The 126,598-nt window shown below is 34.4% G+C and overlaps 4 protein-coding genes and 3 pseudogenes across 4 annotated transcripts; all 7 read right to left on the minus strand.

The window, feature by feature from the left end:
- Positions 1-7,044: 7,044 nt before the first annotated feature.
- On the minus strand, positions 7,045-9,375 carry LOC141552757 (olfactory receptor 11H6-like). The gene is made up of 2 exons (XM_074284761.1): positions 9,294-9,375; positions 7,045-7,997 (listed from the first exon to the last, which is right to left on the minus strand). Exons 1-2 carry the CDS (start codon positions 9,373-9,375, stop codon positions 7,045-7,047), a joined length of 1,035 nt encoding a protein of 344 aa, XP_074140862.1.
- Positions 9,376-9,471: 96 nt separating this feature from the next.
- On the minus strand, positions 9,472-22,018 carry LOC141552758 (olfactory receptor 11H4-like; annotated as a pseudogene).
- Positions 22,019-34,566: 12,548 nt separating this feature from the next.
- On the minus strand, positions 34,567-40,419 carry LOC141552759 (olfactory receptor 11H6-like; annotated as a pseudogene).
- A 7,782-nt stretch (positions 40,420-48,201) lies between these two features.
- LOC141552761 (olfactory receptor 11H4-like) lies at positions 48,202-49,170 on the minus strand. Its single transcript, XM_074284762.1, is given in 1 exon segment — positions 48,202-49,170. A coding segment is annotated over 1 exon segment (969 nt).
- A 12,516-nt stretch (positions 49,171-61,686) lies between these two features.
- On the minus strand, positions 61,687-89,882 carry LOC141552762 (olfactory receptor 11H4-like; annotated as a pseudogene).
- A 6,435-nt stretch (positions 89,883-96,317) lies between these two features.
- Positions 96,318-97,250, minus strand: LOC141553400 (olfactory receptor 11H4-like). Its single transcript, XM_074285071.1, has one exon. The coding sequence runs from the start codon at positions 97,248-97,250 to the stop codon at positions 96,318-96,320; it is 933 nt and encodes a 310-aa protein (XP_074141172.1).
- A 20,569-nt stretch (positions 97,251-117,819) lies between these two features.
- LOC141553401 (olfactory receptor 11H4-like) lies at positions 117,820-118,751 on the minus strand. Its single transcript, XM_074285072.1, is given in 2 exon segments — positions 117,820-118,589; positions 118,592-118,751. Coding segments are annotated over 2 exon segments (930 nt in total).
- Positions 118,752-126,598: the final 7,847 nt, after the last annotated feature.

The following is a 126,598-nucleotide window of genomic DNA, read 5'->3' on the forward strand; positions in this document are numbered from 1 at the left end:
TGTGTTTCCTGTAAACAACATATAGTAGGATTCTGACTTTTAATCCAGTCTGCTAACTGCTTCCTCTTTATGAGGCAGTTTGCCCCATTCACATTTATGGTTAGAAGGACTAATTCTATATTGCTTGCCATCCTATTAACCCCTGCTTATGCTTTTCCCCTTTCCTTCCCTTTTACCCTCCTATCCAGTATTAAACTGGTGAACACCACTTGCTTTTCACAGCCCTCCCTTTTTAGGATCCCTCCCCCACCTTAAAGATCCTCCCCTTATTTTACCCCTTTTCCTCGAAATTACTGTATTCCCTTCCCCTTAGCTTACTCCTTCCCTTTCACTTTTAAATGAAGTGAAAGAAGTTTCATCATAAATCGAATATGTCTATTGATACACGCTATGTTCATCTCCCTCCTTTCTTTCTCTCAGATATAATAGGTTATCTTTGCCTCTTCATGAGATGTAGTACCACCACTTTACACTTTTTTATGATATAATCTCCTTTCCACCTCTAGTTTCTAAGACAAATTGTACATATGTTCTTTACATATTTTTTTTGACAGAAGTATAGTTCTCAAGATTTCTTTTTACCTTTTTAGAAATCTCTTGAGTTCTGTATTTGAAGATCAAACCTTTTATGTAGGTCTGGTTTTTTCATCAAAAATAGATGGAATTCATTTATTTCGTTAAATGTCCATCTTCTTCCCTGGAAAACGATGCTCATTCTTGCTGGGTAAGTTATTCTTGGCTGCATACCAAGTTCCTTAGCCTTTCGGAATATCATGTTCCAGGCCCTGCATTCTTTTAATGTGGTCGCTGCTAGATCCTGGGTTATCCTTATTGTGGATCCTCCATATCTGAATTGTTTTTTTCTAGCAGCTTCCAATATCTTTTCTTTTGTCTGATGGTTCTTGAACTTGGCCACTATATTTCTTGGCGTTTTGATTTTAGGGTCCCTTTCAGTAGGTGATCGATGAATTTTTTCAATGTCTATTTTACCCTCTGTTTCCAGAATGTCTGGGCAATTCTCTTTGATAATTTCCTCGAAAATGGTGTCCAAGCTCTTTTTTTCCTCCCATTTTTCAGGGAGTCCGATTATTCTCAAATTGTCTCTCCTGGATCTGTTTTCCAGGTCTGTTGTCTTTCTGGTAAGGTACTTGACATTCTTTTCAATTGTTTCATTTCTCTGGTTTTGCTTGACTACCTCTTGGTTTCTCCTTGAGTCATTCATTTCTACTTGTTCCAGTCTAGTTTTCAATGATGTATTTTCTTCACTCACTTTTTTTATATCTCTTTGTAATTGTCCAATTGAGTTTTTATCTTCTATGGATTTTTTTTCCATTTTATCCATTTTATTTTTTAGAGAGCTGATTTCTTTTTCCAGCTCACTAATCCTGTTTTCCTTGGAGTTGTTTACCTTTTCCAGCTCACTAATCCTGTTTTCCTTGGAGTTGTTTACCTTTTCCAGCTCACTAATCTTGTTTCTCAATGATTTGATTTCTTTATCCACTCTGTCTTTGAATGCATGGGATGACTTCTCCAGGCTCTCTTGCCAAGCTTCCCTTTCCTTTTCCCATTTCTCTTCCAGCTCTCTTGTGAGAGCCTTTTTGATTTCCTCTATGAGGTTCTTTTGTATTGAGGAGCAGCTTATATCCCTCCCAGGGGATACATCTGGGGACAGTCTGTTCCCAGTCTCCTCAGCATTTGAAGTCTGCTCCCTCTCCACACAGAAGCTGTCAATGGTTAGAGCCCTTTTGAATTTTTTGTTCATTTTGTCAGAGTAGGAATCAAAGAAAACAAACTGACAAGAGAAACAATTGGTCTGTTTTGCGGGGGATGGGGCTGGATGGTATTAATGGGCTTCCTCTACAGACTGGGGGTAGGGCAGCAGAGAGCCACTAACAGAACAGCAATGACTGTACTGAGTCTGCGCTCTGAGGCTCCGAGAACGCACCGAGTCAGTCCAGGTGGGGGTTAGGGGTGGCCGGGCTCTGAGAGACGCTGGCTTTCTGGGGTTTTAATCTTCACCTCCGGTGTTTACACCCTCTCCACCGCTCCTGGCTTGCTGCCAAGACGGAGCATCCACACTGGGGCAAAAGCCCTTTCACAGAAACGGCAGAGATCACACCCCTCCCCCTCCGGTCTGAGCTGTGTGAGCTGCCTATCTTGCTCTGGCTGTCTGCCCACAGTCTGCGCCCAGTCTGATTGACCCTCCCCCGAGCAAACACAGACCTTTTCTGGCGACTTTCAAGGATGTCTTCTCTTGGTGATTATTTGTGGATTTCTTTCTGGGTCAAGCATTAAGTCAGAGGCTTATCATGAAGTAAGTTCTGAGAGAAAACGAGGAGCTCAAGCAGCTGTCTGCCTCCACGCCGCCATCTTGGCCGGAAGTCAGAAAGGACAAATTCATTCAAGATGAAATTAGAAAAACCTGGAAAAACGTGCAATGCAAAGTGAAGTGTGCAAACTAGGAGAATTAACACAATAACATCAACAGTTTAGAGTGATCAAGTGTGAATAACTTCACTATTTTCAGCTATACAATGATCCAAGACAATCCCATTGGACTAATATCCTTTAGAGAGAGAACTTATATTGTCTGAATATAAACTGAAGCATGCTGTTTTCCTGTCTCCGTTTCTCTTTTCTTCTCTCTCTCTCTCTCTCTCTCTCTCTCTCTCTCCCTTCCCTTTCTCTCTCCCTCCTTACCTTTCTTTTCCTCCCTTCCTCCCTTCCTCCCTTCCTTTCTTCCTTCCCTACCTTCTTCCTTTCCTCCATTCCTCCCCTTCCCTCCTCCTTCCCTTCCTCCCTTCCTCTCTTCCTCTTCTCCTTTTTCCCTCCCTTCTTCCCTTCCTCTTTTCCTCCCTTCCTTTTCTCCCCCTCTCCTTTCCCTCTCTCCCTCTCTCCTGTTATGGGCCAGAACTCTGAACTTGAAACAAGGATTCTTACAAGGTGCTAATTCAGTGTAATTGATGAGACAATGGTTATCTAGTTTGGCATGGTGATGAATAGTACTCTAGTTCAGTATGATTGATTTAATCTTACAACAAATAATGATTTCTTAGTGATATAATGATTGGTTTATAGTGTAGAGCATATAAGCTGGGAACCTCAGCCAGATTCAGAGCTAGAGAAGACAAAAGGACTCCAGGCAGGATCTCAAGCTCTCAGAGCCAAGGAGAGAGATTCATTTCCATCTTCATTAGCACTGTGGTGGCAGGCCTGTCCTCCTTAGAGTCTCCATTGAAACCAAGACTCCAGAAGGCCTTTAAGAAAGCTAGCTGAAGCCCCAGGTTAGGAGACAAGATTTTGAAGGAGATAATAAAGGATTTGGACTTTAACACCTGGCTATTCTTATGGTAATTAATCTGCTGAAAAGAAGGCTGCCCCAAAGATCACCAGAAAATCCAACAAGAACATTAGACTCTTCCTTCCTTCCTTCCTTCCTTCCTTCCTTCCTTCCTTTTTCTTCTTTTCTTCCTTTCTTTTTTTCTTTCTTTTTCTTTCGTTCATTTTTAAAAATTTGAGTGTTCTCGTACAAGATGACTAATATGGAAATGTTTTACATGATTCCACATGTATAAACTATATCTCAGGGAGCAGAGGAAGTGAGGGATGGAATGAAGAATAGACTTTGGAACTAAAAACTTAAAAAAAATCCAATGATACAAATTTGTTTTAACATGTTATTGAAAAAATACAAATAAAATGATGGAACAATCATAAATAAATAAAATAAATAGATAAAGTAATAAATAAAAAATTCAAAGTGGATCAAAACCTTATCTATCAAGAGAATCTAGTTGTTGAGTTGGGTATAAAAAAGAAACAAATGGGTTGAAGACTTTTTTCAGTTAAGGCAAAGGAAAAACTTGAAGAATTATTTTAAATATCTCCCATTTGGACTATAAATCCCTTGAGAGCAAGAATCATGCCTTATATAGATTTTGTATTTCCTCCAGTGCCTAGCACAATGCTCTGTACTCAAGTAGGAGGATAATTATTAGATCTATGATTTCACTAGCTTAGGGAGCTTGAGGATAAGGAAAACCTTTTTAACTAATGCAGTTCCCATAGAGAAGATTTTCTTTGCAATTTATGCTCTGAGTTATTGAGAACATTGAAATATTAATTCTTTTGCTCAATGTCACACAGCCAGATTATTTTAGAAGCAATACTTGAACTCAGGTCATATTAGCTTCAAGGTTGGCTTTCTGTCCCCTGTTACATTGACTCTGCACAGAAGTAAATGTTTTAGTAAATGGGGGTGGTAATACAATGGGGGAAGAGAACAAGCATGTTTTAATCACCTACTATGTAACAAGCCCTGTGCTAAGCACTTTATAAATATTATTTCATTAGATTTCAATAAATCCATGAAGTAGGTGCTTCTGTTGTTGTTCAGGAATTCAGTCATATCCAACTTTTCGTGAACCTGTGAACCATCATGTTCATAGGTTTTTTTTGGCAAAGACACTGTAGTAGTTTTCTCTTTTCTTCTTTTGTGGATTAAAGGAAAAAGATTAAGTGACTTGTCCAGGATCACACAGCTAGTTAAATGAGTCCAAATTTGAACTCAGGTTTTCTTGACTCTAGGTCTAGCGCTCTATCTTCTGTGCTAACAGCTGCCCTTGTTGAATAAAAGAAAAGTAGAACAAAAGGAAGAAAACAAAAGCAAAAGCAAGCAAATTAGAAAGAAAAGTGCATTAGTGTGATACTAAGAAATGAAGATCTATCTGGTTGTCAGTGTTATGAAGAATCATGAAAAGGAAAATAGTTTCTAATTATCTCAGACGCAAATGTTATTGTTCATCTTTCTAAGCAAGAATTCTTGTTTGTACTTTGTAATCTAGAAAAGAGTCAGGGGTGCTTAGTTCAATCTGAGGGCTGCCAATTAAGAAGCAGAAATAAGAACTAAAGTCCAGATTCACAGACCTTGATTTGGAATCAGAATCCAGAAGCCTGGCATCATTTCTCTCTCTGTTTTCTTTTGGATAAAACATCTAGTTGATGTGATTAAGTTTTTAGGAAATAATTATCCTTTGGATTAAGAGCAAAGGATAATATGAAATCTGTTACTTCTCTTTGTAAACCTTAAAAAGCTATTTAAATGTAAACTATTGTATATGGTGATTGCTTGGAGGGAGGAAGAGAGATGACTCTTGGAAATTCACTTGCTGGATATCAGTTTTGAAGGATAAAGGACATGCTTCACAACATTCGGTAGGAAACCATGGTATCTTTATGGCACTTCTCATTCATTATTTAGCAGGGGATGAATCTACATTGTTGTGCTGAATGCACCTGAGTATTCTCAAAGAGCTAAGTCCTGAGTCCTCACAGTGTGTTATCAGTTTCCAAATAGATAAGAACCCCAATAATGCTTTAGTTATCTCTAAAGGGGTAAAGAATAAATAGCTTTACAGAAGAACAGGCACCTTTGAAGGTCTGGCTAACAGCAGTGGCAGAGAAACTATTATTATACTGGCTTGCATGCATTGCCTGTTCTTTCCTGTATCTCCTTTCCCCACTTCCTCATATTTCTCTTTCCATTCATATTATGATGATATTCCTTGATTAGTCTGGAGACAAGATCATGTGGCAAATGTAAGCTACAAGATTCTCTCCTCTCATAATTCTTGATAGGAATGTGCTATTTTACATGGGATCCAATTTATGTGTCATATTAGTGAATACTATTAATTCTTAGCTTCTCTTCAGTAAGCTTAATGGCTATGTTGCATTTCCCTTGGGATTGTATCCTTTCTTTCTTTTTTCAAATTTATTATTCATTTTAAATAGTCTTTTCTTCTTAAACTTTTGAGTTTCACATTCTCTCTCTCCTTCCCATTTCGTCCCCCACTTAGTGAAAAGGCAAGACATATATCAATTATATATGTAAAATCAGGCAAAACACATTTCCATATTACAAAAGTAAGAGAAATACAATGAGAAATTATACTTCAATTTTCACTCAGAATCATCATTTCTATCTCTTGAGATGTATAACATTTTCCCTCTATCCCTTTGGAACAGTCTTGGATCAGTGTATTGATCAGAGTAGCAAACTCTTTTTCAGTTGATAATCATTATGACACTGCTCTTATGACACAATAATCTACTAGTTCTTTTCACATCATTTTGCTTCCGTTCATATTGTTCTTACCATGGTTTTCTGAAACTACCCTCCTCATCTTTTCATTTTTTTTCTTTCAGTTAACAGTGAGATGATCATGAGATGCAATATGACATGCTGGGTAGCAAGACACTTTTTTACATTTTATTTTTATTTTTCTCAATTACATGTAAACAAAAAATTTTTGTAACACTTTCTCTCCCCCCTCCTTAAGAAAACAAGCAATTTGATATATATATATCTATATGCAATAATGCAAAACTTTTCCATATCAGCTGTTGCAAAATAAAATGCAAACCCTAAGCCCCACCCAAATAATAAGTAACTAAAAAGAATATGCTTTAATGTGTTTTCAGATTCCATCAGTTCTTTCTCTGGAGATGAATAGCATGTTTTATCTTAAGTCCTTTGGAATTGACTTGGATCATTGTATTGCAGAGAAGAGCTAAGTCATGTACAGTTGGTCTTTGTATAATATTTCTATTACTGTGTACAATGTTCTGGTTCTGCTCATTTCACTTTATATTAGTTCATGTAATCCTTTTCTGTTTTTTTTTTTTTTTCTGAAAGAATCCTGCTCATCATTTCCTTTAGCACAATAGTATTTCATCCTAATCATATACCACTTGTTTAGCCATTTCCCAACTAATGAGTATCCCCTTAATTTCCAATTCTTTGCCTCCACAAAAAAGCTATTATAAATATTTTTACACATATAGGGACTTTTCCTTTTTTTTTTTTTTTAAATCTCTATTGAGACTGTGGAAGCATGAGATAAAAAAAAATCACATAAGATGAAAAGACATGAGTGGGTTGTGATCTGTAATAGTAGATGAATTATGAGATTTTAGTTCCTTCAAAGTATTGAAGCAGAGTCAAAGAGTAATATAATAGTCATCTTACCTTTCAAATGACTCTCATGAAATCTGGTTAAATTTTAATCTTTCTAGGACTTTCCTCAGGGCATTTTTCATGTCCTTGTTGCGTAGACTGTAGATTAGAGGGTTTAAGAGTGGAGTTATTACTGAGTACACCAGTGTGACAATCTTCTGCATTCCAGCTGGATTCCCAGATGTTGGGCTTACATACATTACCATGAGGGTGCCATAGAACAAAGACACGACCACCAGATGGGATCCACATGTGGAGAAGGCTTTACGTCGTCCAGCACCAGAGGGAACATGTAGCACAGCTCGGAGGACCAGGGTGTAGGATCCAAGGATGAAGAGGAAGGGTCCAAAAATAATCATGGAGTTAAAAGTGTAGCAGATGAGCTTAATACCAGGAGCAGGGACACAGATGAGTGCAAATAATGGGCCTGGGTCACAGACAAAGTGATCGATGATGTTAGGGCCACAGAAGGGCAGCTGAGATATAAGAATAATGGGAACTGGATAACAAAGAAATCCACTCACCCAACAGGCAGCTATCAGGGTGACACAGAACTTCCCTGTCATGATGGTGGGGTAATGTAGTGGTCTGCAAATGGCTAGGTACCGATCATATGCCATGACTGATAGGAAGAAACACTCAGTAGTACCCAGGGAGAAAAAGAAGTAGAACTGGAAGAAGCATCCAGAGAAAGAGATGGTCTTGGTCTCAGATAGAATGTTGGCCAACATGTTGGGAACAGTAGAAGAAACATACCATATTTCAAGGAAAGCAAAGTTCCCCAAGAGGATGTACATGGGTGTGTGGAGTTGCTTGTCCCATTTGACTGCAGAGACAATGGCTCCATTTCCCAACAAAGTCAGGATGTAAACCACTGAGATCAGGGAGAAGAGGAGATTCTGCATTTCCCTGTGACCAGAAAAACCCAGGAGGACAAACTCAGTCACAGTGTGTGTAATTGACCTGTTAGGTTCCAAAACTGTAGAAAAGACAGATAAAAATGACACACACTATCTTGTTTCCAAGTAAGAAAACTAAGAAGAAAGTTTAAATTTCATGGGAAAGCACAATGGTCCATTCTGAAACTAGATGTCCTGTGCTTAGCACTTATGGGACATGCCCTAGTGGAGGGAATAGCATCAGAATTAAATAGGTTTCTGCTTAATCTGAAGGCAAACAGATATCAATCCAGATTTATTCCCAAATAGTGCCACTTGTACCTGAATTTTGGGGGGACACATACAATACTCACCTCTTGGCTGTCTTTACACAAGGGTAGGTGCACTAGCAGAACACATTTTGTGCGCATATAGAAGAACATATACACAGGAATCTAAGACTTTTGAAGTTATCTTGTGCAATGATCTTATTTTTCAACTAAGGAAACTGGGGAATGAAGTAGGGGTTTAAGTGACTTGTCCAAGGATAGATGAGTAATAGGTTGCTTAGCAGGTATTCAAATCCAGGTCTTTTGATCCCCAAATCCAGCACTCTTTTATGGTCATGCTGCCTCAAGAGTCTTAATTGTTTATTTTGCATGGAAATAATCTATACTCACATCTTGATAAGAGCTATTCTCAATAACACTAGTCCTTTTATTACTGTTTCTGCTGTTTAAATATTCTGACTGAATGAAGCTTCAGTGCAGAAGAAAATACTTGTGCCTTCATCTAATGAAACAGTTCTATCTGCTCACTTTCTATCTCAGAGAACTTGCTTCAGTGCTTAGTATACTGTGGGGGCATTATTTTGAAACAAAAACTGTTTCATTCTTTATGACTCCTATTTCTTTAAATCTTAATAGATTTGTTCTTTAGTGTCAATATTCCTTATAAATGTGTCAAATTTAATTCCTTAATAATGTGTCAAATTTCTTTTAGTTTGAAACAAGACAGATCTTGAAGTTGAAATCACAATGCTGTTTGTTTTTCCTGATATTTGTAGGCAGTATTACCAACAGAGAGCACTACATTTGAATATGAAGGAAAAACATCAATGTTACCACCTTCAGATGAATCTATATATGATATTTTGTTAAAACTAGAGATAACTATATTGCAACTCTTGTTTCAGCTATTAAAACTAATCACATATCTTTTCATTTTTCTTAAGACATTCATTCCTATTTTGTTGTTAGTCCTTCATTTTTGAAGAAGATCAATGTGTGAATTGGATTTAAGTGAGGCAGAGTTGTGCCAAATTATATGTCTCACTTTCTCTTCCAGAATTATTAAAGTCCAATGTCAGGACAAAAGTCAGAATTCTAGGTCATGGCCTAGAACACGGTGAACGATCTTGGTGCGTTTGATGTTGGACCAAACTAAGCATTCCACAGTATCTGCTTTAGCTGCCTTCATGGCTGTTGGAATAGATTGTTTTCATCCCAATGCTTGGGGAAAACATCCATTTAACTACTGACAGGTTTAAGGCCTGTCAGCTACCTTCAGCATAGTTTAGGCCATCTGTTGAGATAATTTACTGGGTTTAGCCTCTGTGCCAGCTAGTTTCTTGGAGCTACAGGTGAGAATTGAGTGAAGATGGGCATTCTTAAAAGGGCTTGGCAAGCCCTCACACCAGAGGTGCTAATCTTTCTGAACACCCCATATACCGTCAGTCTTATTTTACTTAAATAATGAAAGAGGAGAAATAAGATTTTTTTTAGAATAAGCTAAAAAAAGTAGGTCACATTTGCCTATGTCAGAAACATGGACATTCCAAAATCTATATGAATATACTTACCATTCATTAATCAAACATTTATTAAGAATCTACAGTGTGCAAAGCACTATAGCATTGAGGAATATATATATATATATATATGTGTTTTATATATATATATATGTATTATATATATATATTTATTTATACACACACACACACACACACACACACACACACACACATACATACACGAACACACCTTAGCTAAGACTTGCTCCCAGCCTCCATGAAGGTTACAAAAATAGAAATGACCAAATCTGGAAGAGTGAGAAGTACAGTATAAAATATCCAAGAAAAATTTTCATTAAATAATGGAAAGACAGAAATCAGAACTCATGGGACAAAATACATATCAATTACAAACATATAAAATATGGGTGTACAATACTGAATGTTATCACAGAATCACAAATTTGAGAGTTGGAAGAGACTTCAGTATGCAACTAGTAAAATCCATGCAAAAAAGGAATCTCCACTATAACCTACCTAGCAACTAATCAGTCAGACTCTACTTGAAGACCTCCAAAAAAGGGAAAAGAAAATTGTTTGGATATCAGAGACAATGGCGGTTAAGTTATTTCAGACATTTTATATGTTCAAACTTAATTTATTCCAATATAATCATAAAAGCAAATTTAGTTGTTTGTGGTATTTAATATTGTTTACAACAAAGCAATAAAACATATTGTTTTATCTTACATTAATCCTGAGGTAAGGGGCAGCTAGGTGGCGCAGTGGATAGGGCACCAGCCTTGAACTTGTGAGGACCAGAGTTCAAATCTGGTCTCAGACACTTAACACTTCCTAGCTGTGTGACCCTGGGCAAGTCACTTAACCCCAGCCTCAGAAAAGGAAAAAAAAATCCTGAGGTAAAATAACAGAATGTTTTGTATAACATGCTCACTTACCAAAATTCATCCTTTTGTCCTCCATAAAATTTGTAGAGATGAAGAGTTGGGCTATTTTGTAATTGTTTCAATCTGGAGCAAATACAGAAGAATAGTATTTTCAAGATGAGTATACTTTTGAAATTGTTAAATATTAGTCTTTTTTTCAATGAGAAGAGTACATGACTCAGTTGATATGATTTTCATAGTAGTGGAAAAAATTCAAATAGATTTAATTCAAGTCTGCATAACATGCAGAGAAGATACTGTGTTTAAATAGGTAGTATTATGTTAGTGGAATGGGCTTTGAACCTAAAGTTGAATGATGTGGGTTTAAGTCAGTTTTCTCTTTTGCAAAATGAAAATAAAAATAGCTATGCTTCATTACTTCATAGGACTGTGAGAAAAATGAATTATAAAGCATATGTAAATATGAAGTTTTATTTAAATAATGGGGCTTTACTAATGAATTCTAATTTCCAAAAAATGTCATTCAATTATCTTAGAAATTAGACATATGCATTTAACCTAGTACCGTATTAAAATGTAGAAAAAGAACTTTTCAAGATAAGAATCAGGTAAAGAAAGAACACTATGCTTCCCTAAGTCTCAGTTAGAAAAATAAATAGTTTTTGTGATTCTGAGTTATTTTTATCTCTGAGTTATTTTCCTTAACTATCTAATGGGGATAAAATACCTGTTTTGCTACTCTTGCAAGGTCCTTCAGAGACCAAGATATAAAAGCATATAGTAAAGAAATTTCACTTTTCCATCTCTCACCTTTCCCACTTTCTTTATTCAGGGAACTGAGACAGTTCTTTAAGTCCACGATTAGATCCCAAGAGCTGTTATCTTCCCCAATTATGCCAGTTTAAATGTGAACAAGTTCTTTTTCCAATTAGATAAATTAACCCAGGGTAGGAAGTTTTCAAAATGAACTTTATTGGGAAACCAGTAAAACATAAGCTACTCTAGTAGGATGTAAGGTTTCTTAGAATAGGAACGATGTAAATTTTATCATTTCTGGTGGAGTTCAAAGTCAATAAGCATTTATTAAATACCCATTATATGGGCATTTTGCTAAGGGATAGAGGGACACAAAGAAATGGAGAAAAAATACAACAGTCCCTTTTCTCAAGGAATTCATAATCTCACAGGGAATACAAAATACAAATAACTCTGTGCAAATTATATATATATGTATACATGTATACATATATATATATATACATATACATATACATATGGAAAATTAGAGGTAATCTCAGAGGGAAAGTATTAAGATTAAGGAAGACTGGGAAAGGCTTTTTGAATAAAGTAGTTTAAGCTGAGACTTGAAGTCAGAGAAGCCAAGAAATAGAGATGAATTGGCTCCTTCTTAAGAGTACCAGAGCTCTGCTGGGGCAGTCATTGAAGATCAATTCAGTCTCTGTTATACATTTATATGCAAGGCCATGCATATAGTTGGCACATCATAACATTCATTATTGAATATAATTATTTAAGCATGGAAACATATGAGTTTACAGAACAAAGATGTCAGCTTCCTGGCTCATTTTATGAGACCCCCAGGTTGTTTCCTTGTCTGGAGACATTGCACCAACATCTTTTTTTTTTGTTTTTTGCTTTTCTTAGCTAGCTTTATTTTTTAATGGTATTTTATTTTTTCCAGATACATGTAATGATAGTTTTCAATATTCATTTTGTAAAACTTTGTGCTCTAAAATTTTCTCCCTTCCTCCCTCATCTTCCCCCTCCCCAAGACAGTAAGCAATTTGATATAGATTTAAATATTTACAATTCTTTTAAACAAATTGTCATATTGTGCAAAAAAAAATCAGGCCAAGAGGAAAAAAATATCCATGAGAAACAAACAAACAAAAAAACCCCAAAAAGGTGAAAATATTACAAACATCCCTTTTTAATTCTTTGGTGGTTAACCTCTCTGACTCCCTCCTTTGGCTCCTCTATATTCTAAAGAAGGACTGGGAATAAGAGGCCCAGTAAAAAGACAGAGAATTTTTTTAAACAAAATTTTATTAATGCATTTTTCTATAACATTTTCATTTCTTCATCTACATCTTTATACCTCCCAGAGACAAATAAAAAAAGGAAAAATAACTCAGTTGGCAACACTACCAACATATTAAACAAAAATGACATTCTATATGATTTTGGTACCCTTAGTCCTCCATCTTTGCAAAGGTGTGTGTATGCTTGTGCTCTCTCTCTCTCTCTCTCTCTCTCTCCCTATCTCTCTCTCTGTCTCTGTCTCTCTCTCTCTCTGCGTTTGTGTGAGACATATGCACACACACACATACACACAGAGACAGAGACAGAGACAGAGAGAGAGAGAAAGAGAGAATTAGTATGCTAATAGAACATTTCCAGGTGAAGAAAGAAACCTTTTCTAGGACTGTTTTAGCATAACATTATATTAAAAATGTATTGGGGTACCTGCCTCTTCAATTAGTGAAGGGTCATCATAGGACTGTCAACCCCAGGATCCAGGAAGAGAAATAGCCTTCTTGCCCCTAAATGGAGCTTGTAAGTCTGATTATCTTGTCCTCTGACATCATTATGATAGAATCACAGAAAATTAGAGCTGGAAGGGAAACTTAGATAACTGAACTAAACGAATATTGATAGTTTCAATCCTAAATTTTAATTGTATATGAATTTCATTCACAAGCAAATTTAATTATATTTGGCCCACTTATGGTGAAGATAAAAATAAGAAGAGAGGAGTAGAAACAATGAGCTGAGGAAATTCATCTTCTGAATTCTAGTAGTTGGTTCCAAACTATTTGATGGGAACAATCAAAAGACTCCAACTTTTCCCATCTCCTTGATTGGAATAGTTAAACACTTAGAACCACTTGTTGAATCCATGGAGGTGCATCTTTGAGATCCAATGCATAACATCCAGTCATTAACACCCAGCCACTAGGAATGTTTCTTCTTCAGCACTTAGGCACAATAAAAGCAGATTCAAATCCTCCTAAGGTATTTTCATTCTTAGATAGAAGAGAACCCCTGGCTTCCTTTGGTTCTCTCTAGAAGAATAAAGAGTGAGCAATTGAAACAAGAAGAAACATCCTCATTGTACAATAGCAGAACATACATAAAAGCAGTGATTTGTACTGGTTATAATACAAACCTTCTTTTAATAGCTATAATGCCAATAATAATAGTTAGAATTTACATGATGCTTTAAGGTTTTCAAAGCACTTTTCAAAATTATCTCTTTATCCTCTTAACAAACATAGAAGGTAGATGCTATTATTTATTCTCCCCAGTTATAGATGGGGGTGAATGAGAAGAGAAAGAGAAGTTAAATGACTTGCCTTCAGATCACAATGCTGAGGCTAAATTAGAACACAGGGACTTTCTTATTCCCAATTCAAAATTCTATCTTTTGCACTACTAACTTGCTGGCCTACCCAAGTGATCATAGTATCATAAATTTAGAATAGAGAGAGATTTCAGGGGCCATGTAGTTCAATTCTAGGATCTTATAAATAAAGAACTGAGGCCCAGAGAAGTTACGTGAGTTGCTTTGAGGTTATAGAGATGGTAAATGCCAGAGCCAAGAACTGGGCAAGGAGGAATAAGTTACAAGGAGCTCTTTCTCAAGCATTCTAATCTGGAAATGGTTTGGTGAATATAGAGGAAAAGAGGGGCATAGGACCTCCCCCAAATTATTTGTATTTCATTTGACTTTTCCCTTACCTGTCAATTCTGGGAACCTATTCTCTTGTAGTGATTTGAGCTGTGTATATCTGATCCAATTTATGTTTCCTATCAGCAATTATCATTACTAGCCAGGTTCCTATGATACATAGCTCTCCTATTTCTATTATTCAGTCTCCTTCTCCTGCATTTCACAAGATTTTAGATAGGTTTCTTTCTCTCTGGGGTCTGATTAATGAGACCAAGATCAAAGTAGCTACCTCATTTCCTTTGTGTGAGGATAATTTTTCACTGAGGAAATTTCTCTTCTCTGCTGGGAAATGAGTATATGATCTTCATTTGTTGTATATACACTTCTTCTTCCTTCCTAAGAAGGCTAATTTTACATAACTGCAATCATTCAATTGACATTTTTGATTTGATTTTTTCAAAGTATAATGAATACCAGCTATTTAGTTTGTGTCATTCAATTTTAATTTTGATGAATACTTATTTTTCCCAATTAGTAGTACATAGTAGTTAAAGTACTTGACCTGGAGTCTAGAAGAGCTATTTTTTGAATCCTCCCACTGACATTTGGGAAAGTCCCTAAAATCAATCAATAAGCACTTATTAAGCATCTTCCATGTACTGAGCATAATGGAAATTAGGCAATGGGAGTCCATTTTCAGAGGATGCTTGGGTACTGTGCTCTGCCTAATGACAAACTTACCTCTGGAATGACAAGATTATGTATAATGAAAAGTCTCTTTTTCCCAATTCAAAGAAGATTCTCAGGGCCATTTTCTGTGTGCCTTTTAATTGGCTACTAAAACAACACAAATAATGCATACCAAAGACCCTTCAGGAGTCATTTATCTCTTTTTCTGTTAACTGGTCAGGAGGAAAAAACTGTTATTGAGCTCATATTGGGGGATCTGGAGTCAAAATGAAACCCTCAGGTTGATGAAAGAGGTATGACCAGTGATACCAGCCTCTCTTTCTCATTCAGAAACTACACAAAGTCCTGGGTATACAAAAAGGCAAAAAACATAGCCAAGATTCCATTCAATGAGTTGACATTATCTATCTATCTATCTGTCTGTCTGTCTGTCTGTCTATCTATCTATCTATCTATGTATTGATTATGTGCTAAGCATTACAATAAAACTAACATTGTCCAGGGAAAATTGGGGTTATTCCCCCTTCCCTTTACTACATAAGGGGCTCTCTTTCTGCTCTGCCTTGGAACTCTGGCCCTTAATTAGTGACTCAGTGAAAAAGAAAATTAAGCTTCTCTGAGAAGAAAACCTGGACCTTAAAGAAATACTAGAGCATATAGATTTCAGACTTTTAGTTTTCTGATTGAATCAGCATGGAGTTGGGGAAGTTTGGGTGAGTATTCTGGCTAGATTGCCTGATAATTTGGGTTTATCCACTCTAGTAACCTTCCCCAAAATTGTATGTGCCTGGGCAGAATCAGTGTCAACATCTTCTAATAAAAGAAGTATGGGGAAGGCAGGGGCATAATTCTGAGACTGAAGGAGAGGGTTGCAAAGCACATGCCTCTAGGTCTATTTGTATGTTATCAGAGTGTGTATATTGGTGGGAGATAGGTGCTGAGTGATTATATTGAGACTAGCATTCTCAAATGTCAATTCATAAAGTTGTAATCTTATTGGGCTTCTTACTTTTTGGTCCTATGCAATCAGCTGTAATTGCTCTACTTCTGGTTCATAATTCTTCTCAAGCTTTTTTTTTTTTTTTTTTTTTTTTTTTTGGAGAGTTGATAAGGACTGGAGAAAATGTATAGTCTTCCATCTTATTGGCCATGTGATTCTGGATACTGATTTCATTATTGTTTTCCAGAGCTGAAAATGGAAATGGATGGGGTGTGGCCAGCAGCATGATAGGAGGATGGTTGGAGAGCAGCAGGCAGTCTAATGTGTCTGAGTTGGGGTAGTTATGGAGAGATCTCACAAAGTCCTGGGACAGGAACTGGATGACTGGCAAGATAATAGGGCATGAAGGTAGCTGGAGAATAGCAACTGTGGTTCCCAGTCTGCAAGTTCTTATCTTTTCTCTAGATCCAAGGTCAATAATGAAATAAATGTTCATTTTATTTTAATGTTTTTTTAATTTCCATTATTGTAACCACTATTTTGTATGTTACTAAAACCTTACAAAGTGAACTTATTAAATATTGAAGACCAGAGAGGAAGGCCTTCAATATGTGCCATGGATTCATTACGGAAGATTCATGGTTTGATATGGATAAGAACTGGAAAGAATGAGAAGACATAGATACACGTTACTGGGAGTTAGTGGAAGTTAGTAAAGAATGAAACCAGCAGAATGGAATATTTGCACAAGTTAAGTGCTTCGCCTCTGGAATTCCTTTTCACATCTGCCCCTTGGAAGTCATAACATAATTGTTTAAGGCACGATTCAGATGCCGTCTTTTATACAAAAGTTTTTCTTATTTCCCAGGGTGCTAATGTTCTCTCCTTCATAAGATTATGCCATGTTATTTTATTCATAACTTATATTTATCTCTTTATATTTGTTCTTTTAGATGAATATAAGCAACAATGAAATGAAAGACAATTAAAATTTTTCTTTGTATGCACATAGTGGGTATTTAATAAACATTTTTTGAGTTAATTGAATGGAAATTTATTCAGATCATTAATAAAAATGTAGAACAGCATAGGGAAAAAGTCATATTCCAGGTATACTCCAACAGAGTTTTCTTTGAGACTTTATGACTAGTTTCTGGTTATTCAAATATTTCTAAATATACCTAATTAGACATATATTTCATAGTTTTGTCCAGAAAGGAATGATGAAAGACAATGCCAGATGCTTTATTGGGATCCAGGCATTCTAAGTCTAAACTATTTCTCTATATTAGAATAGAAATCTCAACCAATACCAGTTCCTGCCCCACCAAACATCCCTTTCCCATCCCCTCACATTTTAGCAAATCAAGGACAAAACAAAGGAATTATTATGCACTATTTGTTTGATCCTAATATTAGAACCAGTGGAATAGAGTCATGAAGAGTAGGACATGAACGGACAACAAACATTATTTGTGAATGGAATATTTTTGTTGCATTCTTTTAAATATATTTTTTATTATAACTTCTAATCTCTTCATTTCTATCACCATCATTGTAGTTCAGGCTTCATTACTTCTTATTTGGACTAGTATAATTGCTTTTAAATTTGTGTTTTTATTGTTAGCCTTTCCCAGCAATAACCAGTCCTACAGAAGCGGTGTGACTCTATCACTCAAACGTCTTTAATGCCTAAAGATCAGCTAATTTTATTGAATAAAGTCCAAAGGACTTGATCTGCAAGGTCTTTTTCACTTCTTATATGCTATGCTTCAGAATACAGGGGACTATTTTTCATGTGATTCAATTCAATTTTCTGAGGAAAAATTATGTGATGTATAGGTATGAAGAAAAACTAGTTGACCCACCATGGTCTCTTCATCAAATATTCATTCAGAATGCTGAGAAGAGAAACCTTGAATTTGGACTTCCCCATTCAAATTAGATATTTTTTCATATGAAATCTGGGCTGAGGAGTCTATTCTTTTTACCCAACATAATACAAAGCTCTATACTGTCAATAGCATTAACTATAGCTCTGGCAGAGTACAGAAGGGATTGTACAGGATCAGGGTATTTTGGATTACTTGTAGTAGTTAGTGCACAGAGGAAAGCAGAACATGATGATGACCATTCCTTTACTTGGAGGTTGGTATATATAGGCTGAATTGAAGAAGTCTCAGAAAAACCTGAATCATCTTCCTAGTATCACTTTCCTTACTAGTTGAATAGATAAAATTATTAGATGCATGGTATATGACATTTCTAGTCATCATTCAATAATTGGAAACTATTGAAGTTTGATCCCTGATGAAGGGACTTTGAAAAGGATAGAGATGGCAAAGGGATTTAGATTGCCATGTTTCAGAATTTGTTTTTCACATAAATGATTTCTCCAGTGAGCAGGTGTGTTTGCAATAATCTTTAGTTGCTGCTTTAAGTGTTCCATCTAAATTAACACCTCATTCACAGTAAATTGGTTCCTGGGCATAGCTAGTTACCTTGAAGTAAAAAAAGTTTGGGAATATGTCTAGACACATCTCAGGAGAATACCCATTAGTTTAAAAGGGTAGAGAGTAGTTTATTGAGAAATGATATTCTCTGGGAATGAGGAATTTTATTCATGGGTCTTTCTACCCCCTGTTGAAATATTTGCCTCCCATAATCTTCCTTCTGATGCGCTATATCTGTGAAAGAATCCTTTTATTTAGCTTAATTTCTGCAAATTTATATCATTAAATTAAAAAAAAGTTTGATTGGAAAAAGAAGGTTCCCCATTTGGTGAAAATAATACATAAGAGAAAGTTGTATTTGGAGATGATGTTTGAAATTTTGTTTTAATATTCTTAAAGAATTTCAGAATTATTTGGAAACATTATGTAATAACTTCACTATGAATTTCTGTATCTTTTATTTTTCCATCACAGTAATTTCCCAAAATCCTGTTCCCTTACCTATCTAATGAGAATTCATTTATCACAAAGAAGAGATGTGTAACCTATTAATACAATAAAATTTAACATTTTCCATTTCTTATAGTTCCTAATCTTTCTAAGAAAAGGAAGAAGGTACATTTCTTTATCTATTCCACTGGTCTGGTTTCATCTTTGTTGGAGTGTAATTTTAGTTTTTGTTACTGTAGTTATAATACAGAGATTCAACATTATATTACTTACTAAATACTTTTCTTACTGAAACTTTTCAAAATAAATCCATTCAGAATTCAAAGACTGAGAGGAAGGCCACCAGCATGTTCTGTAGCTTGTTTATGACAGATGCATAAGCTGATATTGATAAGAACTACATAAAATGAGAGGACTTGGAATGTTCTCTCCATGTTGATGAGATTGCTGATACATAAAAATAAAAAGTTATTTCTTGGTTTCCCAAACAATTGAAGGATATCTTTTATTTCCTCAGCTTACTGTTGCTTGCATTAGAAGAATTCAAAAATAAGAACAGAGAATAGTTGCTTTGTTAGCAACAGTGTGCTGGTAAATGTTATCTAAAAGGTCTCTGAAGAAAAAAATTATTTATGATACACTCTTAAATTTAATTAATTAAATTTAATTTGTATGATTTACATTTTTACCATCTCCTTTTAAAAACTAGAAATCAATAGAACAATAAACACATCCCTGTATTTATTTGTCAGTTTTCTAAGGTATAAATGCAGAATGCTAAACAACTTCAAGCACACCCAGTGAAAAAGGGAGACAGCATCCTTCATGAAAATCTCTCATACCAGATGCACAGAGAGGGGCCATCAACACTCACTGAACAAGTGTTCTATCACATCTGGGAAATACTACATCCTCAATTCTGTCTCTTGAATGTCATAACTTCAAGACAGAATTCTAGTGCCTTTTCTGATTGCCTCAGTTATGAAGGCTTTTTCTCTCTTGAAATTATTTTGTATAGTTTGATGGATTCTCTTGTATTTCATTATCTGATTACATGTTCGTTGCCTCAGTAAAATATAGAGTGCTTGATGGCACAGATTATTTTGTTTTAAATTTGATTTCATAGGTGTCACAGAGGAGTGAAGTCTAAATCTGAAGTCGCGAAGTCTTTAGGACTTACTAGGTGTATGACCTTGGGCAAGTCACTTAACTAGGTTTGCCTCAGTTTGCTGATCTGTAAAATGAGATGGAGAAGGAAATGACACTTCAGAATCTTTTCCAAGAAACTCCCAAATGGAGTCATGAAAGAGTGAAACATGACTGAAATGACTCAACAACAACTTTTTTGGATTCAAATGAGTAGTGTATGTGTAAAAATTTCCTTTTGTCTCTAAGCTGAATCATGGTCATTGATAGTCACTTAAGAAAAAATAAACCATTAAATTTTTCTCTAAAGAAATTCATGGTTTCTTTAAAAAAAGTCTTTTTATTCTTTGCACACGGAAATGTTCTCTTGTTGATGATGAAGTTGATATTCACTAAGAAGTTTATAAGAACAGTTCTAAACAAATCAGTCAAAGGAGTAAATTTGGAGTTCTATTAGATCAAAGCCTTGGTTTATATTTTTTCTAGTTAATTTTTTATTTTATCTTCATATTGCCTCTGTGAATGGCTTCAGTCACAAATAGAGTGGATTCTACCAAAACGAATCTATTTCCAGCAGTCAATAGCAAAACAGAATGGGATGATCCCACATAGTACAAAAATAGCAATACCAGTTTGAAATTTACATAATCACCAGTGTTTTCAGGTAATTGCTTTTTTCTTATTACTTACTGCTACTGAGGTTCAGCTATTCTAAGATAATGAAGGCAAGGCATGAAAAGATAAGGCATCTTTCTGAGATATATGAGATATATATATTGAGTATATGAGTATATATAAGAATATACTTAATGTTCCTTCATTCATCTTTATGTTCCTTCCATTGTTTTGCTGAAGGCAAGCACTTAATCATTGTTTGTTGAATTGAATTGCTTGTTATTAGAGCACAGAACCACATATAAAATTCACGTACACAGCAATTCCCATGAATTTTCTCAGGGTAGCCTTCATCTCCTTGTTTTGAAGACTATAGATCAGAGTGTTTAAACATGGTGTCGCCACTAAACACAATAAGCTTATGATCTTTTGTCCTTCCCCTGAATTTTCAGATTTTGGGGTCACATACATGATCATAAGGCTTTCAAAAAAGAGGCAGACTATGGCTAGATGGGATCCACATGTGGAGAAAGCCTTACTCCTGTCAGCAGCTGAAGGTTCTTGTAGTACAGTTCTTAGCAAGAGGATGTAAGAGCCAAGGATATAGACCGGCAGTGGTCCTCAAACTTTTTAAATAGGGGCCAGTTCACTGTCCCTCAGACTGTGGGAGGGCCGGACTACAGTAAAAACAAAACCTCACACTCTGTCTCCACCCCTCAGCCCATTTGCTATAACCTGGTGGGCCACATAAACATCCTCAGCTGGCCGCATCTGACCCGCAGGCCGTAGTTTGAGAACCCCTGATAGAGTATGGGGAAAAAGATCATGAAGGTACTTAGAATATAGAACATAATTTCAGTGGCAGGAGCAGGGACACATGATAGACTCATTAGAGCATCCCTGTCACAAATAATATGGTCAATGATATTGGAACCACAGAATGATAGCTGAGAGAGCTGGATAGTAGAGAGAAAAAAGCCTGTGAAGCCCAGTACCTAACATACAGACGTTAAAGAGCAACAGTGCTGTAGGGTCATGATGGTTGGGTAGTATAGTGGGCGGCAAGATAACGATTGTAAGCCATGATACACAAGAAATAGATTTCAGTTGTACCTAGGAAGGAGAAAATAGAACTGGAGGAAGCAGCCAGCAAAAGAGATGGTTTTTGGTTTCTGAGAGAAGGTTTCTTAAAATTCTGGGCACAGTGGAATTTACATACCAGAATTCCAGAAAGGCGAAATTCCCTAAGAGAATATACATGGGTGTGTGGAGACTCTGTTCCCATCTTACTACACACATGATGCCCCCATTCCCCATCATGGTCAGGATATAAATTATGAGAAAAAGAGAAAAGAGTAAGATTCATATATCCCAGCTACCAGAGAAACCCAAGATGACAAATTCAGTCACAGTGTGTGCTCCTGACTTGTTCATTGAGCTCTGAGCTGTGGAAAAGACAGAAAAGGTCAACACATCAATGGTCTTGCATTTTAACCATTGCTAGGACAAGAATTTTAATGAGGATTTCATAGGATTTGTAAAATAAATATCTAGTCATATGCAAATCAGGTTATAATAATCCTTTCCTATTCTTAGCCCACAATCTCTCCATTTTTCCTTCAAATTCAGGTCTCAACCTTTTTGGTGTCTCCTTCAAGATGGAGGAGAAAGGAATAAGTATTAAATGACTACTTTGGGACAGATCTGTACTAAGCAAATGCCATTTGATCCTCCATTTCAGACTTTGTGTCCATCACCTGTTTTTTAGTTTGGCACCCAAGACTCAGGTATCTGCAGAGAAAAAATTTCCTTTTCACTCATTCAATAAAGTCATAGCAACTTCTCAAGTATTTAAAAGATTTATCATTTGAGGAAGACTTTTTAGTGAATGTAGAGTTCAAGAACAGAAAGGTTAAGAGCCCATTTTTTCAGAGTTTCTTACTTGTAATTCTTTGTATATTATTAAACATTTTCTTTCTTTCATTAGCTCTGTTGCAGCAACATTAAGGCCTCTTTTCTGAAACATCAGTAAGTAATATTTTGACAGTATTTTGGTCTGCATTAGTTGGTCTAATCTGAATAAAAAGACAAAACTAATTCCTGACCTTGAGTTTTTTTTAATCAGGATCTTCATTTAGCTTTGTAACAATAGTTGAATTATATATAACATTTTAAGTATATCTCATTTGATATGTGCAATAGTGCTTATAGTTAGGTGTCATAAGTAATATTATCCTGAATTTGCAGATGAGTAAACTGAGACTCTGAGCTGTAAATTTACTTGTCCATGTTATAGAGCTAGTAATATATTGATGGCAGAATTTGAATTTGTCTCTTTACTCAAATTCACCTTTCTTTCTAACAAGTCATGCTGGCTTATGTAGTTAATGCACATTAAAGCAAATCAATACATTTTCATTATAGTGAAACACATTTTTATCACATCTAGGCTTTGTTTTTTTTTTTTTTTTGTTCAGAAGTTTAACAGAGTCTTGTAATATAAATAAATCAAAAGATAATAAAGCATAGTACACAGTGTATATACACTTTTAAAATCATGAAACAGATATGAAGGACAATGCCCTTAGCTTAGAGTTTAGTTTTGATGATTATATCCTATACTCTGCTTGATGGTTGGTAAAGGATATGATGCTTAAAAGTTATCTGTGAAATAAATGTTACCAAATTACACACTCATAGGGTTGGAAGAAACCACAGGAATCCTCTAATATGTCATTGCTAGCCCAGAGGTGTCAAACATGCAGCACATGGGTGGTACAAGGCCCCTAACTTTCCCGAATTTGACAGGAATCAGATTAAAATGTAATTGGGAAATATTTAGTAAATAAGGAAAAATACAATATTATTTTGTTTTATTTCAGTCAATGTGCAATCATAGGGATCCTTCTGTATGATTCAGTAGCCCCAAATTTGTTTGAAGTGGATACCACTGGTCTAACTTACATGTGAACACGAATCCCCTCTGCCATGTGACTGCCTTGTGGTCATCCACACCTGCTTTGAAGACCTGCAACAAGAGAGATCCTATTTTTTCCTGTGGTCATGCAATCCACTTTATGGATAATACCAATAGTAAATTCCTAATGAATATTAAACTTAAATTTGTTTCTTAGGGATTTTGTTTATGCTTCTCATTCTACCCTCTGCATCTAAGTAGAATAAATCTAATTCTTTTACCTGTGATAGTCCTTCAAAGACTTACTTCTTTTGCTTTAGAAGGAATTCTTCTAATGCCTTAATAAGGTTCTATTAAACCAATCCTTGGCAAGATGTCTAACATAGAATATCATCTTGAGGTCCTTCACCATCATTGTCATTATCCTTTCTCTGGGTACTCTGCAGGTTATCCAATATTCTTTCTAATATGTGGCTCCAAGAACCAACCACACTATTTCAGAAATGATGTGAGCAGTGGAAGCTCTCAGTTTTAAATCATAATTTCTGTATACTCTAGCTTTCTTGATACAGTTCTATATAGAATAACTTTTAATTATCACACTTTTAATTCATTGAGATTTCAGTTCACTAAAACACCCAGGTGAATTGTGGATAGAATATTTATTTAACAAATACTTTTTTCCCCCTCCTTCTAGCTAGAAGGAAGCCCTCTTCTTCCTATTCCCACCACCATCTTAGTAGTATAGGTCTATATCACCTCTTGTTTGGATTATAGTTGCTTCTTAACTTCTCTTCTTGCCTGTTGTCTCTCTCAGTCCCAATCAGTCTTACACATATTGTATGATGCTACTGTCCCAAAAATTTTTTTTAAAATTAATTTTCTGTTTCCTTTGAATAAAGTCCAAGTGACTTGATCACCAAAGTCCTTTGCAGTTCTTACATGCTATGTTTCTGAATTCTTTATTCTTGTTGGGATTCAAAGCCCAGTCTACACATGACTGGCACATTTTAAAAGAAAGAAATGATCTAAGAATGTATATATCAGGTTACTGCATAGCCCAAAGCCACAGCTATTAATAGAGAACTATCTATAGTATTAACTGTGTCCAAATCAGCAGAGTTTAACAAAAAGGTCATAATGTATATGCATTATCCCCAATATGTAAACATTTCTCAGCACTGCTCTTGAGACATGTACTTTCTTACACATAATCGGTTCTTGAGTCAAACTAATCATCACTTCTCTTTGAACATACCTTGAAGCATGCTGTTTTCTTTCCTTGATACAATCATTCCTTCCCAAGCCTACTGGTGAAGTTCTATGTTTTCTTATTTTACAGAGAAATGTAAAATGTATATTACCAATTTTCCAAATGTATAAAATGTATCTTTCCAACTTTCTCAGAGTTAAGTGTATTTTCTCTACAAATGTGATTTCTTTTAGGAACCTTGAATGGGCTACCTAGCTTGTCTTCTTGGAATTTATATAATTTAGGAACAATTTAATTTCAGGTGAGGGCAGTAGGAAATTCAGACAATCAGGAGAGGCAACAAACTGCTATGGAAAAGTAAAAGGTCAAAGGGGAAGATCATCTGTACTTGAAACTATAAAATAGGACAGGAAGTCATAATGGAGGGAATGTTACTGCAACATAAGTTGAATGCATCATAGAATCCTGCAAAGCCAATTATTGGCTACTGTAAATCAATCTCTCAGTCTCTCAATGTTAATTTCTGTATTGATAAGTTTCTACACATTTTCTTTATACATCATGAAGTATGCCTTATGACCATGCAGAAAGAATAGGGGATTCAAATGTCAAGGATCACTCATGTACTTTTGAATGAATACTTCATATTAGCAACATCTTGTTGAAGCTCAATTTTGGGAGTATTGAGAATGTCAATTACTAAATGGAGTAAAAACCTAGCCTAGTAGCCCATAAATGTATTCTGTATAGTATTGCTTGATACATAAAAACTGTAGTTCTCAAGCATGCCAGCTTTTCAGAGATTCATTTAGATATAACTCAAATTTTCCTCGGAAGAAGTGTGTAATGTATAGTTATGGAACAAGAAGATTTGTAGTCTCCTTATCAGTCATAACTAAAGCTGGGCTTTTTCTTCAAATGATTCATTCACTCAACTGGAACTGAGCACTCTGGATTTCACACTTTGTAAGTCTTCTTTTTGACCTTTGACCCACACTTAATTGTCAGTCAGCATGTTGGAAAGCTTAGTACTAACTGAGGCAGTAATTTTGGAACTTTTCTTAGCTCTGATGGATTGCAAAATACATTGTAAAGGCCCAGTATATTCTGGGGACTTTCCAGTAATTAGTGCCTAAAAAAAACCCAAAAAAATAATGACTAGAGGATCACCAGCTTAGGTGGTCTCTTTATTTAATATGGTCTCTTTACTTGGTAAACTTCTTAGTAGTTGTGAATTCTTGTCTGAAGTAAAGAAGAAGAAGAATCTTCCAGAAATACTGAATCACTCTCATTGGCTAAATAGAAAATGTTGAGTGAGTGGTATATGGTGTTTACTTTTATTCAATTAATAGCTGTAAACTCTTGGAATCTGACACTTGATTGAGGGGATTAAAAAAGGGTGTATAGAGATGGTAGAAGTCTCCCACAAGACATAATTTATGCTTCATGTAAGCTATTTCTTTGAAGTCCCAGGTTTCTACTACACAGCATCATTAGTTTCTCCCTTAAGTGTCCCTTCTTATCCCCTTCTCCCTCATCAATTTGGTGAACAAATCATCCTTGAGTATAACTAGATCTAATGAAGTAGATAAAAGCTTGGAGAGCTATATTGGTGCTCTCAGGAGAACTTCCATTATTTTAAAAAAGAGAGTCAGTCTCCTGAGGAAACATCATTTCTTGTGAATGAGGAAAAGTTAATGACCACAGGTATCCTCACTGCTTGATGAAATGTTTGTCTCACCCACTTCTGCCTCAATTGCCTAAATTTGTGTCAGAATTCTTTTGTGGTTGCTTATGAAGTACAAATTTATATCATTAACTGTATCCTGTAAAATTGAAGTTATAAACTCTATGTTTATATCTTCTTTACTTTTTAATGTATTTCTATGATGATATCATGATGAGCATATAATTTATTTATTTATTTTCTTTTTTATTAATTTTTATAATTATAACATTTTCTTTGACAGTACATATGCATAGGTAAAATTTTTTTTTACCTATGCATATCATTTAAAAACAATTTTCACAAAATTGAATTAGTCTTTTAAAAATGATAATTGAATTAATCTTAACTTACATCATGGTCATTCTCCTAATTATAAAGGATTAGTTATGTGGTGAGAGTGGAAAAAAATGCTGGGTCTGGAGTCAGGGAGACCCAACTTCAAATCTGGCTTCAGATGTTTACTAGCTGTGTGAGCCTGGTCAAGTCACTTAAATCTGCTTGGCTTAGTTTCTTCATCTGCAAAATGAAATAGAAAAGGAAATGGCCAACTACTTGAGTATCTTTGCCATGAAAACCACAAATGGGGTAATGAAGAATTGGACATGAGTGGACAACAAGATAAAAAAATAACCAGATCATTTGTGGATGGAATATTTGTTTAGCATTCTCCTTTTTTTCCTTATGACTTCTATTCTCTTTTTCTTTTCTACCATCTTTCAGGCCTTCATTACCTCTTGCTTGGACTCCTATAATTCCTTCCTAACTTGTCTTTTTGCCTCTAATTTTTTGCAGAAAAAATCAGGTCTATAGAGGCTGTGTGACCTACTGCCCAAGAATCTTTAATGCCCAAAGATCTCTTAACTTTATTGAATAAAGTCTCAATGATCTGCCAGGTCCTTTTAAGTTCTTACATATTATTTTTCTAAATTCCTTATCCTTGTGAGTATTCAAAACCCAATTTATTTGTCTGGATGACGCATTGTCTGGCACAGCTAAATGGAAAGTCCTCAGAATGAAATCTTGAGGCTTCATCTGAACCTGAAGGCAGAACTGTTGAAAAATAAGCATCTAAAATATTAACTATGTCCAGATCAGTACATTTTGATCAAAAGGTCATAGATTCAGAAAATACTTAGGGAAATACACTGTATAAGCTCTCCTGAACACTTTCCCTGAAAGGAAGGAAGTCATGCTGGCATGATATGCCAGAAGAAAGGCCCCAGAAATGTGGGCTTACACATTTCACCTAACTCAAGTGTAAGTAAGCTCCTTCTCTTAATCTCCTTTTACTTGCTTGTTATGCATCTTTAATACTGTGAGTATGAGTTTAGATAATCAGAAATTGGTCAGTTATGGCCACTATTTAATATTTCTGCTAATCACAGCCCAAATCCTAGTAGAGATGCCTGGACATTCTCCTGATCCTGAGGCTATCCTACAAAGGATTCTTCCTTTTACAAAATTTTTAATTCATTTTCTTCTAAACTTATGAAATGGAAGAAGCAGTTCTATAACAGAATAAAATAGAAAAAACAATTATACATGAACCTGCAAATCTATTATGTAGAACTTCCTTTTCATTTTAAACATATAATAAAGTTGTCACGTAACTTTATTTTTTCTTCTTCCTTTTCCCCAAGAAGATACCATTAGACATAAATATATATATTTGTATGTGTATAGATATATGTGTATATGTGTAAGTGTATATGTTTGTGCATGTAAAATCATTCTATACACACTTCTATTTATCAGTTCTTTATCTGATTGTAGATAGTATCATCTACACAGCTCTTTTGTGGTTAATGTGGATATTTACAATAGTGAAAATGACTTAATCCTTCAAATTTATTCTTAAGACAACAATGTTATTGCTGAATAGCGATTCTCTTGATTCTTCTCATCTTACTCTTTATTATTTTGTGCAATTCTATTTATTAAAATCATTAAGCTCATCATTTTTTATAGAACAGTAGGTTAGAGTTTTATTTACATGCAGCATAGGTCATTTACCTTTTCATTTTTCTAGCACTTTTGTTGTTTTAAAATTTTTTTTTGTAGTTCTTTTTTATTGAAGTTTCTTATTTTCTAAAGATATGCAAGGACAATTTTTTTCAACATTGACTCTTGGAAAACCTTGTGTTCCAATTTTCTCCCCTTCTCCTTACCCCCTTCCCTTGATGGCATAAAATCCTTTATATGTTTAACATGTTTAACAGAAAACATAGTAAAATATATATTAAATTTAATATAGGCATACATATTTATATAATTATCTTGTTGCACAAGAAAAATCAGATCAAAAAGTAAAAAAAATAGAAAGAAAACAAAATTCAAGCAAACTACAACAAAAAGAGTGAAAATGCTATGTTATCTACTCTCAGTTCCCACAGTTCTCTCTCTAGGTGTAAATGGCTCTCATCATCTCAAGATCATTGGAACAGGCCTGAATCATCTCATTGTTGAAAAGAGTCATGCCCAACACAATTGAACATTGTATAATCTTGTTGCTGTGGCACCAGTTTTATTTTCTACTATTCTCTTGTATATATAACTTATTCTATAGTTGTATTGATTACCACCTTTCCTTAAATATGATATATAGTTATCAATTTTAGGGCCTTGAAGCCTGCTACTTTTTTCTCTTCATATAATCTTTCCCTCCCATTCTTGCTGATGAAGTTCTCTTCTTTCTCATTATTTTATAAATAGCAATATAAAATGTAGTTTTTCAATTGGGGATTCAGAGTTAGGCATATTTTTTCCACATACACACATAACATATGATTTCTCATAGGATAATGAAATGGGATGCCTAGATTCTGTTTCTGGAAAGTGATAAGATTTAGGATTAGTTCAATTTGGGCTGAAGGCAGGAGACAAAGAATCCTACCACAGGTAACAAATTGATGTGCAGAAATAATGATGGAGAAGAAGACCATATGAAATATGAATCATATGGAGAAGAATCAAAAAAATAAAGACATAATCGAATCCCACATAGTTTATTATAGAATATTGCATTAGACATAATTATATAGTGATAAACTCAGTACAGTAAATTTCGGCATGCCAAGTTGCACTATCATGAGGCACACCTTATAACCTCATGCAGGAAAGGTCATTTATGGACTTTGGGAATGAATAGAAATATTAGCAGTTTTTGTTGAAGCTCAGTATTATGAGGAGTTGTATTCAGAATGCCAATTTTTAATCAGAAGAAAACACTACTTTAATAGGGGAAAAGAGAAAAAGGAAAGCATTTATATAGTACCTACTCTTTGCAAAGCTCTGTGCTAAGAATTTTATATGTTATTTTCTTTGATCACACAACTTATTATGTATATTAATATGTATTGTGACTTATTGTTCCCTAAAACAAAAAATAAATGTATTCCTCAAAGCATGCCAGAAAAAAGGGATCTATTTTAAGTGTGACTCAATTCAACTTTCTGAGTAAGAATTGTGTGGTGTATAGGTATGTAAAGAGAAGTTATCTCACCCACCATGGTTTCCTCATCAAATAGTCATGGGAAAACTGAGAAACTGAATTTGGATTTTCTCATTCAAACTACACATACTTTCATCTGGAATGTGGGCTAGGAAGGATGCTCTGATCTCTGATCAACATTCATTGTTACCATACATCTTACCAAACTCTGGCATAGAACAGAATGGATTGTACAGGAACAGTGTTCTAGATTACTTGTAGTAGTCAGTGTAGAACAATGATGATCACCATCTGTGGGTTGGTATAGCTAACCTGAGTTAAAGAAGGAGCCTCAGAAAAACCTGAGTCACCTTCCTGGATTACTCTCCTGAGTAGTTGAATAGATAATGTAATTAGTATATGAGATTTCTATTCTTCAATCAATAGCTGGAAATCATAGAGTCTGATCCCTGATGAAAAGACTTTGAAATAGATTCGGAGATTACAAAGTGAGTTAGATTTCTGGGCAATAAATTTTTTTTCTTCCCATAAATGAATTTCCTGATGTCCTGGGTGTCTTTGCGACAATCCTTGATGGCTTCCTTAAGTATTCCATCTATAGTAGCAACTTCTCCCTCATTCATAGTAGATTGGCTCCTAGTACACCTAGGTACAATGAAGTAAATAAATTCTTAGGGATATATCTAAATGGATCTCAGGAGAACACCTATTAGCTCAAAATGGGATGGGGTAGTCACCTGAGAAATCATCTTCTATTGGAAACAAGGAAGTTTCATGATTCATAGGTCTTTTTACCCCCAATGAAATATTTGCCTTACATACATCTTTCTTTCTTTCTTTTTTTAAATATTCTTTAGTTTTTGACATTTTCTTTTATATGATTTTGATTTTCATTTCTCTCTTACTCCCCTTACTCCTCTGCAAGATGTCAACCAATCTGATACATACCTTTTATGTATAATTTTAATTAATTTATTTCATATTAGTCATGTTTTGAAAGCAGAAACAGAACAAAAGGGAAAAACCTCAAGTAAGAAAAAAGAAAAAAAAACTCATGAAAAAAATATGCTTCAATTTGCATTCAGACTTTACAGTTGTTTCTTTTGATATTTCTCTGGATGTGGATGGCATTTTCCATCATGCATCTTTTAGAATTGTCTTAGATCATTGTATTGTTGAGAAGAGCAAAATCTGTCAAAATTGATCATGCTCATAATGTTAATGTGTACAGAGCTCTTTTGGTTCTGTTCACTTCACTCAGCATCAGTCAGCACATTTTCCTTTTAATGATCTTATCTGTGACTGAATCCAGTTATTTGGCTTATTTCCTATAAATTTATATCACTAAATTCACGCTTTCATATATATTGACATAACTCTAGTCTATGCCATGATCATTCTTCTAGTGATATAGCTAATATTTCCTAAAATGCACTCATCAGTTCTATTCTCACTCCAACCATTCCCCCCTCTCTTTCTCTCTCTTTCTCTTCATTTCTTTTTTTTCCCACCTCTCTCTTTCTTTCTTTTTTTTTTTTTTTTTTAGTATTTAACTTATATTTTAACATATTTAACATGTATTGGTCAACCTGCCATCTGGGGGAGGAAGTGGGGGGAAGGAAGGGAAAAATTGGAACAAAAGGTTTTGCAATTGTCAATGCTGAAAAATTACCCATGCATATATCTTGTAAAAAAAAAGCTATAATAAAAAAAGTTCCACAAGTTTCAGAGTTTGCAAAACTTCTGTATGACTTATCTCTGAGATTCAGGAGAGAAAAAAGATAATGTGATCTTGAGCAGCATTAGGAGAGACAGAACTTCCAGTAATGAAGAAGTAATAGTCATGCTAAAAGATGCCCTGATTCATTTGTATTGTGAATGTTTTTGACTCCATGTTAGATGATAATGAAGATATTGGAGATGTTTTACTTGGAAAATATTAGACTTACTGGCTGTCTTCAAATGCTTTAAAGAGCTCACATGCAAGCCCCTGGAATTTCAAGAAAAGTTTTATTTATTCTGAGTTGCTGGTAAATCATATATCTTACTGGGAAGTAAGATAATTCACATGATTCACAACACCATCAAAAAACTGGTTCATATTTGCTCCTCAAATCATGATTCTATGTCCTGTTGTTCCTTGATTTTAAGTTCTCCAGTTCTGAAGATTCCTTTTTGTTATTCTGTTGTTGATTTTGCTTATCCATCTCACGGGGGCCCATTTTCTCCAGGAGTCAGGCAATATTAGCATTAGCCTTCCTTCACATTTATGTGAAGCTGGGTATTTCTCTCTAGTTTTGAAAATTCCCATGTATTTCTCCTTTTCTGGACTGCAAAATTCTTCTCAGGTTAAAGCAATTGTGTAGGTCCATTAGGAATACCCCATTTATGAAAGGGGAGGAGTTTACTTAATTCTCTTTTGGTCCATGTCTCCTACATTACCAAAAATGTTGGCAGAGCTAGCTGTTAACTCATAAAATGTATTTTCTTATTTATATAAATTATGACAATATATTAAATGTATCTTGAATTCATATTTGATGAAAATGTCAAAAAAGAAACATTTGAAAATATTTTTTTAGTCACAAAAATCACATTTTCTGTCATAAACCAGATGTAATTGTGGAGAAAAAAACAGTGAAGGTACCAAGTTGTTTTTGGCACTATCATTGAGTATTCCTTTGCAGAACTGAAATGGATATTAGATCTTCTGTGGATTATGAAGTCTTCCAGAAGTTTTTTTTTGTAAATAATATTGTGCTCCTTATATCAGAGGTCTATAATATTGGAGATTCATGGCCTCTTACAAAGAATAGAGGTAGTAGTTCACAATGTCTAGAACAGGTGAATTTAGAATATATATTTCTCAGATTATTCTGTGAGTTCAAAAAGTAGTTAGAACATCACTGTCACTCTGTTTCTAGCTTCTTTATCTCTGTTTCCTATTCTCCTCAACTCTTGTCCTCCTCTCACTTCCTCTCTCTTTGTTTCTCTAAGTACTGATGATGGGCAATGAGAGCAACATGTCCCAGAGCTTGTTTATGGAAGATTTATAGAATGACATTGGTAAGAAGAATATAGAATGAGAAGACTTGGAATGTTCCTCTTTATGTGTTGGTGGAATTGCTGACACATAAAAATAATACTGCTCCCAAAGCAGTAAAGGTATATCTTTTATTTTCTTAGCTTACTGTTGCTTATATTGTGTGAATCCAAGAATTAAAAAAAAGATAACAATAGCTTTGTTAGAAGGGGTGTGCTGGTATTATTTGGTATTATTTATGATACTCTTTTAAGTTTAATTTGTATGATTCACACTTTCTTCATCTCTTTCTAAAGTCTAGAAATCAATAAGATGATGAATCAATCCTTGAATTTATTTGTCAATTTTCTAGGGTATAAATGCTCATACTGAAAATTTAACAACCTCAATCATACCCCTGATGGGAGACTTAGCATTCTCCAACAAAATCTCTTGTGCCAGATATATAGAGAGGGGTCACCAGGACTCAGTGAACAAGAGTTCTTTTACATCTGGGAAATATTACATCCTCATTTTCAATTTCTGAAAGTCCTAGCTTCAAGACAGATCTCCCCACCCCTAGTTAAGGCTTTTTTTCTCTTGAAATTACTCTGTATAGTTTTATGGATCTTTGTATTTAATTATAAAATGTAAGGTCCTTGATGTCAGGGACCAATTTGTTTTTCAGTTTGTTTTCACAACTAGGTGACACAGTGGCTACAAGTCTGACTCTAAATTCAGGAAGACTTCCGTGAGTTCAAATGTGGCCTCAGACACTTAGCAGCTATGTGATTCTGGGTAAGTCACTCAACTCTATTAGCATCACTTTGTTGATTTGTAAAACAAACTGGAGAAAGAAATGGCAAACTACTTCAGTGCCAAGAAAATCCCAAATGGGGTCATGAAAGAATGGGACACAACTGAAATGACCCAACTCAAACGGTATTTTGGATTCAAATGAATGGTATTTATGTGAAAATTTCTTTTTGTCACTAAGCTGAGTCATTGAGAATTTCTTAAAAATCATGCTAAATTGTTTCCTAAAGATATTCATGATTTCTTAAGGAAAAACTTTGTTTCTTGCACACTGAAATGTTTTCTTCTTAATAAATGTTCTCTTGTATTCACTAAGACAGTTTATAATGACAGTTCTAATTAAATCAGAGAAAAGAGTCAATTCTGTTAGATCAAAGCTTTGATGTATATTTTTTCCAGTTAATTTTTTATTTTATCTTCATATCATCTTTGTGAATGGATTCAGTCAAAAATGGAATGTATTATATAAAAATGAATTTATTTTCAGTGTATGATAGCAAAACAGAATGGGATGCTCCAAATAGCAAAGAATTAACAAAACTATTTTAAAACCTAAATGATCAACTGGTAATAGTTTTATTGGATTCTTATTCCTAGCTGAGGTTCAGCTGAACCAGGACAGCCAAGATAAGGCATAAAAAAATGAGAGATCTTTCTGAGAAGATGTCTCTTTTCAGCTCTCAGCAGTAATAGTGTTCCTTTATTTATCTTTATGGTTTTTCCATTGCTTTGCTGAAGGCAAGTACTTAATCATTATTTGTTGAATTGAACTGTATCTCATTAAAACTTAGAACTACATGTAAAATCATGTATGCAGGGTTTTTAAAAACATTTTTATTCTGAAGCCATCCCAATGACTTTTCTCAGGGCAGCTTTCATTTCTTTGTTTCAGAGACTATAGATCAGAGGGTTTAAACATGGTGTCACCACTAAATACAATAAGTTTATGATCTTTTGTACTTCAGAGTTCTCAGATGTTGGACTCACGTACATGATCATAAGGCTCCCAAAGAAGAGGCAAACTATGGCCAGATGAGATCCACATGTGGAAAAGGCTTTATGCTAGCCAGCAGCTGAAGGAACTTATAGCACAGTTCTTAGTAGGAGGATGTAAGAGCCAAGGATGTAGAGTATAAGGAGAAAGCTAAGGAGGCAGCTTAGGATAGAGAACAGAATTTCGGAGGCAGGAGCAGGGACACATGATAGATTCATCAGAGCATCCCTATCACAGATAATGTGGTCAATGATGTTGGAACCACAGAATGATAGCTGAGAGAGCTGGATAGTAGGTAGAAAAAAGCCTAAGAAGCCTAGCACCAGTACAGATACCAAGGTGCAACAGTGCTTTAGGGTCATGATGGTTGGGTAGCGTAGTGGGCAGCAGATAGCAAGATAATGATCATAAGCATTATGCACAGCAAATTGATTTCAGTTGTAGCCAAGGAGGAAAAGAAATAAAACTGAAGGAAGCAGCCAGCAAAAGAGATGGTTTTGGTTTCTGAGAGAAAGTGTCCTAAAATTTGGGGCACAGTGGAATTTATATACCAGAATTCCAGGAAGGCAAAGTTCCCTAAGAAGATCTACACGGGTGTGTGGAGCCTCTGGTCCCATCTCACTGCACACATGATGACCCCATTCCCCATCATGGTTAGAATATAGATTATGAAGAAAAAAGAGTAAGATTTGTGTCTCCCAGGTACCAGTGAAAAACATGACAAATTCAGTCACAGTGTGTGCTCCTGACTTGTTCATTGAGCTCTGAGCTGTGGAAAAGACAGAAAAAATCATCACAGCAACAGTCTTGCATTTTAATCATTACCAGGATAAGGATTTTATTAAAGACTTTATAAGATTTGTAAAATAAATATCTAGTCTGTGCAAATCAATTTATAATAATCCTTTCTTGCTCTTAGCCCAGAATCTTTTTTTTTTTCCAGCAAACTGAGGTCCCAGAGTTTTTGATTTCTTGTTCAAGAAAGAGGAAAAGAGAATAACTATTTATTAATTGGCTACTTTGGGGCAGCTTTGGACCACGTATATGGTATTTGATCTTCTATTTCAGACTTCAAGTGGCCATCATTTCTTGTTTAGCATGGTAACCAACTCTCAGGTACTGCCGAGAAAAGACTGCAGGATTTTTTTCATTCATCCAATTTAGTCACAGCAACTTCTCAGATATTTAAGCAAGATTTATTATTCAAGGAAGACTTTTAGTGAATGTAGATTTCAGTACCAGAGATGTCAATAACTCAGTTTATAGAATTTCTTACTTGTGATTCTTTGCATACTATGAAACATTTTCTTTCTTTCATTATCTCTGGTAGAAACATTGAGGCCTATTTTGAGAAACATCAGTAAGTAATAGTTAGATAGCATTTCAGTTGAAACTGGTTGGTCTAATCTGAATGAAAAGAGAAAAATGAACTAATTCCTGATCTTAAAGGCTTTAGAGTTTATTAGGATCTTTGTTTAGTTTCATAACAACAGCAGAATTATACATAACATTTTAAGTCTATTTCATTTGATATGTGCAATAGTTCTTATAGTTAGGTGTCATAGATAATATTGTCCTGAATTTTCAGATGAGTAAATGGAATCTCTAAGTTGTAAATTTATTTTTCTATCTTAATAGAACAAGTAATAATAGTGGCAGAATTTGAAATCTAGTCTTTATTCTGATTTCAGTATTCTTTCCAACAAGTCATGCTGGCTCGTATAGCTAATGCACATTAAAGATACAGCAAATCAATACATTTTCAGTATAGTGAAACACATTTTAATCACATCTAAGCTTGGGTATTTTTGTAAAGAAGCCTACCAGAGGTTTTTGATACTAAAGACAATGAATCATAGTACAATTATATATGCTTTCCAAATTACTAAATAGATATGAAACATAATGCTTGGTCAGAGTTTTCTCCTGATGATTAAATCTATCCATTACTGTGTTTTGATGATTGATAAAATGTGCAATGCTTTGCAGAACAATTTTTTTCTTAAAACTTATGTATGAGGCAGAGGTCACCAAATCACAGGCTTCCAGAGAAAAAAATCATAGGGCCCATCTAATAGGATCTAGTCCAGAGTTGTGAAAGAAATAGTTCATGGGCTGAATGAGGCTTATAACCCTCCTGAATTTGGTGGGAACCAGGTTAAAATGTAATTGAAAAATATATAACACAGAAAAAAATGCAATAGAACAGATAATGCTAATTTGTGTCTTTTTTTTCAGTCAGTATGCAACCATAGGGATGCTTCTATATGATTCAGTGTCCACATTTTTATTTGAAGTTGAAACCAGTGGTTTAACTCATATGTGAACATGAATACCCTCTACAATGTACCTCTGATATGGTCATTCACAATCTTGCTTGAACACTGCAACAAATGGGATTCTGTTCTCTCCTGAAGTTGTCCAATGTATTTTGTGGACGATTCTAATATTAAATTACTAATGAATGTTAAGCTTAAGTGTGTTTCTTAGGGATTTTGTCCCTGTTTCTTATTTTATCCTTTGCATCCAAATAGAATAAGTCCAATCTCTTTTTACCTTGATAGCCCTTCAAATGCTTTCTTCCTCTGACTTAGTAGTCTTGGCTCAAACCTTCACAAAATGTTTAACTCTAGGACAATATATTGAGGTCCTTCACCATTGTGGTCATTATCCTTTCTCTGGTTGCTCTGAGGTTGCTCTAATATGCAACACCAAGAACTAATAACACTTATTTCAGAAATGATCTGACTAGAAGAGGATCTCACTTTTAATATTTCTTTTAATGGACACTATCAGTTCATTGAGGTTGCAGTTCACTAAAACTCCAAGATGATTTTTGGATGGAATATGTATGTATCATACTCCTTTTCCCCTCTTTATAACTTCTGTTCACCTTTTCTCTTTTTCCCACTACCCTAGTAATATAAATCTTCGTTACCTCTTGTGTAGACCATAATTGCTTCTTAACTTCTGTTTGTTTCTCTCAGCCCCAATCAATTCTATAGAGATTGCCCAAAGATCTTTAATAATTTCCTATTACCTATGTCCAAGTGACTTGGTTACCAAAGTCTTTTCCAGTTCTTACACGCTATGCTTCTGAATTCCTTATCCTTAATGGTATTCAGAGTCTAATCTATCTTTTTAGATGATACATGTCTGGCATACCAGAAAGAAAGAAAAAAAACCAAGAATGTATTTATCAGAGCTGAAGTCCTGGCTATTGAAAGAGAACTAAAGTGTTAACTGTAACCAGATCAACAGAGTTTGATAAAAAGGCAATAATTCAGGAAACTATCTTGGGATCATACAGTATATGCTCATCTGCATGCTTTACCTTTAGAAACTATTAATGAGGCATTGAATAGAGTGCTAGGCCTAGAGTGAGGAAGACTTGAGTTCAAATTTAACCTGAGACACTTGTGTCTCAGTTATGTGATGTGGGCAAGTTACTCAGCTGCTTTTTGTCTCAGTTTCTTCAACTGTAAAATGTTGATAAGAATAGTATGCAATTTGTAGGGTTATTGTGAGGATCAAATGAGATGATATATGTAAGAAGAACTTAACCAATTCCTTGACAGATTGTAAATGCTTTATAAATGCTAATTCCTTTCTGGAAGGAAATCATGTTATCTGCAAACATACAAAAGGGAATCGACTTTAGGACCCAAAGCACCAAATATATATTGCCTTACCTCAACACAATTCTGAAATCTTTATCTTTCTCTCTATTTTTGTTTCCTGTGCATTTGTATTATTTGTATTATTGTGAGGGGCAGTAGAAGCTAATCATTAATTGGTTAGTTGAAACTTACTACTGAAATTTTCTAGTTAATCAAAGACTATAACCTAGCAGAGGTATCAGGGTAATCTCTTGATCCTGTGATTATGTGAGCTAGGTTTCTGCTCACAAGATCAGCAGAGTTATCTTTTCATTTTTCTAGCAAGAGTCTTATCTACTACTAACAGTATTGTGTTGGAACCAGATCAGAGAATAGTGTTTTTCATTCTCAGTTTAATAGTTTTTACCTAGGGAATTAGCAAACAGTACTAACCATAACTTGATATATTGCTTTGTTGATAGTCCAGACATAAAATACTGATGGAAGAAATGTTAACAATGTTATTTAAGCTAAAGAAGTATTGTGCCTATACTCTCTCCCCCATCAATTTGTAAACATTTCTCAGAACACCTGCTCTCTTACATGTATTCTATTTTTTGATTCAAACTGATTACTATCTCTATATCTTTTATTCAATTTGGTGCCTTGAGACATGCTGCTTTTTTCCCCTGGTATAGTCATTCCTTCTTAAACCTTTTGGTGAAACTCTAGTCTTTCTTATTTTTAATAGAAAAATAAAAAAAAATCTTTCCATCTGGATGCTCAGAATTGTTGGAACTATAAAATAGGGCAGGAAGTCATACTGAGGAAATGTTACTGAGACATAAATTGAATGCATCACAGAATCCTGAAAAACCAAGTATTGAGTATTGCAAATCAACAGAGTCTCTTAATGATGTGTTCTAGACTAATATACTTCTACACATTTTCTCTGTATATCATGAAGTATGCCTTATCACTTCATGCAGGAAGAAGAGTGCTGTCATCTCCAGAAGCTGCTGATCGCTCTCTGGGAAGAGATCTATGTCAACTCAAATCTCTTGGACAGATCCTTCTTCCTTTAGAGAACCGTTGTCTCCAGACAGTTGCCGTCTGGAGAACTGACTTCCCTTCCTGCAGAGAGCCGCGTCAAGCCTGATGTAAAGCAGAGACTCTGAATTCTCTCTCTGAATTCTGCACTCTGTAGTTTTCCTTTTGATCTCTGATCCACACTTAATTGTCACTCATCCTCTACTAATTATGGCATTAACTTGGGAACTTTCTTTTTCTTAACTCTGATGGAGTACAGAATAGATTGCACAGGAACAAAGTAAAAGAATGATCAAATGATCACCAGTTTAGATGGAATTTACTTGGTAGTTGTCATTTATAATCTGGATTGAAGAAGAACCCCCTCGAATAACTAAATTACACTCCTGGACCACCTTCTCATTGATCAAGTAGATGCAATTGTTAGGTGATTGGTATATGACTTTTGAAAACATTAATTAATAGCTAGACATTTTTGGAATCTTATCCCTGATGAAAGGAATTTAAAAGGGAGGATAGAAATGGTAGAAGCTGAGTTTCCAACAAGACATAATTCATGATTCATGTAAATTATTTCTTTGAAATCCCAGAACTCTTCTCAGGACTTATTAGTTTCTTTCTTAAGTGTCCCTTCTGCATTATCACCTCCTCCCCCCTCAATTTGTGTGTACAATGAATCCTTAGGTATAACTAGATAAAATGAAATAGATAAAAGTTTGGAGACCTATCTTGGCAAATCCCAGGAGAACTTTTATTCTTTCTTTCTTGTTTTTAAAGGGGATCAGTCTACTGAGAACAAATCATCTCTTGGGAAATGAGGAAAAGCTTGTGGATCACACAAATATCTTCACTGCCAGATGAAATGTTCTGTCTTTTAATGATCTAAATTTGTGTCAGAATTCTTTTGTGGCTGCTTTTGAAGTGCAAATTTACATCATTAATTGTATATCCTACAAAATTAAAGTTACAAACTGTAAAAATAAATGCTTACATCTTGCTGTCTTACTCTGTTTTTATGACTTTCCTCATTTCTGCCAAACCCATGTTGAGCACATGATTAAAAAAAAACAGTTTTTACACAAAATTGAGTTAATTCTAACCTTTATAATGGTCTTTCTTCCAATTAAGTAGCTAATATCAACTTATAGAGGGTCAACTAGGTGGTGCAGTGGAAAAAGTGCTGGGCCTGGAGTCAGAAAACTCATCTTTCTGAATTTAAATTTGGCCTTAGATAATTATTAGCTGTGTGATTCTGAGCAAGTCACTTAAATCTAAGTGCCTCAGTTTTCCCATCTGCAAAATGGGGTAGCATATTAAATGACCAACCACTCTAGTATCTTTGCCATGAAAACTCAAAATGGGGCCAGGAAGAGTAGGATATGTATGGACAACAACAAAAATAATCAGATCATTTGTGGATAAATATTTGTGTAGCATTCTCCTTTTTTCCTTATAACTTCTATCCTCTCTTTTTCATTTCCACCACCATATTGGTCATTCAGGCCTTCATTATCTTTTGCTTGAATTCACATAATTCTTTCTTAACTCATCTTTTTACCTCAAGTCTTTTGCAGAAAAAAATAAAGCCATGTGACCTTATTGCACAGAGATCTTTAATGTTAAATATCTGTTAATTTATTGAATAAAGTTTAAATGACTCTAAGTTCCTTTCTAGTTCTCACTTGCTATGCTTGTAAGTTCTTTATTCTTGTTGATATGTAAAGCCCAATCTACTTTTCTGGGTGAAAAATTAAATATCCCACCTAAATGGACTTTTGAAATTTCAGTAGAGCCTGAAGCAAGAGCTATTTAAAGATAAGTACATAGAATATTAATTGTGTTCAGATCAGCACATTTTGACCAAAAGGTCATAGATTCAGGAAACACTTAGGGAAATACACAATCTAAGCTGTCCTGGACATCTTCCCTTTTAGGTTGGGAATTATGCTGGCAGGCTATGCCAGAAGAGAATAATTTTGAAACTGCAAATCTATTATGTACAACTTGTTATTCTTTTAAATATATGAAGTTATTGTATAACTTTTCTTCTCCCATTCCCCTGGCATGGCTATCTTTTGATACAAATATGTATTTATATGTATATATATTATATATATACATGTGAAGTTATACTATGCATACTTTTATTTATCAGGTATTTCTTTGGGTGCAGATAGAATCTTCCTTCATAGGTCCATTGTAGTTAATTTAGGTATTTATAGTTGTCAAAATGACTTAGTCCTACAAAGTTGTTCTTAAAACAAGTGTTATTACTGTATTTAAGGTTCTCTTTATTCTGCTTATTTCACTATTATTTCATATAACTCCACTCAAGTTTTGTTTTGAAATGATTAAGCTCATCATTTATTATAACATAATAGGTTAGGTTTCTGCTTACCTGCAGCTCAGGGGGGTTACCTTTTCATTTTTCTGGCACCAATTTTATCTCCTGATTTTCTCTTATATGTAACTTATTCTATAGTTGCATTTCCATAAATATAATGTATACTTATCCATCTTGGTGTCTTGAATGTTATTCTTTCCTACCTTTCACATAGTCTTTCTCTCCAAATCTTATGGTGAAGTTCTATTCTTTCTCATTATTTTCTAAATAGCAATATAAAATGTAGTTTCCCACTTGAGTGCTCATACTTAGGCATGTTCTCTCCACATACCCATATACTACATGATTTCTCATAGGGCACCAAAATGGGCTGTCTAGATTCTGCTTCTGGAAATTGTTAGGATTTAGGATTAGTTCAATTTGGGTTGAAGACAGGAAGAAACAGAATCCTAGCAGAAGCAACAAGTTGGCATGCAGAAGTGAATATATAAAGAACATGTTTACTTGAAGTCATGAAATAGAACAGAAATTCATAATGGAGTATATGCTATTGAAACATAAAGACAGACAAGAATCCTCCATAGTTTATTAAGGGATACTGCATATAGACACAATTCCATAGTATTTAAGCAAATATAATACATTTCTGTTTGTCAGGTTTCATTATCATGAAGCACACTTTATAACTCCATGCAGGAAGAATATTGGTGTTCTAAAACTAGGGATCAGGGGGCAGGTAGGTGGTGCAGTGGATAGAGCACCAGCCCTGAAGTCAGAAGGACTTGAGTTCAAATGTGACCTCAGACACATAATACTTCCTAGCTATGTGATCCTGGGCAAGTCACTTAACCTAAATTGCCTCAGCAAAAATAAATAAATAAATAAAATTAAGGATCACTCATTGGCAAATATCATCAGTTTTTTGTTGAAGCTCAGTGTTGGGAGGAGTTGTAGTAAGAATGCCGATTTTTAATTGCAAAAAAATTCTAACAAAGGAAAAAAAGAGAAGGAAATATATTTATATAGCACCTATTGTAAGTCAATAAGTTTATGTTAGTTTGATCACACAACTTATTATGTGGATTAATATGTATTGTGAAATATTGTTCCTTAAAACATAAGAGTTATATTCCTCAAAGCATATCAGAATAAAAGGAATCCATTGTAACCATGATTCAATTCAGTTTTCATCCATCATGGTTTCCTCATCAAATAGTGATGGAGAAAAGTGAGAAGAGAAAACTTGAATTTGGACTTCTCCATTCAATTTACATATACTTTCAGCTAGAATCTGGGCTGGGGAGTCTTTGCTTTGATCTCTGATCCACATTTAATTTTAAATCAAGATGTTATAAAGCTATATAACAACAACAGCATCAGTCCTGGAACTTTCCTTCCCCCCCTTCATTAGCTCTGGCAAAGTCTAAAATGGATTGTACAGGAACATAGTGTTCTGGATTATTTGTAGTAGTGCACAGGAGAGATCAGAATAGTAATAATCACCATCTGTAGTGCTGTCTTTACTTGGAGATTGCCCAGTCACCTTCCTGGGTCACTCTCCTTAATAGTTGAATAGATAAAGTTAATAAGTGCATGATATATGAGATTTCTATTCATAAACCAATAGCTGGAAACTTTTGGAGTCTGTTCCCCGAAGAAGGGATTTTGAAGGGATAGGGAGATGGCAAAGGGAGTTAGATTGCTATGGAACAGAATTTGTTTTTCATCTAAATGATTTCTCTGATGAGCCAGGTATGTTTGAAACAATCTTTGGTTGCTGCCTGAAGTATCCCATTTATACTAGCACTTTCACCCTCATTTATGGTAGATTGACTCCAAGGTAAGTACAGTGAAGTAAATTAATGTTTAGGATTATATTTAAGTGCATCTCAGGAGAACAAATATTATTTTAAATGGAGAGGGAGTAGTCTACTGAGAAATAATCTTCTGGGAATCAGGAAAAGTTTCATTATTCATAGTTCTTTCTACCCATTGATGAAATATTTGCCTCACCTACATCTTTCTTTTTAAAAAAATTCTTTAGTTTTTGACATTTATTTTTATATGATTTTCATTTTCATTTCCCCCCTTTACTCCACTTATTCCTTTGCAAGACATCAATAAATCTGATATAGATTATATATACACAATTTTATTTAACTTATTTCCATATTAGTCATGTTGTGAAAGAAGAATTAGAACAAAAGGGAAAAACTTCAAGAAAGAAAAAAAAGAAAAAAACACCCATGAAAATAGTATGCTTCAATTTGCATTCAGATTTTATTGCTCTATCTCGGGATATGTCTTTTAGAATTGTCTTAGATCATTATAATGTCGATTAGAGCATAATCTATTAAAGTTTATCATCCTCACAATGTTGTTATTAATGTGTACAGTGTTCTTTTGGTTTTGCTTACTTTATTCAGCATCAGTCAACATATCAACTTTTTAATGAGCTTATCTGTGACTGAATGCAATTATTTGGCTTGTCAATTACAAATTTATACAGGTAAAATCAAGCTACAAAGATTTTATTAATTTTAACTCTATTTTAAATTTTCTCTTCATTTCTGTTCATCCATGATGAACATATAATTTATTAAACATCTTTTCACATATATTGGCATAATCCACGTTTTTGGCATGGTCATTCCTCCAATGATATAGCTAGTATCTACTAAAATACACTCCTTTCTATTTTTACTCCAGCCACCTCTTTCTTTTCCTTCCTTTATTCCTTCGTTCCTTCTTTCTTTCCTTCCTTCGTTCATTCATTAGTTCCTTCCTCCCTCCCCTCCTTCCTTCCTCCCTCCCCATCTGGCAGTGGTCCCTTTCCTTCACAGGAATGTCTTCCTTCCTTCCTTCCTTCCTTCCTTCCTTCCTTCCTTCCTTCCTTCCTTCCTTCCTTCCTTCCTTCCTTCCTTCCTTCCTCCCTTCCTCCCTCCCTCCCTCCCTCCCTCTCTCCCTCTCTTTCTTTTTCTTTCTTTCTTTCTTTCTTTCTTTCTTTCTTTCTTTCTTTCTTTCTTTCTTTCTTTCTTTCTTTCTTTCTTTCTTTCTTTCTTTCTTTCTTTCTTTCTTTCTTTCTTTCTTTCTTTCTTTCTTTCTTTCTTTCTTTCTTTCTTTCTTTCTTTCTTTCTTTCTCTCTTTCTTTCTTTCTTTCTTTCTTTCTTTCTTTCTTTCTTTCTTTCTTTCTTTCTTTCTTTCTTTCTTTCTTTTTCTTTCTTTCTTTCTTTCTTTCTGTCTCTTTCTTTCTTTCTTTCTCTCTCTCTCTTTCTTTCTTTCTTTCTCATTCTTTCCCCACTCTTTTTCTTCCTTCATTCCTTCCCTCTTTTCTTCCTTTTTTCTGTTTTTAAAACTTATTTATTATTATTTGGCATTTTGTGTATTACATTTTTTGAAATTATTTATTATTATGCACATATTGTTCATTGAAACAGAGGAAGAATAATAAGTTACCAATTTATCTGGAAAAAAGTTCTATGGGATGCAGAAGTCTGTAACAATTCTGTGTAAGTCAGAACTAAGATTCTGCAGAAAAAGAAGGTAACAGAATCTTGAGCAGTATTAGGAGAGGCAAAGCTTTTGGGAATGAAGAAGTGATGATGCCATGGCCATTAGGGTTGTGAAAGGTCTTGAGACCAAGTTAGAGGATAATGAAGAAATTGGGGATGTTTTATAGAAAAATAATAGGCTTAATAGCTATCTTTAAATATTTAAATGTAGCTCACATGTGAGTTCTTGGAATCTCAAGAAAAGTTTACTTTGTTCTGAGTTATTTGTGAGTCAGTTGTCCTACCTAGAACCTATATAATCCACATGACTGGTCCATGTTCACTACTCATATCATGGGTTTATGTCTTGTTGTTTTTTGGCTTTGTGTTTTTCATTTATTCTGAAAAGTCTTTTCTATAATTCTGTTATTCTGTTGTTGATTTTGCTTGCCTATCTGGCAATGACCCTTTTCTGTCATGGGTCAGGTAAAATTAGCATTTACCTTCCTCTACATTTATGTGAGGTGGGTATTTCTCTCTAGTTGTGACAGTTCTCATACATTTCCTCTTTTCTGGCCTGCTTAATTCTTTTCAACACCAATAGTCTTTAAGAGATGAATGATATTTATCTGAACATTAGAATCTATAACAAATCATGATTGGGTGTTACCCAACAACAACTGAGAGAGTTGGTAAGTGTAACTAGGTTGAAGTATGTGATGAATTGCCTATAAAAGTGTCATAAAATACACTATCAAGAAAATGTTTGATAGGAAAAGAAAGGTTGACCATTTAGTCAGAATAAGGTATAAGAGTGAGTTACACTCAGTTTTTGAGCATGAAGTTTGAATTTTTGTTTAGTACACTTAAAGTATGTCAAGGTTCCTTGAAAAATATAACCATGTGCTCAGTAATTTCAATCTGAATTTATTGTATTTTTAATCTTTTAAAAAATTAATGTATTTTGACTTTTTTCCATCACTATCATTTCTCAAATGGTTATTCTAAAGAAATCCAATAAGTATTCATTTATTCCAAAGAAGAGATATATATAATCTATTAACCCAGCAACTATTTAACATGTCCCACATCTCTAAGGAATGAAAGATGATACAGTTTCTCATCTATTCTATAGGTCTGGTTTAATCTTTTTAAAAATGTGATTTTAATTTATACTGTTGTGGCTATAGTATTGAATACTTCATCTTACTGAAATCTTTCAAAATGCATACATTCAGAATTCAAAAACTGAGGGAAAGATCCCCAGCATGTTCCATAGCTTGTTTGTGAAGGATGTATGGGATGATATGGATAAGAACTTCATTGAATGAGAAGACTTGGGGTGTCCCTCTCTATGTGTTGGTGGGATTGCTGCTACACAAAAGTAAAAAAGCCATTTCTTGGTTCCTAAAGCAGAAAAGAGATAGATTCTATTTCCTCAGTTTACTGTTGCTTATATTCTATGAATCTAAGAATAAGAAAAGAGAACAGCTGTATTGTTAACAGAAGTGTGCTGGTAAATGTTCTCCAAAGGTGCTATCAAGGAAAAAAAAACATTTATGATACACTTAAATTTAATTTGCAGGATTACATTTTCTTCATCTCTTTCTAAAGTCTAGAATGAACAAAATGATGAATTAATCCCTGCATTTGTCAATTTTCTAGAGTATAAATAGCCATACTGAAAATTTAAAAACCTCAGGACACCATTGGTGATTACCCAGAGAAAAAGAGAGACTTACCATCTCTGTTACAATCTTTCATGCATACATACAGAGAAGGGTCACAAGTGTATCCATGTCTCCTGAAAGTCCTAGATCCAAGACAAAGTTCTAGTGCCTTTTCTGACTCTCCAGCTAAAGCTTCCTCTCTTTTGTAATTACTTTGTATAGCTTTATGGATTCTTTGTACTTAATTATCTATTTACATATTTGTTGCCTCAGTAAAATGTAAAGTCCTTGATGGCAGAGGCCATTTTGTTTTTAATTTGTTTTCATAGCTAGGTGGCATAATGGCTAAAAGTCTGGCTCTAAATTCAAGAAGACTTCCTGAATTCAATGTGGCCTCAGACATTTTCTAGCTGTGTGACTCTGAGCAAGTCACTTAACTCTATCATTTTCAGTTTGCTGGTCTGTAAAACAAGCTGGAGAAGGAAATGGCAAATTACTTCAGTATATTTGCTAAAGAAAATCCCAAATAGCATAATGAAAAAGTGGGACACAATGGAAATACCTCAACTAGAATTGTATTTTGGATCCAAATGAGTGGTATGTTTGTGAAAATTTCATTTTTTTCCTAAACTGAATCATGGTCACTGAGAGTCAGTATTTTTTTTTTTTTTAAAGCAAACTATTATATTGTCCCCTAAAGAAATTTATGGTTTCTTAAAATAATTTCTTTTTGTTCTTTGTACTCTGAAATGTTTTTTATTGATTGTTGAAATTTGTATTCACTAAGACAACTTATAATAACAGTTCTAAATGAATCAGGCAAAGGAGTCAATTTGTAGTTCTCTTAAAGTCTTGATTTTTATTTTTTTGCCAGTCAATTTTCTATTTTAGCTTCTAAAATCCTATCACCTCTGTGAATGGTTTAGTGACAAGTAGGGTGAGCAAATTAAATAAAAATGTCTATTTCCAGTAGCATAGCAACAGAATTCAAATAGCACAGAAAAAGCAACATAATTTTGAAATCTAAGTGATCACCCCTTTTCAGGTAATGATTTTATTTGATTCTGTCAGCTGAGGTTCATTTGAACCAGGAGACAATCAAGGCAGGGCATAAAAACATAAGGGTTCTTTCTGAGATGTCTCATTTCAGTTCTTAACCTTCAGGAATAGTAGAAGAATATTCCTTTTGTAATGTTCCTTTATTCATCTTTATGTTTCTTCCATTGTTTTCTGAAAGCAAGCACTTAAACTTGTTTATTGGATTGAATTGTCTCTTCTTAGAACATAGAACCACATGTAAAATTCATGTACCCAGCTTTTTTTATTCTGAAGCAATTCCCATGACTTTTCTCAGGGCAGCCTTCATCTCTTTGTTTCGGAGGCTATAGATCAGAGGGTTTAAGCATGGTGTCACCACTAAATACAACAAGCTTATGATCTTTTGTACTTCTCCTGAGTTCTCAGATGTTGGGCTCACATACATGATCATAAGGCTCCCAAAAAAGAGGCAGACTATGGCTAGATGGGATCCACATGTGGAGAAGGCTTTACGCCGGCCAGCAGCTGAAGGTACTTGTAGCACAGCTCTTAGTAAGAGGATATAAGAGCCAAGAATGTAGAGTATGGGGAGAAAGAGAATGAGAGAGCTTAGGATATAGAATAGAATTTCAGTGTTGGGAGCAGGAACACATGATAGAGCCATCAGTGGATCCATGTCACAAATAATGTGGTCAATGATGTTGGAATCACAGAATGATAGCTGAGAGAGCTGGATAGTAGATGGAAAATAACTTAAGCAGCCTAGCATCCAGCATACAGACATTAAGGTGTAACAGTGCTTTAGGGTCATGATGGTTGGGTAGTGTAGTGGGCGGCAGATAGCAAGATACCGATCATAAGCCATGATACACAGAAAATAGATTTCAATGGTTCCTAGAGAGGAGAAGAAATAGAACTGGAGGAAGCAGCCAACAAAAGAGATGGTTTTGGTTTCTGAGAGAAGATTTTCTAAAATGCTAGGCATAGTGGAGTTTATATACCAGAATTCCAGAAAGGCAAAGTTCCCTAAGAGGATATACATAGGTGTGTGGAGCCTCTGGTCCCACTTCACTGCACACATGATGGCCCCATTCCCTGCCATGGTTAGGATATAGATTATGAAGAAAAGAGAAAAGAGTAAGATTCGTGTCTCCCAGGTACCAGTGAAACCCAAGATGACAAATTCAGTCACAGTGTCTGTTCTTGACTTGTTCATTTAACTCAGAACTGTGGAAAAAACAGAAAAGTTCATCCCATCAATGACCTCGAATTATAGCCATTACTAGGTCAAGAATTTAATGAGGACTTTGTAGGATTTGTTAAAAAAATTTGTCATATAAAAATCAGTTTATAATAATTCTGAACTACTCTCATCCCATAGTCTCTCTATTTTTCCAAATTCCTCAGACTTCAGCTTTTTGGTGCCCTTTTCAAGGAAAAGAAGACAGAAATAAGTATTTATTAAATGGTTACTTTAAGGCAGGCTTAGGCTAATCATATGTCATTTGATCTTCAAGTTATCATTTCTTGTTTAGATTTTCTTTTCACTCATCCAATTAAATTATAGCAACTTTTCAGTTATTTAAGAAAGATTTATTGTATAATGGAAACTGTTAAGTGACTATAGGAATCAATAACAGAAAAATTAAGAGCCGAGTTTTCAGAGTTTTTTCTAAGTTAATTGTGTTCTTTGTATACTATGAAACATTTTCTTTCATTAGCTCTGTGACTGCAACATTAAGGCTTCTTTTCTGAAACATCAATAAGTATCATTTTTGAGTGTATTTTAGTTTACAGTGGTTGGTCTAATCTGAATAAAAAGAGAAATAAACTGATTCTTGACTAAAAGGACCTTACATTTTGTTAGGATCTTTAATCTCATAACAATAGCTGAATCGTGTATAATACTTTAAATATATCTTGGTGCTTATAGTTAGGTGTCCTAGATATTATTATTCTGAATTTGAAGTAGAATAAACTGAGGCTCTGAATTGTAAATTTACTTTTCTTTGTTATAAAGCTAGTAATATTGGTGACAGGATTTGGATTTGGGTCTTTACTCTGAATTCAGCATTTTTTCCAAAAGTTGTCCTGCCTTATGTAGCTAATGCATAATAAGGACACAGCAAATTAATACATTCTCTTTATAGTGAAACAAGGCTTTATCATGTCTTCACTTGTGTGCTTTTGTTAAGAAATATATCAGAGGTTTTTGATACTAATAAATCAAAAGACAATGTTTCATACTACAAAGTGCATGCACTTTCCATATCATTGAAGCAGATATAAAACAAATCTTAGCCCTGAGCTTTCTTCTGATGATTAAATCTATTCTTTACTGTCTTGATGATTCATAAAGGGTATGGATGATACTTAGATGTTGTCTATGAAGTAAATGTCACTAAATCACAGGTTCTCAGATTTGGAAGAGACCATAGGGACCTACTAATAGGTTCTAATCCAGAAGTGTCAAATTCACAAGTCATGGATTGCATGAGGCTGAAAACCTTCCTGAATGTGGTAGGAACCAGAATAAAATATAATTGGGAAACATTTAACAAATAAAGAAATAGAAAATAGAAAATAGATATTAATTTTTGTTTTCTTCCCAAAGTCAATATGTAACCACAGAGATCCTTTTGTATGAATTAGTGGCTCCATTTCTGTTTATAATTTTGACACCAGTGGTCTAACACACATGTGAACATGAGTTCTCATCACAATATACCTGACAAGTGGTCCTCTCTACTTTGCTTGAGGACCTACAGCAAAGGGGATCCTGTTCTTGCCTGAGGCTGTCTAACCTACTTTATGGATACTACCAGTAGTAGATTCCTAATGAATGTCAAGTTTAAGTTTGCCTCTTAGGAACTTTGCCCATGCTTCTTATTCCCACTTCTGCATCCAAGTAGAATAACTATCCCTTTTACTTGTGATAAAATATTAAATGCCTTTCTTCTGGCTTAGCATTCTTGGTTCCATTAAACAATCCTTGGTAAGATGTTTAGCCATAGGATGTTATCTTGAGGTCTTTTACAATCATGGCCAATATCCTTTCTCTGGGTGCTCTGCAGCTTATTTTCTAATATGCAGCACTAAGAACTAACCATAATATTTCAGAGATAATCTGACCAAGGAAGGCTTTCACTTTAAAACAGTAATTTCTGTACCCTATACTTCTCTTGATGCAGTAGCATATTGAATGAGTAACTTTTAATTATCACACTATCAACTCATTGAAGTTGCAGTTCACTAAAACTTCCAGATCATTTTTGGATGGATTATCTATGTAACAAATACTCCTTTTCCCCCCCTTATAAGTTCTATCTGTCCCTCTCTATTTCTATCACCACCTGAATAATACAGGTCTTCATTACCTCTTGCTTACATTACAATTGTTTCTTAACTTCTTTACCTGCCTTTTGTGTCTCTTAGCTCCAATCAATCCTACAGAGATTGAATCATGCTACCATCAAAGATATTTAATAATTTCATGTTCTTTATTGAATAAAGTCCAAGTAATTTGAATATAAAAGTCCTTTCTACTTCTTACATGCTATACTTCTGAATTCCTTATCCTTGTTGAAATTCAAAGTTCAGTCTATACATGACTGTAAAAATGGTGTAAGAATATCCATATCAGGTTTCTGTAGAACCTGAGGCCACAGCTATTGATAGAGAACTATCTTTAATGTTAATTATGTCCAAATCAGCAGAGTTTAACAAAAAAGCCATAATTCAGGAAACAATCTAGAGACCACACAACATATTCTCTTATGGATATCTTACCTTTAGACACAAGTGAATAATAGCATGTTATGCCTAGAGTGAGGAAGACCCAAATTTGGTCTGGTGCAATTACTTGCTATGTCATCTTGAGCAAGTCATTGAACTGTTTTCTACCTTGACATTAAGACCCAAAACAGAGATATCTTGTTTCATCTTAACACAAGTCTAAAATCCTTACCTCTCTCTTTTATATAGAAATATAAATGGTATCTTTCCAACTGAGTGCCTCAGTATATTTTCTCTACAAATTTATATTTCATATGCATTCTTATAGGAACACTGAATGCTTCCTAGATTGGGCTGAATGGGCTTCCTAGATTGTCTTTTTGAAGTTTATATAATTTAGGAACAATTTAATAATGGGTAAGGGCAACAGGAAATTTAGATCCTGAAGAAAGGCAATAAATTGGTATGGGAAAGTAAATGGACAAAGAGGAAAATTATCTGTATTTAAATTACAAAGTAAGACGGAAGTCATAATGGAGGGAATGTTACTGATAGATAAGTTGAAGGCATCATTGAATCCTGCATAGACAATTACTGGGTAATGCAAATCAACGCAGTCTTTTCATATTAAGTTCTGTACTAATAAGTTTCTACACATTTTAAAAATATATATATCATCAAGTTTGCCTTATGATTTCATGCAGGAAGAATAAGGGCTTCAAAAAATGTTGAAGATCACTCATGGACTTTTGAATGAATATTCCATATTAACATTTTAGGAGCTTAATTTAGTATTGAGAATATCAACTTCCAAGTAGGGTAAAAACTGAATCTAACAGCCTATAGTTACATAAATGTATCCTGTATAGTGTTGCTTAATAGAAAAAAAATGTAGTTCTCAAACATGCCAGCTTTTCAGAGATTCAATGAAGGTTTAATTCATATTTTCTTAGGAAGAAGTTTGTAATGTATAGGTATGGAATAAGAAAATAACTACTCACTGTTGTCTCCATCAGTCATGATTAGACCTAAGAAGAGAAACACTAAGTTTGGGCTTTCCTTTCAAATAATTCATTCACTCACCTGGAACTGAGCACTCTGGATTCTGCACTCTGTCCGTTTTCCTTTGACCTCTGATCCACATTTAATTGTCAGCCAACATCAACATGTACTAACTGTGTTATAAACTTTGGAACTTTGTTTATCTTAGCTCTGATGGAGTGCAGAATACATTGCAAAGGAAGACTATTCTGGGGTTTTTTCAGTAATCAATGCATAGGAAAAATGCATTGAAAAATGACCAGATGAACACTAGTTTAGATGGTATTTTTACTTGGTAATTGTTGTTTTCTAGTTTGTGTTGAAGAAGAAATCTTTGGAATAACTGAGTCTGAACTATTTCTCTCATCGGTGAAATAGATGATGTTGTTAGGTGGTTATTAATCAATTAAATAATATTAATCATTTAATAGTATAAACTCTTGGAATCTGACACCTGATTAAGGGAATTTAAAAGGGTGTGGAGATAATAGTCATTCTCTTACAAGACTTAATTTCTGCTTTATGTAAATTATTTCTTTCAAGTCCTAGATTTCTTCTTAGGCATCATTAGTTGCTACCTTAAGTATCTCTTCATAGCTCCTCCTCCATAAATTTGGTCAAACAACTGATTCTTGCGTATAACTAATATATATATATATATAATGAAGTAGATAAAAGTTTGGGAAGCTGTCTTAGTGACTCTCAGGAGAACTTACATTTTTTAAAATGGGGGACAGTCTATTGAGAAAACATCATCTCTTGGGAATGAGAAGAAGGTTAATGATTCATAGGTCTCTTCACTACCTGATGAAATGTTTGCCTCACACACTTCTGCCTTCAATGACCTAAATTTGTGTCAGAATTCTCTTGTGGTTGCTTTTGAAGTGAAAATGTACATCACTATCCTGCAAAATTCAAATATATATATAAAACTTCTTTATTTTTTTCTATAATTTTCTTCATTTTTGTGAAATCATGATGAGCATATCATTTTTAAAACACCTTTTCATAAAAATTGAATTAATCTTTTTAAAAATAATAATTGAATTAATCCTAACATATCATGGTAATTCCACTAATTAAATAACTAGTATCACCTTATAGAGGGTCAGCTATATGGTGAGAGTGGATAAAATGCTTGGTCTGGAGTCAGGAAACTCATCTTTGTGAATTCAAATCTGGTCTCAGATACTTACTAGCTGTGTGACCTTAGGCAAGTCACTTAACTCTTTTTGCTTCAGTTCTTCCATCTGAAAAATGAGATAGAGAAAGAAATGGCCAACTACTCTAGTTTCTTTGCCATGAAAGTCACAAATCAAGAAAAACAGGGCATGAATGGACCATCACAACAACAAAAAACCAGGTCATTTGTGGATGGAATATTTGTGTAACATTTTCCATTTTTTCCCTTATAACATCTATCCTCTTTTTTCTATTTCCATCACCACCCATAGTCATTCAGGCTTTCATTGCCTCTTGCTTGGACTCCTATAATTCCTTCTTAACCTGTTTTTCTACTTTTATTCTTTTGCAGAAAACAATCAGTTCTATAGAGGCTGTGGGACCCAATTGTACAAAGATCTTCAATGCCTAAAGATTTGTTAACTTTACTGAATAAAGTGACTTGATGATCACTAAAGTTCTTTCTAGTTCTTACATGCTTCTAATTGTGGCTTTTCAAAACCCAATCTGCCTTTTTGGATGGCACATTAATTGACACACATAAATGAAAAGTCCTCAGAATGTAATTTTGAGGCTACAATGGAGCCTGAAGCAAAAACTATTGAAAGATAACTACTTAAAATACTGTGTCCAGATCATTTAATTTGGGTTGAGGGCAGAAGGAGATATTTTGTTTGATCACACAACTTATTATTATGTATATTGTGAATTGTTCTTCCATAAAACAAAAGCATGCCAGAGGAAAAAAGGATTATATTTAAAGTGTGATTCAATTCAATTTTCTGAGGAAGAATTATGTAGTGTATAGGTATGGAAAGAGAAGCTAGCTCATCCAACATGGTCTCCTTATCAAATGGTCTTAGAGCAAGCTGAGAAGAGAAATCTTGAATTTGGACTTCCCCATTCCAACTGTATATATTTTCATTTGAAATCTGGGCTGGAAAGTCTTTGCTCTGATCTCTGCTTCACATTTAATTGTTACCCAACATCTTACAAAGCTCTATGCCATTATAGCCTTAACCATGGAACTTTCCATTTCTCCTCCTTTAGCTCTGGCAGAGTACAGAATGGATTGTATAACAGAGTTTTTGGATTACTTGTAGTTAGTGCATAGAGGCAGAATAGTGATGTTCACCATTTGTGAAGCTGTCTTTACTTGTAGGTTGATATATCTAGCCTGAATTGAAGAAGAAGCCTCAGGAAAACCTGAGTCACCTTCCTGCTTCACTTTTCTTAAGTAGATAAGGTTATTAGGAACATGATATGTGATATTTCTATTCTTCATGTAGCTGGAATACTCTTAGAGTCTGATTCCTAATGAAGAGACTTTGAAAGGAATTGGGAGATGACAAAGGGAATTAGATAGCCATAGGGCAGAATTTGTTTTTCTCACAAATGATTTCCATGATGTCCCAGGTATGTTTGCAATGATCTTTGGTTGGGCTTTAAGTGAACCATCTATATGAGCACCTTCTCTCTCATTCATAGTAGATTGGCCTTTAGGTCTAAATGTTTAGGATTACATTTAGATGGATCTCAGGAGAATGCCCATTAGTTTAAAAGGAGAGGGAATAGTCTCCTGAGAAATAATCTACTCTTGGAAATGAGGAAAAGTTTCATGATTCTTTCTATTCCCGAAGAAATATTTGCCTCATATACATCTTTTTCAAAATTGTTTTTTAGTTTTTGACGCTTACTTTTATATGATTTTGATTTCCTTTATCCTCTACCTCCCCACTCTCCTTATACCTTAGCATGATGTCAATGTGGTATAGGTCATAGATGTACAATCATATTAAAGTTATTTCCACATTAGTCATATTGTGGAAGAAGAAAATCCATGAGACAGAAAAGAGAATGAAAAAGGTGAAAATGGTATGTTTCAATCTATACTCAGACTTCACAGTTCTTTCTCTGCATGTAGATAACATTTTCCATCATGAGTCTTTTAGTATTGCCTTAGATCATTATTTTGTTGAGAAATACAAAATCTATCAAACCTGATTATTCTTTTGGTATTACTCACTTCACCTCTGCATCAGTTTAACACATCTTCCTTCTAATAAGCTGTATTTGTTTGGCTTATCTACCACAAGTTAATATAATTAAATTTAAGCAACAAACATTTTGTTCTTTTTTTTTTTTTACCTTTTACTCTATTTTTATGATTTTCTTCCTTTCTGTTCAACCATAATAATTTTATTTATTTATTTGTTCCTAGTTAATTTATTTTTAATACACATTGCTTTATGAATCATGTTGGGACAGAAAAATCAGAGCAAGAGGGAAAAAACATTGGAGAGATAAAAAACAGAAAAAAATGAACATAGCATGTGTTGATTTACATTGCTTCCTTAGTTCTTTTTCTTGATGCAGATCTGTCCAAAGTCTGTTGGGATTGCTTTGGATCACTGACCCACTAAGAATAACCAAGTCTTTCATAGTTGATCATAGTCCATTCTTGATGTTATTGTATACAGCGTATTCCTGGTTCAGCTTGTTTTGTTCAACATCAGTTCACATAAATCTTTCCAAGCTTTTAAAAATCACCTTTTCATCATTTTTTAAATATAACAATAATATTCCAATATCTTCATATACCACAACTTTTTCAACCATTCCCAATTGATGGGCATCTACTATTTTTCTAAGTCTTTGGATAAGCATTTAATTTATTAAACATCTTTTTCACATTTATTGACATAACCTTTTTCTATGCCATGATCATTCCTCTCTCATGATATAGCTAGTATCTTCTAAAATGCACTCAATACTTTTGTTCTTATTCCAGCTCCCTCCCTCATTTCCTCCTTTCCTTCTCTGTTTTTAAAACTCATTTTTACAGGTGGTATTAGAAGCACAGTGTTCATTGATAGAAAAGAAGAATGATTATGTAGCAAGTCCTTTGGGAAAAGTTCCACAGGGTTCAGAAATGTGCAAAAATTCTTATGAATTAATTCTGAGATTCAGCAGGTAAAGAAGGCAATAGGGTTTTGGACAATCTATTAGGAGAAGCAGATCTTCTAAAAATGAGGAAGTGATAGTCATGATATATGATGCCATGGCCATTAGGGTTGTGAAATCTTGACACCATGCTATATGATGAAGAAATTGGGAATATTTCATTTGGAAAATAGTAGACTTAATAGTTGTCTTCAAATGCATGAATGGAGCTCACATGTGAGCCTTTGGAGTTTCAAAAAAAAAAGTTTATTTTGTTCTAAGTTGCTGGTGAATCACATGTAGTACTTGGAAACTACACAATCCACATGATTTACAGTGCAGTCAAATGACTGGTCCATGTTTTCTCCTCATATCATGGTTCTATGCCCTGTTGCTCCTTGGTTTTGTGTTCTCCATTTGTTCTGAAGACTCCTTTTTGTTATTCTATTATTCTGTTGTTGATTTTGCTTACCCATCTGGCAATGTCCCCTTTTCTCCAGGAGTCAAGGAACATTAGCATTAACTTTCTACCATGTTCATGTGAGGCTGGATATTTCTCTATATTTTTGACAATTCCCATACATTCCTCTTTTTGTGGTCTGCATAATTCTTTTCATGCTGAAGCAATTGTGCAGGTGCTTTAGAATCACCCATTTATGAAAGAAAAGAAGTTTTCCTAATTCTTTTTGGTGCATGCCCACTACATTATCAGAAATGATGATGGGAGCCTTAACTAATGTTCCTATTTTCTTATTATAAATTATGACAACATATTAAATGTATCTTAAATCCTCTTTAATGAAAATATAAGAAAAGGTCAATGAAGCACTTAAAAATTATTTTTCACAGAGATCATATTTTCTGTTTGTGTCAAAGGCCCAGAATATTGAAGATCCATATTCTCTTACAAAAAAGAGCTAATAGTTCACAGTGTCTAAAACAGGTAGATTTAGAATATACATTTCTCAGATTATGATATGAGTTCAAAAGGCAGCTCATTGATTTAATCCATCATTCTCACTCTGTCTCTCTTTCCCCTCCCCTTCTGTTATTCTTCCCTATTTCTGCCCTCCTGCCCTTCCCACTCTGTTTCTGTCTGTCCTTTTCTGTTTCTGTGTCTCTGTCTTTCTTTCACTCTGTCAATCTTATATAAGCACTGATGATGGGCAATAATTTGGTTCACAAATAGAATAGGAGAAATGGTTGTATTTTATGTGGACTATTCTTTTCTCCTGACACATATCTATCCTTTTAGCACCAGTAATCTTCAAGAGATGGATAGCATTTGTCTGAAAATTAGGAAACAATAGGAAAATTAGGAATACAATGAAAAAACAATTGTGTGTGACCCAAAGGAAAACAGAGGTATGGTAAATGTAACTAGGCTAAGCTACATTACTGATCATGAATTGCCTACAAGAAGTGTCATCAAAGAGTCATTAATAAGAGAATGTTTGATTGGGAAAAGAAGGATCATCATTTAGTGAGAATAGGGGATAAGAGAAAAGTTACACTCAGTTTTTGAGCATGATGTTTGAGGTTTTGTTTACTACTCTTTTTTTTTTTTTTTTTTTGCTGAGGCAATTGAGGTTAAGTGACTTGCCCAGGGTCACACAGCTAGGAAGTGTTAAGTGTCTGAGACCAGATTTGAACACAGGTTCTCCTGACTTCAAGGCTTGTGCTCTATTCACTATACCACCTAGATGCCCCTTAATTATTACTCTTAAAGAGTTTCATAGTTCCTTTAAAAGTATAACCATGTACTTAATAGTTTCAATCAATAATTTCAATAAATTCAATGCTTTATTACTTTTCTTTTTCCATCACAATTATTCCCAAACCCCTATTTCCTTCCAATTCAATAAGTAATCATTTATCACAAAGAAGAGATACATGTAACATGTTAATACAGTAACAATTTTCCATAGTCTCCCATTTTTTTCTAAAGAATGAAAGATGATACATTTCCTCATCTATTCTATAGGTCTGGTTTCATCTTTTAAAAATGTGATTTTAGTTTATACTATTGTGGCTATGGTATTGAGTACTTCATCTTACTGAAACATTTCAAAATGTACACATTCAGAATTCAAAGACTGAGAAGAAGGGCACCAGCATGTTTCATAGCTTGTTTATTTAGGATGTAAAGGATGATATGGATAAGAACTTCATAAAATGAGAAGACATTGGGATGTCCCTCTCTATATGTTGGTGGGATTGCTCATACATAAAAATAAAAAAGTAATTTTTTTGTTCCCAAAGCAGTAAATGGAAATCTTTTATTTCCTCGGTTTACTGTTACTTATAATCTGTGAATATAGAGGGCAGAGTCAAGATGGCACAGAGTAGACTGGACTTTACCTGAGCTCTTCTTGGCTTCCCTCAGAATCAACACCAGATCAAGCCTTTGAACAGATTTTGGAATAACTGAACCTATAACAAATTTACAGCAGAATATATCGTGGCAAGATTTCAAGAAAGATCTGTTTCAATTAGTCAGGAGGGGACATGACCCAGCATAGGTTCAGTGCAAGGAGGCCAGAGTGGAAAGGCCCTGTGCAGGGAATCTAAGCTCTTAGCCAAAACACAGAAGCATTGGCTACTTTGTCTTAGTTCAGAAGGCCTGTGGCTCAGGAGACTAGCTGTGAGACTTTCAACACCACTACAGAAAGCAAATAGTGAACCCCTGAATCATAGCATAACAGGTAGGACTTGTCAGGCTCACTTAGCACAGGGGGGAAAGCCAGTAGTACTTACCCTAGCAAAGCATGAAGCTACTGTCACCTTCTAAAGAAAGCTTGGGCTAATCTCCCCTGTGCCCTAGGAGCAGATCTCAATTGTTGGAATACACAGAAGCTGTTAGAATATATGGGAGTCACCTAACAACAGCTGCTGAAGATCCAACCCAGAATGGATCTCCTCTTGTGAGAGGATGATAAAAGGAGACTGAGAGGCAGTTGTTCTAACCTCTCTCACTGAGAAGCCATTGCACGGTCTGACCTCTCTCCTCTTCCTTCTGCCTCTAATTTATCTCATTCCAAGTTTGCAACACCTGTGTCAGCAAAGGCTGCCCTGCACCTCCTTCAGATGTTATGATCCACAGCTGTGGAGGCACTCGGAGAATTGACCTGTCCCTTAATACTCAATCTTTAAAAATGATCGAAAAAGCAAAAGGAGGTCTGACCATAGGTAGGTGTTATAGAGACAGAAAAGAATAGAACTCTGAAGGCATTAAAGACAAAATGTCTCCAGATGAAATTTCAAAGGGGAGGATGAACTTGTCTCCAATTCAAAAGTGTCTCTTGGAAGAATTCAAATAAGATCTTAAAAGAGAAGAAAAATCAAAAAAGGAAATGGAAATTACAGAAGAGTTTGGAAAAGGAAAAGGAAATTAAATAAATAAATGATGAATCAATCCCTAAATTTGCCATTTTCCCAAGGCATAAATGCTCATACTAACAATTTAATAACCTTAAGGACACCCCCAGTGGTTACTCAGTAATAAAGAGAGACCTAGCATCTTCCATAAAAATCTCTCATTCCAGATGTACAGGCGCCTCAGGGCTATCAGGTCTCAGTGTACAAGTGTTCTTTCACATCTGGGAAACACTACATCTTCATTTCTACCTCCTGAAAGTCCTACCTTGAAGATGGAATTCTAGTCTCTTTTTTTGTTTCCCATTTCAGTTCAGTTATGAAGGTTTTTTCTCTTGAAATTACTTTGTATAGCTTTATGGATTCCTTATATTTAATTATTTGTTTACATATTTGTTCCTTAAGTAAAATGTAGGGTCCTTGATGGCAGGGGTCATTTTGTTTTTAATTTGTTTTCACAGCTAGGTGGCACAGTGGCTGAAAGTCTGGGTCTAAATTCAGTAAGACTTTTAGAGTTCAAATGTGGCCTCAGACACATACAAGCTGTGTGATTTTGGGCAAGTCATTTAACTCTGCTAGCTTTAATTTGCCGGTCTATAAAACAAATTGGAGAAGAAAATGGCAAATTACTTCAGTATATTTGCCAAGAAAATCCCAAATGGGATCATGAAAGAGTGGGACACAACTGAAAAGACTCAACTAGAACTGCATTTTGGATTAAAATGAATGGTTTGTGTTTGAAAATTTCCTTTTGTCCTTAATCTGAATCATAGTCTTTGAAAGTCTCTTAAAAACCCACACTAAATGGTTCCCTAAAGATATTCATGGTTTCTTCTAAAAATAAAATATTTCATTTTGTTCTTTGCATTCTAAATGTTCTCTTGTTGATATTGAAGATTGTATTCACTAAGAAAATTTATAATGGTAGGTTCTAATCAAACCAGGCAAAAGAGTCAATTTGTAGTTCTGTTTAGATCAAAGTCTCAATCTCTATTTTTCCAGTTAATTTTTTATTTTAATCTTTATATCACCTCTTTGAATGACCTCAGTCACAAAGAGTTAGTGGATTATATAAAAATGAATCTATTTCTAGCAGTCAATAGCAGAATGGACTGGGATGATCCAAATATCAAAGAATAAGTAAAACTATTTTAAAACCTATATGATCATTAGTGTTTTCAAGTATTGGTTTTATTTGATTCTTATTCTTAGCTGAGGTTATTTGATTCTTAGTCTCAGTTGAAGTTCACCTGAACCAGGATAGCCAAGGCAAAGCATAACAAGATAAGGATTTTTCTGAGAAGCTTTCTCATCTCAACTCTCAACTTTCAGAACTAGTATAAGAATATGCCTTACTCAATATTCCTTTATTCATATTTGTTTCTTCTATTGTGTTGCTGAAGGCAAGTACTTTGTCATTGTTTGTTAAAATTGAATTGTCTGTCTTTAGAGCATAAAACCACATGTAAAATTCATGTATGCAGCTTTTCTTTTATTCTGAATCGATTCCTAGGACTTTTCTCAGAGCAGCCTTCATCTCCTTGTTTCGGAGACTGTAGATCAGAGTTTAAGTGTGGTGTGACCACTATATACAATAAGCTTATGATCTTTTGTACTTCAGAGTTCTCAGATGTTGGACTCACGTACATGATCATAAGGCTCCCAAAGAAGAGGCAGACTATGGCTAGATGGGAACCACATGTGGAGAAGGCTTTACGCTGGCCAGCAGCTGAAGGTACTTGTAATACAGCTCTTAGTAGGAGGATATAAGAGCCAAGGATGTAGAGTATGGAAAGGAAGGTGAGGAAGCAGCTTAGGATAGAGAACAGAATTTTGGTGGCAGGAGCAGGGACATATGATGGAGCTATTAGTACATCCCTGTCACAGACAATATGGTCAATGATGTTGGAATCAAGAATGATAGCTGAGAGAGCTGGATAGTAGATAGAAAAAAGACTAAGAAGCCCAGCACCCAACATACAAACATCAAGGTACAACAGTGCTTTAGGGTCATGATAGTTGGGGAGTGTAGTGGGCAGCAGATGGCAAGATAACGGTCATAAGCCATGATACACAGGAAAATGATTCCAGTTGCAGCAGGGAGAAAAAGAAATAGAATTGGATGAAACAGCCAGGAAAAGAGATGGTTTTTGTTTCTGAGAGAAGGTTTCCTAAAATTCTGGGCACAGTGGAGTTTATATACCAGAATTCCAGAAAGGCAAAGTTACCTAAGAGGATATAGATGGGTGTGTGGAGCCTCTCTGGTCCCACCTCACTGCACACATGATGGCCCCATTCCCTGCCATGGTTATGATATAGATTATGAAGAAAAGAGAAAAGAGTAAGATTCGTGTCTCCCAGGTACCAGTGAAACCCAAGATGATAAATTCAGTCACAGTATGTGCTCTTGACTTGTTCATTGAGTTTGAGCTGTGGATAAGATAGAAAAGGTCAACACATCAATGGTCTTTCATTTTAGTCATTATTAGGACAAGGATTTTAATGAGCACTTGATAGAATTTGTAAAATAAATATCTTGTCATATGCAAATCAGTTTATAAAATAATAATTATAATAATATTATTAAAATAATATAATAATTGTGTGCTCTCACCTCACAATCTGTGTTTTTCTAAATTCCTCAGACTTCAGCTTTGTTGATGCCCTATTCAAGAAAGAGAAGAAAGGAATAAGTGTTTATTAATGGATTCTTTGGAGTTGACCTGGGCTAAGCAAATATAATTTGATCCTCCAATTCAGACTTCAATTGCCATCTCTCCTTGTTTATATGGTACCCAAGATTCAGGTATCTACAGAAACAGACTGTCGGATTTCCTTTTCACTCATCCAATAAAGTCATAACAACTTTTTAGGTATTTAAGAAAGATGTATCATTTGAAGAAGACTTTTAATGTATGTACGCTTTAGTACCAAAAAGTTCAACAGCCCAGTTTTCAGAATTTGTTACTTGTGGTTATTTTTATACTATAAAACATTTTTTAAAATCTTTCATAGCTCTTTGCAGGAATGTTATGGCATCTTTTCTGAAATATCAGTAAGTGATATTTTAATGTTATTTTAGTTTGCAGTAGTTGATCTAATCTGAATGAAAAGACAAAAATGAACTAATTCTTGACTGTAAGATCTTTATATTTTATCAGGATCTTGATTTAATTTCATAACAATAGCTAAATATTTTAAACATTTTAAATATAGCTCATTTGACATGCACAATAGTTTTTTTAGTTAGGTGACATAGATAATATTATTCTGAATTTGCAGATGAATAAACTAAGGCTCTGAGCTATAAATTTATTTGTCAGTGTTATTGAGATAGTAACTCCGGTGGTAGAATTTGAATTCTAGTCTTTATCCTGAATTCAGAATTTTTTGCAACAAATCATGCTGGCTCATGTAGCTAAAGCATATTAAAGATACAGCAAATCAATACAATTTTGTTTCAGTGAAAAACATTTTCATCACATCTCAGTGTGGATATTTTTGTTAAGAAGCCTGCCAGAGGCTTTTGATAATGATAAATCAAAAGATAATGAATCATAGTACAATTGTATACATGTTACAAATCACTAATGCTTAATATGAATTTTCTCTTGATGATTAAATCTATCCCTTATTATATCTTGATAACTGATAAAGTATATGATACATTGCAGAACAATTATTTCTGAAAATTTTTGTATGAAGTAAATGCCACCAAATAATAGACTCTCTTGAAAGAGGTCATAGGCCTTCTAATAGGATTTAATCTGGAGTTATCAAACAGACAGCTTATGGACTGTATGAGGCCTACAATCCTTCTGAATTTGACAGGAGCCAGATTAAAATACAAAACATTTAACAAATAAAGAAAAATACAATATAATAGATAATGTCAATTTAGGTCTTTTCTCCACAATTAATATACAAACATAGGAATCCTTCTATATAATTCAGTGGCCACATTTCTATGAGAATTTGAATCTAATGATTTAACTCACATGTGAACATGAAGACCTTCTACAATGTACGTGACATGGTTATTCGTACTTTGAAGACTTGCAAGAAGGAGGAATCCTGTTTTCTCCTGAGATTATCCAACCTATTTTATGGACAATAGCAATATTGTCCTAATTCCTAATAAGGGTCAACTTAAGTTTGTTCTTAGGGACTTTGCCTATGTTTCTTATTCTATCCTCTCCAACCAAAGAGAATGAATCTAGTCCCTTTTACCTGTTATAGTTCCTCAAACACATTCTTCCTCTGCCTTAGCATTCTTGATACCATTAAACAATCCTTGGCAAGATGTTTAATCTTAGGATATTATATTGAGGTCTTTCACCATCATGGTCATTACCCTTTCTCCGGGTGCTCTTCAGGTTATTTTCTAATATGCAGCACCAAGAACTAACCCTACTATTTCAGAGATGATCTGACTAGGGGTGACTCTCACTTTTAGACAATAATTTCAGTGTAGTATGCCTCTTTTGATGCAGTACCATATTGAATCACACTATCAATCCATTGAGAGTTCATTTAAAACTCCCAGATCATTTTTGGATACAATATCTATGTAACCAATACTCTCTCCCCACCCACATTTATAACTTCTGTTCTTCCCTTACTATTTTCACCACCATCTTAGTAGTGCAGGTCTTCATTACCTCTTGCTTAGACTTATAATTGTTTCAATTGCTTCTTGTTTCTCTCAGCCCCAATCATTTCTACAGAGATTATATTATGCTACTGCCTAAATATCTTTAATAATAATAAAGTTCAAGTGACTTGATTACCAAAGTCTTTACCAGTTTTTACATGCTATGCTTTTGAATTCCTTATCCTTTTTGGTATTCAAAGCCCAATCTAGCTTTTGGGATGCCACATGACTGAAATGCCAGAAAGAAAGAGAGATCAAAAAATGTACATTTCAAGTTTCTGAAGAGCCTGAAGCTACAGCTATTGAAAAAGAATTACCTATACTGTTTAGTGGGTCCAGATCAGCATACTTGGACAAAAAGACCGTGATTCGGGAAATAATCTGGGGACCATGCAGCATTTGCTCATTTGGACATCTTACCTTCAAAGAGAGCTGATGATAAATTGAATATATTAGGCCTAGAATGACAAGACATGAGTTTAAATTCTGTCTGGGGCATTTATTAACTATGGGATGGTGGGCAAATCATTCAATTGCTTTTTGCCTTGGTTTCTTCAACTGTAAAATGTTGACAAGAATAGTACTCTACAGCAGGGTTGTTGTGAGGATCAAATGATATGATATTTGTAAGAAGACCTTAGACAATTCCTGGCAGATAATATATGTCATATAAACAGTATTTTCCTTTTTCTGGAAGGAAATCATGCTCTAGGAAATATCTGCAAAACATATATAAAAGAGAATAGACTTCAGGACCCAAGGCACCAAAGATATATTGTCTTATTTCAACACAATTCTAAAATTTCTCTCTCTCTCTCTCTCTCTCTCTCTCTCTCTCTCTCTCTCTCTCTCTCTCTCTCTCTCTCTCTCTCTCTCTCTCTCTCCTCTCTCTCTCCCTCTTTCTCTCTCTCTCTCTCTTTCTCTCTCTCTCTCTCTCTCTCTCTCTCTCTCTCTCTCTCTCTTTCTCTTTCTCTCTCTCTGTCACACACACACACACACATTCTTTCTATCTCTTTCTCCTTCCTATGAATTTCTGTGATTGGGAGGGACAATAGAAATTAATCATCAATTGGTCAGTTGGGCTTCATTGCTGAAATGTTCTGGTTTATCAAAGCCTATTGCCTAGCAGAGGTATCAGGGCATTCTTGTGATCCTGAGACTATCTAAACCAGGTTCCTGCTCACCAGAAGATAAGCAGGATTACCTTTTCATTGTTCTAGCAAGAATCTTATCTCCTACTCACAGTGATGTGTTGGAACCAGATTAGAGAATAGTTTAGTTTAGTTTAGTTTAACACCTAGGGAATCAATAAACAGAATTAATCAGAACTTGATGTATTGTTTTGTTGATAGTCTAGACTTAAAATTCTTTTTTTTTTTAAATAATTTTTTATTATATATATATTTTTATAATATTATCCCTTGTATTCATTTTTCCAAATTATCCCCCCCCTCTACTCCCTCCCCCCGATGACAGGCAATCCCATACATTTTACTTGTGTTACAATATAACCTAGATACAATACATGTGTGTAAATACCATTTTCTTGTTGCACAATAAGCATTAGATTCCAAAGGTACATGTAACCTGGTCAGACAGATATTAGTGCTAACAATTTACATTCATTTCCAAGTGTTTCTTCTCTGGGTGTAGCTACCTCTGTCCATCATTGATCAACTGGAAGTGAGTTAGCTCTTCTTTATGTTGAAGATTTCCACTTCCATCAGAATACATCCTCATACAGTATTGTTGTTGAAGTGTACAGTGATCTTCTGGTTCTGCTCATTTCACTCAGCAACAGTTGATGTAAGTCTCTCCAAGCCTCTCTGTGTTCATCCTGCTGGTCATTTCTTACAGAGCAATAATATTCCATAACCTTCATATACCATAATTTACCCAACCATTCTCCAACTGATGGACATCCATTCATCTTCCAGTTTCTAGCTACAACAAAAAGAGCTGCCACAAACATTTTGGCACATATATGTCTCTTTCCCCTCTTTAGTATTTCTTTGGGATATAAGCCCAGTAGTAGCACTGCTGGGTCAAAGGGTATGCACAGTTTGATAACTTTTTGGGCATAGTTCCAAATTGCTCTCCAGAATGGCTGGATTCTTTCACAACTCCACCAGCAATGTATTAGTTAGACTTAAAATTCTAATGGAAGAAATATTAATAGTATTTAAGCTGAATGGGGCATTATGCCTATATTCCCCCCTAAAAATTTGTAAACATTTCTTAGCATACTTGCTCTTTTACATGCATTTTATTTTTTGACTCAAACTCATTATCATCTCTATTCAACTTGGTGTCTTGAGGCATGAAGCTTTTTTTCCCTAATATAGTCATTCCTTCCTAAAACTATTCTTGAAATTCTATTCTTTTTTATAATTTTACATAGAAATATAAAAGTTATCTTTCTAAGTGGGTGTTCAGAATTAAGTGTATTCTCTCTACTAATGCATGTATCACATGATTTCTTTCTTCCTTTTTTTTTTTTTTTTTCTGCTGAGGCAATTGGGGTTAAGTGATTTGCTTAGGGTCACACAGCTAGGAAGTGTTAAGTGTCTGAGGCCAGATTTGAACTCAGGTCCTCCTGACTTCAGGGCTGGTACACTGTGCCATCTAGCTGCCCTTATCACATGATTTCTTATAAAAAGACTGAATGGGCTGACTAGATTTCTTTTTTGGGGTTTACAAAACTAGGAGCAATTTAATCTGGGGTGAAGGCAGGAGGTAAGATAGACACTCAAGAAAGGTGACAAATCACTTTGGAGAAGTAAATGGACAAAGAGAAAGATTATTTGTACTTGAAATGTAAAACAGGATGGGAAGTCATACTGGAGGGAAAATTGCTAAAATATAAATGGAATGCATCATGAAATCCTGCAAAGTCACTTACTGAGTACTGCAAATAACACAGACTCTTAATGATGTGTTCTGCACTAATAAGTTTTAACATATTTTCTTTATATTTTATGAACTATATCTAATGATTTCATGCAAGAAGATGAGGGAATTCTAATGCTGAGGATCACTCATGGATTCAATATTAGCAATATCTTGTTGGGATTCTCTGTTGGAGAATAATAGAGAGTACCAATTTCCAAATGGAATCAAACCCTACTCTAACTGCCCTTAAGTGTTCTGTGTGTGTTGTTGCTTGACACATAAAAGCTGTAGTTTTCAAAGCATGTCAGTTTTTCAGAGATTTACTGTTAAGTATACCTCAAAATTTCCTAGGCAGAAGTGTATAGGGATATATATGTATGTAATGAGAAGATTGTTACCCACTATGGTCTCCTCTCAGTTATGAAAAGAGCTGAAAAAAGAAAATTTAAGTTTGAGCTTTACATTCAAATGATTTATCCACTCACCTGCAGCTCAGCACTCTGGATTCTTCACTTTGTCAGTCTTCCTTTTGATCTAGTATCCACACAACTGCCACTCAACATCTTAAAAGCTCTGTACTAATCATTGTATTACCTTGGGAATTTTCTTTTTCTTAACTCTGATGCAGGAGAGAATAGATTATATAGGAACAGAGTATTCTGGATTCTTTCCAATCATTAGGGCATAGAAAAAAAACAACCCAGAAAAACAATGATCAGATGATCACCAGCTTAGATGCTATCTTTATTTGGTAGTTCTCATTTCTCATCTGGATTGAAGAAGAAATCTTAAACACCTGATTCACCCTCCTGGACCACTCCCCAATTGGTCAAGTAGATACAGTTGCCAGGTGAATGGTATGTCATATTTATTTTTAATCAATTAATAGGTTAAAAACTCTTGGAATTTGATCCCTAATGAAGGGAATTTAAAAGGGTATGTGGAGATGCAGAGAGTGAGTCTCTCAAGGATGATTTATGGTTCATCTGAATTATTCTTTTGAAGTTTCAGTTTTCTTCTCAGGCATTATTAGTTAATTCTTGAAGTGTCCCTTCTGTATTATCCTCTCCTCTCCACCACCAGTTTGGGTGACCACTGGATCCTTAGATATAAGTAGATGCAATAAAGTAGGTAAAATTTTGGGGACCTATATTGGTGAATCTCAGGAGAATTTTCATTTTTTTTTAAAGGGGACCAGTCTACTGGGAAAATCTCTCTTGGAAATAAGGAAAAGATTAATGATCTACAGGTCTGATGAAATGTTTGCCTTAGTTACTTCTGTCTTCTAATGACCTAAATCTGTGACAAATTTATATTATTAATTGTATTCCACAAAATTCAAGTTATAAACCCTAAAATAATTTCTTTACTTCTTATTCTATTTCTATGATTTTCTTCATTTTTGCCACACCATGTTGGGTATATAATTAAGAAAACATACCTTTTACACAAAATTTTGCTAATCCTAACCTATATCATGATATTTCTTCTAATTAAGTAGCTAGTATCACCTTACAGATAGGTAATGCTAGGTAATCCTTACTGCTAGGTCATGCAGTAGATAAAGTTCTGGACCAGGAGACAGGAAACTCTTTTTTTTTTTTTTTTTTTGGAATTCAAGTTCGCCCTTATTTACTTGTGCGATTCTAGGCAAGTCACTTAACCCCTTTGCCTCAGTTTTCTTATCTGCAAAATGAGATAGATTTTATGTCCAACCACTTTATTATCTTTGCCAAGAAAAACTATAAATGGGATCATGAAAAGTGGAATATGAGTGAACAACAAAAATAATGAGATCATTTGTGGTTGGAAATTTGTATCATTCTTTTTTTTCCTTATAATTTCTATCCTTTTTTCCTCATTTTCCAACATCACCATTGTCATTCAGGTCTTCATTATCTCTTGCACGGCCTCCTATAATTTCTTCTTAACTTGTCTTTCTACCTTTTGTCTTTTACAGAAAAAAAAAAAAAAAAGAAATCTGTTCTATGGAGGCTGTGCTACCCTACTCCACAGAGATCTTTAATGACTAAAGATCTATTAACTTTATTGAATAAAGTACAAATAACTTTATGATTTCTAAAATACTTTCAATTTCTTACATGCTTTGCTTCTAATTCCTTATCCTTGTGGATATTCAAAGACTAATCTATTTTTCTGTATGAGATCAATGCTGAAAAATTTATTCTCTTCTGTCCTATGTGCTGAACTAGACACAATATTTTAGGTAGTTATGTTTCAATTATTTTGGCTTCAGGCTCCCCTGACACCTCAAAATTACATTCTGAAGACTTTCCTTTCCATTTATGTGTTTTGAGGCTTCAATGGAGCCTAAAGCCAAAACTATTGAAAGATAATTACACTTTGAGAAAAAGCTCATACATTCTGAAAATACTTAGGGAAACACACAGTCTAAGTTCCCCTGGACCCCTTTCCTTAAAGGAAGAAAATCATGTTGGTGGGATATGACAGAAGAGAATAGATTTTGAGACCCAAATCATCAGAAATGTGTTTGCTTCAACCCAACTAAAGTCTGAGCTTTTTCACTTTATCTCCTTGTACTTGCTTATTATGCATCTTAAGTATTACAAGGGAAAGTTTATTTTTTATTTTTATTTATTTTTTATTATAGCTTTTAATTTACAAGACATATGCATGGGTAATTTTTCAGTACTGACTTTTGCAAAACCTTCTGTTCCAACTTTTCCCCTCTTTCCCCCCACCCCGCCCCTAGATGGCAGGTAGTCCAAAACATATTAAATATGTTAAAGTATATGTTAAATATAATATATGTATACATATTTATACAGTTATCTTGCTGCACAAGAAAAATCAGATTTATAAATAAGGTGAAAATAAACTGGGAAGGAAAACAAAATTGCAAATGGATAATAAAAGAAAGAGTGGAAATGCTATGTTGTGGTCCACATTCATTTCCCATAGTTTTTTTTTTGCTGGGTGTAGCTGGTTCTCTTCATTACTGACCAATTGGAACTGATGTGGATCATCTCATTGTTGAAGAGAGCCATGTCCATCAGGATTGATCATCATATAGTATTGTTGTTGAAGTATATAATGAACTCCTGGTTCTGTTCATTTCACTTAGCATCAGTTCATGTAAGTCTCTCCAGGCCTTTCTGAAATCATCCTGCTGGTCATTTCTTACAGAACAATAATATTCCATAACATTCATATGCCACAATTTATTCAACCATTCTCCAACTGATGGGCATCCACTCAGTTTCCAGTTTCTGGCCACTACAAAAAGGGCTGCCACAAACATTTTTGCACATGTGGGTCCCTTTCCCTCCTTTAAGATCTCTTTGGGATATAAGCCCAGTAGTAACACTGCTGGATCAAAGAGTATGCACACTTTGATAACTTTTTGAGCATAGTTCCAAATTGCTCTCCAGAATGCTTGGGTGCATTCACAATTCCACCAACAATGTATCAATGTCCCATTTTTCCCACATCCCCTCCAACATTCGTCATTATCTTTTCCTGTCATCTTAGCCAATCTGAGAGGTGTGTAGTGGTATCTCAAAGTTGTCTTAATTTCCATTTCTCTGATCTATAATGATTTGGAGTACCTTTTCATGACTAGAAATAGTTTCAATTTTGGGGCAGCTGGGTGGCGAGTGGATAGAGCACCAGCCTTGAAGTCAGAAGGACTTGAGTTCAAATCTGGCCTCAGACACTTAACACTTCCTACCTGTGTGACTCTGGGCAAGTCACTTAACCCCAATTGCTTCAGCAACAACAACAAACAACAACAACAAACAACAACAACAAAAAACAACAAAAAACAACAACAACCAACAACAAACAACAACAAACAACAACAACCAACAACAACAACCAACAACAACCAACAACAACAACAACCACCACCACCAACAACCACCACCAACAACCACCAACAACCACCAACAACCACCAACAACCACCAACCACCACCAACCACCACCAACCACCACCAACCACCACCAACCACCACCAACCACCACCAACCAACAACAACAACGTTTCAATTTTTTCATCTGAAAATTGTCTGTTCATTTCCTTTGATTATTTATCAATTGGAGAATGGCTTGATTTCTTATATATTTGAGTCAATTCTCTATATATTTTGGAAATGAGGCCTTTATCAGAACCCTACAAAGGAAAGTTTAAAATATATCTATAATTGACTAATTATGGCTAGCAGCTGAATTTTTCTGGCTAATCATAGCCCATTGCCTACTAAAGCTGCCTGGACATTTTCTTAATCCTGAGGCTAACCTGCCTAGTTTTCCTCCTTCCTTCCTTCCTTCCTTCCTTCCTTCCTTCCTTCCTTCCTTCCTTCCTTTCTTCCTTCCTTCCTTCCTTCCTTCCTTCCTTCCTTCCTTCCTTCCTTCCTTCCTTCCTTCCTTCCTTCCTTCCTTCCTTCTTTTCTTGTTATTCCTTTTAAATATATATATTAAAGTTATCAGGTAATTTTTGTCTCCCCCCACTCCTTTTTTAAATTTAAATTTTTAAAAATTTTATAATTATAAATTTTTTTGACAGTATATATGCATGAGTAATTTTTTAAAATAACATTATCACTTGTATTCATTTTTCCAAATTTTCCACTCCCTCCCTCTACTCCCTCCCCTAGATGACAGGCAATCCCATACATTTTACATGTGTTACAGTATAACCTAGATACAATATATGTGTGTAAATCCAATTTTCTTGTTGCACGTTAAGTATTAGATTCCGAAGGTATAAGTAACCTGGGTAGATAGACAATAGTGCTAACAATTTACATTCACTTCCCAGCGTTCCTTCTCTGGGTGTAGTTGTTTCTGTCCATCATTGATCAACTGGAAGTGAATTGGATCTTCTTTATGTTGAAGATATCCACTTCCATCAGAATACATCTTCATACAGCATTGTTGTTGAAGTGTACAGTGATCTTCTGGTTCTGTTCATTTCACTCTGCATCAGTTTATGTAAGTCTCTCCAAACCTTTCTGAATTCATTCTGATGGTCATTTCTTACAGAGCAATAATATTCCATAATCTTCATATACCATAATTTACCCAACCATTCTCCAATTGATGGACATCCATTCATCTTCCAGTTTCTAGCTACTACAAAAAGGGCTGCCACAAACATTTTGGCACAAACAGGTCCCTTTCCCCTCTTTAGTATTTCTTTGGGATATGAGCCCAATAGCAGCACTGCTGGATCAAAGGGTATGCACAGTTTGATAACTTTTTGGGTTCCAAATTGGTCTCCAGAATGGACAGATTCTTTCACAGCTCCACCAACAATGTATTAGTGTCCCAGTTTTCTCACATCTCTTCCAGCATTCATCATTATTTGTTCCTGTTATCTTAGCCAATCTGACAGGTGTGTAGTGGTATCTCAGAGTTGTCTTAATTTGCATTTTTCTGATCAGTAGTGATTTGGAACACTTTCATATGAGTGGATATAATTTCAATTTCATCATCTGAGAATTGACTGTTCATATCCTTTAACCATTTATCAACTGGAGAATGGTTTGATTTCTTAAAAATTAGGGTCAGTTCTCTATATATTTTGGAAATGAGACCTTTATCAGAACTTTTAACTGTAAAAATATTCTCCCAATTTGTTACTTCCCATCTAATCTTGTTTTCATTAGTATTGTTTGTACAGAAACTTTTTAGTTTGATGTAATCAAAATCTTCTATTTTGTGATTGATAATGATCTCTAGTTCTCCTCTGGTCATAAATTCCTTCCTCCTCCACAGGTCTGAGAGGTAGACTATTCTCTGTTCCTCTAATCTATTTATGATCTCATTCTTTATGCCTAAATCATGGACCCATTTTGATCTTATCTTGGTATATGGTTTAAGTGTGGACCAATATCTAATTTCTGCCATACTAATTTCCAGTTTTCCCAAAAGTTTTTTTCAAATAATGAATTTTTATCCCAAATGTTGGTATCTTTGGGTTTGTCAAACACTAGATTGCATAGATGTACCCTTTTTTGTCCTTTGTACCTAATCTGTTCCACTGATCGACTGGTCTATTTCTTAGCCAATACCAGACTGCTGCTATATAATATAGCTTTAGATCAGGTACAACTAGACCACCTTCATCTGCCTTTTTTTTTTTTTCATTAGTTCCTTGAAATTCTTGACCTTTTATTCTTCCATATGAATTTTGTTGTTATTTTTTCTAGGTCATTAAAATAGTTTCTTGGGAATCTGATTGGTATACACTAAATAAATAGATTAGTTTGGGGAGTATTGTCATCTTTATTATATTTGCTCAGCCTATCCAAGAGTGCTGAATGTCTTTCCAATTATTTAAATCTGACTTTATTTTTGTGGCAAGTGCTTTGTAATTTTGCTCATGTAATTCCTGACTTTTCTTTGGTAGATGGATTCCCAAATATTTTATACTCTCAACATTTGTTTGGAATGGAATTTCTCTTTGTATCTCTTGCTGTTGCATTTTGTTGGTGATGTATAAAAATGCTGAGGATTTATGTGGATTTGTTTTGTATCCAGCAACTTTGCTAAAATTGTGAATTATTTCTAATAACTTTTTATAGAATCTCTGGGGTTTTCTAAGTATACCATCATATCACCTGCAAAGAGTGACAATTTGATTTCCTCATTACCTACTCTTATTCCTTTAATCTCTTTCTCCACTCTTATTGCCGAGGCTAGCATTTCTAATACAATATTGAATAGTAATGGGGATAGTGGGCAACCTTGTTTCACTCCTGATCTTACTGGGAAAGGTTCCAGTTTATCTCCATTACATATTCTGCTTACTGACGGTCGTAAATATATGCTCCTGATTATTCTAAGGAATAGTCCATTTATTCCTATACTCTCAAAGCATTTTTCTCCCCCCGCCACTCCTATTCTGATGGCTACCATTTCATACAAATATGCATATAACTATATCTGTGTGCATGTGTGTGTGTGTAAAATCATCCTATATACACTTCTATTTATCACATCTTTCTCTAGGTATAGATAGTATCTTCCTTCATAATCCTATATTTAATTTGGGTATTTATAACAGTCAAATGACTTCATCCTCCAGAATTATTTTTGAAACAATAGTGTTATTACTATATAGAAAGTCCTCTTGATTTTGCTCATTTCACTATTTCATATAACTCTATTCATGTTTTCTAAAATGATTACATTCATTCTTTATTATAGCACAGTGGGTTAGGTTTCTGCTTACTTGCTGCTCAGGAGGGTTACCTTTTCTTTCAGGCACCAATTTTATCTCTTGCTTTTCTCTTGTATAGTTGCATTGATTACCACCTTTCCTTAAATATGATGTATTGAATGTTGTCTTGAATCCTGTTGTTTCTTTGCCGTCATGTAGTCTTTCCCTCTAAATCTTATTGGTGAAGTTCTATTCTTTCTCATTATTTTCTAAATAGCAATATAACATGTAGCTTTCCAATTGGGTACAGAGTCAGGCATGTTCTCTCCACATACCCACATGCCACATGATTTCTCATAGGACAACAAAATGGGCTGTCCAGTTTCTGCTTCTGGAAATTGATAGGATTTAGGATTAGTTAAATTTGGGTTGAAGGCAGGAGGAAACATAGACTTCTACAAGAGGTAACGAGGTAAGAAGTGAATGTATAAAGTAGAAAAAAATGTTTACTTGAAGTCGTGAAGTAGAACAGAAAATCATAATGGAGGATATGTTATTGAAACATAAAGACAATAGAATCCTGCATGGTTTATTAAGGAATATTGCATAAATTCCATAGTGTTTATAAATCTAGTATAGCGAATTTCTTTTTGTCGAGTCTCATTATCATGAGGCATATCTTATAATTCCATGCAGGAAGAATAGTGGTTTTCTAAAGTTAAGGATCACTCATCAACAAATATTAACAGTTTTTTTTTTTTTTTTTTTTTGGAAGCTCAGTGTTGGGAGGAGTTTTATTAAAAATGTCAATTTCCCCCCCCCCCCCCCCAGGCTGGAGTTAAGTGACTTGCCCAGGGTCACACAGCTAGGAGGTGTTAAGTGTCTGAGATCACATTTGAATTCTGGTCTTCCTGAATTCAGGGCTGGTGCTGTATCCACTGCGCCACCTAGCTGCCCCCAAATGCCAATTTTTAATAGGAGTTAAACCCCACTCTACCAGGGGAAAATAGAGAGTAGGAAATACATTTAAAAGTACCTACTCTTTGCCAGGCTCTGTGCTAAGCATTTTATAAGTGTTAGTTTGATCATACAACTTATTATTATGTGGATTAAAATGTATTATGAAATTTTTTATGCTAAAATATAAAAATTATATTTCTCAAAGCATACCAAAAAGGGGATCCTTTGTAAGTATGACTCAATTCAGCTTTTTGAGGAAGAATTGTGTAATGTGTAGGTATGGAAAGAGAAACTAGCTCATTCACACTGGTTCTTCATCAATAAATCATGAGAAGAGAAATATTGAATTTGGACTTCCCCACAACAAGTACATATGCTTTCATCTGGAGTCTGGGATGGGAAGTCTTTCCTTTGATCTCTGAGCCACACTTAATTATATCCAAACATCTTATAAAGGTCTATATACAAAATAGCATTAACCCTGGAGCTTTCCTTTTTTCCCTATTTCTTCAGCCCTGGCAGAGTACAGAATGGATTGCACTTGAACAGAGTATTCTGGATTATTTGTAGTAGTGTATAGGACAGAGAAGAACAGTGATGATCACCATTTGTGGTATTTGCTTTCTTTACTTAGAGGATGATATATATATATATATATACATATATACATATATATATATATATATATATATATATATATATATATGTATATATGTATATATATATATATATATAGGGAGTCTAATGAAAATCTGAAACATCTTCCTGGATCACTAGTTGAGTAGATAAAGTTATTAAGTTCATGGTATATCAGATTCCTATGCATCAATTAATAGCTTGAAACTCTTGGAATCTGGCCTGATGAAGGGACTTTGAAGGGATAGGGAGATGACAAAGGAAGTTAGATTGCCATGGGACAGAGTTAGTTTTTCATGTGTCCCAGGTGTCTTTGTAACAATCTTTGATTGCTATCTTAAGTGTCCCATCCATATTAGCACCTTCTCCCTCATTTATAGTAGATTGGCTCTTGGGCATATCTGGGTACAATGAAGTAAATAAATTTTAAGAGATGTATTTAAATGGATCTCAGGAGAACACTCATTAATTTAGAGGGGGAGGGAGTAGTCTCCTGAGAAATAATGTTGTCTTGGGAATAAGGAAAGGTTTCAAGATTCATAAATATTTCTATTGTCTGATGAAATATTTGCCTCACATATCTTTCTTTTAAAATAGTTATTAATTTTTAGTATTTGATTTTATAAGATTTTGATTTCCCTTTTTCTCCCTCCATTCCCTAGCCTTTTTGCAAGATTGCAATCAACCTGATATAGTTATATATGTACAATCTTATGAAACATATTTCCACATTAGTCAGGTTGTGAAAAAAGAATTAAACCAAAAGGGAAAAACCATAAGAAAGAAAAAGGACCCCCCAAATGAAAATATTATTCTTTGATGTGCATTCAGACTTTATTGTTCTTTCTCTGGATGTTGTTGGCATTATTTATCATGAGTCTTTTAGAATTTTCTTTTCTTTTTTCTTTCTTTCTTTCTTTCTTTCTTTTTTTTTTTTACTAAAGCTTTTTATTTACAAAACATATACATGGGTAATTTTTCAACATTGACACTTGCAAAGCCTTCTGTTCCAATTATCCCCTCCTTCCCCTCACTCCCTCCCCTGTATGGCAGGTAGTCAAATACATGTTAAATATATTAAAATATATGTTATATCCTATGTGTGTATACATATTTATACAGTTATCTTACTGCACATAGAATTTTCTTGGATCATCACATTGCTGAGAAAAGTAATATCTATCAAAGTTGATCAGTTGCACAATGTTGCTACTACTACATAGAGTGTTTTTTTCAGTTCTCTCAGCATCTGTTCACCACTTATTCCTTCTAGTGAGCTCTATGTGTTTCAGAATCCTCTTATTTGGCTCCTCTACTATAACTTTACATCAATAATTTCAAGCTATATATATATTTTGTTCATTTTCTTTACTTTTTATTCAATTTTTTGGATTTTCTTAATTTCTGCTCAACCATGATGAGGATATAATTTATTAAATATATTTTCACATTTACTGGCATAACCCTAATCTGTGTTCTCTACTAATATAGCTAGTATCTCCTAAAATACACTCAACAGGTCTTTTCTCATTCCTCCCTTCCTGCCTCCTTCCCTTCCTCTCTACATTCCTCCCTCCTTCCCTTTTTTCTCCCTCTTCTTCTCTCTCCTTTCCTCTCTTTCTCCTTCCCTTTTTCCCTTCCTTCCTTCCTTCCTTCCTTCCTTCCTTCCTTCCTTCCTTCCTTCCTTCCTTCCTTCCTTCCTTCCTTCCTTCCTTCCTTCCTTCCTTCCTTCCTTCCTTCCTTCCTTCCTTCCTTCCTTCCTTCCTTCCTTCCTTCCTTCCTTTCTTCCTTTCTTCTTTCTTTCCTTCCTTCCTTTCTTCTTCCCTTTCTTCTTTCTTCCCTTCTTTCCTTCCTTCTTCCTTTCTTCTTCCCTTCCTCCCTCCCTTCCCTTTCCTCTCTTCATCATTCCATACCTCTCTCTTTTTCTATTTCTTTCTTTCTCTTTCTCCCTCTCCCTCTCTCTCTTTTTGAATTACTGGGTTTTTTTGAAACCTGTTTATTACTAGAAGTATACCATTCATTGAAATAGGAAGAATCATTAGCTACCAATTTGTCTGGAAAAATTTCTATAGTTCAGAAGTTTGCAAAAACTTTATATGAATCAGACCCAAAGATTCTGCAGGAAAGAAAGTAAGATAATATGTTCTTGGCCAGCATTAGGTGAGGTAAAGCTTCCTGGAATAAGGAAATGATAATCATGCTGTATGGGTGCACTAGTCATTAGAACTATGAAAGATCTTAAGACTATGTTAGATGATGATGAAGAAATTGGGGATATTTTACCTGTAAAAATAATAGACATAATTGCTGTCTTCAAATGCTTGAATGGACCTCACCTATGAGCTCTTGGAGTTTCAAGAAAAGTTTACTTCATTCTGAGTTGCTAATGTCCTATCTGGAACCTATATAGGCCACTTGATTCATAGTATAGTCAAATGACTGGTCCATGTTTGCTCTTCACATCATATTTCTATGACTTATTGTTCTTTGACTTTGTGATGTTCAGTTATTCTCAAGACTCCCTTTTGCTATTCTGTTATTCTGTTGTTGATTTTGCTTGCCCATCTGGCAGTGGCCTCTTTCCTCCGGAGGATATTGGCCTTTCTCCACATTCATGTGAGGCTGGGTGTCTCTAGTTTTGACATTTCTCATGCATTTCACCTTTTCTGGTCTGTATATAATTCTTTTCATATTAAAGCAATTGTGCAGGCGCCTTAGGAGCACCCCACTTATGAAAGGGGAGGAGTTTGCCTATTTTTTGGTGTATATCTGCTACGTTACCAAAAATGGTGACATAGTTGTAAATTCATATGGATATTTTCTTATCCATAAAAATAATGACAGTATAATAAATGTGTATTGAAGGCAACTTTTTTGAAAATATAAGAAAAGAACAATGAAACATTTGAAAATGATTTTTTTCAATAACATTTAAAGATAGAAAACAGAGGAAAATTATGGAGAGAATGCAATGAAAGTATTGTCTTTATTTTTATGTCTCTTCATCTCTTTTTCCCTCTTTCTCTGTCTGTTCTTTCTTTTTCATTGTCTGGCTTCCTGTGTCTGTCTTATATACGCACTTAAGATGGACAATTATCTCGCCTATAAATTGAACAGAAAAATGGGTAATATTTCATATGGACTATTATTTGATGCTTTTAACAATACCAAATTCTTCCCTGACACAAATACCTATCATTTTAACTATAATTGGCTTCAAGAGATGGATAGCATTTTTCTGAACATTAGGAAACAACAGCATCTACAATGAATCATGATTGGGTGTTACCCAATGACAACGGAAAGAGAGATGGTAAATATAGCTAGTTTTTAGCTATTTTTACCAACAATAAATTACTTACAGGAAGTGCCATAAAATACACCATCAAGAAAATGTTTAATTGGAAGAGAAAAGTTGATAATTTAGTGAGAATAAGGCAAAAGAGAGAGTAGCACTTAATTTTTGAGCATGATGTTTGAGTTTTTGCTTATTACTCCTAAATAATTTCAGAGTTCTTTTGAAAATATAATCATGTGCTTAATAACTTCAATGAGAATTTATATTTTAATCTTTTCAAAATTTAATGATTTATAACTTTTCTTTTCATCACAATCATCTCTCAAACTCCCATTCTAAAAAAAAACTATGAATATTCATTTATTCCAAAGAATTAGAGATAAATATAATATATTAACCCAGTAAACATTTAACATATTCCATTTTCCTTAGTCCCCCACCTCTTCAAGGAATGGATAAAGATACATTTCCTCATCTATTCTACAAGTCTTGTTTCATCTTTTTTATAGTGTGGCTATTGTATTGAGTACTTTATCTTATGTAAAGCTTACAAAATGCACACATTCAGAATTCAAAGACAGAGGGAGCTGCATGTCCCATATTGATTTTGGAGGATTTATAGGATGACATTGATATGATCAGCATAGAATGAGAAGACTAGTAATGTTGCTCTCTATGTGTTGGCGGGATTGCTGATACATAAAAATAAAAAGTCATTTTTCAGTTCCCAAAGCAGTAAAGAGATATCTTTTATTCTAATAACTTACTGTTACTTAAATTCTGTCAATTTAAGAATAAGAGGAAAATTGTTTTGTTGATAAATGTTATTCAAAGGATCTCTGAAAAAAAATTTATGATGCACTTTTAAATTTAATTTACTTGATTGTATTTTATCCATCTCTTTCTAAAATCTAGAAATCAACAAAATGATGAATCAACAGCATGCACATCTAGTGAAGAAGAGAAACTTGGCATCTTCCATCAAATTCTCTTGTGCCAGATGTACAGAGAGGGAATACAAAGACTGAGTACACAATGTTCTTTTACATCTGGGAAACACTGCATCCTCATTTCTACCTCCTGAAAGTACTAGCTTCAAGACAAGAGTTCTAGTATTTTTTTCTGTCCCTTTTCCCAGTTATGAAGGGGTTTTTTCCCCTTGAAATTACTTTGTATAGTTTTATGGATTCTATGTATATAATTACCTGTTTACATGTTTGTTGCCTTAGTAAAATGTGAGGTCCTTGATGGCAGGGGCCACATTATTTTTAATTTGCTTCTACAACTAGGTGGCACAGTGGCTAAAGGTCTGAGTCTCAATTCAGAAAGATTTCCTGAGTTCAAATATGGCCTCAGATACTTACTAATTGTGATCCTGGGCAAGTCACTTAACTCTACCATCTTCAGTTTACTGGTCTGTGTAACAAGCTGGAGAAGAAAATGGCAAACCACTTCAGAATCTTTGTTAAGAAAACCACAAAAAGGAGTCACAAAAGAATGAGGCAGAATTAAAATGACTCAACTACAACTGTAATTTGGATACAAATGAATGGTATATATGTGAAAATTTTCTTTTGTCCCTAAGCTGAATCATGATCATTAAGAATAACTTTTAAAAAAAGCAAAACACTAAATGGTATACTGAAGAAATGCATGGTTTCTTTAAAAATCATTTTTTCTTTCTTGCATTTTGAAGTGTTTTCTTTTTGATGTTGAAATTGGTATTCACCAAGACACTTTATAATAACAGTTCTAAACAAGTCAGGCAAAGGAATCCATTTGTAGTTGTATTAGATTAAAGCCTTTATTATTATTTTTTCCAATAAATTTCTATTTTAGCTTCTAAAGTCATGTGAAAGGCCGCAGTCACAAATACAGTAAGTAGATTATATTATATTTTATTACCAGCATTCAATGGCAAAACAGAATGAGATAATCCATATAACAGAGAAATAGTAACATCATTTTGAAACCTACATAATAAATAGTGTTTTTAAGTAATGGTTTTATTTGATTCTGTCTGCTGAGGTAATTTAAACCAGGATAAATAAGGTAGGCCATAAAAACATAAGAGTTCTTTCTGAGAAGATGTCTCATTTTAATTCTTAACCCTCTGGAATAGTAGGAGAAGATAATGCCTTTTGCAATGGTATTTTATTCAATTTTATGTTTCTTCCATTTTTTTTTTTGCTGAAGGCAAGGACTTAAACATTGCTTGTTGAATTGAATTGCTTGTCATTAGAGTGTAGAACCACATGTAAAATTTATGTATGCAACTTTTTTTTTATTTTGAAGTAATCTCCACGACTTTTTTCAGGGCAGCCTTTATCTCCTTATTTTAGAGACTATAAATCAGAGGGTTTAAGTATGGTGTCACCATTAAATAGAATAAGCTTATGATCCTTTATAATTCTCCTGAATTCTCAAATGTTGGGCTCACATACATCATCATAAAGCTTCCAAAGAAGAGGCAGACTATGGCCAGATGAGATCCACATGTGAAGAATGCTTCAGTTTGAAGAGACCTTGTAGCACAACTCTTAGTAGTATGATGTAAGAGCCAAGGATATAGAGTACAGAGAGAGAATGAAAGAGTTTAGGATATAGAATAGAATTTTAGTGATGGGAACAAGGACATGTGATAGAACCATCAATGGATCCATGTTACAAATAATGTGGTCAATGATGCTAGGACCACAGAATACTAGCTGAGAGAGCTGGATAGTAGAGAGAAAAAAGCCTGTGAAACCCAAAACCCAACATATAGACATCAAGATGCCACAGTGTTTTAGGATCATGATGGTTGGGTGTGTAGTAGGCAACAGATGGCAAGATAATGAACATAAGCCATGATACACAGGAAATAGATTTCAGCTGTATCCAGGGAGAAAAAGACAGAACCGGAGGAAGCATCCAGCAAAAGAAATGGTTTTGGTTTCTGAAAGTTTTGTAATATGTTGGGCAAAACAGTGTTTATATACTAGAATACCAGAAAGGTAAAGTTCCCTAAGAGGATATATATGGGTGTGTGGAGCCTCTGGTCCCATCTTACTGCACACATGATAGCTGAAAAAGCTGGATAGTAGATGGAAAACAGCTTAAGAAATCCAGCACCAGCCAGCTAGGTGATGCAGTGAATAGAGCACCAGTTCTGAAGTCAGGAAGACTTGAGTTCAAATCTGGCCTCAGACACTTAACACTTCCTATCTGTGTGACCCTGGTCAAGTCACTTAACCCCAGCCTCAGCCAAAAAAAAAAAAAAAAAAAAGGAAGAAGAAGAAGTCTAGCACCCAGGACACAGACATTAAGGTACAACAGCACTTTAGAGTCATGATGGTTTGGTAGTGTAGTGTGTGGCAAATGGCAAGATTAACCATTATAAGCCATGATACTAAGGAAATAGATATGAATTATACACAGGGAAGAGAAGAAATAGAACTGGAGGAAGCAGCCAGAAAAAGAGATAGTTTTGGTTTCTGATAGGAAGCTTTCTAGCATGCTGAGCACAGTGGAGTATATATACCAACATTTAAGAAAGGCAAAGTTTCCTAAGAAGATATATATATATATATATATATATATATATATATATATATATATATATATATATACACATGTATGTGGAGTCTCTGTTCCCACCTCACTGCAATATGATGGACCTATTCTCCACCAAGATCAAGATGCAGACTATGAAAAATAGAGAAAAGAATAAGATTCATGTCTTCCAATGACCAGAAAAACCCAAGAGGATAAATTCAGCTACAGTATAGGTTCCTAGACTTGTTCATTGAACTCTGAGCTGTGGGAAAAAATAGAGAAGATCATTCCATCACTGGCCTTGCATTTTAGCTATTATTTGACAAGAATTTTAATGACAACTTTGTAGTATTTGTGAAAAAAAATTGCCATACACAAAATCAGTTTATAATAATCCTATCTTGCTCTCAGCCCACAATCTTTCTATTTTTCCATCTTTTTCATACTCATACTTTTTTTTGGTGCCCATTCAAGGAAAAGGAAAAGGAATAAATATTTATTACATGGTTACTTTAATGCAGATTTAGGCTAAGTATATGTCACAGATCTTTAAATCATCACTTCCTGTTTAGCATGGTACCCAAAACTCAAGTACTTGCCAAAAACAAAAAAACAAAAAACAAAAAAAGAACAAAAAAACTGGAAGATTTTCTTTTCACTTATTCAATTAAATTCTAGCAACTTCTCAAGTATTTAAAAAAGATTTATTGCCTAATGGAGACTATTAAGTGAATGTAGCTTTCAATAACACAAAGATTAAGATCCCAGTTTTTCAGAGTCTTTTCTAGGTTAGTTGTGGTTGTTTGCACACTATAAAACACTTTTTTTTCTTTCTTTAGCTCCATGACAGCCACATTAAGGCTTTTTTTTTTCCTGAAACAACAGCAAGTAATACTTTGACAGCATTTTAGTTTTCAGTAGTTGATTTAATCTATAGTAACAAATGATAGCTATCCACTATGATCTTCTCATCAAACAATCATAAAGAGCTGAGAAGAGAAACACTTAGTTTGAACTTTCCATTCAAATGATTTATTCATTCACTTGGAACTAATTACATTGGATTCCGCACTCTGTAAGTCTTCTTTCTGGCTTCTGATCCACACTTAATTGTTAGTCAATGTCTTAGAAAGCTCTGTATTAATCATGCAATTAACTTTGGAACTTTATGTTTCTGATGGAGTACAGGAATAGAGTATTGTGAGTTCTTTATAGTAATTAGAAGAAAACAGAAAATCAATGATTATATGATCAACCAGCTCAGATGTAATTTTTTTGGTAGGTGGCATTTCTAGTCTAGGTTCCTGAAGAAATTGCTGGAACACTTGGAGCACCCTCTTGGATCACTTCCCTCATTGATCAAATAAATGAAGTTGTTAGATAAATGATATATGATGTTTACTTTTAATGAATTAATAGCTATAAACTCTTGGAATCTAATCCCTAATGAAGGGGATTTAAATAAAGATGTGAAGATGGTAGAAAGTGAGTCTTCCACAGGAGACTTATTTATTCATTATGTAAATTGGTTTTTGAAGTCCTAGATTGCTTCTCAATCATCATTAGTTGCTATCTTATGTGGTAAGATTATCACTTTCTCCCTCATCAATTTTGGGCTACTTGAAAAAAAAAATCTTGGCCTTCAAAATCTACAAGGTCTTTATGAATCATACTTGAGATACTGCAGGAAAACCAGGAAATGACATCTTTGGCAGCATTAAGAGAAGTAGACTTGCTAGAAATAAAGAAGTGATCATCCTCCTCTACTCTGCCCTGCTTACCAAAGTGCAGAAGGACTTTGAGACCATATAACATGATAATTGGTTAAAGAAACTGGGAATGTTTCACCTAGAAAAAAAGAGGTCTTGATAAGTGTTTTTGTAAAATACCCAGGGTTGCTTTGGGAGATAGTTTTTTTGATCCAACATAACTGTTGATCTGAACAACATTCTACTTTGTGGTTGTATTGATTCCTTGATTGCCATGACTTATTGCTTCTCTTCTCCACACATCACTGTGATGAACTAAGAGCTATTAATGAAGAAAAATACTTAAATGATTATCTCCAGAATGGAATCACCTCAATTTCTTTTTCAGTGTCATCCAAGTATGGTGGCAAGACAAAAGTCAAGATGTTTGGCAAGTGCAGGGGATGCAGTGATGATTTTGATGTCTTTGATATCTGACCACGTTCTGAGCTTCCACAGCACCTATTTCAGGCACCTTCATGGCTTTTGGGACAAATTATCTTCATCTTTCCATTTTGTTGGAGGGAAGTCTTCACAAGCTTGGTATATTCACCCCCATAATCCCCATCACTTATAGGTTTGAGGCCTGTCAGTTATCCTTAATCTGATTTAGCCTGTCAGCTGAAATGATTTATCAGGAAATAGCTGCTGTGCATGCTCTAGCTTCTTAGTACCACAGGTAAAGCTGGGTGACTGCTTGGACACGGAGAATAGATGAGCTTGTAACCAAGAATGTTAGACAGGATAACTATTATTCATGGTAATTCATGTGTCCACAAATGATAATGCCAGAAGGAACTCAGAAAGCATTTCTAAAGATTATAAGGATTTGAACAAAACAAAGAAATAGTGCCTGGAAAATTTAGTGGCACAGGTAATATTTTCATCTTTGCTGCCTGTTGAACACATAGAATTCAAAAGAGAAAGGCAAATTTAGAAAATAAAGAGTTGACTATGCAGATAGTTTTATAAGTCAAAATTTCTTTTAATATAGAGTTCTAGTGCCTTTTTGGATCCTCCCAGTTTTTGAGACTTTCTTTCCTTTGAAATTATTTAGCACAATCTCTATGGATTCTTTATATTTAGTTATCTGTGTATTTGTAAATAGCCAAAGTGCAATGTAACATCCTTGATAGCAGGAATCATTTTCTTTTTAATTTGTTTTCATGACTTCTAATTGCTTAAATTAAAAAAAAATTCAAATGAATTCTTTAGGTGCCCTTTCCCCCTCTAATTGAAAGTTAGACTTTGAGAGTCACTTTAGAAAAACACCTAATTTTAGAGGTTTATGTCATTATTATTTTATTTTATTATTTATTTATGATTATTTTGAGAGGGTTTATCTAATTTTTTTGGTACATGTCTGCTACATACCACAAATGGTGACAGACCTACTAATTCATATACCATAAAACTGGGCCCAAGAGAAATTCATGATTTTGTTAATAATTTTTAGAGATTTTTTGGTATACCGAATATTTGCTTGCTGATTAATTTTGTATGAAGAAGAAATTTTATAAGAAAAATAAACAAAGGATTCAAGGGAGTATATCAATTGTCCTTTTAAATCAAAGCTTGAGTTGTATACATGTATATACACAAATAGATACACACAATATATTATCAATATCTATCTTTTTATTTATTTCAAGGACATAATTTAAAAGATAACGTACATGTGTGTGTAACTATCTATCTATGGGTTTTGATTTAAAGAAAACAAACTCTCTTTCTATACATATGTGTTTTTTCCTTTATTTTAGCTTCCAAAACCATACTGCTTCAGTGAATGGTGTTAGGAACAAATAGAATGGATTGCTTATATAAAAATATGCCTTTTGTCAGAATGGGATAATCCAAACAACAAAGAATCAATAATTTCATTTTGACACAGATTAGATCATCTCATTAGACAGTTAATGATTCTACTTTATTCTTAATGTCACTCAGCTGAGGTGCTGCACAAGGATGGGCAGTATACAAATGGATAAAAGATGGGAAACCTTCCTGAGTTGATGCCCTCTTTCAGTTTAGCGAATTATGATTTTTAGGCTGGTAGGAACAGATATTTTCCTCAATGGTGTTTTGTTTATTTTTATATCTTCTCCAATATTTTGCTAATAATAAGCACATGATTAATGCTTGTTCATGTCATTAGAATATGGAAGCATGTATAACATTCATACATATGACTGTCTATTCTGAAGCTATCCCCATGATTTTTCTCAGAGTATCCTTTGTCTTGTTTTAAAGGTTCTTGTTTAAAGATCAAGGAGTTTAAAAACAGATTTGCCAATGAATAGATCATATGTGGTTTATAAATGTTCTTTTTCTTTTTTTTTGTCTGTATTTTTTCACATTACTAATATAGAAATGTTTTACATAACCATGAATGTATAATCTATATCAACTTCCTTCCCTGTTAGGGAGAAGTGAGAGAAGAGGGAAAGGGGGTGAGGAAAAAGATATATAGAGAGAATTTGGAACCTAAAATTAAAAAAATTAAAAAAATGAACTTCAAAAGTTTTTACATGTAATTGGAAAAAATTAAAAATCGAGGCAATGGCATCTACTGTATAGTTTTTTGTTAGTTTTTTAATTTTAGCTTCTAAAATCATATTGTCTCAGTAAATGACCTCAGGTATAAATAAAGTGAGTAAATTATTAAAATGTCATTTATTTCCTGAAGCCTATGACAACACAAAATGGGATGGTCCAAATAGCACAGTAATACCATAATGATAACTATAAGATTAGGTATGTTTACAAGGTAATAATTGTATCTTTTTTTTTTTGCTTCAAAAATATTTTATTGATGTTTTTGATTTTTACATCACAGTTATTTCTAGATTTAGATCACTGCCTCATCCTTTCCCCCATATAACCCTCTTTTGTAATAAAAGAAAACAATTATCAAAAGTACTTGATAATCACTATTTTTAATAATATACAACATCCTACTTTTCTATGTCCCCTCCCTCCCCTCGTCGTAAGGAAACAAATATGTTTCCTTATCTGTTTTCTAGGATCATTTTCTCCTTTCTCAATGATTCAAAGTTTGAATTCCTTCTTAAGACATTTTCCTTTCTATTTTAGTTTTCATTGAGCATAATGTTTGGGGTTTTGTTTATTTTAATCACATGTTCATGTAAATCTTTCTAGTTTTCTCTGAATTTCTCTTATGTAATTTAAAAAATTAATTAGATCTATCTATCACAATTTAATTAGTTACTCTCCCTCAGATGAGCATTCAAGTTGTTCCCAGCATTTTGATATCTTAGACAGTCCTGCTGTGATTCCTGTTTCTATATTTGAACTTCTTGGGGTATGTTTCTAGTAAAAAAGTTTATTGGGTCAAATAATATGATTAGTTACAGTATAATTTTTCAAATAATTTTAAATGGTTGGATCTTTTTATAGTTCAACCATCAACATATTAGCTTTCCTTTCCCCCAGAGCTCCTCAATCATTCCCATTTTTGTTATCTTGGTCTGGGTGACAGGTGAAACCTCAAAAAAAATTTAAATTTGCATTTCTTGCATTATTATTTTTTGGAGGAAATTTACAAGGAGCAATTAATATGTTTTATAATTTGCAACTCTTTTTAAAAAGATTCATATTGTTTGATCATTGATTTATTGAGGAATGGCTCTTGCTTATACTTTTATTATATCAGTAAGTGGCAAAGTAGTGCTATGAATGCAACTGTTATTCCCTAAATTCTTCCTTTTAATTTAATTCACCAAATATCTATTGAAATAATTTGTTATTAATAGTTGGTGAGAATAAAAAAACTATCAGAGCTAAATAATATCCCTTTTAAATTAAATGTAAAAGTACTGTTATCCTTGCTGAAATCAGATTATTTTCCCCTTCACTTCCCTTTTAGAAAGTAAGTTAAGTCTTATTTCAAAAGTATATCCTTTCTTGCATTTAATAAACTTTTGGAATTTACAGTCTTGCCTCTGGAGTCCCAAATTTCATGTTTGATTGTACATGGATTCATCTTGTGTTATTGGAGTACAACTCCAATGAATTGTGTGAATGTGATTATGCATTTTCATAAGCCAGATGGAAATCCATTGAATTGTCCATTTATTGATCTGGCAGTCAAGGATTATATACTCCCAAAATAATTTTTCAATAATACTATACTTTTCAGGCTTAGTATACGTTTGAAGGTCACAGGTATACACCATTTCTAATATTCCAGCTTGACATTAGCATTAAACAACAACTAGCAGTAATAATCTACTTATCTAACAAAATCCTAAATTGGAGCAATTAGGAGTAAAGAACTACTTATTTAACATAGTTATAAACTGTAACAATTAACAATAACAAACTACTTATCTAATAAAGTCATAATGTATTGTTTGTAATGTCCTGTTCCAATCACATGCATTATCCACCAAGAAAATCTAAATTTATCTCAAGCATGTCTTTCATCAGTATCAGAGGAGATGGTGAGCCAATGCTTTGAATTAGCCACACTTACAGAGAGTAGGTCTCAAGTAATATCTGGACTGGCCTCTTCCTATACACATACTTATTCAATATTGGCCCCTACATTTCCCCTTTTTTATTCTTAAGCTGAAGTCTATGAATTTCATTTTCTGTAGAAGACAATCATTAAAAAACATTGGAAAACACAAGGAGCTAAGACAATAAACTGACACATATGATACATGCAAGAAGAACAAAATGAAGCAGCATGGAAGTCAGATTATTTACAGGATCTATATTTTTTAACCACTCATATATTTGGTTTGCTACCTGTCAGGATCAATTCGAGGGACACTACTTTTTGCCATGTTTTCTGTTAAAGCAGCTAACTGAAATATATCCCAAGTGAGGTTGGAATTATGTATTTATTCTGTTCCTTATTATTATTTATTCTGTTCCTTATTTGAATCCATGTGACATTGGTGGTATCATCACATTAATATGGAGTTTCACATTAATCAGTAAATTTATAATCACAAAGTAGTTGTAATCAAGTTTCCAAATTGTTTACATAATCCCCTAACCATATTCTATTAAGTTTAGTATATTACCCCTATTAATTTGTTCTTTAAGAACTTGTTATACATTTTTTTTACTAATTGATCTATGAAATGGGCAGTCAGAATAGATTCTGTTAAAGGTATAGCTTAAATGGAAAGTGACATAATAATTTCTATAGCTGCTGGAACTCCAGCAATGAATAATCCAAGAAATCTCTTTTTTCCTACTTTTATTGTTTCCTAAATTTTTTTTTGATATTTTCCCAAGCCTGTTCATCTACTGATCTATACCAATTGTGATTGATCTTAGTAGGCATCATCATGGGTGTTCAATAATGAGAACCATAGTCAATGAGTTAGAAGTGTGACATTGGGATAAAACAGTTGTAACAGTTTACAATATACCTTTCTGGTATTCATAATTTAGATTCCAGTGCCATTTCTTAAAGTGGTATTTGTAGTTAGAAACACCTGTGGATATTTTAAATATGCCTGTACAGTATATTTCTGAGGGGCCTGAAATATCATGGAATCCCATATCTGAGATGTGAAAATTTGTCCCATTCTATGTCCCAAATACATACAACAGGGGATACATTTAAACAGGGGTAATTTGTATAATATAATCGGTTCCAGTTCCTCCCCAAACTAATGGGTCCCAAGTTAATTTGGAGGCAGGGGTGATGATCTCATCTTCTGAAACTACTTCCTGTTGAGAATTGGCATAGAGCTAAGTCATCCCAATGGTTGAGTCAGCTCCTTGAAGCTAGTCAATGCAGCTATAACTGATCAAAATCTAGAATAAAAAACAAATCTAACAAATAGAGGTTGGGATAATCTGAGATAGAAAGACAAGCACACAAGGATTGCTATAAGATATAGAGAGGTCAATATAGATTGGCTCACAAGATTTCATGTAAAATAATATATTTGTGTCACAGGACACACAGTACATACAAATGTTAAAGATGTTTCAGCTTTAGTTTCAATAAATAAGAAAATAACAGGTTTTATAGGCAATCATATCAATTATGTTAATTGTACTTAATTATTTTGAAAACCGTTAAGGACCTTATTTCATACAGACACAAATATCTAATAGCAGATAGATGACTAGTCAAAATACTAATTAACCAAGTTATTTAGGATGTAATGACTATTTATTTTCAAATATAAAACAACAAGATATTACATAATTAAATTGTGCTCATGGCTTCTCTTGATCATTTGCTCTGATTATAAAAATTTATGATAAGAGGAAAAAACAGGGATATAATTATAACACCATCAAAAAAGGTTCTTCAGACCTCAGCCTGCAAGTATATACATGTCAGGATAAAAATTTGATAACCAATTATAAAAGTTCCACCTTATAGCCAGACTCAGGAATAATCAGCTAGGTTCTTATTCAAGCAGGCACAACTGGGAAACTGAATCAGGAGGATCCCACCTTGAGCAGAGGGCAAGGTTGTCCTTCCAACTCTTGTCTAGATATAGACCTCTATTGGAACAATTCAAGATTACATTTCTCTGAGTAGCTTATAGTATTTCTCTTAAATGGTGGGTTACTGACCTTATGATCAGGAAGCAAATTTCAAAACTCAAAAGAAAATCATTTACAATCCCAAGAAATTTTATCTCTAATAGCAAATTCTCCTAATCACAGCTTAGGGATAAATAAATTATTAATATTATTATTTTTTGCTGAGGTAATTGACTTGCCCAGGGTCACACAGCCAGGAAAGCATTAAGTTTCTGAGATCAGATTTGAACTCAGGTCATCCTGACTTCAGGGCTGGTACTCTATCCACTGCACCACCTAGCTGCCCCAATAAATTATTTTTTAAATGTTTACTAGGACTTACACAAATAGGAGCTTTTGTTTAACATATTTTACATGTTTAAACTCAATCTGGTACAAAGAATTAATCATTAAACAAGCTTATAGATTCTTAGTAAACACATTCCTTGTTTAAGAACTATACATCCTAAACAGGCTCATTTCTCAGGGCTGATATCTTTGCTTTTCCTAATGGATTCAAGAATATTTTCAAGCTTACACAATAAGAGGAGTTGAGAGAGACCACAGGGAAGGGGCTGGACTTGCTGTTGCCCTCTTCAACCATTTTTAATGTTTTTATGGGCTGTGATATTTATATCTCCCGCTTTCCCCCCACACTGTGAGGGAGAAAAAGATGCTACATACTTGAATTATCTCAACATTGGCATTGTATGTTGGTCACATCTAAAAGCCCATGTAAATTTATCAAATTTGAAATGATTGTATTCAATAAAGCAGTTAATCTTCATATAGCTTTTGTTTTATGCTAAACACTTTTGCAATCATGTGATCTTCACAACAATCATTATTGTTTCTCATTGCAAATCAGAAAACTAAGCAGAGATAAAATAATTTGCCAGAAACTAATGCATTTGTGTACCCTAGCCATCAGAAGATTCTATCTAACTGCCTGAGAGTAATTCAAATGCCTCAAGCAGAACCCAGCATGGCAGTGTGGGAATCTTCTGATGGCTGGGGTAACTGGGATCGGGATTTCTCTTTGATGGTTGTTTCAGGTGCCAGAGCTCGGGGAATAGAGGTCTGGCCCCTATTCCATCTCCAATCCTCCAAGCAGGGTTGGGTAGGTATTTGGGCAAGGTTGTGTGAAGTCTCTATAGTTGTTGCTACTTCCCCCATTTCTACAGATGAGGAAGAATTTGAGTTTCCCTACAGTTCTTCAGCATTCTCTTTTGTTAATCTGATCTGAGATGAGAGGGGTTAGCAAACAGGGATTTGGGCCATATTGATTTTATTAGCAATCCCCACAATTGAGATGCACTCAGGACTCTGGGAAGTGGATCAGGGTTGTGGAGGGGGCCTCTTAATACCTTCTGGGATGCTTTCCCAATGGAGCAGAAGGGGAGTCCAGGCAAGATAGGAGTCAAAGAAAGATTAGCAAAATTTTGCTACTTAACTATATATATATATAGTTATATAAAATTCTATATTCTTTCTATAATTTTCTATAAATAAAAATATAAAGTTCTATAATTTTAATTAGCTAATTTTATTTCTGTAGTCTCCATCTTGACCAGAACTGGGTTCCATAGTCAAAAGTCAGACTTTTTACCCCCCCCCCCTTTTAAGCTAAAAATCAAGGTTGTTAAAAAATCTAGCTCACAGAACAAACATGACACAGACATTCTGCACAGAGATACAGGCACAGATATTCTGCAGAGAGATAGAGACAAAGACAAAAATGACATGGAAGAGGACTGTCCCATTTTTGCCAAAAGCCATGAAATTGAAAAATAAAAACTATTCAGTTATTAAAACTCAGTGCAAACATAAACCATTTTTAAAAAAACAATACAAACAATGTTAAAGGAATCTCAATTAACCATCAGGGGGTCCAGGACCGGGGCTTTTTCTATATTATTAACTACATAAACAGCATATTAAGAGGTTCTTGAACAGTATACAGAGCAATAATAATTGAATATCACTCGTTCTGTTGTGTAGATTTAAATAGTGTATAAAAACATATTTAGTTATAAGTCAAATATATAAAGAGGCCAATTGTTTATTAGTAACCACACCATCAACTGTCTGCAACTGATCCTCATTTTCCTTAGTTAGACTTCTTTTTGAATTGAGGTTAGAATCTCCTCTTAAATTTTTGAATATTTTTTATCAACTAATGTGTTCTCAAATTTAACTACAATCTCATCCAATTAATACCCCCAATATTTTTTGATAATCATTTAGAGTAACTAAATTATCCCTTATAATTTCTATTCTAAAATTGGCCTAGAATCAATTATAGGTTGTATTCAGAATGCCTCTTTTCCTGTACTCTTGCAATCTTTACTACTCTGATTTTTTAAATATTCTTTTCCTACTCTTTTGTAAGGTATTATTAGTAACTGTGCTATCCTCTCCTCCTTTTTAATTAAAATATCCTAGTGAGGAGCAGCATAGCAAAGAATACACATTTTCCCTAAAAATTCAGAATCTACTATTCCAGGTACAACCATAAGCCCTAACAATGATTGTGAACTAGGTTCTAAAATGATACCTAGCATGTCAGAAAGAAGAGGACCAGAGTGGGGAGAGAACCAATAATCTGGTGTGACCCCAAGGTGGACAAATCAAGTCCAGCACTTCCTGGGGTAGCATGCATTAAATCTTGTACTGTCAATTAGTCAGATTTAAGATATTGGTTGTAGGCATTGCTTGAGGGAGAATAAGGGAAAGTGAAGCTTTCATTATTTGACCAGGTTGGAGCTGGCCCTGGAATAGTTTCCCATTATCAGATTATCTTCCTTCTCATTCTAAGCAACATACAGAAGCCCAATGTCTGGCCTTCCTGCATTTTGGACATAAAGTCAAAGGTTTATTGGCATTTTCAAGGGCAAGTTATCTCAATAAAATTTGAATTGTCTTCCCATTGCTGTTAGAATGCTGAATTGCCATCATTCCTCTACTGATAAAGTCAGCAATGGTCTTATTAGTTCTTGCATAATTTTTGTATAGAATATCCCCCTGTCTCTGCTACCTGATTGATTTTGCCCTATTCCAATTTAATATGTGCATTATATTGATATCAGCTGGATAAAAATCAATTTTATATCATATCTTATACCCTATATCATTTTTTACATCTTAATCCTTGTGTTAGCCTGGTGATAAACTACTTTCACCTCTTTCTTACTATCTTATTCTTTAATCCTTGAGCTCACCAAGAAGTCACTCTTCTCTGCTGGGACTTTCAAATCCCTCTCTGTTTGGCCACCAACTGTTGGAGTATAGTTCCAATGAATGGTGAGAGTGTGGTTATGAATTTTTACGAGACAGGCAGGAATCTGTTGAACAGTCCATTTATTGATCTGAGAGCCAGGGTTTATATATTCTTTAATCTAATATTGCAATAATATTATACTTTTTAAAGGTACTTAGTGTACATTCCAAGATTACAGGTATACATCATTTCAACATTCCAATTTAACATTAATGTTAAACAATAACTTGTAATAATCTACTTATCTAACAAAGTCACAAATTGTATCAATTAGCAGTAACGAACTACTTATTTAACAAAGTCATAAACTGTATAGTTTGTGATGCTCTGTTCCAATTACATGCATTGTCCACCAAGAAAACTTAAATTTATCCCAAGCAAGTATGTCATCACTGTCAGGGAAGATAGTGAGCCAATGCTTTTAACTACATGCTCTTATAGTGAGCAAATATCAAGTAATAACTGGACTGGACTCTTCCTATGCTACAATCTTTCTGAATTCCAACTCCTTTCTCCCAACAAAGTGAAAGTGACAATCAGAGTCTCCAACTGATATTAATGCAATCTCTCTTCATTCATATCATACTTGTAGCACTGGGCAGCATGAGAACAGAAATCTGGACTCGAGCTCTATGCTGAGAATGCCTTTTAAGTTAGAAGTAGGAACAGTTAAAGAGTTGTGAGTCTCTGCTAACAAGTTGTGTGAAAGGGAACAGAAAGGATGATGATGGTGATGGGTGTGCTGATTACAGAGGTAAATTGCTTATGGTATAGATGGGATTCACTTGATCAGATGGCCTTTATGCCTCCTGTTCCCTGGAAATCTTGAAAAGGATTATGGCAGATCACAGGGAAACCTGTTTTGATACGACAGGTAACAAGAAGAACTCAACAGACACAAGCTTAGTCCAATAAGACCCACCTTCTTAAATTGTGGGTTGAGATCCCATATGGGGTCTTATAATTGAATATGAGGATCATGGAATTATAATTTATTAACAGAAAATGTTTGATTTATATACTTATTTTATATACTTAACTATCCGGGGTCACATAAAAAAATTTTTTTTGAATAAAAAGGTATTGCAAGTACACAGCTGCTGTTTTCTGACTCAGACAGAGGAAACTCTTTTGATACTCAATGTAGAATTTAGAGTAGAGACTGACAGGTTAAGTGTTCACCTGATTTTTACTGTTATGAAATTGAGGTTTAGATGGACCATGAAGGAATGAGGAATCATCCTGAGAAGATGTTTTCAATTCACCCCTGAAGTATAACATTTAGTAGCAGTAGGAAATTGTTCTCTCTCAATTATCTTTTATTCATCTTTGTATTTCCTCCAGTGTTTTGCCCACAGCAAGCATATAATCAAAGTTTGTGGAATTTAATTATCTGTAATTAGATTATAGAACCACATGTAAAATTCATATATGTGACTGTTTATTCTGAAGTGATCCTCAAGACTTTTTTGAAGGCTGCCTTCATCTCTTTGTTACGGAGGCTATAGATCAGGGGATTTAAAAATGGAGTCACAACTGAATAGAACAAGGTTATTATCTTCTGTACTTCTCCTGAGTTCTCAGATGTTGGGCTCACATACATGATCATAAGGCTCCCAAAGAAGAGACAGACAACAGCCAGATGGGATCCACATGTGGAGAAAGCCTTACGCCTTCCAGCAGCTGAGGGGACTTGCAGCACGGCTCTTAATAGCAAGATGTAAGATCCAAGGATGTAGAGTATAGGGAGGAAGAGAATGAGGGAGTTTAGAATATAGAACAGAATTTCAGTGACAGGAGCTGGGGAGCATGATAAAGCTATAATTGGATCCAAGTCACAAAGAAAGTGGTCAATGATGTTGGGACCACAGAATGATAGCTGAGAGAGCTGAATAGTAGATGGAAAATAACTTAATAAGCCAAACATCCAGCACCCAGACAGCAAAGTGTAACAGCGCTTTAGGGTCATAATAGTTGGGTAGTGTAGTGGGCAGCAGATGGCAAGATAACGATCGTAAGCCATGATACACAGGAAAATGATTTCAGTTGCAGCCAGGGAGGTAAAGAAATAGAACTGGATGATGCAGCCAACAAATGAGATGGTCTTGGTTTCTGAGAGGAGGTTTCCTAAAATGTTGGGCACAGTAGAATTTATATACCAGAATTCCAGAAAGGCAAAGTTCCCTAAGAGGATATACATGGGTGTGTGGAGCCTCTGGTCCCACTTCACTGCACACATAATGGCCCCATTCCCCATCATGGTCAGGATATAGATTATGAAGAAAAGAGAAAAGAGTAAGATTCGTGTCTGCCAGCTACCAGTGAAACCCAAGATGACAAATTCAGTCACAATGTATGCTCCTGACTTGTTCATTGAACTCTGAGCTGTGGAAGAGACAGAAAAGACCATCACATCAATGCAATGTTTTTGCATTTTATCCATTATTATGACAAGGATTTTAATGAGGACTTTGTAGGATTTGTAAAGTAAATACCTTATCATATGAAAATCAGTATATAATAATCCTGTCTTGCTCTCAAGTCCAAAATTTCTCTATTTTTCTAATTTCTTCAGACTTCAGTGTTTTTGGTGCCCTATTCAAGAAAAAGAAGGGAATAACTGTTTATTAAATGTCTTCTTTGAAGCAGAGCTGGGCTAAGCAAATATAATTTTATTCTCCAATTCAGAGTTCAATTGGCCATCTTTCCTTGTTTAGTATGTTACCCAAGATTCAGGTACCTACAAAGAACAGACTGCTGGATTTCCTTTTCACTCATCCAATAAAGTTATAGCAACTTTTTAGGTATTTAAGGAAGATGTAGCATTTGAAGAAAACTTTTAATGAATGTAGGGTTCAATACCAAAAAGTTCAACAACCCAGTTATCAGAATTTGTTACTTGTGGTTCTTTCTATACTATAAAACATTTTCTATCTTTCCTTAGCTCTTTGCAGGAATGTTAAGGCTTCTTTTCTGAAATATCAGTAAGTGATATTTTAATGTTATTTTAGTTTGCATAGTTGGTCTAATCTGAATGGAAAGACAAAAACTAATTTCTAGTTTAAGGTCATTATATATATCAGAATCTTGATTTAATTTCTTAATAATAGCTGAATATTACATAACACTTTATAGCTCATTTGACATGCACGGTAGTTCTTATAGTTAGACGTCATAGATAATATTATTCTGAATTTGCAGATGAGTTAACTAGGGCTCTGAGCTATAAATTTACATATCAATGTTATTGATAAGTGGTGGAAAGTGATAAGTGATTGGTGGCAAAATTTCAATTCTGGTCTTCCTCTTGAATTCAGCATTCTTTGCAACAAGTCACACTGGTTCATGTAGCTAATGCATATTAAAAATAGAGCAAATCAATACATTTTCATTACAGATGTGGATATTTTGCTAAGAAGCCTCCTAGAGGCTTTTGATGATGATAAATCAAAAGATAATGAATCATAGTACAACTTTATACATGTTCCAAATCACTAATGCTTAATCAGAATTTTCTCCTGATGATTAAATCTATCCCTTGTTATATCTTGATAATTGATAAAGTATATGACACTTTGCAGAAAATTATTTCTGAAAACTTATGTATGAAGTAGATACCACTAAATCATAGACTCTCAGAGTTGAAAGAGATCACAGAGCCATTATAATAGAATCTAGTCCAGAGGTGTCAAACAGACAGCTCATGAGCTATATAAGGTTTACAATTCTCCTGAATTTGACAGGAGCCAGATTAAAATACAAAACATTTAACAAATAAAGAAAAATATGACACAACAGATAATGTTGATTTGCGTTTTCCTCCTCAATTAATATGCAAACGTAGGAATCCTTCTATATGATTCAGTGACCACATTTCTATGTGAATTTGAATCTAAGGATTTAACCCATATGTGAATATAAAGATCCTCTACAATGTACATGACATGTGGTTATTCATAATTTGCTTGAAGACCTGTAACCAGACAGATCCTGTTCTCTCATGAGAACATGCTTCTTGTTCTAACCTCTCCATCCAAAGAGAATAAATTTGGTGGTCCCTTTTACCTGTGATAGTCCCTCAAACACTTTGTTCATCTGGCTTAACATTCTTGATACCATTAAACAATCTTTGGTAAGATGTTTAACCTTAGGTCCTGTACCATCATGGTGATTATTCTTTCTCTGGTGTTCTCTCCAGGTTATTTTCTAATATGCACCACCAAGAACTAACCCTACTATTTCAGAGATGATCTGACCAGGGGAGGCTTTAACTTTTACACGAAAATTTCTGTTCACTATGCCTCTTTTGATTTAGTACCATATTGATTGAGTAACTTTTAATTATCACATTATCAATCCTTTGAGGTTGCAGTTCACTAATACATGTAGATCAATTTTGGATGGAATATTTATGTAACAAATACTCATTCTCTCCACTTTACCCTTTGTAACTTCTGCCTTTCTTATGTTATTTCCAACAGTGCCTTAGTAGTACAGTTCTTCATTACCTTTTGCTTTGCTTAGACTATAATTATTTCTTTACTTCTCTACCTGCCTGTTGTCTCTCTCAGCCCCAATCAATTCTATTGTATTATGCTATTGCCTAAAGGATCTTTAATAATAATAAAGTTCAAATGACTTGATTACCAAAGTCTATCAGTTCTTACATTCTATGCTTTTCAATTCCTTATCCCTTTTGGTTTTCAAAGCCCAATTTAGTTTTTAGGATGCCGTATGACTGAAACACCAGAAGGAAAGAAACAGACCAAGAATATACATATCAAGTTTCTGCAAAGCCTGAAGCCCCAGTTATTTAAAAAGAATTACCTACAGTGTTAAGTGGGTCTAGATCAGCACACTTTGACAAAAAGATCACGATTCAGGAAACAACCTAGGGATCACACAGCATTTGCTTATCTAGATATCTTACCTTCAAAAATAACTGATGACGCACTAAATAAAATGTTAGATCTAGAGTGAGGAAGACTTCAGTTTAAATTCCTTCTGGAACATTTATTAGCTATAGCTTGATGAACAAATCATTCAGCTGCTTTCTGTCTCAGTTTCTTCAACTATAAAATGTTAAATAAGAATAGTACTCAACTTGCAGGGCTGTTGTGAGAATAAAATGACATGGTATCTGTAAGAACACTTAGATAATTCCCTGGCAGATATTATACAACATATAAATGTTAATTCCCTTTCTTTGGGAGGAAATCATACTCCAGGAAATATCTGAAAACATATACAAAAGGGAATAGACTTTAGGAACCAATGCACCAACGATATGTTATCTTATCTCAATACAATTTCAAAATCGCCTTCTCTCTGTCTCTGTCTGTTTCTCTCTCTGTCTGTCTGTCTCTCTCTTTCTCTCTCTCTCCTTCCTATACATTTGTATTATTGTGAGGGGCAGTAGAAATTAATCATCATTTTTTTTTGGTTTATCAGTGACTATTGCCTAGCAGAGGTATCAGGGTATTCTTGTGATTCTGTAACAATATGAACTAGGTTCCTGCTCACAAGATGAAAATTAGAGTTACCATTTCATTGTTCTAGCAAGAGCCTTATCTCCTACTCACAGTGATGTGCTGGAACCAGATTAGAGAATAGTTCAGTTTTTAGTGACAGCATTAACATTTAGAGAATCAGCAAACAGTATTAATCAGAACTTGATATATTATTTGGTTGATAGTCTAGACTTAAAATTCTAATAGAAGAAATGTTAACAATGTTATTTAAGCTAAAGGGGTATTATGCCTATATTCCTCTTCCCCAGAATTTGTAAACATTTCTCAGAATACCCGTTCTCTTACATGTATTCTATTTTTTGACTCAAACTGATTATCACCTCTATTTGCACATGCCCACTTTTACTCAACTTGGTGTCTTGAGGCATGCTTCTTTCTTTCCCTGATATAGTCATTCCTTCTTAAGACTATTCTTGAAATTCTATTCTTTCTTATCATTTCATTTAGAAATATAAAAAGTATCTTTCCAAGTGGGTGCTCAAAATTAAGGGTATTCTCTCTACAAATGCATATATCACATGATTTCTTATAGAAAAACTGAATGGGCTAACTAGATTTCTTTTTTAGAGCTTACAAAACTAGGAGCAATTTAATCTGGAGTAAAGGCAGGAGGTAAGATAGACATTCAAGAAAGGCAAATGGACAAAGGGGAAGATCATTTGTATTTGAAACTATAAAACAGGACAGGAAGTCATACTAGAGGGAATATTACTAAAACATAAATCGAATGCATCATAGAATCCTGCAAAGTCACTTACTGAGTACTGCAAATAACATAGCCTCTTAATGATATGTTCTGCATCAATAAATTTCAACACATTTTCTTTATATTTTATGAACTATGTCTAATGATTTCATGCAGGAAGATGAGGGAATTCTAGTGCTGAGGATCAATCATGGTCTTTTGAATGAATATTCAATATTAGCAATATCTTCTTGGGGATCTCTGTTTGAAGGACAATTGAGAGTACCAATTTCCAAATGGAATCAAACCCTACTCTAGTTGCTCTTATTTATATAAGTGTTCTGAGTGTTTTGTATTGCTTGGTACATAAAAACTGTAGTTTTCAAAGCATGTCAGCCTTTTACAAAGTATACCTCAAATTTTCCTAGGCAGAAGTGTATAGGTATGTATATGTATGTAATGAGAAGATTGCTACCCACTATGGTCTCCTCTCAAACAGTCATAAAAAAAGCTGAGAAGAGACATTCTAAGTTTGGACTTTCCATTTAAATGATTTATCCACTCACCTGTAACTCAGCCTTCTGGATTCTGTACTTCTCCAGTCTTTCCTTTGATCTTGTATCCATACTTAACTGTCACTCAATATCTTAAAATCTCAGTACTAATCATTGCATTACCTTGGGAACTTTCTTTTTTCTTTTTCTCTGATGCAGGACAGAATAGAGTGTACAGGAGAAGAATATTCTGGGTTCTTTTAAATAATTAGTTTATAGTTAATAGAAAAAAAACAACGATCAGATGATCACTAGGATAGATGGTGCCTTTACTTGGTAGTTGTCATTTCTAGTTTGGATTGAAGAAGAAGTCTCTTAAACATCTAAGTCACTCTCCTGGACCACTCCCCTAATTGCACAAGTAGATGCAGTTGTCAGGTGAGTGGTAAGTCATGTTTATTTTTAATCAATTAATGATAAAAACTCTTGGAATCTGATCCCTGATGGAGGTTATTTAAAAGGATGTGTGGAGATACAGAAAGGAAGTCTCCCACAAAATGATTTATGGTTCAAATGAAGTCTCAGGTTTCTTTTCAGGCATTATCAGTCGCTTCTTTAAGTGTCCCTTCTGCATTATCATCTCCTCCCCACCCCCCATTTGGGTGCCTTAGGTATAAGTAGATACAATGAGGTAGATAAACGTTTGAGGACCTGTACTGGTGAATCTCAGGAAAACTTTCATTTTTGTAAAGGGGACCAGTCTATTGGGAAAACATCTCTTAGGAATAAGGAAAAGATTAATGATCCACAGGCCTGATGAAATGTTTGCCTCATTTACTTCTGTCTTCTAATGACCTAAATCTGTTTCAGAAAAATTTTTGTGGCTTCTCTTGAAGTTGCAAATTTATATTATTAATTGTATCCCACAAAATTCAAGTTATAAACCCTAAAAATAATTTCTTTACTTCTTATTCTTCATTTCTGCCAAACCATGTTGAGTATGTAATTAAAAAAAACACATATTTTACACAAAATTGAGTCAATCCCAACCTATATCATGGTATTTCTTCTAATTAAGTAGCTAGTATCATTTTATAGATATCAACTAAGTAATATAGTGGATAAAGTTCTGGGTCAGGAGTCATGTAATTTTATTTTATTTTTTTTCAATTCAAGTTTGGCCTTATTTACTAGTTGTGACCCTGGGTAAGTCACTTAAACCTGCTTACCTCAATTTTCTCATCTGCAAAATGAGGTAGAGTATTAAATGACCAACCACGTTAGTATCTTTGCTAAGAAAACAACAAATGGTTTCATGAAGTGGTATATGAATAGAGAACAATAATATACATAATCAGATCATTTGTGGATGGAATATTTGTTTATAATTTTTTCCCCCTTATAACTTCTATTCTTCCCCCCCCCCCCATTTCCATTATCACCTGCCATTCAGGTCTTCATCTTTGGACTCCTATACTATCTTTTTAACTTGTCTTTCTACTTCTAGTCTTTTGCAGAAAAAAATCTGTTCTAGAGAGGCTGTTACCCTACTGTACAAAAATCTTTAATGCCTAAACATCTATTAACTTTATTGAATAAAGTGCAAATAACTTGATCATCTCCAAAGTCCTTTCATTTTTTTACATTCTTTGCTTCTAATTCCTTATCCTTGTGAGTATTCAAAGCACTTTTCTGGGTGATAGTTTATCTGACACACCTAAATGGAAAGGAAAGTCTTTAGAATATAATTTTGAGGCTTCAGGGGAGCCTGAAGCCAAAATAATTGAAACATAACTACCTAAAATGCTGTGTCTAGTTCAACACATTTTGACCAAAAGCTCATACATTCAGAAAATACTTAGGGAAATACATAGTCTAAGCTCCCCTAGATATCTTTCCTTAAAGGAAGGAAGTCATGTTGGCAGGATATGCCAGAAGAGAATAGATTTTGGGACCCAAATCATCAGAAATCTTTTGCTTCAACCCAAATAAAATCTGAGTTTTTCACTTTATCTCCTTGTAATTGCTTGTTATGCATCTTTAATGTGAGGCAAAATTTAAAAGAAATCTATAATTGACTGATTACAGCTAGCTGCTGAATTTTTCTGGCTAATAGCCCATTGCCTAGCAAAGATGCCTGTACCTTTCTTAATCCTGAGGCTATCCTACCTGATTTTCTCTTTTATTCCTTACTTGTTTGTTTTAGCTCCTCTTTTTAAATTTGTTTTTTGTTATAAACTTATGAAATAAAACAAGCATTTCTATAATAGAGTAGAATATGATAAAAATGATTATACATGATGCTGCAAATCTATTATATCCAACTTGTTATTCCTTTTAAATATATATTAAAGTTATCAAGTAGCTGTTTTTTCTTCCCCCCACTCCCTTCTGATGGCTACCATTTGATACAAATACATATATAAATATATCTGTGCATATGTGTATCTCTGCGTGTAAAATCATCCTATATATACTTCCATTTATCAAGTCTTTCTCTGAGTGTAGATAGTGTCTTCTTTCATAGGTGCTTTGTAGTTAATTTGGATATGTATAAAAGTCAAAATAACTTGGTTCTCCAAAATTGTTCTTGAAACAATAGTTCTATTACTATATAGAAGGTTCTCTTGATTCTGCTCATTTTACTATTATTTCATATAACTCTATTCATGTTTTTCTAAAAATGATTAAGCTTATCCTTTATTATAGTACAGTAGGTTAGGTTTCGGCTTATCTGCAGCTCAGGGGGTTACCTGTAATATTATTCTCCAAAGTGTACTTTTCTCTGTGAGCGGGTTTCTTGGGGGACTTCTGGAGGGAGCCTTAGTTTCAGTTCAGAGTAATCACCCCAAATACATCCAGGAGTTAAAGTCCAAATACTTTATGTGATACTTTTAACAATACTAAGATCTTCCCTGGAACAAATACCTATCATTTTAACAGCAATCCTCTTCAAGAGGTGGATAACATTTTCCTGAGCATTAGGAAACAATGCATCTACAATGAATCATGATTGGGTGTTACCCAAGAACTACAAAGAGTGGCATGGCTGAAGTATTTTACTAATAATGAATTGCCTACAGAAGTGTCACAAAATATACTATCAAGAAAGTGTTTTGATCGGAAAAGAAAGGTTGACAATTTTGTGAGAATAAGGTATAAAAGAGAGTTGCACTCAATTTTTGAGCCTGATGCTTGAGTTTTGTTTATTACTCCTAAAGAATTTCAGAGTTCCTTTGAAAATATAATCATGTGCTCAATAACTTCAATATGAATTTATCACATTTTTAATTTTTTAAAAATTAATGCTTTATAACTTTTCTTTTTTTCATCACAATCATCTCTCAAATCCCTATTCTAAAGAAAACTAAGAAAACTAAAGAAAGCTTATTCCAAAGAAAAAGAGATAAATATAACATATTAACCTAATAACCATTTAACATTTTCCATTTTCCATAGTCTCCCACCTGTCCAAGGAATGAATGATGATACATTTCCTCATCTATTCTACAAGTCTTGTTTGAGTATTTCATCTTATGGAACATGCAGCTCTCTCTGTCTTTCAGTTTTAGATGTTTGTATTTTAAAAAATTTCCATATCTTGATTTTGGAGGATTTATAGGCTGACATTGATATGAATAGCATAGAGTGAAACTTGCAATGTCTCTCTCTGAGTTTGTGGAATTGCTGATACATAAATATAAAAAGTCATTTCTCAGTTTCCAAAGCACTAAAGGGATATCTTTTATTCCCTTAGTGTACTGTTGCTTACATTCTATGAATTTAAGAATAAGAAGAGAGTTGCTTTGTTAACAGAAGTGTTGGTAAATGTTGTCCAAAGGCTCTCTGAAAAAAAAAAAAAAAACAACCCACTTATGATACACTTTTTTAATTTTTATTTTTAAAATTAATTTTATAATTATAACTTTTTTTTGACAGTACATATGCATGGGTACTTTTTTTTTTTACATTATCCCTTGCACTTCCTTCTGTTCTGAATTTTCCCCTCCTTCCCTCTACCCCCTCTGTAGCGTGCTGTCGTCTCCAGAAGCTGCTGGATTGCTCTCTGGGAAGAGATCTGCTGTGTCTACTCAAATCTCTCAGACAGATTCTTCTTCCTGTAGTGAACCGTTGTCTCCAGGTAGTTGCTGTTAACTCTTGTCCAGAGAAGTGACTTCCCTTCCTGCAGAGAGCCGATTCCCTTCCTGCAGAGAGCTGCGTCAAGCCAGATGTAGTGCAGAGTCTTCTCCTTGAATCCTGGCTCTGAATCTCCTCCAGCTCTTATCCTTCTCCAGGCAGACTAACTTTCCAGGCCCACTGTTCTCTCTTTTATCCTCCCAGAGAATGGGCGTGGGATCATGCAAGGGCTTCTGGGAAGAACCACTTCAGCCAATGAGTTTGCTCCTTCTATCAAGTCAACCTGAGTTCTCACCTTGTAATTGTCCAGACAACCTGAATTCTCACCTTGTCATTGTCCAGACAACCTGAGTTCTCACCTAGTAATCCTAACACCCCTCCCCTAGATGACAGGCATTCCTATACATGTTAAATATGTTATAGTATATCCTAGATACAATATATATATATGTACAAAATCGATTTTTAAATTTTAATTTAATTTTTTTTTGTTGCACAGGTAGAATTGGATTCAGAAGGTAAGAATAACCTGGGAAGAAAAACAAAAATGCAAACAGTTTACACTCATTTCCCGGTGTTCCTTCTCTGGGTATAGCTGATTCTGTCCATCATTTATCAATTGGATATGATACACTTTTAAATTCAATTTGCATGATTATGTTTTCTCCATCTCTTTCTAAAGTCTAGAAATCAACAAAATGATGAATCAATTCCACAATTTATTTGTCATTTTCCTAAGATATAAATGTTCACAGTGAGAATTTTAGAACCTCATACATATACTCAGTGAAAAAAGAGAGACTTCTTTTCCTCCATCAAAATTTCTTGTGCCATATGTACAGAGAGGAGCCACCAGGACTCCTCACAAGTGTTTTTTCACATCTGGAAAACTCTGTATCCTCATTTCTACATCCTGAAAGTCCTAGTTTCAAGACAGTTCTAGTGCCTTTTCTTTTCTTCTTCCCAGTTATGAAAGCTTTTTCTCTTTAAAAATTACTTTGTATGGTTTTATGGACTCTTTGTATTTAATTATCAGTTAACTTGTTCCTTGCCTAAATAAAGTGTAAGATCCTTAATGGAACTTTTAAAAAAAATTTGTTTCTACAGGTAGGTGGCATAATAGCTAAAAGTCTGGGTCTCAATTCAGGAAGCCGTCCTCAGTCCAAATGTGGTCTCAGATACTAGTTGTGACTCTGGGCAAATCATTTAACTCTATTCACTTCAGTTTGCTGATCTGTAAAACAAGATGGAGAAGAAAATGGCAAACCACTCTAGAATCTTTGTAAAGAAAACCTGCAATGGGGACTCGAAAAAATGGGGCAGAACTGAAATGACTCAACTACAACTCTAATTTGGATGCAAATGACTGATATATTTTTTGTCCCTAAGCTCTATCAAGGTCATTGAGAGTCACTTTAAAAAAAGCAAAATACTAAATGGTTCCTTAAAGAAATTCATAGTTTCTTTAAAAATCATTTTTGGTTCTTTGCACTTTAAAGTGCTTTATTGTTGATGTTGAAAGTTGTATTCACTAGGACAATTATAATAACAATTCTAGACAAATCATGCAAAGGAGTCAATCTGTAGTTGTGTTAGATTAAAGCCTTGATTTATGTTTTTTCCAGCCAATTTTCTATTTTAGCTTCTAAAATTATATGAATTGTCTATCACAAATATAATTGGAAGATTATATAAAAATATGTCTATTTCCAGCAATTAATAGCAAAATAGAATGAGATGATCTAAATAACACAGAAATAGCAAAAACCATTTTGAAGCCTACATAATAAACAGTGCTTTCAGGTAATGGGTTTATTTGATTCTATCAGCTGAGGTTCATTTGAACCAGGACAATCAAGGTAGGCCATAAAAACATAAGGGTTCTTTCTGAGAAGATGTCTCATTTCAGTTCTTAATCCTCAGAAATAATAGGAAAAGATAATTCCTTTTGCAATGATCTTTTATTTTTCCTTATGTTTCTTCCATTGTTTTGCTGAAGGTAAGCACTTAATCATTGTTTATTGAATTGAATTACTTGTCATTCAAGCTTAGAACCACAGGTAAAATTCATTTATGCAGTTTTTTTTTTTTTTTTTTTTAAAGCAATCCCCATGATGTTTCTCAGGTCAGCCTTTATCTCCTTGTTTTGGAAACTATAAATCAAGGGGTTAAGCATGGTGTCACCACTAAATAGAATGTCTGATTCAAGCACACCTTTTAAGAGTTTCAGTCCTTTACAACTTTTTATTCTAATTCTGTGGTTTTCTTCATTTCTGTCAAGCAATGATCATATGATTTTTAAAGTATCTTTTCACAAAAATTGAATTTATTTTAAACTAGATTATCATAATTCCTCAATTAAAAAGCTAATATAATCTTATATAGAGGTAGATAGGTGGGGAAGTGGTTAAAGTGCTGGAACTGGAGTCAGAAAAGTCATCTCTGTAAATTTAGATCTGGTCTCGGATTCTTATTAGCTGCATGACTTTGGAGAAATAAACCTGCTTGCTTCATTTTCCACATATGTAAAGTTAGAGAGGAAAATGATAAACTACTCCAATATCTCTTGTCAAAAAAAAATCTTAAATAGGGTCATAAAACATCTGATATGACTGAAAAATGATTGAACAACCATCGCCTTTTAGCACACTTTTTAACTCAATATTTCTGTTTTTATTACAGCAATTTAAAAAAATTCTATCTGTTGCTGCTTTTATTAGAACCAGATAGTATAATGAAATAGAGGAAGAATGATTAAGTAGCCGTCTACTTGAAAAAAATTCTTGGCCTTCAGGATCTGCAAGGTCTTTATGAATCATACTTAAGATTCTGCAGCAAAACCAAGTAATGACATCTTTGGCTGCATTAGGAAAGATAGAATTGCCAGGAATAAAGTGATCATCTTCCTCTCCTCTGCCCTAGTTACCAGGGTGCAGAAAGGCTTTGAGACCATGTAATATGATAATTGGCTAAAGAAACTGGGAATGTTTCACCTGGAAAAGAGAGGTCTTGATAAGTGTCTTTGTAAAATACCTGAAGGGATATTGAGTGGGAAAGGACATTTGTAGCATTCAGTAGTTACTAAGGTTCCTTACAACTTCAAATTTTTGTATTTCTGTGAAGTCATGTTGATTCCAACTATGATACTAGGACAGATGAAAGGGGCAAATAGATTTTCGTTCATTTTTTCTCTCAAGGGAAAGGGATTTCTGGGAGTTTGATTAGTTCTACTGGAGGATAAATATAGATTATTTCGATACAGATAAGTTGAAGTTGAAATGCACAGAAAATTCCAAATAGGGTGAAGCCGATTACATGCTACCTTTTGGTTGTATTGATTCCTTGATTTCCATGACTTATTGTTCTTTGCTTCTCTCCTGCCACACATCATTGTGATGAACTAAGAGCTACTAATGAAGAAAGATAATTAAAAATGATTAGCTCCAGAATGGAATAGAAACTAGAGCACAATATACTAATTTGTTTGTGATTGAAACACAGTAGTTGTGACATACCTGAATCATAATGTTGATGAGTGAATGAAGGCCAGAACTCTAATCATAACTCCATTGTTAGGAAATATAAGGCTGGGGACTCCTTGCACATGTTTATCACTTCCTTTACATTTTGTATGACTTTGTATGTTCATATATAAACTTTAATTTTACATTCTGTCTAGATCACTTGACAACTTGATACCAAAGCAGACTTTCCTTATATGTGTGAACTTTCAGTTAATGTGCCTTGTAAAGGGTTGAAACTTTTAAAAGGTATGCTTGAATTAGACAACTGAGCACTTAAGGCTAATTACCTATTGGACAATGATTCTATTAGCATATGTTTGGAAAAATGGCCCTTCTCATTGTTCCATGCAGTCTGGATGTTTGGTGTATACAGATAATCATAGGAAGGATTAGGGGGTGGAGTGAGAGAGGCGAGAGGACTTCACTTGACCACAGGATGAGGAGGAAAAAAGGGTGGAGATTCTAGACTCCAGAATCAAAGAGGGATCCTTGGCAAAATTCCTGGCAGTTTTGTCCATCTCCTTCACATCTCTCTCTGAAGACCAAGGACTTTTGCTTATCCTGATTCTGGCTGATCCTGAGGCCTCCAGGGAGCTAGCTTGGACTCTACAATTCTTGTTTTTCCCTATAGAGAGATGAACTCTGTTCCATTATGATTTTATTAGATTGTCATATTATAACTTTGCCTGTGAGAAATTTCAAAATAATAGTTGAATTTTCATGGCCATAATCACTAAAAGTTTATGCCAACTTCTCTACTTATATTAGAATTTTACAAATTTGAGCTGAAAATAATCAGGGAAAATCTTTAGATCAGAGGTATCAAACTTATGGAGTACAACCCAAATTAGGTTTACATATAATTGGGAAATGTTTAACAAAATCAATTAAAAAATACAACATAATGTTAATTTGTGTAAGTTCTAGTTTTACTTGAGTTTGATACAACTATTCTAGTTGATATCTAAACATGAAATCATAGCAGTTTGAGCAAGAAGTCACTTTATATATCAAGTAGTTTGACCTCTCGTTTTAGAGTCAGAGGTTTTAAGTGACTTGCCAAGATCAAATTATTAGTGATAGAACTAGAACTGATGTCTTGGTCCTTTATGTTTCCCTGACCTAGATGTCTTTCAATACTTTATTTCATTTCTATCTGCTAATAGATTGTGCCCTCAGTAGGATCCTGGAGAGTCTCATATCCTTACAGATTCATTATATTCCTAATCTAAGTTGTATCTGGTAATAGTTGCTTCTTGGTTGGTGGTAAGTACCCAGTGTATAGAATTCTAGATTTAAAGTAAGGAAGACCTGAATTCAAATCCAAACTCAGATACCAAGTGGGAGTAAGCCACTTAAGCTCTATGTCTCAGTTTCCTTAACTCTCAAATGGAAATAATAATAGTAGTACCTACCTCATAGCATGTGATGATCAAATGAAATATTTGCAAAGTACTTAGCACAGTGTCTGGCAGATAGGAGGTGCATGATTAGTGTTTCTTTTCTTCCCTCTTCCTTTCTACTATGAAAAATTAGTGGGATTATGAAAGACATAAAATCGGACTCTATCTAACCATGGCATGATTACTTCTTCATATTTATTATTGATATATTTAAATTTTTTAAAATTCATTTTTTGTGCTACATTTTAAGTTTTGTACTCTCTCTTTTTCTCCTTACTCCATACTAGAGAGGGCCACCATTTGACCCAGATTTATAAATATATGTAAACCATACCATGCATTCTTCTATTTATCAAGCCTTTCTCTGGAGAATCATAGCATCTTCTTTCATGGCTTTTTTGTGGTTGATTTAAGTATTTGTAATAATTAGATTAATTTGATTGTTCTTTGAACAAAGATACTGTATCTAATGTTCTCTCACTTTTTGTTATGCCATACAAGTCTTTCTATGTTTTTCTAAACTCAGGCAAGTCTAGGAAAGAACCAAAAAAAATCCAAAAAAGAAAGCATAGAAAAACAGTGGCCATTTCCCAATTGACAAGTACTCAAAATTTCCAGGTAATTGCTACCACAAAAAGAGCTGCTTTAAATATTTTAAAATGTATAGTTGTTTTCCTTTCCCCTGATAGCCTTGAAGCAATGAAATATAATTCCCCTTTCAACTTCTGTGGAAGAAATTAGTGAAAGGAGAAAGATCAAGGAGGATAACTTGAATTTAAGAAGGAGGAAGAAGAAATTGAAGGAATTGTGAGGGTGTGGAATTGTGAAAAAAGGCCAGAGAAGGCCAGAGATTGGCTGAGAGGAAGACAAATTTGGGAAGATTTAAGAAGCTAAGTAGCAAGATTGTGCTAAGGAACATGCAAGGCTAAAACCTCAATACAAGGAGTTGACTTGAGAGGACTGTAGAAAGAAGGAAAAAGATGATGGACTAAAGAAGAAAAAGGTTAAAAAAAGGAGAATCATTTGAAGAAAAAGAAGGAAAGGAAAAAGAAATAGAGAAGAAAAAGAACTCAAAAAGAATGAAGAGATAGCCAAGACAGGTAATCCAAGTAAAGTCATTAGTGAGGGAAGGGAAAAGAAACAAGGTGTATTTTTAAAACTATAACTTAGATTCTGGAAACGAGAAGAATAACTTCAGCCCTGAAGCTAACCAAAAATATTTTGCCACAATATTTGTTTAGGGGGGATAATGACCTCTGCATGAATCAACTTCAGGATTGAAGAGGACACCATTTAACATTCTCAAGCTGTGGTAGCTGAAGCATGGGGATCTAGGATATACCTACCCCCAAGATTATGTGAATGTTTGACCAATAATATTGGGTACAAATCTGGTGAAGTGGCAGCTGGCATTGACCAAGGCAAAGACCAAGAATCTTGCATCTAGTGAATATGGCCAGTAGGGGCAATTTTGAATGGCTTGGAATAATATGTAATATTTGTATTTCTGCAACAGCCAAGTGATTGCTATCTAGGTTTAATAAGCAAATTGATTTTTGTCCTATAAGGTATAGAGACTCAGGGACTATTTTTGCACTCTCAAGGTTATTAGGGAGAGGTAGGGCTATACTTTGCTAGGAAAGAGGAAAAGTTTCCCAAAGGTTCAGATTAACAGGACAATAACATAATGAGAAGAAAGTGAAAAAAGAAACAATTAGGAGTAAAAAAAGAAATAATCTTGGGGAGAATCTAGTTGGAATCTGAAAAAATAATTGTTTGTTCTTCAAGGAATGAGGATATGGAGCTATAGGTGCTGCCAGATGAAAAATCTTTTAGTTGTGCTTCATTCTTCCTTTTCGAAGACGATCATAACAGGGTGATATCTTGACTTATACATGAATTGGTTTTAAAAGAGTCAGAGGTTGTCAATCTCAGTTTCTCTTTCAGTGTCATCTAAGTCTCTTGCAAGACAAAAGTCAGGATGTTTGGCAAGTGCAGGGGATGCAGTGGATGATTTTGATACTGATATCTGACCAAGCTCTAAGTTCCTATAGCACCTGTTTCAGCCACCTTTATTGCTTTTGGGACAAATTATTTTCATCTTTCCATTCTGCTGGAGGGAAGTCTTTACAAGCTTGGTGTATTCATCTCCCTAACTCAGTGATGGATTTGAGGCCTGTCAGTTATCCTTAATCTAACTGAGCCTGTCTGCTGAAGTAGTTTATTAGGATGTGGCTGCTGTGCATGCTACAGATTCTTAGAACCACAGGCGAAAGCTGGGTAACTGCTTGGACACTGAGAATAAATGAGCAGCCCTGAAAAAAATCTCAGCAAACTCTTACACCAGAGGTGCTAGTTTTTCCTTAACACACTATATACTGCATAGTGTCACAGGAAGAAGAGGTGTAGTGATGGTAGGCGATTCTCTAATGAGGAAGTAAAGAGTATGCTATTTATTTATCCAAAAAACTATTTTCCTTAGTCATATATCCAAGAAATGTTAGACAGGCTAACTATTACTCATGGTAACTCAAGTGTCCACAAATGATAATGCCAGAATGAACTTAGAAAGCATTTCTAAAGATTATAAGGATTGAGCAAAACAAAGAAATAGTGCTTGGACAGTTTTAGTGGCACAGGTCATAATTTCATCTCTGCTGCTGAACACACAGGATTCAAAAGAGAAAAGGCAAATTTGGGAAATAAAGATTTGGCTATGCAGATAGTTTTATAAAGTCAAAATTTCTTTTAACACAGAGTTCTAGTACCTTTTTGGATCGTCCCCAGTTTTTGAGAGTTTCTTTCCTTTGAAATTACTCAGCATAATCTGTATGGATTCTTCATAGTGGTCTTTGTATTTGTATGTAGCCAAAATAGGCTGTAACATGTTTGATAGCCGGGACCGTTTTCCTTTTAATTTGTTTTTATAACTTTTAATTGTTTAATTTTTAAAAAAATTCAAATGAATTCTTTATATGTGAAATATCCCTTTTATTCCTTAACTGAAAGATAAACTAGAGGGCTTTACCTTTATTATTTTATTTTATTTGTTTATATTATTATTTAGAGAGGGGTTTACCTAATTCTTTTTGGTGCATGTAGGCTACATAAACCAAAAATATGACATAGCTATTAACTCATATGCCCATAAAAATTGGGCCAAAGAAAAGTTCATGATTTCATTAATATTTTTTAGGTTTTTTTTTGGCATACTGAAATGTTTGCTTGTTGATTAATTATATATTGAATGAGAAAATTTAGAATAAAAATAAACAAAGGGCTCAAGGGAGTATATCAATTGTCCTTTTAAATCAAGGCTTGAGGTATATAGATAAGGTGTATATATATATATATATATATATATATATATGTATGTATATATATATACATACACACACAAAATAGACACACATACATATATATCAATATTTATCTTTTCATCTCTTTCAGGGACTTAATTTAAAAGATATGTAAATATGTGTGTGTATCTATCTATCTATCTATCTATCTATCTATCTATCTATCTATCTATCTACAGATCTTAATTTAAAAAAACAAAAAAAGCTCTCTTTCTATATATATATGTGTTTCCCCCCTGTTGTTTCTTTATTTTAACTTCCAAAACCATACTATTTCAGTGAATGGTGTTAGGGACAAACAGAATGAGTTGATTGTATAAAATATGTCTTTTGTCAGAAGCTAATATCAAAACAGAATGGGATAATCCAAATAGTAAAGAATAAGTAATATTGTTTTGATACAGACAAGATTATCTACATCTGACAATTAATCATTAATTAATGTCACTCAGCGGAGGAACAGTTGCACCAGGATGGGCAGTACAGAATGGATAAAGATGAGAAACCTTCCTGAGTTGATGCCCTCTTTCAGTTCAAAGAATTATGTTCAGGCTAGTAGGAACAGATTCCTCAATTGTCTTCTACTTTATCTTCATATTTCCTTCAATATTTATCCTCTACCTATGATGCTGTGTTGTGTATATATTTTGCAGTTTCATAAACGATTTTCCTTTTTATACTGAAATGTTCATTTAATGATGATTGATTTATATTCATGAAAAAAATTATAATAAAATTCTAAAAAACATGGAAGCTATCTAAGATAATTCAGAATGACTCATGATGAAAAATTCTATTCACCTCCAAAGAAAGAACTGATGGAGTCTGAATGTACATTGTGTTGTACTTAAAAAAAAATACCAACATTCTTTTTCTACTTTTTTTTTTTTTGGTTGGTTGGTATTTTCTTCACAACATGAGTAATATAGAAATATGTTTTTTATGACTGCACATGTATAAACTATATCAACTTCCTCAGGGAGGGGTGAGAGAAGAGAGAAAGGGGTGAGGAGAGAGATAGAGGGTGAGAATTTAGAACCTAAAATAAAAAAAGAGTAAATATCAAATGTTTTACATGTAATTGGAAAAATATTTTAAAATTGAGGCAATAGTATTAGTAGTTCTAATAAATTGAAATCTCAATCTATTTAATTTTCCCTCATTAGCTTTTAAATTTTTGCTTCTAAAATCATATTGCCTTAGTAAATGACCTCCAGAAGAAATAAAGTAAGTTGATTATTAGAATGTTGTCTATTTCCTGAAGCCTATAGTAAAACAAAATGGAATGGTATATTCTTTTTTTTTTTTTTTTTTTTTTTTGCTTCAAAAATGTTTTATTGATGCTTTTGATTTTTACATCACAGTTATTTTTAGATTTAGACCACTGTGTCACCCCTTTCCCCATTGAACCCAACTTTGTAATAAAGGATAACAGTTATCAAAAGTACCTCATAGTCACCATATTTAATAACATATACAACATCCTACCTACTATGTCCGCTCCCTCCCCCATTACTGTTACAAGGAGACCAATATGTTTCCTTATCTGTTCTCTAGAATTATTTTCTCCTTTCTCAATCATTTAAAGCCTGAATTCCTTCTTGAAATATTTTCCTATTTTAGTTGTACTTGAGCATATACTATGAGTTTTGTTTATTTTAATCATATTAGTACATGTAAATCATCCTAGTTTTCTCTGAATTTCTTTTACATAATACAAAATAATATTAATTAGATCTATACATCACAATTTACTTTGTTACTCTCCATCTGATGGGCATTCAAGTTGTTTCCAGGATTTTGATACCTCAGAGAATCCTATTGTGATTCATATTTCTATCTTTGAACTCTTTGGGGTGTATGTTTGGTAAAAGAGTTTATTGAGTCAAAAATATGATCAGTTAAATTGTAGTTTTTTCAGAATAATTTTAAATGGTTATCAGAATGGTTGGATTTATTCACAGCTCAACCATCAATATATTAGCTTTCCTTTTCCCCGCTACTGCTCAATCATTCCCATTTTTGTTATCTTGGTCTGGGTGATAGGTGAAACCTCAATGACTTTTAAAATTTGCATTTCTTGAATTATTTGTGATTTGGAGGAAATTTCCAAGGAGCAAATAATACAGTTTATAATCTGCAACTCTTTTTAAAACGTGTTCATATTGTTTGGTCATTTATTTATTGAGGAATAGCTCTTGTTAATGCTTTTTTTTTGTCTCCTCAAGTGACAAAGTAGTGTTATGAATGCAATTGGTATTCCCTAAATTTAATTTAGCAAATATTTATTGAAATAATTTGACATTAATAGTTGGTGACAAGGAAAAACTATTAGAGTTAAGTAATAACTCTGTTAAATTAAATGTAAGAAGTACTGTTATTGTTGCTGAAATCAGAAATTTCCCCTTCACTTCCCTTTTAAAAAACAAATTAAATATTATTTCAAAACTGTATCCTTTTTTCATTTAAGAAATTTATGGAGTTTGACAGTCTTACTTCTGGAGTCCCAAATTTCATGCTTGCATGTACGTGGATTCATCCTATGTTATATTCCAAACCCTTTCTTTTAGCAAAATGAGAGTGAGAAATCAGAGATTATAGCTGATACTACTACACTCTATTTTCATTCATTCCACACTTACAGAACTAGGCAGCCTGAGTACAGAAATCTGGACTAGGGCACTGTGCTAAGAATGTTATGTCTATGTTAGAAGTAGGAACAATTGAGAAGTTGCATTCCTTTGCTAAGCACGTTGTGCAGAAAGGAACAGAATGGATCATGATGGTGAAGGGAGTGCTGATTATAGAGGTAAGATGCTTCATAACATAGTTGAGAAATGTAATTTTTCTAGTTCGGTTTTCTTGGGGTCTCTGGAAGTAGCCTTTGTTTCAGTTCAGTAATTGCCACAAGAGTAGCCAGGGGTTAAAGTCCAAATCCTTTATTATCTCTTCCAAAGTCTTGTCTCCTTTCCTGGGGCCTGGTTAGCTTTCTTAAAGGCCTCCTGGAGTTTTGGTTTCAGTGGAGAAGCTAAGGAGGACAGCCCTGCCACCAAGGTGGTGTGAAATGGGAGGAATCTGTCTAAGTCCAAGGGCTTGTGCCTCAGCCTCCAGTCCGTTTGTCATCTCTGAATCTCTCTCCGATCTTCTCAGTCCCCCAGAGCCTGAATGAAGATCAAATGAATCTCTCCTTGGTTCTGAGAGCTTAAGCTCCTGTCTCCAGGTCTCTTGTCTTCTCTGCCTCTGAATGAATCTAGCTGAGGCTCCTAGCTTATATGCTCTACGCTGAGTATAAACCAATCATTATATCACTAGGAAACCATTATTTGTTGTAAGATTAAATCAATCATACTGAATTTAAAGAACTATTAAGCACCATGATAAACTAGGTAAACATTATCTCATCAATTTCATTTAGTACCTTGTAAGCATCCTTGTTTTGAGTTCAGAGTTCTGGCCCATAATAAAGAAGCATCTGGGGGCAGCTAGGTGGCGCAGTGGATAGAGCACCAGCCCTGAATTCAGGAGGACCTGAGTTCAAATGTGGTCTCAGACACTTAACACTTCCTAGCTGTGTGACCCTGGGCAAGTCACTTAACAAGTCACTTAAGAAGTCTCAGGGGAAAAAAAAAAAGAAGCATCTGATCAGATGGCCTTTAGGAGCAGTAGAAACTATTCCTTTCTCAATTATCTTTTATTCATCTTTGTATTTCCTCCAGTGCCCATAGTAAGCATGTAATCAATGTTTGTGGAAATTAATTATCTGTCATTAGAATATAGAACCACATGTAAAATTCATATATGTGACTTTGTTTATTCTGAAGTGATCCTCATGACTTTTTTGAGGGCAGCTTTCATCTCCTTGTTACGGAGGCTATAGATCAGGGGGTTTAAAAATGGTGTCACAACTGAATAGAACAAGGTTATTATCTTCTGTACTTCTCCTGAGTTCTCAGATGTTGGGCTCACATACATGATCATAAGGCTCCCAAAGAAGAGACAGACAACAGCCAGATGGGATCCACATGTGGAGAAAGCCTTATGCCTGCCAGCAGCTGAGGGGACTTGCAGCATGGCTCTTAGTAGAAGAATGTAAGAGCCAAGGATGTACAACATCGTGAGGATGATGATGAGGGAGCTTAGAATATAGAACAGAATTTCAGTGACAGGAGCAGGGGAATATGATAGAGCCATAATTGGATCCATATCACACACAAAGTGGTCAATGATGTTGGGACCACAAAATGATAGCTGAGAGAGCTGAATAGTAGATGGAAAATAACTTAAGAAGCCAAATGCCCAGCATACAGACATCAAGGTATAACAGCGCCGTAAGGTCATTTTGGTTGGGTAGTGTAGTGGGTGACAGATGGCAAGATAACGATCATAAGCCATAATGCACAAGAAATAGGCTTCAGTTGTACCAAGGGAAGAGAAAAAATAGAATTGGAAGAAGCAACCAGCAAAAGAAATGGTTTTAGTCTCTGAGAAAAAGTTTTCTAACATGCTGGGAACAGTGGAGGTGATGTACCAGATCTCTAGGAAGGCAAAATTCCCTAGTAGGATGTACATGGGAGTGTGAGTCTTTGGTCCCACCTCACTGCACAGACAATGGCCCCATTCCCCATCAAGGTAAGGCTATAGACTATCAAGAACAAAGAAAAGAGTAAAATTTGAATCTGCCAGTGACCAGGGAAGCTCAGGAGGACAAATTCAGTCACGGTATGTACTTCTGATTTGTTCATTGGTCCCTGATCTGTGGGAAAGACAAGGCACAATTACATTAGTTGCCTAGGATAAGAATTTTAATGAAGTCTTTGTAGAGATTCTAGGCTTTTAGTCATTTAAAATCTTAATCATTTAGAAACCAATCTTAATAATTTCAATTTCTTTTCTGCCTATAATGTCTACTTTTTTTGTCCTAGCCAGCCCATGTCTCATCTTTCTTGTATCATCTTTCAGATTTCAATCTACCATTATTTATTGCTTACTACGATACCCTGTAAAGAAAAACACCACTTGTTTAATAAGATTGTGTCCACCTCTTATGTGGGTAAGGAGAATTTGCTATTTAAGGGAATCTGTTAATGGGTATAAGATATAATAATATCTGGGAAGGTAAACAATTTACAAAGCTTTCAGGTTAGTTATGATTCTTTTCCTATTATGAAATATTTGCTTATTATCTTTAGTTCTGTGGCAGCACATAAAACCAAGTACTCTTGTCATCTTTTGAAATATGAATACTATTTGGAACTATGTTGAAAGGTTTACAAAACTGGGCATTTCCTTTAATCCAGCAATATTTCTACTAGATCTGTATCTCAAGGAGATAAAAGCATAAGGAAAAGGATTTATATTATTTTATAAAAGTGATTTCCTGAAAAAAAATCATGCTAGAAAATGTTGTGTTAAAAGAAGGTAAGATATCTTAAGAACCTACTGCATATAGAGTTGAAAAAAGAAAATGGATTGCAATCTTATGCAAACTCATTTCTAATCTCAAAAAAATAGCTCTAACATCTTTTCTTGCTTCTATCTCTAATCTAAGAAAAGACATAATCCATTACACTATCAGAGGGGGATTATATTGGAAAAACACTTCAAGGAAACAGGGTCTTGGAGAAGGATTTCACCTAGCAGACCATTAAGTCATTCAGTTTCTCAGTTGAGATATCGTAATCAATTTCTGCAATTAGATAATAAATTGGCTCATCAACTGGCACAGAACGTCAGAAAAATATAAATGATAAGCTACTTTTCTGCTTTAGGAGAGCCCATAGTGAGAAGATTTTTTTATAGTAGCTTTTTTTGTTTATTTGTTTGTTTGTGACAAAGAATTATAAAATGTGTGGTTGCCCAGCAATTAAGAAAAGGCTGAACAAATTGTGGTTTATGATAATGCAGGTTATTATTGTGGTATCATACATGACAAACAGAATGGGTTCAGAAAAATCTGGGAAGCATATGAACTAATGCAAAGTGAAGTGAGCAGAACCAGGAGAACATTATTCATAATAATAGGAATAAAATAATGATGATGAACTGTGCAAGACTTATCAACTCTGATCAATAGAGTGATCCAAGACAATCCTGAAGGACTCATGATGAAAAATGTATCCATCTCCAAAGAGAAACTAATGAAGCATATTTAAAAGAAACTTTCTTGCATTTTTTGGCAACATAGTCAATATGGAAATATGTTTTGCATGACTTTACAAGTATTATTGATATCATGTTATTTGTTTTACCAACGAGTTAGATGAGGGGTTGAAGAGCAACAGAATTTGGAAGTCAAATTTTAAAAAGTTTAAATTAGATTTTTTTTTCCTGAGGCAATTAGAGTTAAGTGACTTGTCCAGGGTCACACAGCTAGGAAGTGTTAAGTGTCTGAGACCAGATTTGAACTCAGGTCCTCCTGATTTTATGGCTGGTGTGCTATTCACTGAGCCATCTAGCTGACCCCCCAACTTAAATATTTTTAAAAGGGTGCATTTACAACATTAATTTCTTACAAAGGTCCATTGAAGGAACTGAACTAATCTTTAACATGGACTTTGTGTTCTTTTAAAAAAAATCTTCATTATGGAATTTCTTTTTTTTTTTCCTGATTAATATTAATGCAAAAAGTCATTGGTTATAGTAGGAAGGATGCAAGAAGGATGAGGAAACTCTACCCCTTTGTCCTTTTTCTAAGCAGCAGACTTGTGCCAAAAATAGTCTTGAATTTTTCTTCTACATCTCCCTGCTGTCCAAATTTCTTGTTATTCTATACCTTGATAAGTTTGGTTCCATAGGCTGTGGGATTTTCTGGGCCCAAGACAATTTCCCAATCATCTGGCATTTTCTTCCATTGTTTTTCCATTAGAATCTGGGTTTTAGGTAGAACTTATATCTAAGTAACTCCCAATTTGATTCTCTTGAGATTTATCTTTTTGACTTGCTAAACATGGCTAAAAAAAGCCTTTAACAGCCTTCCTACAAATATCCAGCAATAAATTGCTTTTCCTCATCTGGTTCCCCTGTCCCCAAAATTTTAATAATCTGAATGACACTGGATCTCAGCTAAAATTGGTTCTCCAAAGAAGAATTCCCAAACTGATAAACCACCTGAACTTCACAAATGAATCAGTTAATCTTTAACAGAATAAAAGTTTCTCACTATGGGATCATCTAAAGCAGAAAAATAATCCATTATTTACATTTCTTTTGATGCCAGATAGGCTATTCTGTACTTGCTAATGAACCACTTTACTACCTAATTGCAGAAATTGATTAAGAGATCCCAGATGAGACATGAGAATGATATAGTTTGATGGCTTCTGATAGGTGAAATCTTGCTTGGAGACCCTGTTTGTTTCCTTGAGCTGTTTCTACCAATATAATTCCCCTCCAACAGTGTAATGATTATGTCTTTTATATTAGAGAAAGAATCAACAGGAGATATTGAATTAATTTTTTTGAGGTTAGAACTGAATTTGCATATCAATTCATTTTCTTTTTTCAACTCTTTCTATAAGTAACTAGTTCCTTGGATATCTTATCTGTTTGTTACATTGAACATTTTTAAGCATAATTAAAAAAATCTCTTTGATAATATACTTGGTAAATCTCAGACTAAATATTGAATCTTATATTTTGTTGTTCAACAACTTATGAAGATGCTTTGTTTTTGCTGTCCAGAGTTTTTGGGCAATCAAATTCATAAATTTGTGACTGATACTTAACCTGCAAGGAATGCAGACTGAGAAGAATCCAATAATCAATAGTCAATACTTAAAAACACCTCTTTTCTGGTGATGACAGCAGAAGGTCAGAGCATCTCATCTTGGGAATGCATAAAACATACCTTTAAATAAACATTTCCAAATACTTTTACAATGTTGGTATTGATCAATCCATTTACAGACATTTAATAAGCTTAAATAGTGTGCATGCACCATGAGAGTTTCTAGGGATGCAAAGGAAAAAAAAAGAACCAATCTTTGTCCTAAAGGACCTTATATTTGTCAGGATCTTCATTTACTATAATTAAAAACAGCTGAATTATTTGTAGCACTTTAAACACCTCCTTTATTCACAACAGTGCTAAGAAATAGGTGTTACTTAACAGATGAGGAGACAGACTCGGAGAGGTTAAATCGCATATCAATGTCTACATTGATAGTCATCATTGTTGGCAGGATCTGAATCAAGGTCTTGACTCTGAATCCATTGTTCTTTCATCATACCATGCTGCCTAATATAGTTAATACATTTAAAATTTTTGCAGATCAACATATTTTTTATTGCTATGCACAGCTATTTTTGTACCATCTAGGTTTAAATATTTAAATTAGGAAGCCTAGGAGAGATTTTTCTTTTAATAATAATGAATCAAGAGACAATGATTCATAAAAGTTAGTATAGACAATTTTCAGATCAACAAGCTATCATGAAACACAATGGACAACACAGTGTTATCTGATAATTTACATATACTTACTTTTTATTATGCCTTGATACGTTACTTTACAGATCACTTGCCTTCTGTATGAAATAGCTTGCTGGTACAGTGCATAGAGCACCAGCCCTGTAGTCGGAAGTCATCTTCCTGAGTTCAAATATGGCCTTAGACACTTACCAGCTCAGTGACCTTAGGTTGAGTGAATTACCTAATTCACTTAACTCTGCCTCACATTGGCTCATTTATAAAATGAGCTGGAGAAGGAAATGGCAAACTATTTTAGTATCTTTGCCAAGAAAACCCCAAATAGTGTCATGAAGAATCTGAAATGACCAAACAATAACAAATTTCTTTATATCAAGTTTTTTCATCATGAGGCAAAACTTATGATTTCACAAAGGAAGAAGAATGAATTCTAACATTGAGGATCACTCATGGACCTTGGGAATGAATATTCAATATCAATAGTTTCTTGGAAGTTAGTGTTGGGAGGAGCTATACTAAGAAAACTGATTTCTAATTGGAGTAACATCATTTTTAACTTAGCTTATTTAATAAATTGACATGTTCTTTGAATTATTGTCCCTTGAAACAAAAACTGTATGCCTAAAAACATGCCAAGATAAAAAAGGGGTTCTATCATAACTGTATTTCAAATCAACTTTCTTAGGAAGAATTGTGTGATGTACCAAATGAAGAGAGAAAACACATAGGTACTATACATCCCTAAATCATATATATAGTCATAGATTGAGAAGAGAAAGTTTGGGCTTCCCCATCAATAGCACTCATTTGCTCACCTGGAATCTTATCCCAAAGAGTCTTAGCTAAGTCTTTCTTCTAATCTCTTATTCACAGTTAATTATCACCCAGCATCTTCCAAAGCTCTGTACCAAGCATGGTATTATCTCTGGAGCCTTCCCTTCTGCATTCAGTAAACAATGAAATTAAGTAGATAAGGATTTTAATGACGTGTTTGCTGTTATGATTTCATGTTCTTCCCCCATACCCAATAAGTAGATGAAAATTCTTGGGGGGGGGGGAAAGCTTCTCATGGGGATCTGATTCCCTGATGGAGACATTTTGAAATGGGTAGAGAGAAGCTAACAAGAACATTGTGAGACTCTCGTAGGACACTATTGGTTTTTAATGTAAATGGTTGTTCTGAAGTCCTACTTCTCTTCTAAGCCATCCTTGTTAACTAGTTCTATCTCTCACCTACCACTTTTACCTTCATTATTTTTACTCACCAATTAGAAGTAGATTTTTCTTGAAGGTATAAGTAGGAAGAATAAAATAAGAAAATATTGGGGAAGTATCCAGGAAGATCCTAAGTATCTTAGGAGAGGTGTTCCCCCTCCAAATAGTATTTAATTTTTCCTAATTACATGTAAAGAAAGTTTTCAACTTCCATTTTTGTAAGACTTTTGAGTTCCAAAATTTTCTCTCTCCTTTTGTTCCCTCCTACCTCTCCAAGACAAGTAATATAATATACATTATACATGTACATTCATTTTAAACATGTTTCCATGTTAGTCATATTGTGAAAGAAAAATCAAAAGCAAACAATAGCAAAAAGGTGAAAATAATATTCTTCAAATCACATTCATTCTTCATAATTTTCTCTTTGGATGCAGATGTCTTGGATCAACACATTGCTGAGAAGTCTATCATACTAGATCATATAATCTTGATGCTACTGTGCACAATGTTTCCTGATTCTGTTCACTTTCCTCAATATCAATTCATGTAAGTCTTTCCAGGCTTTTCTGAAATTAGACTACTCACCATTTCTTATAGAACAATAACATTGAATTAAATTTATATACCATACTTATTTATCTATTCCCCAATTGATGGACATCCACTCAAGTTCCATTTCCTTGCCACTACAAAAGCAGCTACTAAAAATATTTTTGCACATGTGGGTTCTTTTCCCTCTTTTGTGATCTCTTTGGGACATAGACCTATTAGTGACACTACTGAAACAAAAAACCAAAAGCCCTTTTATAGCCCTTTGGGGATAGTTCCAAATTGCTCTCCAGAATGGCTGGATCAATTCACAACTCCACCAATCACACATTAGTTTCAAGTTTTCCCACATTGCCTCCAACATTTATCTTTATCTTTTCCTGTCATCTTAGCCAATCTGATAGGTTATGAGGTGGTACCTCAGAGTTTTAATTTGCATTTTTAAAATCAATAATGGTCTAGAGCATTTTTCATAAAACTATAGATGGCTTTAATTTCATCATCTGAAAATTGTTCAAATTCTTTGACCATTTATTGATTAAAAATGGCTTTTATTCTTATAAATTTGACTCAGTTTTCTATTTATTTTAGAAATGAGGCCTTTATCAGAAACACTGGTAATCAAAATAGTTTTCCAGCTTTCTGCTTCCTTTCTAATCTTGACTATATTGATTTTTTTCTGTATAAAACTTTTAAAATTTAATGTAATCAAAATGAACCATTTTTGCATTTCATAATGTTCTCTAGTTCTTCTTTGACCATAAATTCCTCTTTCTCCTGGAGAGCTATTGGTTTTTTAAATGAGACCATCGAGAAATCATCATCTTTTGGGAATGAAGAAGAGGTTCCTAAAATATTGGGGTCCTTGCCTTCTGATGAAATGTTTGCCTCACAAACTTTTGACCTTCTAATGATCTCATTTTGACATTGGATTTCCTTTCATCTGTTGTCAATTTATATGATTACTTTTAATTAATACAATTCAAGGTATGCCTGAATAAGGGAATTTGACATAGCCCAAGCCATGTTGTCTAGGGGCAGCTTCACAAAAATGTCACACTTTCTTTGAGAAAGAAAAGCTGCACCAACAGATGAAAAGAAGAAACTTTAGAATAAAGAGGAAAGACAGAAAGGCAGAAATGGAAGAACTGGATGGAGTACTAATAATTGTTGGGAGATAGAGCTATGAAAGATGTTTTGTGACTTTCCAGAAATAAATTATTTAGGCAGTGTTTTGTCTCCAGTGAAGTAGAAGTTTGTAGGAAATTGTCCTTTGTCTACTAATGTGCACCCATGTGTGCAACTACCGTGTTTCCCCGATAATAAGACACTGTCTTATTATTTTTTTTGGGACTAAAAAACACCAGAGGGCTTATTTTCAGGGGAGGGCTTATTTTATCCTCCATCATGCCCCTTTTATCCTCCATCATGCCCCCTGAGTGCTTATTTTATTCTCCATCGCTTACTGAACTTACCGAGTTTTTAGATGGTCCTGTCTCAGCTCTACTCCGCGGCGCTGCTCTCAGTAGCGCCAGCAAGCAAATCACCAGGGAAGAAGAGGATGACGCGCTCACTGCTGCAGCTCTGATTGGATGCAGCTCGGAGCGCGACGTGCGTTTCACCCGGGAGGGGAGGGCGGCGCTGCTTACTGAAGGTACCGCTACGCAGCATATAGCGCAGGGGATCACCATGATGACCGTTTTCATAGTAAGTTCGATAGGGCTTATTTTCGGGGGAGGGCTTATTTTAGCGGAATATTAAAGAGTATGTGGGTGTCTTATTTTCAGGATAGGTCTTATTATCGGGGAAACACGGTATATGTGTAGTGTTAGCTATTGTTACATATTGGAATATTCTGCCTTCTCTAAACATTATGCTATTTGATTTATGCTTCCTGTTTGATTGTTCATTGGTCCTCTTCAAGAACAAATGGTAAATAACAATTCTGCTTGGTCTATTGGTAAAAAGGATACTAAATTAGGAATCCAGCTGCATTTGTATAATGGTGTTTATGTAAAACATTTTCTTTGAAACTTGAGCAGAATGAGTTCCAAAATTGAGTAAGATCCTTATGTTCTATCAGTGTATCACAAGCTTAGATTCCATTTAGAGACAGGTAGGTTGCAGTGTAAAGAGCACTGGATCTGGCCTGAAGTAAACCTGAATTTAAATCCAGATTCATATATTTACTATCTGTATGACTGGGAAAGTCAATTAATTTGTTTGCTTTAGTTTTTCCAGCTGTAATTTGGGGTTAATAATAGAGCCTATCTCTTGATATTGTTATGAGCATAAACTGAAATAGTAATTTTAAAGTACTTAGAACAGTATCTAGCACATATGAATATTAGTTATTATCATTCCATGAAGATATAAATAAATATAAAACAATGA

This window comes from Sminthopsis crassicaudata, chromosome 2 (genome assembly GCF_048593235.1).
Source record: "Sminthopsis crassicaudata isolate SCR6 chromosome 2, ASM4859323v1, whole genome shotgun sequence".
NCBI lineage: Eukaryota > Metazoa > Chordata > Mammalia > Dasyuromorphia > Dasyuridae > Sminthopsis > Sminthopsis crassicaudata.

Bases quoted from the DNA above. Each gene is read 5' to 3' on its own strand.
- LOC141552757 (XM_074284761.1), bottom strand. From the start codon at position 9,375: ATGAAGGCAGCTAAAGCAGATACTGTGGAATGCTTAGTTTGGTCCAAC. The intron at 7,998-9,293 runs GCCATGACCTAG...TCTTTTCTACAG, and splicing joins GATCGTTCACCGTGTTCTAG to TTTTGGAACCTAACAGGTCA.
- LOC141553400 (XM_074285071.1), bottom strand. From the start codon at position 97,250: ATGAACAAGTCAGGAGCATACATTGTGACTGAATTTGTCATCTTGGGT.